This window comes from Pipra filicauda, unplaced genomic scaffold (assembly GCF_003945595.2).
Source record: "Pipra filicauda isolate LSUMZ 115617 unplaced genomic scaffold, ASM394559v2 scaffold11_size5308982_pilon, whole genome shotgun sequence".
Taxonomy (NCBI): Eukaryota; Metazoa; Chordata; class Aves; order Passeriformes; family Pipridae; genus Pipra; species Pipra filicauda.
Window position 1 is genome coordinate 3,634,751 of NW_024103652.1, and position 127,543 is coordinate 3,762,293.

The window sequence follows — 127,543 nt, forward strand, 5'->3', positions numbered from 1 at the left end:
TGACTGAGGGCAACTGTCTGTTCTCTCCAGCTCATTACAAAATGACTACTCTCCCCTCACTCCCAAATCTTCAGGTCCTTCCTGTAATTAGTCCCAGCTCATTCCATTTTTGTGTCTTGTTACTCTCAGTTGAAGATTCAGTCATCTGTTCTCCTATTCCGCTCCTCACTGGCTTCTTGGTCACTTGAATTTCACTGTTGCTCTCTTTCATGTCTGGTATGTAGCCACAGTGTTCTGAGTTCTCTGAAAATCTTGGATGTCTCCTAGCACGTCCTATGAATGCCATTAGTAGTAGAGCATCACTTGCAGCTTGAGAAAATGTGATTACCACTAACATGCTCTGCTGGAGGCAACATTCACCAGCCTGGCCAAACACTAACCAGGTGTTCTTTGTCTTCCTGCACATATCAGGTGAGCCATACTGACCAGCATCCTGAAGATTTTCTGACAAAAGTAGTCTCATTCAAAATGATCAAAGTCAAGAAAAAAACCCTAACACATTATTTCTGACATATGTTTATCAGAGAAAAAGCTGAGTTTGATAGATGCCCTCAACGAGCATTAAACCACCAATCAGCTGAGGCATTACTTAATGGCCAGGAGTAGCTCTTCTAATGTGATGTCTGACTCAAAACCAAAGCTGCTTCCATCTCCAAGTAAATCTGTTGTGACATTTATATTACAGCACAGTTACATGGGAGCAGCCACCCTAAGACACATCCTATGTTTCATTTACAGTCTCAAATGCCTGCTTGCTCAGAGGTCGAGCAAAAAAAACAATTCTATGCTGCATCCAAATGTGTTCCTTTCTTTGTAGTATCTTCAGAGCCAGAGGTGTTAGGGCTGGCTTGAGGGGTAGTCAGAAAAAAAATAAAAATCAGACATTGGCTGGCCAAGCAAATCACCTTCTTGGTTCTTTTTTCCTGACTTAAAAGCTATGGAGATGCAGATGTTTGTTAATTTTAAATTGTGTTGGACAGCCTGTAGCAATAAGTGGCATGGGTTAAAATGGAGCCACACAAAGCACTCACTGTCAGGCTTCACTGCAGTTTTACTTCCAGCTGTCTGCTTTTGAGTTACCATCTCCTGAGACAGCTTGACTTGACTGATGGTGTTCTCTGCAAACAGCCAAGATGTGCAGGTCGATGGTAATAGCTGCACGGAATAACTGATTCTCACAGTGTGACCACCAGCACTTGAGCTGCAGCCCATGCTTCCAGACAGGCCAGTTTTGTCTGGTTCACCAAACCATCTCTCTGGATCTGGAGATGCTGAACGTGAAACAACCACAGAGTGCAGTTTGGATTAAGCTCATTGTCATCACTGAACTCCAGCTGGCAACTAAGTACCACACAGCCTGTGGGGTGGGGAGGAGAATCAGAAAAAGGTAAAACCACTGGGTTAAGATAAGAGCTGTTTAATAATTGAAATAAAGTAAATTATTATTCTTATAATAATTGTAATTAAAAGGGATATAACAAAAAGAGAGAGAGACATAGAACTCAAAGAAAAAAAAACAGTGATACACAATATAGTCGCTCATCACCCACTGATCAATGCTCAACCCGTCCCCGAGCAGTGCTTGGCGCCCTTCCAGGTAACTGACCCAGTTTATATACTGGGCATGACATTCTATGGTATGGAACATTCCTTTGGCCAGTTTGGTCAGCTGCCCTGGCCATGCTGCCTTTCAGCTTTTTGTGTACCTCCTCACTGATAGAGTATGAAACAATGAAAAGTCCTTGACTTAGGGAAAACACCATTTAGCAACAACATCTGTGTGTTATCAATATTATTCTCATACTGAATCCAAAACACAGCACTGTACCAGCTACTAGGAAGAAGATTAACTCCATCCCAGCTGAAACCAGGACACCCATCAAAGGCTATGCTGCTGCTGCTGGAGGGAAACTCATGCCCCTCCCTTACATGTCCCTACTCTCTCTGCTGTCCCAGTGCTCCCTTGGCACAGCCCAGCAGCAGAGAGATGAGAGAACTGACTCAATTTACCTCCTTTTCTTGCAGGATCAGTTTCCAGGAAGTTCACTTGAGCCAGCATGATAGGGACATAGGGGGAATATTAAGGGTAGCTCAGTGCTTTCCAGCAGCAGTGCAGTTTTAGGCAGGCTCAAACCAATCAGGAAACCTCTTGTGGCATTACTAATGAATTATTTCAACCTGCACTTCGGGTACATTACAATAAGGCACCCTGCTGTGAAAATCCAGTGGGCACACCAGGAAAAATTCACGTGGTGTTTTGGAGTAGTGCAGCGGTTTTCACCGATGGACAGGATGTGCCATCAGGCAAACACACTGAGCCCATCTCAGCACAAGTTCATCTGGGATAGCTTGCATCACAAGGGAGGTCTGCACAAAGCATGAATGGCTACAGATAACAAAAGCACTTGTCCATCAACCTCTAGCCAGCACAACTTTATGTTGTTGGCCAGGCCAGGCTATAGTCTGGAATGAAAGTTAATGAAATAACATTTGGGTCTCCATTAGCACTTTATTGAGTTGCAATATCCTGCAGTCAAGGCAAAGATAATATGATACCATAAGAGGTTACATATTTGTAGGCAGAAACCAGAACTGTAATTCTGTATTTGAGCACAAACAAGCTTGTGTTGCAATGCAGAGAACTGAAGTGTTTGGTACTTGAGACGTTGACCTGTACTGCATGTGGTCAGAAAGAGAGATACTTGTAATGTTCATGAGCAGGTCCAGGATCAGCTCTTCAGAGAAGACCTGACCACTGTAACAGGATCAGATCTCCAGAGAAGAACCAAGCAGTGTTACAGATGCTTTTTGTCCCAGCTGGTTAATGTGTGGTGGAGGGAAGGAAAGAAAGTACTGATGCTTTGACTTTATTTTGTTCTTTTTCGACATTCATGCTTTTTGACTTAGGGATTTTTGCATCTGAGTGGGTGGATCTGATGGTGAACAGGTGAACCAGCCTCACGGAGAATTTTACACGTGGCCAAAGGCAATGCTGGGCCACATAGGTGGCTCTGTGAACAGAAGTTGAACCAGCCTAGGAGATGCTTCCAGTCCTCCCACTGGGATGAAGGTCTGTCTTTCCCAAGCTACAAAAATAAATCCAGAACAGTAGTTTGGGTTTGGAAAGGTCAGCTGTGTTAGCCTAACTGCTATGTTCAGATCTGTCCACAATTATCACAGCAACTGTGACATTTCACTGATATATGGAATAACATGGACACCAAAAATTCTTGTATCAGGGCAATGTTTGACTCCATGCAAAAGGCAGGGAGTTCAGAGTCCTGTTCATTGCTGCTGAGGTCTCAGATCCCCCTGTTATCCTTCTGCCTTGTGGTAGTCACTGTACAAGTGCACAAAGCAATACATACCAAGAGTGGAGAAGGGAGCTATGCCCTAGGACTGGTGAGGCATCCTCATCCAGGCCAGGGGGAAAAAGGGAATAAATTCAGATGCTCCTCTGGAATGTGTTCCTTGCACTTTTTGTGTTAGGACTGTTAAAGACAGCTTTGGCACTGCAGAATGGAGCTACAACCTTAAATAACCTCTATTTTTGATAATTATTTCAGGGATATTACCTACATATACCAGACAGTCAGTAATGCCCCTCCATCCACTCAACTCTTCCACTAGTGCAAATCAATGTTTTGCCATTAAAGTCAATGGAGCTTTGCTGATTACACGAAGTCAAAATCATTATGTACAGTTTATTGGCTCTAGTCATTTGATGATACTCTACAATGGGAAATCTTTTACATCTGCTTCTTTTATAAAAATCAAAGGACCCATGTGGTTTCAAGTCATTATATTTTGTTCTAGTCTCACCTTCTCAAAAAAAAAATCCTTTTGTTATCTCTTACTTGAGGGGACAGCTATGACTAAGTGGCTGAACAAAACCTTCAGATTTACCAAACCTGCAATGTAGCTCATTTCCCAGCATTTAAGGCAACGCTATTCTTGGAATTCACACTTTGAAATCTCCCCACTGGGAGAATCAGTGCTTAGGAGAAAGGTAGGCACCAGTGTAAAGCCCAATTGCAAATGCACCTAAAAGTTTTATATTAAATTTTGCCTTTCACTTCTCATAGAAAAAGTTTCTTTGCTGTATTTCTTATTTTACATCTCTATATGATCACCCAGCTGTAGCACTGAAGACTGAGGAGTTCCAGTAATATGTCTTGGCAGTGGATTCCCCCTCCAGTCTGGGCTGATCTTTCTGAATTCTCAACTTCATGCAATCCTGTGTCCCAGGCATACAGTCACAAAATCAGCTCTGAGCCACCAACAGCTACGACTTTTGCTTAATCATAACTACTTTATCTTAGAGCATACATTAATTTCTTCTCCATAAAACACCCCGGTGTCCTGTAGTTGTACAATACGGTATCAAATCCTGCAAACACAACAGAACTGAGTTACACCAAGTTGGTATGTGTTTGGCAAGTTTATGGGAAAGGACAGCAAAAACTGCCATACTGGTGATACATTAGGTGCAACTCTTCCCTCTGCAATGGCTGTGAACCAATGCTCTAAGGTACATGGGCCTCTGATTTCCACATAAATCATAAAATATTTTGGCTGCTTTTGAGATGTGATTGTGTGTTATGTGTAATCTCTGTGATGAGCTAAATCAAATTACAAGAGCAAGTAAGGTTCAACCAGTTTCAGTAAGGCTCTTTGTTAACTCTACACATTTTCAGCTTAAGTGCCATCCTAACATTCTACCAATTCTTCTAACCCCCTCCTCTTTGGGTCACCTGCAGTTCACATTTGGTTCTGAATCTAAAACACATCAATGCTGAAATTTATTTTAAGGATGTGCAACATCACAGCTGAGTCTGATTGATTCATATTGGGCAACAAGGCAATCATGTCCGGTGCACAGTGAGACAGCATACTTCATAATGGGAAGTTGGTTAAATAACGTTTATAGAATTTGTGAATGCTACCCACAATAACATTTATAGCTGTTTCATTGTTTTCATATGTCCCCTTTTTGTACATTTGTACATTTCTGAAACACTGTTCAATAATTATTAACAGAATATTATAAAATAGTTTATTATGTTTTAATTCTTAGCATTTTAATTTAGAATGAAGTACCAAATATTTGGGGTTTAATTTATTAACAGTAAAAGCGAGATACCAGTCTCTTATTAATTTTTAGATATAATCAAGAAAGGGAATAAATGAACTAGGCAGCTGCCAAAGCATGTATCTCTGAGCTGAATAATGATCAGAATTTTATGACACATTTGGAAGGGAAACATAATAAAAGATAAAGTGGGATTGGAAGCGGGATAAAAGTACCCACTTATCATGGATAAGTTGTTCTAGACTTGTTTGATATATTCATTTGATAAAATTATTGCAGGTTCTTTACAGAAATAGACACTAATCTTGCTGGGCTCCTGAATGTATTTTGTATAACAGTAATTAACATGAAAATCAAGACTACCATATGAACTGTAAAGCATATAAGAAACTGACTGAAGAGGAGTCGTCTGTCAAGAGAAAGGGTTTTCATTAATAGAGTTTCCTAGATTCACTCTGGGAACAATTTTATTTAATCTTCTCATTAATGACCTTGGCACAAAAAATATGAAGAAAATGAGAGAGTGAAAACTGCAGACAACACAAAACTGGAAGGTACTACTGATACAGAAGAGGACTGGAGTATCACACAGGAAGACTTTCATGACCTTGAGGACTGCAGTAACAGAAATATGTTGGAATTTTGTAGTGAATAATCCAAAGTGACAACGTTAGGGGCCAAAAGAAATTTCTATGAGAGTAGAGGAGAAGAAAGAATTATATGTACCAGTCACATGATATAATCAGACTTCTGTGGAAAAAGGCATAGGATCCTGCAATGCAGAGAAAGCAATGCATTAATACCTTCATAACCCGTAGTGATGAGGCCTGGTCAAATATGTTCAGAAAAGATAGATTCAAACTGGACCAGGGACCAAGAGGTGCTGCTAGGACAATTAAGGGGTTGAAGAAGGCTATCTTACTGGCAACATCTTGGTGTGAGCATATAAAAGAAGGGGATATAACATCAGGGAATTAAAAAAAAAGGAAAAGGGAAGGTTATTTAAAGTAAAGAACAATACAGGTACAAAACAAAATGCCCACCAATAATTAAAATAAGGCTTCAAAACATCAAAGCAGGATTCTGGAACATCTTCTCCATCATAGTAGCAGAAAGAAAAAAAAAAACAAACTAGTTTTAAGTTGCACTTTTTAAATTTGGCAACAGAAAGAGGAACAGGGCTATATGGCTTTATAACAGACAGTGGTTGGAATGAAAGCCCCATTGGGTGGCATCATTCCCTGTCAGCCAGATTTGGATAGAAAAATTATGTGCTGCAAACTTTCACATGCACAGCATGGAGTCCTGACCTGTACCACACCTGCTTACTGCAGGTTTGGAGCTCTGAATCAGACTCACAGTCATTTTGGGTGCTGTAGAACATCATATGGACAGAATATGGGTACCTTTGTGTACCTGTGTACCTTTGGCTATGGTAGCCCTATGCTTCAGCAGTGCACAAGCCCAGACAATTCCCATGTGAGAAGTGAACGAAGTAGCTTTGACCTGTTCAGAGAGTCCACTCTGCAAGCCCTGGCAACATGGTGAAAGCTGTATTTGCAGCAGGAATTGATTTTTATAGAAGTAGCCTCTCTTGCTTCCCAATCTGTGAGTATGTGGAAATATTTCTTGGCATCTCATCACTAGATCTTAGGCTGAGAAAAACACATTCATTTCTGTTCAAAGACAGTGATTGAGGGATAGTTTCTGAAGGAAGTAAATTAAACTCATGGTGATGTTAAGACATCAAAATAAATAAAGGATTATTCTGACAACTGAATCTGATTCTCCATAAAAACCCCACCAGGCTTATTAAAGAGAAGCACTAAACAAACAACAGAAGTAAGGCATGTGTGAGATGTGGAGATGTTCATGTTATGATCTCTAAGAGCTGAATCTACAAAGTGCAGAGTGAGCTGGATATGATGATGTATCATCACCACAATGATACAGACATTAGTGTGTCTGATTTCTAGATGTCTGCTCCCTAATCACTAACTAGTGATGAACTGTACAAAACATTTGTACAGTTCTGGAGGCAGAAACCAGGAAAACGAGATCGTGACCAGCAACCAGTGTCCTTCTGCTGCATTCAATATGAGGGTGACTCTGTATTAAAGCACTGATTTGTACCTTGGCAGCATCAAAGGATGAGTCTTGGCCATCAGACCAGGCTGTCACATAGGAACACGAGTGAAACCCCTAACCTGCAGTCCAAACAGAGACTGGAGTGAGTCTGGTTAGGGCATTAACAGGTGAATTAGAACCATAACTAGTCACAAGAGAGATGAAGTCAGGCTTCTTCCACAATGAGTGGATTTTCTAATGTTTTTTTTTACAGTTTTGTATAAAAAAAATGAAGGGAACTCACCCAATTATTAACTACTATGGCAATAAGACTGGGCTGTGGAATGTTTGTCCTGAATCCAGTGCTGTCAGTGTATGCTAGTCACATTTAAAGTACCCTTACTACACTGGGCCACTAGGGAGACTTGGTCAGGAAAGCCCAGCTTCTGCCTTATAAATGGGCCTTGATGTCAATGCTGTTTTCTGAACTTAAATTCACAAAAATGAGGTGTGCTTCAGTGTGCATATGGAACACAAAGAGACAGTACATAGGTGCTGATCCAAAAAGGCCATAATAGATATAAATGTACACATGATAAAACAACAGCATTTATAATTGCATTTGGTGCATTTAAAAAGAAAGCACTATTAGGTTAAAGTAATAATGCATATTTAAAATAACCTTTTGATTAAAAGAATCATGCTTGCATTTCTTGGACTATACTCAGTCTGGACTATATTATCTTTGTTGTCTAAAGCTGCTAATCTGTGTTGCTCTGAAATATGCATAATGCTAGTAAAATATTTGGCTTTATCTACTGTTCACCCAGAGAATTCCCCTGCTGCCATTAACATCACACCATACTGTTCTAATGATTCCAGACACTAATGAACTTGTACTATGCATTTCTAACTTCTGCTGATTTAATGTAGCTACCCTTAATTATGTCTGGATTACATCAATCCTGACAAAAAAATCCCCACAACTTCATATATACTTAGCGTATACGTGCACTGGTGGAATTTCAAATACACATCAAGTTAGCTATTTTGCCTACTACTTTTGTTTTCTATCTAGCCTACAGTAAACTCATAATTTACTTTTATGCTTAAAACACTAGATACAGTTCACTTGGAATGCTAACAGAAAGCTGAAGCTGAGCAAACCAAGATTTCTCACTAATTAAATGAACAAAGCAAAATCCAAATTCTCTAGAAGTGCTGGCCCTTAGATATTCAAAGTTCAGTGACTGTGCTATACATGAAGCATGTTTGCCTACACCCTTCAGAATACTATGGCATGGCAGGATTCCCAGTCTCTGAAAGCTTGTAGTCAGGCCTTCAGAATCTGAGGAATTCAGTTAATTCATGTTGTGGATCTCCATGGGGGAAGGGTGGTGAGAATGCTGTTAAAAGGGGTGAAGTGAGGAAGCAAGAGCTGGAGTCAGGCATGCACATGTCTGATGTGTAACTCCAAATTTCACCTTAAGTTAAACACTAAAATGCCTTTACATGTCTCGTGTGATATAATCATCAGCTGAGATTAGAGGGACCAAATTTCACCACTGCTGTACAGGAGTCAGAGTACTGAAAAATACGCATTTTAAAGTATGTGTGTAACAACAAGCTGAGATGCAAGTGATCATTGGCATTTACAGATTTTTGCCTGAGGTGTGCCAGCAAAGACACGTATGACTATGTCAGAATCAATCACTACATACCAGAGACCCAAATATCCTATGCTTCTGATCTTTGTTAAATACATCGTGAGTGGAGATATCTGCTGTGTAATATATGGACAGACACCGTCCAATTCTTCTCAGAAGAGCTGGACTTACTGTACCAGATGTATGTAATACAATAGCTCGGAGTGACCTGGAAATGCACTAGGCAACATGCAGGGGCATGTTGGGTGTCATGAATCATAAAATTGTTTAGGTTGGAATAGACCTTTAAAAGCCATTAACCCAGCACTACCAAGTTCACCACTAAACCATGTCCCTAAGTGCCACATCTACACATCTTTCAAATACCTCCAGGGATGGTGACTCTACCACTTACCTGGGCAGTGTGTGCCAAAGCTTGACAACCCTTTCGGTGAAGAAATTTTTCCTAATATTCAATCTCAATCCGTCCGGGTGCAGCTTGAGGCCATTTCCTCTTGTTCTATCAGTTGTTACCTGGGAGAAGAGACCAATCCCCCCCTCACTACAACCTTCTTTCAGATAGTTGTAGAGAGCAGTAAGGTCCCCCCTCTCAGCCTCCTTTTCTCCAGGCTAAAGAACCCCAGCTCCCTCAGCCACTCCTCATGAGACTTGTGCTCCTGACCCTTCACCAGCTTCATTGTCCTTCTCTGGACCTGCTCCAGCACCTCAATGAATGCTAAGTTTAGCTTCTCCACAGATATCCTGCATACCAGATGCTGACCAAGGCAATTCTCAGAAACATCTGAAATATTTCAGGCATTGAACCTCCCTAAACAAGTAAAAAAATTTTTTTCAAAATAAGTGAGAAGTGTAGTTTCCTAAATTCACTGTCTGGTCAGGCAGATATAAGCACCAGTGGAGAAGAGGGGGAGCATTCAGCCCAGCTTCTGCAGGAATCCCCCTCTCATCCCACGTGTCATTAGATTGCCTTCACTGTGTTGTCAAACAGCACCCTCAGATGGCCCTATTTCATATATCATCAGACATTGGGTTTTTTTTATTATTAAGATTAGGAAAAAGAAATAAATCCTCACTGCATTGCTGTCAGTTTCTAGTGCTTGTGACTGTAGAGAAAAGCCCAAGGAGATGAATAAGCATAATGCAAGGTTTCAGAAAAGGAAGCAGATGAAAACTCTTAAAAGTTATTATATTAATATAATTTCTGATTATACAAAAAGTTACTTCAAAATTTATTGAACCTTTTCTTATTTTTGAACATGTAAGGTTGTAATATGGCTTTAATCCTTGTAGCAGTTTTCTATACATTTGATAATGAGTTTTTCTTGATTTTACTATGAAGCGGTGCATTTGATGATGAAACAATGAGCCATACAATTAATTTTCAGGCTTTTATGTTGATACACAGTTTATTTCACACTATTCCTACAGCTTCATTTTTCATTGTACCATAAATTCATGCATCCGTAGCATCTTCCCATTCTCTAAGTATTTAACCACTTTTGTAGAAGTTAACAGCTGAAATCAGATGCTTTAATGATTGCAAAAAACAGCAGTCAGAGCTTCTGGAACCGAGGAGAGCATAAAAGAACCCATTATGGCAATTTCCCATCTAAATTGTGGAGTCTGTATTTCTGAGTTAAACCCCACGGACAGAATGGAACTGTTCAAACATCTCAAGAGATTATTTCAAACTGTTTGCCACTTTGGTAAACTGTAGCCAAGTTTACTCCTTGTATAATTTCTTTATAAGGTTTCATATTTTTAACAAGAGAAACCAGTAAATGGATCAAAAGTGGGGTCTGGGTTTTTTTCTTGTTTGCTTTATGTTTACGACAAAGACTAAAGGTAAAGGTAAGGGAAAGGCTTGGGTTTGTCATTTACCTCTTTAAGGAAACAAAGACACAGCAGGACAATTATACCTGTTCAAAGGCAACTAAATGTTACTGTTTATGAAAATGAGAAATTCTGATCTGAGAATATTTTTTATGCCATTTGCATACAGTATGACTTGTAACTTCACTACCATTAAATGCATTTTACATCAGTGACAACAGATACTATGTCACCACGACACCCTTTTTGAGCACTCTTCCACACTGCGCCCAACAGATGGAAAAGCAAGCCTGATAACATTACAGGACTTGCCGAAAAAAGATTATGTGAAATGATTGCTTCCATAACCTTTACTTTAATTTTCAGCCTCATAAAAGATGTATCTCTTCAGAATAGCATTTCCGCTAGTTGGGAATCACACACAACATATGTGAGAACATTGAAACATTGATCACAGGTAGAAATATTCTGTATTTATCTGGAGAGCTCCAAGTTTATAACAATAGAAAATGATCTCAGACTAATATCACAAAGTAGCCAGAATATTTAACTCTCTCAAATGCTGGTGCAATGCTGATGAGATGGTCTATGATTATTTCAGGATTAAGCACTACAATAATAATCTCATTCCCATTGAGTGCTCCTAAATACTCTCAGCAAACCCATTTGTCCCTTTTCCTTGACTGTGATCCCATCTCTGTAGAAAGAAATAGCTCCATAAAACTGGGTCAAGCAAACAGTTTACTCTTTCCTACAGAAACTATATATGTTACATACTTTCTTCCTTTGATAACAATTTAATCCAGTCCATATTAGACTGAAACACGATGCAGTGTGGGGAAAGTGAGAATACCAAAAGCAAGTAACTCACAAAAAAGAAAAAACATCTTAATAGGCAACTTTAAGAATAAAAAATAAAGTATTAGCAGAGAAAAATATAAGCTTTGAAAAGTTACTAATTTTTTCCCCCAAAATATGCCCTTTGGCAATTAGTAGTTTTGATCTCATAGCTCAAAAATATGTGCATGTTCAAACTAATACTGTAAAACATGACTTACAAAAATCCTATGTTCTTGTCCATTAACCACTGAACGTGATCCAACCACTATTTTAAGAAGAAACTGAGAGAATTTGTATTTGCACACAACATAAGATGCTGATGCAAAGAGAAATAACTCTTCTCATCTTCCCACAGTTTGGTATTGCAACAGAAAGACTGGTTATTAACACCATTGCTAGGGGAAAAAAGAAAAAAAGAAAAATAGGTAAAATATTACCCTTACTATTTTCCACAGAAAACAGCTGTTAAATTAATATAAGATTCTGAATTACTATCAGTGTTAAAGATATTTTTATGTGTCATTATTACTTTTTACACAGGATAACTGCAGATAATTACAGAGCCACATGCTTCTTGAAACTGGTGCGCATAAAGCTATTACTGGAAGTATCTCGACTTTATATTTTGGTATTACAGCAACCATAGTCCTAGTGTTTCCAAAGCTGTCTTGAGCTGTCAGACATTCTGACTTCTGAAGCAGGGTAGAGCAGGAATGAAAGAGAAATTCTAGAGTAGACATAGCCTCATGATATTATGGAAGTGTTGCAGGGACAGAGCCGGAGTGCCAGATCCTCAGACTTTTGTTTTACCACAGCTCTTTTCTGCAGTTTTCCAAGACAAATGCACAACTCATTTGACAAGATTACGTTTTGTACCTGCTAAAACAGGTAGAATAGCTGAAAACAATCATGATACCTGCATGTAATTGGAGTGCTGTATTTTGGCCTTATGCTGCACAGTGGGATGAGAAGCATTCTTTTCTCCCTTCTGGTAATGAAGAAAAAAATAAAATTAATAGCTGAGATGCTTGACTGTACTACCCTAAGAAAAAGCTGTAATTGCAATCTGTCCATTCTATTCAGAATGAAATAGAAAGTGAAATACTTAAAACGTTGATACCACAGTGACCTCAACATCTTCCAGGAGAGAAAATTTATCTAGCTATGCAAGAAAGCAAAACAAACTGCTCTGATGTGAATGCTCCAACACTCCTTAAACCCTATCACAAAGATCTATGGCAGGTGTTCAGTCAGGAGCTCCCTGGAAGATCACTTGACTTTTAAGAGAGTTGTCATCCTCTTTGCAAAACTGAGACCAGGCTATAGAAATAAAATTGATTTATATTATTAATAATTTTGATGATGACGACTTTTAAAGGTTGCCCATGCTGTGTTGTGAGAATTACATTGGCAATGCTGAACTCCAGGCAGTTAAAATTGTAATGGATTTGAAGTGACTGAATTAAAATAATAATGAGATCAAATCAACTGCCAGATTTATCAAAAGGTTATATATCTAAATATAGCTTGTCCTGAAGATACTTCCAACCATTGCACCTGTCAAACTAAACTGATAAAACCAGCTAGAATCAAAGCCAGGTGTTTTGTCAGAACAGGTAAAAAAAATTAATTAAAAAACATTAAAAAGTGGTTACCGCAGTCAGCTTGTAAAGTCTTTATCTGAGCAATATTAAGACATTTTTTCTGTTTCCACAGATTTTCTGTGTTGGGCTATTGCACACAAACCTCAATGATCTGACCTTCTCATCAGAATAACCCAACAGTCAGAGATGGCATGCAGGGCCAAACATGCTCAGTGGCCAGGCAGACTAATGCCATGCATTTGTTTCCTATGGGTGTTCTACAAGATGCCTTTCTACTTTAGTCACACAGAATAAATATTGTTTAGGAATTCTGGTTACTTGGAAGGAGAGTTCTGGGAACTGATTTTGAAGTGTGGATGCAGAGAAATAATGCAGCACTACAAAAGGAATTCATCAACACAGACAAATAAAAGCCCTCGGGTGACAGATTCTGCATCAGTATATTTGGTGAAGAGCTAAAATTATGCTACTGCTTCCTAAAAGAATGTATGCAGGGAATGAATTCTGTGGACCAGGAAGTGCATCATCTTTTAAGTCCCACTTCAATAACAGGGCTAAGATTCAAAAATATGACCATGACTTATATTTGTCACTCGCAGTCACCTAATTAAGAACTACACCCGTTCATTCTCACCCCCCATGTAACAGCTTAATTACTGTATTTGACGTAACCAAAACCCACACATTTTTAAAGGATTGTTCAAATGCAGCTTAGGTGCATATCTCCATATGATATTGCTAACCAAGAGCCCTGCTGTAGCAGGGCTTTTGTAGGAGTAAACCACATTTCATTGACACAGAGCTGTGTTTTCACATTTCACTGCATGAAAGCATTGAGACAGTTGTGACTGTGGAATCAGTATGTTCAGGCAGAGCAAAAGATAACATAAGCTCAACCTTTACAGCTGCAAGCTCCTGCTGAAATTAAAAGGAAACAAATCCTCTGCTGTAACCCCTTCCCCCCTCACCAGATGTACAGGTCTCTATGGAAAACTGCTGCTTCTAAACGTTCCTCTGCCTTTCTGCACCTTGGTTGCTACATGCACATTCCATTTTCTGTTGAAACAGCCAAAATGGACGAAAAGCTTAGCTCTCACATTAGCCTTAATAGAAGGTCACAGATGAAAGCAGTGCTGCCACTAAGAGGAAGCAGACACAAATAAGGCTCTCTAAACTGGTTCTCAAAATCACATCTCTTTTTTCAAGCCAATGTATACCCTGCAGCTGTGCTCACCAGAGACTAACTGATGCTTTTAACTTTCTGCATAATAGAAAAAGCTTTCGAGGAGCTTTTATTACAGTGGTTAGTTTTTCTATATCAAACCCCTACAATCACAAACAAGAGAGGGGAAAAACAGACACTAAAAGGTACAAGTGGAGATTGTCCGTAAAGCTTTACAGAAGATGGCGGGCAGATGGTAGGGATTTGCAGTGACACAGCTGTTTTTAAAAATAAAGAGGTGGAAGAGGAGAGGCATGATTACAGCTACACATACATTCCTAAGCTTGTTCACACAAGAATAAAAATTAAGCTAGCAGCAGGAAATTGAAGTTCGTGTATTATTTTGAATTGACATTTAGAAACTTTTAAAAATAATCAGCAGCACCTTCAAGTTTCTTTTCCAATCATTTTCTATGTAACTATGATGCAAAGGTGACAATAGAAACATCAACCTACAATGAGATATTAAAAAGACAATCACAGAATTCTAGGACTGTCAAAATTACTGTGCCTCCAAATTAGCACATATTTTTTTCTGTAAGCTTTACAATATAAAAAGACAATTCTATTAAATCATCAAACGACATAGATTATGTTACCTATTTGACTTTCCTATGAAAGGATTTAATTTTTACTGTAGTATTTATTTTTCAGATGTCATTAGTAGAATGCACAGATAAACAATGCAAGGAAGAGTAAGATGTATGGGGGTTATTGCAGATTTAACAGCATGGGAGGTGGGGCAGGGAAATGTCCAAATTCAATAGGGTATCAAGCACTGGATATTGATTTTGAAAGAATAGAATATTTTTTTAACTAAGCAGTAATTTGTATTAAAAAACTTCAAAATGACACCCTGCATTCTTTTTTAATGCATATTCTCACATATGCCCCCTATAGTCACATCGAAAGTTTATGTTAGGTAAACACTAAAGAGATTGTTAATGTACAATGTAAAAGTCTGCCTTCTCCAGAGAATCCAGTGAAGCTGTTTCTAGACAGCTTTGTTTACAAAATTAATTCTCTTCCAGATAATCAATTCCTAGATCTCAGAAATTTTATTTTTAACAAGAGAGATACCACTGATACCAAAAGGATAATCTTTTTATCATTCTTCATCGAGTCACCTTTTTCAGACTGCATCAGTTCACTTTCTTCCCAGTATTAAAAAATGACTTGTCAGCTTAAACATACCTTTTTGCTACTGTTTTTTAAAAAGCCACCTAATTTTGTGAACATGTGTGCCAGGATCCAACAAAAGAAAAAGGTTATCCGGCACTAACGCACTGAAAACTTCTTTATAGCCATCTCCAGAGCCACTGGTGCTGGCTTTTGCTACAGCGGGGTATTGAACTGAAATGTGTGGCAGGTGAAACCTGCTATGAAAATCCAGCTATTCCACCACTTCTCCTTTCAGTGTCTAGGCTGCTCCCAATCCAAAGACAATAGCAAAGAGATTAGTGTAAGTGCTGCCCAGCACACAAACAAACTCAACAACTGAAGACATTTAAATTAACTTTATTTATACCAGGTTTTCAAAATCAGAAATATTTCAAAGAAATTCAATACTCATAGACAGGTGCTACATTGATGATCTTTGATCCACCATTAGTGCCATGTTTTCACTCTACAATCATTAACTCGCCACCACAAACTAAGAGGAACTTACAGAAGTTTATAAAAAATAGGCAGACAATGAAAATTTGGTTTATACTGGAATTGGCATAAAAGAGTAAAGCTTATTATCAAATTGTGGCAACTGCTGTATTCCATCACTCAAGGGAATGCTACAGCAGGAAAACACTCTTCTACTTCGAGAAACACTTTGGGTTTTAATTGAACATACTCAAAATCCACTTCACGATGTGACTAGGAGCGATTCTTACACTCAAGTCCGTGTAAATTTAAGCTTTCCGTTTCAAAAATCGCCACAAGCATAAACCTCACCTACACACTCTAGTCTTGGACTGATTTCCCTTTTTGGAGAAATCAAACCCATATGCCTATACCTCTTCCAGGATTTACCAAATCAAACAGAATAACTGCTGGCTTTGAAATACTTTTTTTAGAAGAAAAATGCCATTTCTGCACAAGCTACTCTCATGAAAATTTTATTTAACATTTCTTTATCAATAAAATAACTGAAGCCAAGATACCGAAAGTCACGTCTACACGGAGATACACAGAAGATATTCAACTTGAGAGGATTTTCCTCCACTTCTCGATCACAATGAGGCCCTCACCATTTTGCATAATGACAGAAAACAACAGCTGACAAACCATTTTGGAACAGATGCCAGCTGTCTCTCATTTGCTTTATATAATTCAAACAGTAACAGTTCTGTAGCACTTTATTGGTTTTTGTTTGGTTTGTGTTCATTTTTGTTTGTTTCTTTTAAAGCCAAGCCATCTGAATTGGACCCCTTATCAGTCAGTCAGTAAGTCATTTCAAGAACAAACTGAAGGCAGGCTGATCCTTTTGGATCCAAAACTTTAATTTGGTAGGAATCTTACAGAAATACAATTTGTGCTTCAATTTCATAGCTACTTGGACTGAGTGAATATACACCTAAACTACTTTAAATTAAAAAAAAAGTAACCTTTAATATTCAACTGAGAAGCCACAGACGTTTTTCCAGACTGTTTGCAGCAGAGACAAACAATAAATTTAAACACAGTACTGCTTAAAAAAAGTTTACTGTCTAAAGTGAAAATTCGAATGGTTTATTAAAATTTAACATTTTCCATTTTGGCTTTTTCTAAAGAAGCAATTTATCCATTGTGAAAAATCAGTTAAAAGATAATTGCGTTTTACTGTACTGAACTCAAGTCAAACATAAAGCACAAAGATCTTTACATTAAACTGGGCTTTGCACACAACATGAATGATCAGAAATAGACTATTTTGAGAAATAAAAAGTTAGGGGTTTTTTATCTAGACAACATGCATACCATCAGTTACTTCTCACTCTTAAAAGGTACCTGAAAGGAGAGTTTTGTAGAACAAAACCAAGACTCATTAATACACTTAGTAAGTCAGTGGTCATCATGCCTTTTTAGTTAAATTCTAGTAAAGTTTCGTCTACATAGAACAGCTGACACAATGAGGTGTGCAAGTCATAGGGATAGCCAGAAGCCTGAAACAAAGTCTTAAAGTTCTACAGGACAAGAGAGCCTAAACACAGCACCACTAGGTTATTTAAACTATATAAAAAAAAATTTTGGATTATCATCTACTTCCTTGTTGAAAAAGGATTATGGACTGAACATAGAGGGCCCATATTTAAAAGCTCCGCAGTTCTACTCTACCAACTTTTTAAAATAAGGTAATGATAAAGAGCATTCCTTCTAGCAGCATGTACAGTTCAGCTGCCAGTGGCTGCCTAACAGCACTCCTTTACGCATACCAGGAGAATCATGTCCAGTTTTGCCATTTGTGGATAACGATGACAAGATACAAAAGCATGTGTTTGCCATAAATAGCTCTGGCTAACGGAGGATTGCTCACACAGAGCAGATCAAATTCTCTATAAGGAGAGCATTATTTGGCTCCCAGCCAAAACACGTCCCCAATGCAAGCCTCAGTAGTGGCAAACACTTTCCAGTTCTATTTACATAGAAGCTAACAAGTAGAACGGTTCATTTAGGCTATTTCTTGTACCAAGTCAGTCTTAACTGCAACACTTGAGTAACAAAAATTCCTTCCTGGCTTCATACTCTGCACATAACTGTCATTACACATCATCTTACCGAAAAAGGCGTCGAGCTCGTGCAAGGTTTTACTCTGGCATGTAGAACTTTAAGAGCATTCAGGTATGAAACACACTGCATGGCTAATTACTTCGTATTTTTACATTTCTGACACAAGTGTTTCATGGAAATAATGGTCTCCAGTAGTGATAGCTTCTTTACTTGAACGGTAAACTAGGAGCGGGTCCTTTATCGAACGGTCAGAACAGAGACACAAAGATTTGTAAAGCAGTGCCTAAATCAGTATTAAAAACTTGCATTATTTAAGATGAGATTAATGATTGTTTACCTTTACAATACTTTCCCACAGAAGTTATTTGAAATATGCTTAAACACTTAAAAACTATATTTTCCAATGAAAACAAGGCAACGTTCTGTAATAAGCCACAAGTTTTATTGCAACGTGGCCAATTTTTGATCTCAAAAAACAATGTTCCATTTAAGGCTCTTTTTAATACAGAAATTGCCACCATGACTGATGTTTTACAAAACTTTAGTGTTTCAAGACTCACATGGTAAACAGATAACTTCTACTCCTGTTCAGTAGTGTACATTCAATGGAAAACAAAAGGCATCGTAACAGCTACTTCATTTATAAAGATATGCATGTAACAGGAATGAAACTGAGGTACTACAATAATCTGATGACACAGTTACAGCAACTTAATTGGCATTCCTTTGGGAGGGGGCGGGTCAAACATATTACAAAAAAGTGCTTTAAATGCATAGTGTTGTGTGCTGCCATGTCACAAAAATAGGCTTGTCAAGGCAGGTGAGGTGTATGAATGCACAAGAGCCTCATGGAACTGCAATCAAGTGCAACTGTAAGTAATACTGTATAGAGTCTACCATCCGACCAGTGGACAATACTTTCAAGGCATTCAATTAGCTTACCCTTTGCTGTCTGCTAGACTATTTACATTAACTATCACATTCATTGTACATGTTGCAAGGAATGCCTGCAACGTCAGTTTTGGCTAAGAGTATGACGTGAAAGCATTCCTTGGATCCTACATAAAACTACCAGGATTAAACAGTCTAATGGCAATCACTGGTAGACTGCTTAACAATGACATCTCCTTCAGGGCAGTAGGGAAGGGACTTATTTTTTGAGGAGGGGAGGGGATGGGGAGACTAATACTATTCCAATTGAACGAGCTGCAGAAATGGAAGCTCCTTAGATCCAGATGGCACTTGTCTGTCTTTTTATAAGGGTTTTCCTTCAAGTGAAACTACCACGTTGCCTCCCAATTTCTCTCCAAGTGTTGAACAGTCCTTAATATCATCCAAACCATTTACTTGCCACTCATGTTTAATACCTGAAAGACAGACGGACAACAATGTACTTGTGAGAACCTCTACATCTAAATGCCATTATAATTAATGAGCAAAACATTTTTAGGTCAGTACCTGTAAATTTCTTTTTAATGGCATCTTTAGAGCTTGCGTAGATCATCTTGCTTTTTAAAGGTGCACTCTCAGGAGCCCTTTAAAAAAAGAAAAAAACCACAACAAAACAGTTATTCAGTCATCCAGTGGTAGCTCCATGATATTCAATTTTAACAGCAAGCTTTGCTTTTACACACCAGAATATAAATACCAGGTCTTCTTTCTTAGATTCCTTTGTCTCATATGTGGCATCATACAAAGCATATCGGCAATCATTCAAAGGTAGCAACTTCACAAAGGCTGTATAGGGGTCCTCCACAGTATCTCCAATGTCACCAACCAATATCTGCTTTGATTCCTCTACAATTATTTGTTTTTTGTCATCACTTAAGCAGAAGAGAACAGCTTTCTTTCTTTTTTTAATCTCTTCCGGGGTTGAAGATTTCCTTACTTTCATGTCATTAAAAACCTTTATGACTTCATCATTCACTGTTACTCCAGAAGCCTGTAAAATGAGATCAAAGGAATAATTCAAACAGCAAAATTAACACTTGCTAGAAGAGGTGATAGCCCACAGTGCTGATAAAGTCTGTCTGCCCTCATAAGAATAAAAATACTATACTCAACCTGAACACACTACAAATTTAAGAGTATTTGCAGGATTGGAGCAGAAGATATAAAGGAGATATATATTTGGTAGTTTCTTGTTGCAGATCTCAGCATGTTCAGCTGCAATTATGGATAGCAATATCATACAACTAGGCACACAACTGTACTACTCAAGCAGTTTTCCTTTACCTTATCATGCATTTGGCTTATCTGGGGGGAGGGGATGAATAGGGATGGGGGTAAGAACTGAACATATGGGAGGAGTTTATAATTTTGTGTTGGGATGAGAGGGGGGTCATTCATTTGGGGGTTTGTTTTTTTGGTTTTTTAGTGAAACAAACGTTACAGCAGCAGCTCACATCCAGCATTATCATGACTCTCATTTTGCTGGGTGAGGTAAGGCCCTACAAGCAACAGAAATGTTTTCTGCATTGTGTCAGCTTCAACACCACGCCTTAAGAACTCCCGAATTTTACTTCATACTGCTGCGAGATTATTGTTTGACTGCTCTTCCTTCATATAAAAAAAACTGTTAGAATTTTACAATCGTTACAATTGTACAGCTCCCCATAAGGCTCAGAAGCCGTTCAAAACACGAGCCTAGAGCAGGAAGGAAACAAAAAACCAGCAGGGCAAACGGGGAGCTCAAGGCAAAAGGCAAGTAATTTAGCAAACCCCACTGCGAGTGAGCGAGCGAGCTCAGCCCATCTGCAGCGCCCTTGCTCTCGGTCCAACAATTACATCTGCCGAGGCGGGCGCTGCCAGCGCAGGCTGCCCAGGGAGGGAAGGCAGGTGCGCGGCTCACAGGGAGCCGCCGGCTTTGTCCCCGGGGGCGCCGCCTGCCCCTCTTCCCGCTTTGTTCGCGGGGCTGGCCCCCGCCTGCGGGCACGGACGGGCGTCCCGCCGCCCCGCGCGCCAACACCCCCGCCCGGCCCCAGCGCTCCCGCCCGACCGCCCCTCGGGCCTGGGCACCGGGCGGCCGCAGCACCGCGGGAGGGGTGCGGGACCCCTTCCCCGGGCCCGCCACCCCGCCCGGCCCGCACCGCGGGGCACTCGCACACCCGGGCGGTGCCGCAGGGAGCGCTGCGCCGCCCGGCCGGCCCGCCAGCCGCTCCCCGGCCCCGCCGCGGCCCGCCCGCCGCCCGCCGCTGCCCCGCGGCCGCTCCCGCCGCCCCTTCCCCCCGCACCCGGCTAAAATTAGACTAAAATGGCCGCCGAAGGCCGCGCCGGGCCCAGCCTGCTCCGCTCAGCCCCGCTGGGCCCCCACTCGGCCCCGCCGGGCCGCCTCCGCCGCCCTCCCCGCCCGCTGGGCCAGGCCGCGCCGCGCCGCCCTTACCATGGCGCCGGGTCCCGGGGCGGCGGCGGCTGCTGCCTGCGGTGCGGGGCTGCTGCACGCAGAGAGCGCTGCGCTGCGCTGGGGGCGAGGCGGGCGGGGACTCGGCCGGGCGGGGGATGAGCCGCGGCGGCCGGGGAGGGCCGGTCACATGGGCCGCGCCGCCACCACGTGCCGCCGCCGGGCCGCGCTGGGCCGGGCCGGGCTGGGCCAGCCCCCGCGCGGCAGGGCAGGGCAGGGCAGGGCCGGGCCAGCCGGGCTGGGCCCGCCGGCGGTGCGGTCTCGCTCGGCCGCCCGCGCGGCGCGGGCAGTGCTGGTGTTGCACTGTGGGTGCTCCAGCCTGTGCCCCCAGCCCCGGGCGTCCCCCTGGCCGGCCGCGGGCCTGCCCCGGCGGTGCGGCCCCTCCGCCGGACGCGGAGCTCGAGCAGCCGGTGGGCGCGTCAGGCCGGGGCTCGATGGCGGCGCGGCCGCTTTGAGCCGCCGCTGCCCGCCCTGCCCCGCACCGCCCGCCCGGCTCCGCTCCCCGGGCCGAGGTGCTTTCTGCTGCTCTAAAGGCACGGGCTTGGCGCGGCCCCCTGTTCACCGCCGGGGGCTGTCAGGCTGCCCGCACACGCCCCAGAGCCGGCACAGACGGCGTTGTGTCCCCACTCGGAAAGGAGCGGTCCTGCTGCCGCGGTGCCCCCGCGCTCTGCAGGGAAAGGCCAGCCGACTTGGCGCTGGGACTGCCCTTTCTGCGATCTGGGAAGCGTTGCTCAGACTGTGGGGCGGGACACGGCACGCAGGGCGGAAAGCGCAGCATTAAAAGATGGGAAGATGACTTACGGGAAAACAAGGACAACGCTCCTGACAGTGTTTCTCTTGTCCATATTGAGCCGGACAGGACAACAAACACGGAGCATTTTAGCTCATCCAAGTAGACAAGAGGATTGTCAGTCCAATGCAGCTCTCGGCTCCCTGAACTGGTGTGTCTGAAAACTAGGAGATCCTAAAGATGCAGGACCTCAAACATATGTACCTGGGAGCCCCCATCTTGCATTGTGGCCAGTCAGCTGTCTCTCCCCAAAACACTTGAATTGCTACTAGTACTGTGGTGGAAACCTGCAAGCTAGCGTTTCTCAGCATGCATGTATTGATACATATACATATATATATATACATTCATACTGCATTGTGTGAGCGATGTGTGATTTTTTTCCCCACCTTTCTCCACTATTATACACTGCCATGTTGACCAGATGAGCCCCTCTGTTTCCAATATCCTTTTTGAGTTACATCTTGCCTTCTCTGAATGCAGAATTCAAGACTGAATTGCATTCCTCAATTTTCAAAATTTGCTCCATCAGCCTTGAAATCACTAATCTGGAACTATATTTATTCCTCAGCTCCTTCCAGCCACATATTCAGGACTCCTTGCTACCACTGAGCTGAAAATGTCCAATCTGTTAGACTCAAGTCTTGATGGCCCCATTCCTGGTCATCTGATGCTCTTGAGCAATGTCATGGGCTGGGGTGGTCTTAGATGGTTTCAAATCCTCATCGTCAGGATGGCTTAATGTCTGCTAAACCAGCCTTCATGGCACTGCAGCGTGTCATAGCAGGCTGTGTGTGACACATACCCTTCTAGTGTCCCAGACGAAGTTCCTTGCAGCCATACACAATGTCAGGAGGCAAGCAGCAGCTTGGAGTTCCTTAGCAAGCAGTTGTAGCTGTGAATGTGTGCCGTACGTGCCCCAGTGCCAGTGACCACAGTCACTGCCATGGCCTCAGCAAACTTCTAATGTGTGCACAAGACCATGAAACTGCTGTGTGTGAGTGCCATAATCTTGTGCCCTTGCAGTGCACCCTCAGCCACCCACATGGGGTCTCTGCACTGCACATCCCAGGCTCGTAAAACAAAAGGGGAAAGTGGGGAAAGAGTTACCAGCTCCACGGCTGTACATCTGGGTAGGTGCTCCAAGGACAACAAATCCAAAACTGCACATGACTCAACCTCTGTCTTTAACACCATGGAAACTGAATAATGAGTCAGAAGTGCTTGCTACTGTCTTTACCTCACAAGGTATATACCTGAGGCACCCAGGCACTAAAGGCTGCTGCTGCTGCTGCACATCACTGACTGTACTTGGCAGTTATCAGAGTATAGAGGCAGCACAGGTTGAAGAAGGAGTATTTTATGACTTTACAGAAATCTCTGAGAAAGAAACAAGTTTATCAGAATTGGAGAGCATTTCTCAGGGGTGAAAAACAGGTCACAGGTAAACAGAAAGCTTTGCTTTTCATTTTCAAGGAAAATAACTTTGGACTCCAGGTGACTGCAGCGATCAGAGAAGGAACTTGTGATAAAGCCCAGTGGTGACTTTGGAGACTAGAGAAATGGCCAGTATCCAGCCAAAAGCAATAATGACCAAGCAAATCTTATTGCTGGAGCACACTCAGACAAAGCTAGTTCCCCACTTTGGCATCTCGCTGCACTCAGGAAGCACCGCATTTCACTACCCTTGTGCCACACAACCTGCATCCCGCCAGGCACCACCGAAATAGCCCAATGATTCAGAGAGCCTAGCAGCAGCAGCAGCACTAAAAGCTTTGTGAATGATACCCTCTGCGGAGCACATGCCTCTAAGGAAGACCTCCAAGCCTCCCCTTACCCTCTGTGGATGGAAGAAATGACTCACCATGAAGCAGAAGGCACTGTTTGTTTAGATTCCACTCCTGGATGCTCATTGGTGAGAAATTATAATGGACTAAGTTGCCGCATTGAAGTTCTCTGATATCACAGTTCTTTCCTTCAGTATGCTGTGCATCCTCTTTGCTTCTCTGTCAGCCTTACTGAACTCAACATTACCATTTCAGATTCATTTCCCATGGAAGTAAGGCCTCTGCTTGGCCTCTCTCAGTTGGGATAGTCTTTGTCTCTGTGACTTTTTAACTTAGCTTATTTGAGTTAAATCTGACAGAAAAATAGAGGTCACAAAAGTAATTAAGATCCTTAATTAAGTAATTAAGTTTTATAAAACAATTCATTTGAGATAGAAGAAAGTGGGGCTGTATGTCTACCAGTTCAACTCAGGAACCTGTTGGTAGGTAGGAGACCTCAGGGCTGTTATGGTGTAGTCAGATTATCTTCAGGAAGGGGACTACAAAGAGAAAGGAGAGAAACTTGCATAGGTGTACTCTGAAATAAAAGAAAATCTTATTACCATTCAGTTCAAAAATCAACCTGTTGAGAGAGAATTCCATAGGGAAACTGCATTTGATGAGATCTGTTGCTCAGAGCATTTCCTTTTCCCCTTCGCTCTCCTGTGTACTCCTGGAAAATGTCTAGTTTCCCTCCAACAATTCTGTATTTTTAGTGGAAGTGCAAAGAATGCAAGATAAAATCTGTTTGCAACGTAAGAGAGTATTAGAGAAAACCTCAGTGAAAGGCAAACACTGAGTTTTTCTGGTTTTCCTTATACTGCAGATACATTCCTTTTAAAAAATTACACAGTAAATATATTTGACTCCTAAGTGGTGGATCCTGGCACGATTTTGCTGCAAGTTAGCAACATTTGCAGTGCCTCCCTGTGAGCAAACTCAGAAGCCTGCAGCAAGGGGCAGGATGCATGTGCTGGTGTGAGGCACGGATCTCTGGCAAGTCCTGCTGTCGGACCAGGAGGCAGATTCCCCCTAAGGGAAGCTCCATGTTCCACTGTCCCTCCTCCACGGGTCACTTCTGCTGGCTCAAGCAGCCTCGTCCACCTCTGTGGTACCAAAATCCCTCTGGGGCTCCAAGCTATCATTCAACTTCTTAATGGCTTGGGCAGGGCTGAGGACGAGCGAGGTGCTGGCGGTTGCTCCCCGAGGAGTCGGTCCGTGCCCGCTGGCCCGGCCGGGATGCGAGCGGGCCGTGCCCGTTGCGTCACCCTCCGGGGCGCCCCGGCTGCCCGTGCCAGGAATTCCTGCGGCTGAGTCACGGTCCCGCCACGCTCACAGCCCCAGCGCGCCAGCTGTCGCCCCGCTGTGGGCGGGCTGCCTGCCTTCCCCACCGCCTTCCAGCCACCACTCAGGGCTCCAGGAGGCTTCCCGGGGGAAGCAGCACGGGGATAAGGTGGGAGAGCTGGGCTGCGCTTCCTCAAGCCGCGATGACGGCTGAGTGCTGGGGTAGTTCAGCTGGGTTAAGCAGCGCTTTTCAGCCAAGTGGAGCTGATTTTCAGCCTGTGCTGAAGAAAAGCCTTTTTTTTTTTTTTTTTTTTGGAAAGCTGGTCAGCCGTTCGCGTTCCCTGGACGAGCTGTCTATGGCTGTACGCCAGAAGACCAGGCAGAAGGAGGCAGTAGGAAGCAGCAGCAGCGTAAGCCCAGTAGGGCCAGCGTGGATGCTCGAGGAGCAGCAGCCACATGTTTTTCGGGGCAGGGTGGAATTCCCCCTCTCCCGCCGTGACTCTCAGTGCTGGTCACTCACGTGTACCAGTGAATCATAACGCCGGGCAGTCACGGGCTTGTCTTTGGTCAAGGGACAATAAAAGAGAGATTTAATTAAAATGTTATGTCTTGTAATGACATCATTCTAGGGATAGTATTTAAACATAGCAAAAAAAGGAAATAAAGTTCCTCCTGTGAGAGAAACATGGAAACTAATGGCAGAAAAATGGCTAAACAGAACAAAAAATTCCCCTGAAGTCTAAAATACAGAGAAACTTCACTCAGGCTTACTAATAAAAACAGAACATAAAAATTGGCTGTACATAATTAGCACATATTCAACTTTCACAAAGATTTGCAGATTTGTAGCACTACAAAAAGTAACTACTATTTACTCTGCTTGCCTTTGTAATCCTTTTAAGCCCTGCAAAACTTGTTTTCCCCATGAGCAGTTTCTTCCCGAGTCTCTTGCTGCCTGTTGTTCACAGCTGAGATAAATTTACAGCATAACAGCAGGTAAGGAAGGATTTGTAAGATCATCCAGTGACCTTTTTTTCAGACAACTTTCTCTTCCATGGTAAAGACAGTTTTGGGGTTGTTTGGGTTTTTTCTTTCACTTCTACTTGTAGCATTTTTATTCCAAAGTCCCAAAGCTCATTATTAAAATTATTAATGAAGTATCCCTGCCTGATGATGAGTATTATTTGTCCTGTTTGATGGGTTGCCTGGGGTCACCCAGAAAGGCTGTGGTGAGCCCAGGCGCAGGACAGGCAGGTTTGTATCCCCATTCCTTCCTTAAACCCTAGACCGTCCCTCCTCCTAAGGAAGGAAAAGTAGGTCAGGCAGAACAATTATTTTCTAGAAACATCTATTTCAAGCAAACAGCAAGGTCAGGCTTTCCTTCTCGATAAGCATCCTCTGACAACACTAGGTTCAAGGAGTTTGATGCTGGCTGTTATCTCCAGCTCTCAGGGAGAGATACATACCTGTACATATGGTTAGGTAGAACCCTGGCTATAGGGCAGACGTGGATGCAATATGGTAGATCCTATCTACCATAGGAAATGTAAAAAGCAGCATCATTTTCTGGGAGCACAGTAATTGCTGTATGTCCCAGAATAATGCTTATTACAGTGAAATGGCAAAAAGGGAGCCAAAGTGACTTTTGGAAAACCAGGTGTATGTAGCTGACCTCTAAGCTGTGTAACGGGTTTAGGGGAAGAGCTGCCAGAGGGCTTTGTAAGAATAGGCTGTAACAATAAACAAGATACAGATTTTATTATTTAAATATTCTAATAAGATAAAAGTCCATAAATGTTTTCAAGCAGCTAAAAAGCAAGGGTGTAATTTGCTAGATGTATCGGTCACCTGGAAAAACCTAGATAATCCCTTTATGTCCTTGTTTCATACATGTAACTCTTTCCTATAAAAGGAGCCAATGGCAGAGTCCCCTAAAAGTGAAAATCTCTTATACTAAGAGCATACCAGCTGTGAAACCAGTATGAAAAAAACTGAAACGTACTGCCAGCTTGTTTTGGGCTGAAGCACATTGCATTTAATTTTTGAAATATGTTATTTTATCCTCACTGTCTGTGAGTGCAGCAGAGGAGCTGCTGCCCAGAGGAGGATAACCCATGGGAAGTCATGCCTAGGAGCTCCTATTTAAGTGCCTTTCCCCCAGCCCACAGCACCCGCTCACAGCTGCAGGCGAATCCAACAGCCTCCAAACTGCTTCCCGGCACTATTCAAGAACATGCATGAGTAACATAGAGGAGATGCTGCTAACAGTTTTGCTGATTTCTGTCAGGAATTTCTAGCGGAGCTATAAAACTGGGATGCCTGAGGTTAGCGGGGACATTAATCAATGCAATGGTCCCAGAAGGTGCCTCTCCTATAGCAATTTCATCCCTAGCTAACCTTTTCAAGTTTATGGCAAAAATTCACTGCCTTAGTCACCAGAAGAAAGTTGTCTCTTACTAGTGGGTGTTCAGCACTGTCATACTCCTCACTCAAGCCATGTGTCTCTAACTGCTGTAGTGTTCTTTTGCTATGCACATGCAGCAGCTGCAGTCAGCAATTTTTACACTTTCTCCCATGTCTTAGTGATAGTCCCTATACAGAGAGTCTACAAGTTTGCCCTTCCCCAAGCTTTGGAATTCAAAGTCTGCTGCTTCTTATGCTAGAATTTCAATAGACTTGCCATGGCACAGAAGGAGACATTTTTCTTTCTTTTTAAAATCAGAATGGAGATAAAAATATGGCCTGTTTCCTTTTCTGTGCTGTAGCTCAACAGGTGGATCTTCATTTGCTTGCAATATTATATTTAGTATCTAAATATAACAGATCTTACACAAAGAAGGAGTAAGGACAACAGTAGTCTTACCCAAGTCAAGTCCACACCTACAACTCTCCTAGCAGTATTTTCATCTTACTTAGGTTTCTGAAAACTTGTTGAGCCACAGAACAGTGACTCCTCTCAGCAGAGGAGCAGGACAGCTGGAAAGGGTCATTTCTTGAACTGCTTCATCCTGGTTTGAAGGAGGACAACTGCCAAAAGTTAGGATGCGGTCAGACATCTCAGCAGATGATACAATTTAAATTGGCACACCTCCAAGAAAAGGTAGCAATGATTTCCAAAAGCTCTTTCCTTTCAGGATAGATGCTTACAGACCTTGAAGATGCTGGGGTTGGCTGGCACATGAGGAGTATAATGATTCAACTTTGTTATGTTAGTTTTTACAGAAAAGACCCCCAAAAATGGGCCCCAAGTCAGCCAAGGTTCCTGGTGGGACAAGTAATCCTTATTTTTCCGTGCCTGGACAAGTGCAGAGCAGCACTGTACACAGACTGTACACAGATTTTGGGCACTAATCCCAAATCTTGCAGCCTTGGCCTGATTCTGCTACTAACCTTCATCACTCCGTGCTTCTCTTCCTGCTGGGGTTATGTCATCGCATTGGAATGAACTCCTTGGAAAATGGACTGTTTCTAATCATGATCAACACTTCTATGACATTGCAGGTCTGATTTAAGGAGACATCTTTGCAATACAAAAAATAATCACCAGCAAATGATCAAATCCTCTCCAGGAGATGGAGGAAGCCATGACAAAAGTGCCAAGACTGGGGAGATTAATTCATATGGCCTGTTTAGATTGCAAGTTGCAAAGGCCAGACAAAAAAGGAGGACACTTTTGGCTCTGGAGTTTTAGTACTCTTAAAATTGCTCTAGACGGACCTCAGAGTCAGTTTGCAGCATTCCATCTGAATTGAAGGAAATTGTGTTTGATGAAGGTTGAATCAAAGGACTGGTTCTAAGAAATCTCTTAGAAGCAACAACTATGGAAACAAAAAACGCACAAACTAAACCTATTCAAGCATGGCAAAGTCCCCTCACAGAGTGTGGTGCTTAAAAAGTTTATAGTACTTTTAAAAACCGTTAAGTTTTTCTTTTTCAGACAGCAGTCTAAAAATAAAACATTAGCTAAGCCTAACATGCTAAATACACGAGTTGAGATCACTTTCTGGTGCTTGAGGATGGGCTTTAGGATGACTGAGGCACAGGAATATTTATAATCATCGCTGGATTGTGGGACCTGGCGGTCAGTGCAGAAGTGTCTTCTGGTGACAGCAGCTCACAAGTGGTGCCAGGACTGCAGAGCCCAGCATGTGACTGATGGTGGGATCTACACAGGAATGCTCACGAAAGGCAACTATGAAGCCCTGATCCCACAGGCAAATCCCCACACTGCCTAGTGTCAAATGCAGAACTGCCATCCAAAACCCAAACATTTTAGCATCCTGGCTCCCATTTCTGCCATTTCGAACACAGGATTCACAGCAGCCACAGCACTGCCTGTCTCTTCAAAATCCTCTCCAGGTTAATTTCATCTGTAAGGTGCTTGAAGGAGAAAAATTATAGATTATAAGACAGGTTTTTATAGGATTGTTATCTAGAAACTACCTATATAAAGCCTAAATAAATTGATAAGCTAAGACTAGCAAATTGATAAAGCTCAAGTTGGACTACATGTTATCCTAGCAGAGCAGGGTAATCCTTGTAGAGGATTCCTTCTAACTTTGTTACAAGGGAAATTATGGCACAAGCATGCCATTTGCAGTCCCTTCACATGGCATAGTTAAACCAGGCAGTACACAGCACCAGAATAGCTCTAGAACACGATGCTAACGCAGCAGCATCCATTAGTCAAATAAAGACCCTTTCTTTCGTAGTTCTTTGAAGCCAATCTAAGAAAAGAAAGGCGAACAACAGCAGAGAAGAAAGAAGGGAAAGCTGATCTTCCATGGCCACTGGCCAGCACTTTGGAGAGTATGCTGTCATGTAGCATCCTTGTAGGAAACTTGGCCCAATCAAACATTTCTATCATCAAAAGCAAGTGACCTGAACAGCTGGATAAACCCTGTGAGCAAGCAGGAGGCTGCAGGCGGAGTGCTGGAGATTGTTGCCTTCTACCCCCTCTGGCAAAGGCTGTGGGACCTCACATGGGCCAAGCACCTCCAGCCTGGCCGGCTGCTGGCTGTACCCAGAGTCTCTTGCAGGGCAGCAGCTGATACAGCCCTGTCTTTGGGGACCCAGGAAACACTTTTTTCCCTTCCTTCATACCTAAAAAGAATTTAAAGATGGAGTTGCACCTAAAAAAATAATTTAAAATAATATCAGCAATATTCCAGAAAAGAAGCACTACAAACCCACTCTATTATATGGTAGAGAAACAAACCTAAAGTTGGCCTCAGTGCACTTTTTGGGAAACATATGCAGCCTGTGGCTTTCTGCCCCTGAAAACATTTCAGGTGGAGCTCGTATTGATGCCCATTTTAATGCATTCCAAAATGCCTTCCAGTACTGGAGAGCCTGCAAGAAAGATGGAGAGGGACTTTTTACAAGGGCATGTAGTGACAGGACTAGGGGGCATGGCTCCAAACCGAAAGAGGGTAGGTTTAGATTAGATGAGAGAAAGAAATGCTTTACTGTGAGGTTGGGGAGGCATTGGAACAGGTTGCCCAGAGAAGTGGTGGATGCCACATCCCTGGAAGTGTTCAAGGCCAGGTTGGATGGGACTCTGAGCAATCTGGTCTAGTGGACGGTGTCACTGTCCATGGCAGACAGGTTGGAACGAGATGATCTTTAAGGTCCCTTCCAACCCAAACTTATGGCTCTATGATTCATGAATGATAACCATTGTTTTAATAGTCAGTGGCTTAGAGCATTAAAAATTCAAAACTTTGCATATGTATGTACTCATACATCCACAAATACGGACACATTTAGGGATGGTGCTACATCCGCATCCCTGTTAAGAAACAGATGGGAAACAAGGTGATCATTTGACTTATCTGTCTTTATAATTGTTTTGATTTGCAGCACAAGTCATTTTACCTTTTGCATCAGATTTAATCCAAACATTGTCTTCAAACCTGAGTGCCCCAAAAATGGGAAGCTTTCTTATTGGTGGTAACTGGAGGTTCTCCAAGGGTTTTTTTTTACGCAGGCCTGATACTGGACATATACACAACTGAGTACCTCAAGGCAAAGTTTTAATAGAGCACTGTCTAAGGAAGCAGCAAATCAGGGGAAGTAGGTTGCTGATGAAGGGCAGGAGGAAGAATACATTACTTTGTAGCAGGCTGAGAAATCTCAGAATATCTCCTTGCAGCAGGCTGGGTAAAGCACCAGGAGCCCCTCTGCAGAACTAGACCGAGAAGTCACTGTTGTGAAGATCAAGGTGGCAATTTAGCAGTGCAGGGGAAAAAAAGATCTCCTGGAGTTACAGCCAAATGTCATATGGAAAAGTACCTGCAATCATCTGGACACTGCAATTTTTTTAGAGTGAGAAGGCCTTTGCAGGGTAGAAACAGTCCTTGGTAGCCTCAAGAAGTGTTAGCTGGAAGTGCTGCGATCAGTTATGACAGTGATCAACAGTAGGTAACATGACCAGTGTTAGATATTACTTATTTGAATACAGATAAAACTTGGAAGAGACAAGATCGCTGCACCGTAAGGGTTAATTCAGTGGTTACATCAATGATTCGAAAATCATAAATGAGAAGTGTAATCTCCTAAATCATAAAGTACTAGATTATCAGTGCAGCAGCATGTTGGGCAGGACTGCAGTGTGGTCTGGTGTCTCCAGAGACCTGTTCCCTGCACATATCCATAGAAGAATCTTCACTTCTGGACTGTGAGAGTTGCAGGGACGGCCAGTTGTGGAGCACCTGGTGACTGCAGCAAGCGGAGTGGGGCTGTTCAAGGTCTAACAATCTCTGCCTCCCTATAACTATACATGTAAGTTCAGGCTGGTTTTCAGCTGCTTCTTATGGTTCTTATCTTTATGGTTTCTAATGCCCGTATTTGCTAAGATTGCTCTAAGGTTGTCTTTCTTTATTGTTAATACTAACATTAAAGTGCTTTCTCCTACAATACTTTAAATCTCAGCCTCTGCAAAAGAGTCATCCAGCACTGGGTGCAGGGGCAGTGGCCCCAGCCCAAATTCCTCACAAAGAAGATTGCTGGCTCACGTCTGTCACGTGGGCTGCCACCAAAGCAACACGAGCTTTCCAGCATTGTTAGAGGCTTCCAGAAGTTAAACTTCCAGCAGGTGAACCTCACACTGCATATGCCAGTCAAGGTGATCACCTCCCTCCTAATACAGATGAAGGGACTTGGCACAACAACATCACTGCACTGGTGTTGCTAGCTGACACCTAAACCCAAACAGCCAGTATCAGCTGGACTGCAACCACCACAGAAGGCTACAGCCAGCATTTGAAGAGGCCTTCTCCTTTTGACCTCATCCCTCCTTGGGCAGGAAGGGCTGCTTCCAATAACAGCAGTCACTGTAAGGATTGGTTTTCTGCATTTTTGACAGTCTGGGTGACCAGGAGGTGAGCAAGTTGCCTTGAGGAAATGCTGAGATTTCCTGGAAGAAAGTCCTTTGGGTTGGAGTCCAAAGGAACTGACTCCACGGTTATTAAAGAGTTACGTTCAAAAAGCATCAGAAGAAATTGCCTAGGGTAGTTACTCAGCAATTCCTAGCCCTGACACAAATGAAAGGGGCAGAATTCGCACAGCAGGAAAACCAGCTGGTAGAGCAGTATCTGGATCCATGCCAGGGCTAATATCTATTGGAGCTATCAAGAAGGAAAAGACTTTCACTGTTGCATCTTGTTAAAATGCTGCTCGGAGGACAGATGCTGACCCTGGAGCTTGAGGAAGCCTATTTCATATTTTCCTGAAGAGCCTAGTACAGCCTGATTAGTTTGAATCCAAGGTGAAGCTGTTGACCCTATCCATTTTGACACCTTTGTGAAAAACTCCTGCTTGGAGCCCCTGGACAGATACTGTACTGCCCTTACCCTGGTTGTAACAGGGTGATCATGGTAAGACACGGATTTGTTGGGGGAAAAAGGTGGATGAGGAGCATGAATGTTTCAGCCCCTAAGACAAAGAGGGAGATGGGAAGCAATTCCCCTTTTTCCAAAGGCCAGCAAAAACCCCATCTTGACATAGCTCAGAAAAAGTGTTGCTGAAGTTTGAAAAAGCTTCAGTGAAAGTACCAACTCAAGCAGCTTGCTGCCAGGAACAGAGGGCTTGGTTCATGCCCTGTGAGCACCACTAAAGCCAAGGACAGTCAGATGAGCACTGCACATATAGCAGACATGAGTATTTTAAGCACAGCTGCTCAAAGGAGAAGTGGGTGCTTTCCTGTATTTTGCCCTCAGTGTGTGTAAGCAAGGCCTTCAGCTTGCAAAACTTAATGGCAAATTGATAACTTTGTTCATTGCACAAACACCACTGTCACAAGCAGAGATTTGGGTTAAACTGTTCCCACTTGCTCTACCCAAAATCTCTACTCAAAATTATAGTTGTGTTGCTGAGGGGAAGCCATTTAATGAAATAACCCTGGAGAAAGAGCAATAGGAATGAACAGCTGGGAGTAGGTTTGGGACAGAAATTATTTAAATTGCATCTGCCACAACTGGACTTGTTCAGCTCACCGTGCCCCCTCCCCAAGAGGTACTCACATTTAAGTCAATGGGGACTATTCATATGAACAAGAACTAGCACAACTGTTTATGCAACCTGCTAGTCAGGACATTCACAACCCCTCAGGACAGGACAGATGCAGGGATATCAGGTACCACTTACACCCTGCAAGGAAGTCTTCTGCTGCTCACATTCCTTACGCAATTTAGCATTCTTTGTTGTGGGAACAAGAGAGGTGTCGACTCTGAACAGGAAAAGCTTCCACAGAAACTGTGAAGTATTAGCACACATTTCTGAACAACATCCCCCACCATTCTCATTCTTAATTTATTTTTTTAATTTTAAAAAAAACCCAACCCACAAATGCAACACTTCAAACCGATCAGTCTCCTGTCTATTGCCATCTCTTTCCTAGGCTCAAGGAAACGTCCATTCTTGCCACCTTTATGGCAACGTAAGCACTACAGCAGCCAAAGAAAACCCACAACTTCATTGCAAGTAATTGTTAGGTCTGGAGCTTATTCAGGTGTTAAAGCTCCGACATAACGTAGCACAAACACAGGGAGAAAAACTGCTGCAGCAGGAAGCCTCATGTTTCAGCTTTTGCTACCCCTCACTCCTACCCCCAAACTTATCCTCCATACTTTTTTCTCAGTGTGGCATATCTCCAGGTGGGCAGGACTGGTCTACAGCTATTGACTCAAACTGAGTTTAATAAATTTAAATTAATAAATATTGAAAGTAAAACAATTAAGGATAGTAAGGATAGTTTGAAGAAGCTGCTGGTCAACAAAACAAATATGTGAGGTTTTACACTGTTAAAGATGCAAATTAAAGACCCAAACAACTTACACTACTTACTTTACTCCTTACATGCTGATGGACATTTGCATCTCTCAGAAACCAGGTATCACAGTGGCTGCAGCTGCTGAAAATGCTGGCTGGGGTACTCACACTGGAACCAGATTCTGCTGTGTGGTCTCCAGCAACTCATCCTTGTAAGGTAATGGGGAAGGTGGTGTAGCAGTACAACTCAAAATGAAGTGCAAGCTCAAAATACTTTGAAAAAATGTCTCATTTTATTTGTACACTTGCAAAGTTGTATGTAGAAACTTAGAGTACAGTCCTGTAAATTTACTCATTGCTAGAAGAACTGTCAGGGACACAAGAAAGGTATTTATTGATTGATCATCAAGTTAGAGGGGAATAAACAAACAAAAAAGAACCCCGGAAAAAATTTAAAAAGTTATGGAACTCTTTCTTTGTTTTTGTTGTTTTTAATCCCCGAGTACAAATTTTATAAATACAAAACAAATTCACAAATTACTTTGAATACTAAATAAATATCTACTTAATAAACTCAGACTGAATACCTCCAGCCAGCACTGGTACAGTACTTAAAAAGATATGCAGTTGTACTCATTCATGTGTAGTGTTGAGAAAATATGCTCACACAAGTTTTAAAAACACACAGTTTCTTCAACTGTGCTACAGCAGAAGATTTTCTCTGAGTTGATAAAGCCCTCAATACCACAGCTCCTACAAAATCTAGAGGATGAAACAAGGTTATTTTGTGCAGGAAAAAACAAAGTACTTCTGGAAGATATCTGGACACATGAATGTATTAAAAATGTACAAAACCTCTGTAAACCAGTACATCTATCAAAATTATTAGACACTGAATAAAACTGTAGCAAAGGTAATCTTTCCTACATTCTCCTGAGTGCTTAATATTACAATGAGAATATAGTGCAGGCCACACTTCAAGGTGGTTAAACAGTTGTTATTGCTTTAAACAGACATGACGACTGCGTAATTTAACAATTCATTTTAATGAACATTATAAATTCCCTCAAAAAATCCTTTGGAAGGCAGAGGTTAGATTCGTGACTTCTTTGCCGCAGGAGCGGTGTGGTCCACATTACCAGATGTGATTGGAAGTCCAAGCTTTTGAGCCTGAATGTGGAAGAAAGCTTGAAGTCTAGTTCCAGCTTTTGCTTCACTTGTGTTACGAGGGTTGTATTCAAAGCAGTTTGAAAACATCAGCTCAATGTCTTCAATGAATTCAGCTAGTAAATAGGAGGAAATAAATTAATTTAGCATGTCTTAAGTCATCAGAGAACAGTATGCTAAAGCAGTATGACACCACTGAATTAATACAGTGATCCTACATAGAATTGCAACACAAAAATGTCTTTACATGTGTGTCGAGTTCCTGTCATTGTATTGGTGCAGTGCCATGTAAACGTTCTTAAATTTCACTGATTATCAATACAGGAAATACAAATCAAACAGGAACATTTTCTAATTATTTCATCAGTGACACTCACTGACATCAAAGGCTTGAGAAATTACCAGTTGTTTCACAGCTGCTCATTTCCTATCTATCTTTACATTGTGTATTTTGGTAGTAAAAGAACTAAGTTCAACGGATCTTATTTAAAAAAATATTAGTAACTGCTCTTTAAAAAAACCCAAAACAAAACACACCACAAACCCCGAAACCAAGCACAATTTCAGATTTCTAATCATCTGACACACCCTATTTTAGGACAAGAATTTAAAATGAGAGAACATGGTTCAGTATTCCTTTCAATAAACAATACTTACATGCTAACTTATATTCACATTTATTCACTTTTTCACGGATTATATTTAAGGCAATAGGTTTTTTGATGATATCATAGTAGTCTGGTACCTAAAAAAAAAACAAACAAAAGGATTCATCGACAAAGAAATGGAAGCTTAAAATTCTACCTATGTTAATCAAATCATGTATTAGCAGAAAGCATGTTTTGTTTTTAAATAAACAGAGGAGTCCCTAGGCAACCACCTTCATTTCCTGAATTGAATACTAGTTTTCAGGTATTGCTTTTTCATTTTTTGCTTCATTAAAATAGCAGACCATAACAACCATTAGCCAGCAATTCAATGAATAAATCTAATCCTAAATACCCTGTGAACAACTGTAAGAAAATTGCATGACCAGATAAGCATTATGGTGTTCCAGTTATTCCCATCTGTCAAGCACAAAAATTACTTCCAAGATTTTAAAATTTTTCATTTTCTTGTAACATATTACAATATTAAAAGCTCTTTAATCATGAATAATGACAAATTTGACTCCACTACTATTCATTGTTTTGAAGAAATGGAATTGAGAAATTCCATTTACTTGTGTTAAAGACAAGGTAGTGAACCCTTCTACAGCAAGCAGGACACTGTACACAAGTATCAGAGATAAAGAGCCACTAAGAACAATGTTTATGGAGGAAAAGGACTGTCTAACTTTTAAGTGCACTGGTCATTTGGATCACAAATTTTGAATTCCAGTAAGCATCAAGCTTAGGGTGACTCTCACACTCACGAAGCAGGGCAGGGAAGTAAAAGAAAAAGGTATCTGATCCAAATGTGACTTCCCCCACCCCTCCAAGGAAAGATATCCACATGCACCATCATGTATGTTTTAAAACCAAGTTTTTGGTTATGGTCTGTAACTTTACTATCTATCAAGTGCAACCTGCAAATAAACCTAGAGAAAGAACTAGTAGAGAAACAGAATTAAATTGGCACATTTTTCATTCCTTTCCCTTTAGGTAATTTCCTCTTTCTGGCATGCTGTGCACTGACCATTCAATGTATTCTTTACAGTCTTCAAAGCAAAATGAAAATTTCTATCATGATGAAGAAAATTTGGTTCACTCAGGTATGGATTTTTCTTTCCAAACTATACAGGCTATCCCTTAGTGATTGACTCAGGGAAACTGGAACACACTGAAATCTAGCAGTTTCTTTTCAGGATCAAAATTGAGTTGAATTCTCCATCTTTTCTTGCATTCACTAGATTCCTGCCCTTTCCAGCATAATTCCAGTACTCTGTTAGGCACACACTAATCTCCATTTCACTGAAAATGTCTCTCCTCCTCCGCCACGCTTACATCTTTCATTCATGTTTGTACATCATTCTCTTTGTCCTGACAGATCAATCCTTCCAACTATTTAAAGACTCGATCCTTATAGGTCCCTTCCAACTCAGAATATTCTGTGATACTGAATTCAGAATTTCAAGTCTTCATTTAACAGCTATCACTATTAATTTTAATAGAGCATTTAAGCACCAACTACTAGGTCCTGCAAGAATGTCTGTGCAGAGTTGCCCCACAGGGCTTGGAGAGGACAGGCACTTTGGAGGATCAGATAGTCCCAGTTGCCTTACAACTGACAAGCCAGTGCAGCCTGCAGAAAAGCAGCTTTGGGAACTTCTACTGTATTTAAAAACCTCTCAAGCAGCACTTACTTTGGGTACCCACTTTACCAATTAGTACTTTAAAATTTAAACAAGAGGGAAATTAAGAACAAAGCTACGAAATCATCTTCTTACTGCATTATAGTTAACATCAGAGTGAAATTGTTTCTTTCTTGTTATTTCATTGGAGGTTTCTTCTCAGAATATCTTGCATAAACTGAAGATTAATTCAACTAAATTATTAATTAATAACCATAAGCTTACCTTTAGCAATTCTGCGCCCTACTTGATTGGTTGGGGTTTTTTTCAAAGCAAAGCATTTCACATTTTTAAATGCCTGATGGAATGCATATTTAAAATTTTGCCAATAGCATGTCAATCATAGAAGTTATTTCTGGCACCAAATATCTGAGCTGAAATGCAAGAGTTCTCCTGAATCCCATTCCTTAGCTTTATCCCCCTGTTTGGGCAATGCTATAAATTCACAAGTTTTAGTGGCAGCAAACGGGACTCTCAGCCATTGTTATTCCCTCTACAGTTCTTTCAGTTACCTGGATTTTGGAAACCAGTTTCATGAAAGGCCAGCTGTCATCATGTCGTACCAGTTCCACTATGAGTTGTTCAAAAGCTGAGAGTTCATGGACTCCCCCTTGACGTCCTGAACTTCTCCTGTTCAATATCTGAGGAGATGATTCTGGAAAAAAAAAAATGACACCCCACCAGATAAAAATAAAAGCCTGACAAGTAAAATTAAAAAAAAAAAAAAAAAGAAAGAAAAAAAAGAGTGAAACACCATTATTCTTGGGTACTAAAACTGTAGTTTAAGAGCCCAACGCATGTAGTTTGGCTTCAAGTATTAACTATACTACAGCCTTGTTACTTACTACTAATATGTCTCTCTTGCCATACAAAATGCTAAGTACCAGGACTTAGCTGGACTGCATTAATTTTGGAAATTATTTTTTTTCACTGATTTCCATCTTAAAACAATTTGTTAAACACTTAAAAAGCTCTATTAGAAAAAAACAGAATAAGCTGCCTACTCATAACTTTTACTTTCACAAAACCTCTATTCAGAGTGGTTTTATCTGCTTTCAAGAATAGTCAGCAGGGTGGTTAAGCTCAGAAATTTCCAATGGAGAAGGACAGAAATCATGCAGAATGCAAGGCTGCCACACTGGAGTGCAAGTCTTTTACACTCTTCAGTCTCTCACACTGGGTCCTCTTTGTTTTTAAAAGGTTATTGTATCTTTCCAAGTATTTCCCTACTATCCAAGTATTAGCTTAACAATCGAGGACACCGCTAGCCCTGTAACAGAGAAACAACATTTTTCTTCTGGTAGTAGTTTCTTGTTGTGTGTGTATATTCCCAATTTCATTACCTTGCCTCTATCTGTGTTCTTCACTGTTTAACTTTTAATAAAACAAAAGCATAAAAGCTGTAGCTAAACACTTGATTTATGTGGGTTAAGGCATAAAATTACTTTCACATTTTCTATCCGCTTATTAGCAGTTTCTCCATACTCTGTGCTAATATGGAATTTCAAATATGGACATGATAAATCTCCTTGGCAAATTAAATATTTGTTCTTTAGATGACTGGAAACTTTTTCACTTTCACTGCAAAAGAAAGAAACTGTCTCGGAAGGCAAAACTGCCTTCACCACTTCTAGTCTCCTTGCTTTACCACACAAATATTTTCACAAGGAACAGAACGTGGGTTTCGTTGTGATAAAAACATTTCTCTAACCTGTGGATTGTCGTTTCCTGCCTCTTCTCTTGGGTTCAGTAACAGGAAGAGAAAGTTTTGAAGCAGAAACTGGATACTTCTTAAGCCGTTCGCTGGGGTCTGCAGTATCAACAATTCTAAATCCAAGAGAGTTGGAAGGGCTGTTTTCCAGTGTGTTATCAGCACTCTTTCTTCCTCTTCGTCTTCTTCGAGGACCGAGTAACTCCACAAATACATCTGCTTGTAATGAACTTTGGCTTTGACGAGTGGTCCGGCTATTAAGTCTTAAAGTAGGCCTTGTCACTGCTGAAGAGGCTGATTTTATGTTTCTTAAACCCCTTCTGGTAATTTTTGGTGAAGATTCAGTTTGCTGACTTCGAGAAGCATATCGTGCCTGACGCTGGCTGTTCTGACTTGAAAATGGATTGTTGAGTTTGGCTGCTCTCATTTTTAATGGAAACTTGACCTGGGATCTTCCTTGCTTTGATGGGCTACAAAAAGTGAACAGTTATATTTATTTGTCCCCAAATTACATTCCTCCCTTTTCTGTCAGTTTTCTAATTCAGCATTTACAAAACCGAACCATTCCAGGTTGGACTGGTAAGCAGCTGGCTTTCAACCTGATGCAGTCAGTCATTCAATTACCATTATCTTAAATATTGCCTTGGGGTCTCTTAATTAAATATTATGTGGGGCACATACTTTAAGGAAATGCTCAGAATACCGATGCCATTTGCAGCTTGTGCAATAGGAATGCATTAATTAGAGCACCAGCTATCAATTTCTTTAAATCGCTTATTTCTCACTGTAACCACTGTGACAACTGTAACTACCAGGATTTCTGAACATTATTATCAGCCACATAAATGAATTGCAGTTGTAAAACACTAAGTATAAGAGTTATGCTCTAGTCAGGGTTTATAACTAATACTCAAGACTCTCCTTCCTTTGCAGGAGAGAAAGAAGATCCCAGAGACAAATTTATTTCTCAAGGAGATACATGTTCTCTCCAACTACTGAATTTCAACACAATTAACCTTGCTTCAGTCCATTTAAAAGACTGTACCAAAAAGAAGAAAAATACTCTGAGATCAGAAAATTTTCCTTCAACTTTTATGTTGCTGGCGTGTGTATCAAATCAAATTTTTATTGAAATTATCACTGGATTATTTAGTTTATTGTGTGGGTTTTTTTGGTTGGTTGGTTTTGAAGGGGGTTTTCTTGGCTTGGGTTTGTTGGTCTTTTTGGGGGGGTTTGTTTGTTTGTTTTTGTTGGGTTTGGTTTGTTTTGTTTGTTGGGCTTTTTTAAACAGCTACAGCATTAGTCCTCACGCCCTCCCAATATCATATGACCTCCAACAGATGGCCTTGTCTTCCCTAGTGTTCTAATACTTACTGAATACATCTAGTATATATATATACTGTATGTTGTATGTTGTATGTGTATATATATATATATATATTCTAGTCCTCTAGAATTCAAAACTGTACAAAAACAACTCCAGGTTTTCTCCAGAAGATCTTTACTGTTTGAAACTCTCCCTACTTTACATTCAAACAGTAGCTATACAGAACTGCAACTCTGATGGTCATCTCTCACCCACACATCCAAAGCTGGCATTTTTATCCTGAAAAGTGAGCCTAAGTCCAGTGGCACTAACTTTTGTTCATATTAAATCTTTCAGTAAGAGCCAAATTCATAACAAGCTGCCATTAAAAAAAAAAAAAATCTTTGTCAGACTAGACTTCAAAATACATGCTTATGTGAACAGTTACTCCACATAATAATCAAGATATTTTCATTTAACAGACATCTATTTACCTTATCTCTTCCTCCTCTTGAGATTCATCCTCCTCATCTTGCTCTTCTTCGTAATGTTCTTCCTCACTTTGTCCCATCTCATCATAGTTTGCCTCTTCTTCCCCTTCTAGTTGTTCAGCAGTCTCTTCATCACTTTCCACAGAAGGCCTCTGTCTGGAGGAGAGGCGTCTAGAGCGCTGTTTTGGTCGGCACTCTGGGCAAAACCAATCTCCTTCAGGAATGACCTAGAAACAGAAGAGGAAAAAAAATAAATTAGCATTAGCAATATGCAATTAAGTTATAAAAACTACTCAAGTTCTGTGTGAAAAGGAAGCACTTCTTTTTCCTGAGATACCTTCAGCTTGGGCCTGATGCAGTAAGTGTGGTAGCCTCGATCGCAGCCATCGCACAGCACCATGCTTTCCGCATCGCCTTTCTTTCGACACACCTTACAGCGAGCATTGAGGATGGACTTGGACCAGATGACACTTCGATCCAACGTGGACAGATGAAGGAAGACTTGGGACAAGCTGGTAGAAGAAAGAAGCGACTCTCTCCAGCGATCCAGAACTGTTTTATAGGACCGTCCACCATCACTGGCATCTTCCATTAAAGAAGGGGATTTAAAAGAGAAAGAAAAACAAACAAAAAACCCGAATTATCACACTCCTTTTACAAAGATCCAGGTTATTCTAGACAGTCAAAGTAAAACTCTGACCGTCAAACAGACAGCAGTAGTAAACTGGGATAATATTACAACCTTTATTTTATCTCTTCAAGACTTGAATATTTTCTTCTTAGCTTCCACGCTGCTGAAGCCTTTAAGATTTTACTCTTCCATACATATTCAACTTAGAACTTGCACGTACATAGGTCATGATTAAAATGTTACAGTCTTACTCAAATGTCAACCTGGAAACCTAACAATTTGATTTATAACATATAAACAAAGCTTACTTAAGATTACAAAAAAAATAATCACATGTCCAATTTACTTTTCCTTGTATTTAAATTTTGAAATCCCAAAATATTTACATTTAAAGGAAGTACCTGAAACTTCACTGGCAAAAAACAGCTTAAAGAGCACTTCTCACCCAGACATGCTCCAGTATAGTCTAGCAGAGAGCCTTTCAGCCCTCTGCCCATGCCTCAGTGCCTTCATTCCTGCCCTGCACTCTGCCTTCAAAGAACCTGTGCATCTGTGTGATTAACCACGTTGGGTGACTTGGACTGGTTGAAATATAACTGTTTCCTCAATACTTTATAAGCAACGTAGCACATAGGAATCCGTGGTACACATTGAGTGTCAAACCAAGTAAGACCTGGGATCCTAATTAAATTAGAAATAAATGGAGGGGGCACAGGGGTAAGAAATTAGATTGTATTTTCAAACAGGTTTGGTTAGCAATCCAGGCCATGGAAGCAGCCAGACAAACACACACAGAGAATAGCATGGGGGGGCAGCACCAAACAGGAATGAGCAGCTGGGAACCACAGAAACAAATGGGCTGTTCAACTGACCTAAGGGAAACAAGAAGGTGTAAATGATACCCTGCACTGCTGCTGCTGAGCAGAAAGTGAATTTCTTTATTAATGATGAAAGCTATTTTCTGAATTTTAAAGAAAGAAGGTTTGAGGACAGGAAGAGACAATACAACAGTGCTTTTGATAATGGAAATGTCTGCAGACTTCCCTTCTGAAAGTGATAGTCCACTTACTACTGCGTGATCTCTAGTGGATTAATGATGCACTCCAGTATATAATGCCTCCCTGCCTGCTGCACTAGTCACAGTGGGCACAGGAATGGCCTATGATGCACCTGTCTGCCAAATGACTTATTGTCAAGAATCGGAAGACAAAATATCTAATAACGAATAAAATGAAAGAACAAAAATGAGACTAATTACTCTCCTGGCAAGGTCGTTCTGCCTTCTCATCAACTGGCTGCCAGGATTTGTCTAATCTTGCATACATTTGCATTAACAGCAGCACAAGAGAAATGATGGGAGAAGGCAGAGGGTAAACAGGCAATAAAGCTTCATAAATAAAATACAGCCACTTGTGAACTGCAAATATAAAGCTGTATTTCCTAACATTTCCTATTACTTCGTCCTTAGGTTTCCTGTATCAAGTTCAGTTTTCTGAGGACAGTGCTTTTCACAGCACTGCAGCATACCTCAATGTATTTCTTTAAAATTCAGTTAAGAAAATTAAACCTGCTTAAAACAGATTTCTACTATAACTCTGGGAAAGACATTATCTTAAGCATACACATAGTTTGACAAGTATTTCTTTTGCTGATAACGGCAGCTTCAGCATTATTACTTTTATTTGGAGGTTACTTTTAGCCTGGATTGGTTCACTGATATAATTCATCACACAACACAAAAAATATACTGCAACTGCAGATTTGCAGGGCAAGTAGAGATGGAAATTAGTGACCACAACCTGCTTCAGCATGTCCTGCCACTGAAAGAAACACACCAAATAACACCCACTGTTTTCAGATCCCAATTTGTAAAATAAGAATAACACCTCTCTCTTCCATCCATCATCTTTCTCATTTATATTGTTAACATGGAGGGAAAAACGGCCTCTTCCTTTGTGTCTTAGCAGCTCTACACTGCGCAGTGGGATACCGCTCCGTCACCTAAGTCCTCCAAGCCTTGCTACAATGCAAATGAAGTTGTTTGACAGATCTGTGCACTCATCTATCAATAGCTAATTGAGTTGAGGGAAGGGGTTTCCATTTTAGTATTTCTAGAAAGGATATGCAGTTGCACAATGCTGTGAAGTTTCAAAAAAATGAGGACATTAAAAGGAAGGGGGGGGGAAAATGCAATTACATGAACATGCAAATTTCTGTCCCAAAGTGATAAAAAAAATACAGTTCTTTATTTCTGGTTGCAGAAACTTTTTTTTTTTTTTTAATCTTTGAGCTGTATTTGTTTCAGTACCCATGTTTAAACCTTTGGCTTCAATACCACAATTCCTTCAATGTAAGGAACTGGCTACAAAATTATTTAAGAAAAAAAAAACAAAAAAGAAAACCTGATAAAATATTCAATGCTTTCTAATTTTTAGCAATACAAGTAACATTTAAAATTTACCATCTCTCTGACTAGTCTTGTCTTTCACTCTCTTCCTCCTTTCATACCCCCAGTGGTTCCTTTCATCATCTTCTGCATTACCTAACATTAAATTCATAGAGTTATTTCAAATACCTTTTTGAAGCATGGCAAATTATTTTTTAATTAATTTTTATAGTCCATACTTGCATAGTCTAAAAACATAACTAAAACAGTAGTTACGAACATGTGCACGCAGAAAAGTGAAGAGTAATGTGCACAGAGGAATTGCATATTCCAGGATTTATTTTGACTCCCACTACAAACAGGAGGCTTGAACTGAAAGCTCTGAAGCCTACCCTGCCTTACCTTTCTGTCCATCTCCAGTACAAATGGCTACAGGAGCAGATACTGGCCACAGGTTTCTTTCTTAGCAAACAGCTTATGTGGTCTGTGCTACCATGAACCTCCTCAATTCTCAAAAAATGTAGCCAGTTTATGGGCACACTTCTCAAGGGCCAAGAGAATGAGCTCATCTGTCCATGTGAAACAACATGCTTTGGATATTGTTCTGCAGGAGTGTTCTTGAGTGTTAAAATGATTAAATTAACCTCCCAGGAAGGAAGAGCCATGGTAAACCTCATCTGTTTCAATTACAAGGAATACCTTCTTTGACTGCCTTCTCTGAAGAGTAAACAAAAATTCTTCATCATAAAATGCTCACTTCCACCTTTGCTGCCTCTGCTCATGAAACTCCGCAGGGAAGTAATGAAAGCATGAGAACAAAGTATGCAGATATACTAATCCCATCCCTGTTCAAAGGAAACAACTTTGACAGTAGAGAAAACAAAGACAATCAAAATCTAGAAGGAAAGGAATGGAATAAAGACAAGCAAAAAGAAGCAAAAAAGTTGTTTTGGGGTTTTTTTGTCCTGCAAGAAGTAGGTGGCACAAGTTAAAAAGGAGGTAAATTATTCCCTGTATCAGTCACAAAGGTCCTCCCATGAATTAGAATCCAACCTTTTGTATGAAAATCTGAAGGATGTTTAATGACTGAAGTCCTGCACTAGTGCAGAAGGCAGTTTTTTTGGGAGGGCTGCCTCACTGAACTCCAGGGAAACCAAAGCACTTCATCATTTCATACCTCAACTTTAACATCTCTGTAATAGGAATGAGGAGACCCTACTTCTGCACTGCAAAGTATTTTGAAATGTAAGGTAATGAAAAGTAAACTTGTATCAAAAAAGAAATAAAATCTGTAGTAAAAACTGCTTGTATTTCTACCTTCTCAAATGTAATTTTTATCTGAGAAGCAGCACTTCAGAGTTTCCTTCAAACAGCTATTTAAAATAAAAAAAAAGGCTTTTTTACATCTTAACTCATAAGTTTTTGCAGAAAAACAATGTACTGCAACTGCTCCCCCTCCTTTTCATGCTTCTCCCCATACATTACCTCAGTTTGTATTGAAGGAAGAAAAACCAAATTTTCATAGCTAATGTTTAATGAAAAGACTTCTAAAAGACAGTTCATAATTAAGATATGCATACAATTCAAATCATGTTACATTTAATCACCAGACAACAGAAGATCAGCGACCATATAGCAGCTCTGTGAGGCCAAGGGGGCCATTTCTGGGGTTTCCAGATCTCCTTTTGCATCACTGTCTTCTCTGTCAGTCTTTTCTTGCTCTTCCACTTGAACATTTGGTATGCACCTCAACTCTAAACTTATCAGAATCACCAGTGAGGCTCTTGGCAGCCTGATAGAGCCTCAAACAAAAACAGAGGAGAGAGGAACAGCTGGTCCTTTTATTGCTGTGCCGGGTCCCTTTGTCTGCTCTGCACCCTGGAGGCCACCAAGATAAACCTGCTAGTGACTGCAGGGAATTTCACTGTGCTGGCTTTAGGACTAGAAGCCATAAATGAAAACTAAAAATTGTTAAGTATGGCTCCACTCCCTAATACGAACAGAGCAGAATGAAGGGGGGGGGGGGGCAGAGAGGGCAAAGAAACTTCACAGTGAAAGCAACAACTGGAATAATGACAAAGACAAAGCACATTCAGTTTGGTTTAAAGCAGAAAAGCAGGGGCACTCTTTTTTACCACAAGTGGTCCCCTGTACTCCCTACAGAACTCCTATCACTTGCTTGACTTCCAGTGTTTTTAATTCAGTGGTAACTAAATCAGCCTAAAAGTTGAGATTATCGAGTTTAACATTAGAAACAGATATGCAAGGCATTTCGTCTAGGGCAGTTCCCTTAAATAGTTAGAACAACTATTTAAAAAGAAACTCCTGTTAGAGAAAGAAAAAAAAGAATGTACAGACACAATCATCTATATAAAAACAGTGACACAAAACCAAAGTTCCACAAACCAAAACCCAGTGGTTACAAACTTAGACCTAATTTCTATTATCAGAATACTGCTGAACACTTTCTAAAGGGGTCAGAGAAAAAGTGCATCACAGCTCTGAGCACAAGACAGTCCGAAACAAGAAGCACTTTTCCCTAAGAGGTTTAGTAGTATTACAAACACTTCCTTGTCAAGCTAAGTAGAGAACTCTTCTTTGCCTGTTACACATATGCAATCTTGCTTTCATTCAGACTTGACTCTTGCTAAAAGTGGCCCATTACGCAACCGAAAACATGAGACATTTGGCACCAAAGGTAAAGCAAGAAAAGGGAACCTGACACTGTTGCTTAACGGTTCAGGCAGTGAGCCAGAGCAGAGGACACCTGGGATCCTTCCTGCTCCTCAGCGATGTAGATTATTCTATACATTACAGTAATCTTAGAGCATTAGCATTTTTCAGAGCAGCAGAGATGCACGGGCACACTATGGAAAACGAACATCAGGGATTTTAAGACATGCAAATCACGTACAATTGCTTTCCCTATACAGTTTCTTTGTTGCACCATATAAAGCACCTAAAAGGGAAAAAGATTCCCAAGTTAAAAAAGAAATCCCACCATCATTGAAAAGATCAGGCAAAAAAATGAACCATCATTAGATTACAGCAGTTGGAATCACTGAAAAAAAAAAAGACACAGGAGGACTATTAAAAAACTTTCCCTCCAATACTTCAGGGACATTTTTCTTCTTTTAGTCCTTTTCCTCTATTTCAGGGTGTATGATCAGTGGCCATAACTTGCTAATAACCATGTTTTTCCCCTTCAGGGAATGGTAAACTTAGAATTGTCAGCAAGATGCTGTTGGCAAGTTTGTAAGCCAGTTTAGAAATGGAGGCATATAATTCACAACGTATTTGCAACTTGTATATGAAGAGTAAGTAGGACAAATGATAGATGTACTGTCAATTACTGTTGTGCAAGTTGTAAATAGAGTCATGTAGTAGGAAATAAGCCACATCATGCCTGGCTTGGAAAGAGCAGACATATTTGAGTTGACCAAACACTAAGCCAAGTAAAGCTTTCAAACAGCTGCGATTCAAACTACTCTCATGCTCTCCCCTTTCATCTCAATCATTTGTTGCACTTCCCTCTTCTAGAGGTTATCACACCAATAATAAAAGGTTGTGGAAGGGAACCCATGTCTGCACATCAGTCTCTGGCACAAATCTAGCTCAAACTCATCTTCAGTGGCAACTGATACCCAGACAGCAAACTCCATGTAGGAGCAGCCAAGATGCAGAAACAGCTTTGGATCAACTGTGCCATAGGGCATTAACATCTAGTGTTAACACACCAAAACCTGCATTTTCATCTTAAACTACTACAGCAACATCTGCCAGAGCATAAGAGTTTTGTACACAGTGGTTATCAGAGGAAAGTATCATCTAATAGGGTGTGTGGCAGTTGTTGCTCTGGAAGACCCTGGTATGTGCTGTACTCTCACAGGTGAAAAGCAAAGCAGTCCTGCAAGCACAGAGCATGGCTCATCCCCAGTGTGCCATCCAGACAGGACGGCCTTGGGAAGGATGAAGCATCTTTACATACTTCTCCAAGACAAAACTCCAGCTCTGAATTGCAAAAGGATCCTAAGGAATCCAGACCTGAGGTATCACTGGAAACCAAAATGACTTTATGCACTTTGGATCTTCTCTCTCACCCCTAGAGCACCATCAGAGGCAGTCAAGGAAGGAATGTGTATCCAAGTCAAGCTAAAATCCTGCTTTGGTTTAAATTTTTCTTGCAACCTTTTATTTCCAAGTTTTACAGCACAAATGCAAAATCTGAGAATCTGAAAGTCTGCAATGTAAATGTTTCCCACATTTTACAGTCAATATTCTGATCAAGGTGATCCACATAAACAAGGCTTATATTGCTTTCGCAGAAACAGTATAAAAAGCAGCATATATTTTTACAACCTAAATAACACTCAGAAGAAACTCACTGTAGAGCAACATATTGGCCTCAACAGTAATTCTGATTTAGAGTATTCCCCCAGAAAGATTACTCATTCCTGCCTAAGGGTACAATTTGTCTCCCAGTGCATCAGTATAATTGTAGGGCCACACAAACAAGGTCACTGAAACGATCCATGTTAAATAAGCATGAACTTAAGGGTAAAATTTGCTGTTAATTAATACATATAGTTCAGGACAAGTAGAATAGTAAGAAAAATAGTAATATTTCCTCATGATCGATTGCCTTGTAAACTATCAATCTAACTTTTTTCAGTTTTACAGTGTTACACAGCAATAGGTTAATTATTTGGTTTTTTTCCCCAACATGCTGCTCTAAAGCATCCAATCCTTCAGAAGAAGCAAGTGGGTTTGGCGTGCGGGGTCTTTCTGTGGCGTTGGGGCAGGTGGGGTTTGTTCGTTTGTTACAAAAGCTTACACAACATCAGAGACATACAGTTTAAATTTCGAGACTTACCAAGAGGTGCTTTGAGAAACCTGCGCTCAATCCCTTGTTCTATCTGAAGCAGTGCAGATGCCAAGCAGTGGACCACATTATTGACTGGCTGAGGAGTACTTGTGCTTGTTGATGCAGCACTTGGAGCTTCAGTTTTTAATCCAATAAGTCTAGAACAGAAACACATAAATTATCTTTGAATATTTTGAATTTAATACCAGAGATATTCGTACATGTCTGTATCCACAGTAGATTCTTTTATTTTAACTTTCTTTACATGCATGGACTGTGGACATGAACAGATACTGCACAGGTGTGATTAGTTATCCTAGTTCTTATGTTTGCTTAATTAGCTTAGTTAATCTAGATAAATCATCTTTAGGTAAGTTATTTAAATTTCAAGAAATGTGGATGACAAATTTCAATACAATTATTAAGATTTCAAAAACATTTGATGCAACATCTATCAGCTGGTTTACGAGAGATTTCTGTGAAGAGTATAGTCCCAATAATTTTTCAGTGAAAACACTTCCAGTGGTGAGGTGTAGCCTTTTAGAGTATTTCCATCTGCACAAGTTAAAAACAGAATGTAACTTTAGAATGTAAATCAAGAATTGTTAACTTATATGTTCTCATCCTTGGAGGATCTTTCTAAAACACTAACTCTTCGTATAAGGGTGATAAAAAAAAGAAATAAGAAAAAAGAACAACAAAACAAAATCCAACCAAACAAAAAACCAAAACTAAACAAACAAAACACCAAAAAAGTAGTTTTCCAATAAAATGGGATTAAAAGACTAAGCAATCATTTCAAAGTGTAGTTAATCTTTCTGAACCACAAACATTAAGTATAGTGCAGGAGAGCAACTCGCACTAATGAAAATAAAATTCAATTTATATTTGGGGTTTATAGAGAAACAACTAATTAAGATTCTCTGGATTCTGCTTTATTCTGATGCATAAGGAATGCTTTTGGTTGTCCCTGTTCTTTTTTCACACTTAAAAGCTGTTCATTATATTTTGCAGTCACACACATTTTGAGAGCCTGAAAGCAAACAGAAAGAAAGCTGCATAGTTATTTACATTTCACTAGTCAAACTCCAAGGTCTTAATGAGATGTCACTCGCTCTGAGGTGGATAAAAAGCCCAGCATCAAAAGCAATCTGTCACATGATTTCAGAATCCCATAGTGTGTTTTAATATGCAAGTCTTTATTAGAGTAGACTTTATTCAGAAACTCTGATTGAGTCGGTAGTCGGTATCAAATGGAAAAAAAATGAAGCAACAAGCTTCTGCAGAATTGAGAGCTGGCAGTGGAGCAAGTGCCCAAAGTAAGTGGAGACAGATAAATTTTAGCTGCTTAATTAAAACAGTGGAATATTTCTATGTTATGGTTTTCAGGAACCAAACATCTGTAAATTGTGTCATTAATATAAAGGATGAGCCTATCCATTTTGCATGTAACTAGAGAACTCTGATTTGAAGGGCAGTCTTATATGAAAATACTAATTCAGAAAGCTGAAATAAAAAGGGAAAAAAAAAAACTTAGAGAACTTTAAATTCCTAACATCCAATACAACATTCAAGAGTCCACTCAGAAATTCAATTTTTATTAAAGCCCAACAGCAGATAACCTCCAGAATACCTAAGCAAACAGTATGTTGGCACAATGATTGTCTCCAATAAATCTTTTCCTGAAGTATTTCAACATTTATATCCTATCAAGACATTTAATTTTATATGTATTAAGTCAATTAAGGTAGATCTTTATTTCCAAGAAGTATGTTACTTCTGATAACTAAAAATTTAGAAATCTTCACCATTTCTGTAGTTTCTGAAATTTGATTTACAACAAAAACTTATATCAGAGTCCCACACGTATTTCAAATCTCTGTTTAAAAACCAAACGAAGCCCCTCAAAACCATTCTACAGCTGCAACACTATATGATTTGAGGTTTTCTCTCTCTTACTGCGTTGCAGCTTGCTCTACTGAAGTATTATAATCTTACAACTTCATGAATGATATCTCCTTTTTGCTGCAGTGCTAAAAAGTAATTCAGACCACGGTCTGTTGCCTTGATGGGTCTTCCTGTGACTCATGAAGAGGTACACTGGCCAGTTCAACCAGCAATTTGTTACTATTACCATCTTTCCTTTTTAACACTCTTACTCTTTCCACAAATTTAAGTAATTTTTTGTTTTGGTTTGGTTTTTTTCCTTCTGGAAAAGAAAACATCAATTACCAGATTAATTTTTCTCTGCATTTTAAATTATTTTAAAATTAATCCACGTGTTACTTCTTTGATAATTAATGTTCACTTTGAGTAGCGTAATATCTGAATTCCTAAAGTTGTAAAAATTGGTGCCTTAATCTTATATGGTAATAGAAGAGCATCATTTAGAGACTATAAACCAATGCAAAAATCTCACGTTTTACAACTCAAATCTTAAAAAACACCATTTCAAGGAATTTGAGGGTAAAAACAACTTGAAGATCCAAGTCCTCCCCCAAAAACCCAAACCACAGCACTGCTATAAAACTCATAGCAAAGAGCCCTTATTTAAACCATAGCTCTTACCTGTCTTTCACAATAAACTTATCTTGATCATCAGTTTCCATTACTTCAGATTCTTCATTCACAGTTTTAATAATACCATTTTCTTTGTTTTCATCACTCAGAAACTCATATCGCCCATGTTCTAAGGCTGCTCTCCAAGCCTGTCTGTCTGTAACCTGAAGCAAACATACAACTTTGAGGTTTCTAAAGAATCAAAGGCCACAAACTTTAGGTGCCAATTACTCCCTACATTTAATTTAATTATGCCTTTAGTAAAACCACAGCATTCAAGAGTTCCCATTTAAGTTACAGACTCGATGGCATCACTGTGTTCCTAGGCATTCTACAAGTCACAAATACCTTAATAGCCCCCAACGTTCCTTGGTAGATCCTGTCTTCAATGTCCAAAAGAAAGTCTCTAAGTCTCAGTTCAAGCTGCTTCTCTGCAGATAGGTGAGAGCCATCGTGAGCATTCTGCATCCTTCCCCGTCCTGAAGGAGGTCTGATGTCACTTTGAGGTTTGTCTGCAAGAACAGCAAGTAATTTGGTGTTAGTGGACCTTATTCCTTAAAGCAGCCATTGGTGAAGGGAACAAAAGTAGTACAGGGCAGAACCAAGTAAACATGGGTTCAAAATTCCCTTCCTGTAGCAAGATGTTGCCAACACCAACATCTCCACGCCAGCTAAGGCATCTGAACCAACCAAGTAGGGTATTCTTTAGAGGGATGACCTCTAGACTGGCATCCACCCATCCCAACACATAGAATGGGAAATCCTTGTAATTTAAAAGTAGTTCTTCTGCCATAAAATGCTTTCTAAAGTAGCAGATAAGCAAACAACAACTCTGCTATAAGTGCAAGGAGAAAAAAAAAAGATAATAAAGTCACATTTCTAGTATTTGATGGCTCTTACTTTACAAGAGAACCCTTCAGTTTTCTTTCCTGCAAGGATCTTTATCACAGAAACACTTAAAACAAACATGTGCTGAGAATCACAAAACCTATCAAAACAAATATAAGCCCTTTTAAAAACTTAACTTTTAAACAAAACAAACAGACCAGACTTATTGTGTCCTCTAATTAAAGGCAGGGAAAAAAAGAACAAGACAGCACGATAATTTATGAAACCTAGGAAAGAGCTGATGATGGGCTGTCAAGTAAAACCTCTTATAAGAGAACTCAAAGTTCATGCAAAAGCTCTAAAGCCACAGGAAAGTTTGCCCAAATCCTAAAGTAGTGCTCACAAATCTGCATAAGTGGTGAACACTTCTGTTCACAGGATTTACCTTAAAACCTTTGAGTGCAGTGATGAGAAGTTACATGCAAGAACTTAGAGGTATTTAATAAAAAAAAAATACAATAAAGCTGTTGTTAAGAAAGCACAAGGTGAATTTCTAAGGTGCTCTCAATTGCTGAAACAATTCCCTGTAACTGAAAATATTCTGAAAATGTAGACTAGCAACTCTGATGCCTGGATGCGGGAAATGTCCTTTTTCGTTTAAAAGCAAAGAAGAAATGCAATGAGCAGAACTGAAAAAGCAGCAACTGCTTTGCAAATAACTGATGAGGAGAAGTTAATGGATACTGGAATTAAATCAACTAATAGCACATATCAATTTTATTTCCATGCTCTGTTGAGTGGGAACTGGAAAAGGCAGAAAGGCAGTCTACAGTGCAAGAGAATTACGAAGTTGTTCTCATTTGTCTTGCAAGTCATTTGAGTGAAGGCAATAGGGCAGCAGCTGGAGTCCACAGCAGAAAAGCTCCCAACAAAGCTACACATGGCCACTTATCCCTACCTATCACACAGTGGTGGCAGCATTGGCATTGGACCACTGCATTTGAATTTTTTTCATCTCTATTAAACTGAAGTTCAAAGCTGCCTTGGCTGTGAAAATCAGGTTGCTTCAGGGCAGAAAGCAACACACAAAATACAGATAAAGGCGCAGCAATTAGGAAAATATGCATAAACTCAAATGTATCAGAAGACAATAGAGATTTTCTAACCAAAAACCTACAAATATAGACATAAGGCCTCCAAATAAAGCTTAATTACTACACAGAAACTCTGTCCTGTGCTGGTTTCCACCAAAAGAAATGGTAGATCAGTTATAAATTTAGCAGTACCTGATGTGCTCACAGCACGTCCTAGCATACACACTCCAGGAAAACAGAATTTGTCTCTGCTGTGAATAATTCTCCCTTGTCCCAATATAGATAACTCAAAATCCTCACACTGATTTTCATAATTGAAAACAAAATGCAATTTATTAAACATTACCCTTGGGAGTTTCATTTTGGTAACATCCTTCACCTGCCAACATGCCATAAGCAATCCAGCTGCAAGCTGGTATATAAAGAATTTTAGTGGTGTTTGGAGGTAACGGCTTGCCAATAAATTGCTAAGTACTGGGCTAGCAGAAAAGGGAAAAAAACCCTAAATACTAGGTCTAGGATGGTTTTTCAGTACACTCCTACATTTAGAAACCCATAAAAATATCTGTTATACTGTTGTTTCCTCCTCTATTGAGCGCCTGCCAAAGGAAGAAAAAAGGAAAAAAAAATAGAAGAGTAATATCACAGAATCCCAATGCACCAATGTTAATCCACATACCAACCAACATAGCTACACTATTTTTTAGTGCATAATAATCTTCACTCCTCAGTTAATCTTTTCCCAAAGGTTAAATTACTTCCTAAGGATGTTTGCTTAAAAGCCAATCCCAGTTTGCTAAGCAGTAAGATAACAGAAAAATTATTACCTTTTTTTTTAGCATGAAACACCAGAAATACCACAAAGGTATATAAAAGGGGAAATAAAAAAAAAGCAAGGAAAGAAAAAACCAGTGTGTTTTCCATCAAATGAAACAAAGCTTCAGAATAATTCTTATTTTTCAGAAATTACAATTAAATGAAAATTAGAGGTTTCTAGAATATTATATAGAAATTGTATCTGTGGAAGCAAATTAACACCAAAAATCTTTCATTTACCTGGAATATGGAATTTTTCCACAGGAAAACTGCTTAGTTGTTCATATATTCTAGTTTTCTCTTGTAAAAGAGTTTCTTTTAAGGCACTCTCCCTATGTCCTCGGGAATTGAGAGCCTCTAGGAGTTGGTCCAGTTGTTCCCGAGAACTGTAAAAGCACCAACGGTTTGGTTTATATACTGGCCTTGGCACCTCTACAACAACACTGGTGTGTGAATCTTGGTCATTATTGGAGGTAGATTCAGAGGATTTCAAAGACTCTCCAGTTTTACTGAATACCTGAGGTTCATTTGTGCAAGACTGTCCACTATTCTGAAAGGAAGAGGTTCGAGGCAACAACATGTCTTCTGTGAGACCAGAATAGTCCTCCTCTATAAACAATCCAGGAAGAGAAGGGAAAATCCAGTAGCGTCGGTACAGACGGTCACGACCTAACGGGGTGATATTTGTGCAGGCTGTTGCATTCTGAATCTTTTCTAACAGTTCCTTCTCTTTCTTTTGTTGCTCCTGTTTTAAAGCTTCTTCATCTTCAGCAGCAAGAGGTTCACTCTTTTCACAAGTGGTCTCTTCTCGTCTTGTAAATTCTTTATATCCATTTTGCCCTCTCCTTCCTAAAGTTAAAGGAAGAAGTTTGGTAGAAATTCACTTATAATTTTGTTTTTTTAACCAAAAGCTCAAGTAAAGGGCTTGGTTTAGTTCTATCACTTTCCAGTTATCTAAACTTACACTGTCAAAGACCATCAAGCTCAGTCAAGAGACAATACCAGTTTTAATAAAAAAAACCTCAAGTGATTAACTGTGTTTCCCTTGATGAAGGGGTAGCCATTTTGAATACACTTTCACTCTGCAGAAACTAGAGCAAGTCTCACTTACTGACACTTATTTTTAATACCATAAAAAGGAACCAAACTTTTAAGAACTGAAAAGCATGTTACAGAAGCATCTTGTAACATAAAATTCTAGCAATTTCATTACTGAATACAAACTATAATTTGGACTTAATTTATCATCCTCAAAATGATCAATTTAACTTCCCAAAGGTCTCAAGCAAGACTAGAATCCCTACACATGAGCTTCTTTGGCAAAGTCAGGTACCTTACTTTATAATTTTTCTTTTAAAATATATATACTACTGTTTTCTCCCTGTCAACTTGTACCAGATGAAAATATTTCAGTTCACGTCTTAGTTTACCAAAGTATAAGGTTCTGGTAGTCATCTAGAAAAGTATGTCTCCTAACTGATGCATGCAACCTTCAAGATGCTGTCAACACTCAAGTTCTACTGGTTTCCAGTTAGACCTTCAGTCCCCCAGTTGCAGGAATGAAATAATACTTGTTCGTCATCCATTCACAATGTCTCAAACATGGGTATTTGAGAAACCTGAAATTCTGTTTAGGATCTCATTGTTTCGCCATCATAAAGCTGTAGTAAACATGCAAATTTGCATTACTGAATGACTCAATTTCCATCCCAGGTACTGTTAGGAACTGTACAAGTTTGCAACTTAAGTCCACAATGATCCAGGACTTTCACTGGCACAACCACTAGCACAAAGCCTTCCCAGCAGAAAGGCACAGATGAGCTAGATGCCCAAAGCCATCAACAATTCATCCCTCCGGTGGTGACACCTCTGTTTAGTTATGAATAGCAGGCTGCACCATTTACTGCACTGCAGCTCCTACTAGTACACTGCTGAGAAAATGAAATCTGGCAGTAAGACTGGTTGTATTTTCATATAGAACGCATGCTGCTTCATTAACAAAGGCAAACTAAACCCAAATGCTCAATCTAACTTTTAAAAAAAAAAATACTTGTTGATTTGTAGCTTACTAAAAAAATAGAATCAAACCCACACCATCCTCTATTATACGGGACTCCTACAACTCTCTCTCTAAGGGCACTACTTACAACAGTATGGTTTGTTAGGCAACAGCCTGAGACTTTTCAGATAAAAGAGGAATCCAGACAGCTGACCACAAGAACTACATCAGGCTGGCTCAATGTACTTACTAGCCCATTATCATCATGTTTGGGTGTGGGTTTTTAACTTTTCCTTTAAAATATTACATGAAAGACTGATACTTTTATATAAAACACAAGAACTTCCCAGGGGCACGCGTGCACGTATACAAGTACACAAACAAATACATTATAGCATTACCTCTTCGTCGTTTTTTGTTTGGTCCCAGCTCTTCTTCATCCTCTGTCACTGTGTCCATGTCTTGCTCTTTACGCTCGATCTCTTTGCTCTCTGTACTAGTATCTAGGTCTTCTCGTTCCTCTTCCCTGACACAGTAAAAAAACCAAAAGGTGACTAACCAACAAACCACACATAAGCTGAATGATAAAAAATATACAAGAAAATATGCCATCTTTGACACAAAAAATATTTTTCTCTTGCAAGTACTTAAGCTAGTAAAATATCTATAATGCTTTTAAAAAATAAACTTAATATATTAAAGCCCAGAAAAAAACCATTGAACTGTAAATGGAAGTTCCATATTAAAGACTAAAGCATGCTCTTTGGTATCCACACTTTCATTTGAAGAGTATTATTATAATCAGATCCTTTTTGGCGACATTCTAGCGTAGTTCTATTAACATGGATTTTCTTCATGTCTAAAAAATGTTTCCTCCTCAAAATATGCTTATTTCACATTTTTGCCTCATCTAACAATTATAATTAAAAACCTACAGAACCACATGCAATTATTACATTTATTTTATTATTTTCTCTCAATTATAATTTCCAAAACATAGCACAAAATCTATCTTTGGCCCATGCTCACCTTTTACAAGCATATTTATTTAACTAACTACCTTCCTCAAGCAGGTAAAGACATAGTATTGTATGCACACTTTGGTTTTTTTTCCTCGAATCATATACAGCTGCATGTGCCTGAATCTTACCACCTGAAAACATGCAGTTTTATTAACAGAACAAAAAAATTTTGGTTTTATGGAAATCACCTGGCATAACACAGCATTTAAAAGAAAAAAAATGCTATGAAATTTGATTAATGAATTGTTATGTGAGGTCAGTATTTTCTAGCTCAGATCAATTCCTCAAAAGATAATGAACTACAATGGTCTGTATGAAGATACTCATAGAGATTAAATCAATGCAAGACAAAGCAATGTAAGTTTCTCTTGACAAGCTTCCAAAATAATTATGAGTATAGTAGAAATCACTTTCATAAACCAATTATAGAACACTAGGAAGAAAATAAAATCATACTTAAAATATACTTTTGCATATGATCAAGTCAACAAACACCATATAGGTTAGGTCTGGCCATGTAACTGAAAAGTGCTATATCATATATACCACAGTAATACTATGTATCATACCCAACAGATATTTCTACAGCAGGAATTCTTTGCTCCTCTTCCTTCAGCTTTTCTTGTTTTTCTTTCATTTTTAACTCTTGTTCTTTCAACCTTTCTTCTCTTTTCTTACGTATCCTAGTAGTAGGAAGGATATAGAAAACCAGTTGCAATTAATCTACTATCTGATCTGTCCACATCTTTTTCCTTTTATACTAAAACACAATCCAAAAAAAGCACTAGTGTGAGAAAGCACAACATTTAGCACAACGAAGTTTCATTCCTGTCTACGGTCTCAAGAAACCAGCATAAAACAGAAACATTACTATTGTTTCTCGCATGCCTTCTGCAACCAAGGAATTAATCTCATTTGTAGCAACAAAATTTAGTTTTCCATATCCTAGTTTTACCTTGCTGCTGCTGCCTCTCGTTCTTTGCGATGCTGTTCTGCCTTTAACTCTCGGAACTCCTGTTTCGCTTGTCGTAGCACATCAACAGAGTCCTCAATGAAATCTCGAGTGGAGACGAGAGTCAGAAGTTTCCCACAGAGAGCATGAAGGATCTTCATCTTTTCTCCTAATAAAATTCAGACCAACGTTTATATTTCATTATATAACTGATAATAAGCCTTACTCTTACACACTCCAGACTGGATTTGTTCTCACTCAAGAACAAGTGAACAGTCAAACATTTGCAGTCTACCAGCTGTACTTGCAAAGAGACATTTCCTGAAATATTTTTAATTTATTAACTTTTATCACCAAAAGAAGTAGTAAAATGCAATATTATCTTCAAAACAGAGATAAAGGAACAGTAGATGGTATTTGTTTTCTCCATTTCCAAATAATGAATGAAAGACCTAAACCAGAACAACATAAAAAACAGGGGCTGAATCAAATACTTCGATGCTTCTCCCAGAGAGATCCCCTCCTGCATGTAAAACTAACATTTTTTAAATGAGATTTTAAAAAGGCAACTCAGAAGTAATGAGACTGCCTAGTTCTGCAATCTCTGATGTGGTGGGACCTGTTTGTGGGGGCTGAAGCATAGGAGTGGGTTTTGGTCTAGGTGACCTCTACAGGTCCTTTCCAACCTAAATTATTCTATGATACAGTAAATTCTGACCATTACTGGTCTGAAGCCAGTTCTAAAATTGATCACTTAATAAGCAGTCTAGTAATTTCTAACATGTATTGTCTTTTATTACCTGGCAACAAATCATATACTGAGGTACTTGAAAGTTTCTTCAAGAGACCAGGATTACTTAATCTCAACTCCATGCAAGCATCATCAGTAGCATCAAACCCTCCTCGTTTCTGGTAACGGTATTTTGCATTGGCTGATGTTACATCAGCACCTGATGCTAGAATGTGAAGTCTGAGAATCTCAGAAAGAGTGCAGCTATCAAGATCCAAGTTTTTCAAATTGCAGCCTACAGTTGAGAAGAATGTATAGTTATTTTATATAGGCATTTAAACGTATATAAATATAAAAATGTTATTTAAAATACACAGCAAATTAAGAACAGTAACAAAACAAGAAGTGAAACCCACACATACCCTGATGTAACTGGGGCCATGCAGCTGCCAAAGTTGCAACTGCAGACAGTGCAGATTTTGTGGGGTCTGCATCTTCATCCAAAGCCTCTGTTAAATCTTTAAGGAAATAAACACTTTATTCTAGTGCAAATTAAAACTTGTACTGTGGAGGGGAGGAAAGGAAGCTGTGTTTTAAAAGTTGCAGGCAAAGCAAAAAGAGGGCCGGTATTTACAAAAGCATCAATGTATTCAAAACTCAATTCAACGTCCAAATGAAAATTTACATATCTTTAAATGCAACTAAAAAAATCCAACTAAAAGCTAAAGACATGCACCACATGCTACATAAAGGGAGAACAGCATATAAGCTGTTAAAGCAACCACAACACAAAACATGCACAATGGCAACACAAAAGGCAGCAAAAACAAATCCATAAACACATTGGAAAGCACAAACAAGTAACAATGCAAGAAACACCTGTATTTCCTTTCCTCAAATGAACTATTATTTCCCATCATAAGTTTGTTTTTAGGAAACAATCCAAACCATTCACATATTTTGATACTGGCTATCACCATTCACCATATACTTTCTATCTAACTTAGATACAGCCTGTTCTGCACAAACACAATGACTAAGTCATTACTAATAAACCGTATTTCACCAAAACAAGTACCTGCACTTAATGAATATCACACTTAAGCAAACTGACCAGGAAAGCAGGGAAGTGAAAGGCAGAAACAGCAAATTCCTGTTTCTTAAACAGAAGTTTCCTCAGCACTTACAGGTATTTCTCCAGAGGGTTGGCAGAATTCTTTCAGCATTGTATGCTGTTTCAACAATTTCACGTCATTCAAATCCAAATCAATAAGCAGTTAAAGTCATCAAGTTAATATAGAGCCACAAATCCAAACTAAGACTACATAAAATGCAAATCCACAACCGTAATGTATGACAATTGATGGTGTTTGAAAACTGTCACCCAGACATTGCAAAATTAACCTCTGCACCTCCTCTCTCACTGTATCTATGTAACACCGTTTGAGAAAGTACTGTACATCCCAAAACCCTACACCCATGGTGTTCTCTGTTGCAGAAACACTGCCTGTACAGAATTTAACTGAGAAAACATGCTGACTGCTATGAGTTTGGTTAACCAGATACAAAGCCAAGAACATGTAATTCTTTTACGGTAAAGAAGATGTCTAAACAAGAGTGACAAGAAATGGAAGTTCCAAGGCATGTAAAACATAGTAGATGAAGTGCCTTACCCATTGCTCTGCTAAACTAGAAACAAAACAGCAGATTTTTGCAATTGCCAGCCCCATGAAGTCAAATTAAAATATGAAAGTTACATTACATTTTTTCTGATCTGTCCTATGAATAATAAAGAATCTAATCAACTATTCTATGATACCTGATAAAGGAATCTTTCCTTGTATTGCCAAAGCAATGCTCAGTAGTCAAAAAAATACAGGTTAATTGCTAAATTCAACAGTAATTAAAACACAGTCTGAATTTTTTAACACCATATCAAATCTGTAACTTTATTCAATTACAAAGAGCAGCCTCTATTGCTGAAGATAGTGCTCATGCTTTATATAATTTATAGACTGGACATAAATCTTAAGCATGAAAATACAGAGTCTTCAAGGGAGGAATTAAAAGAACTTTCCTGTACCTCACATATCTGTCTTGTGGAGGCACCACAAAATTCACTTGACCTCAAATGGGGACTGCTCTTATGTTCCTACCTATCTCTAATGAAATAAAGACTAGCAGGAAGGGCCAAAGCTTCTCCTCTAAACAGCCAGCAAATGTGGCAGTCCATAAACACCAGACCATGTAAATTAGTAACTAAGTCTGCACTTCTGATCAGGGGTTTCGTGATACTGAATACCTCTGAAAATGGGGGCAACTTCAGCCTTAGAGCAAATACCAAAGGCAGAGTGACTGTGAGGCCCTTTACTGAAAGAAAGAGACATGGTAGTATCTAGGAGCTATGGACACATACTTCCCAGTCTTGAAAGACGATGAATATTGAATTCTCCGTTATAGTTGTGCTGGGGAGTTTTAGATTTTTAATCTAGTTAGGCCCAGGTTTTTTCTTAATAGATACACATAAAGGCCTTTGAGGAGACTTAGGAAAAGTACTTGTTTCCGGACCCTCAGGAGAAACATCTAACAGTGCTGGAGGAAGAGGAGGAAGGTGAAGACGCTTCCTGCACCTCCAAAACATAAGCAGTGCTGTTAAAAGCTTATTATGCTTTGCTGGATACAATTGTTGTAACAGTGAGCTTCCTTTTTCTCTATTCCCCTCAGCCCTTGCACTCCATGCCCAGTTTAAAGCTTTAATTTCAGACAAAAGAGAAAAACCAAGCCCATTTACATACAATATCCATGCATAATAAGATAAGGTTAAACAAAGGAATGCCATAAATCATGCAGCTTGAAGTTAATTCCAGTACCATTTCAGCTTTTCAGCAGTAAAATTAAGGATCTGACCTTTGGTCTCAGCATCAGCTATTTGATCTTTGGCCACTTCCTCTTCCTCTTCGGCCATTGCCTGAAAGATGGCAGTCAGGAAGAAAAACAGCAATTCACATAGTGGGCCTTCAGTGTCATTTCCTACAAGAGCTTCCTCTAAAACCTCTGTGAATAAAGTTTAAGAAGCGTCACTTTTGCCACAAAGTTGGAAAACGATTATGTACTGAAGAATGAAAACATTATTTTTCCTTTAGGTATGATAATCAAGTTACTTTTCCATAATTTACTGTGCACATTCCTGAGGACATGGTGTCAGAAAGAGTGCTGACAAAATAGCATTATTTTAATATATAACTGTGAGAATAAAGTACAAATAGATATTTTAGTAAGTAGAATAACAACTTGTACATTGAAATTAACTTTGATTTTACAAACACTGCAGAGTTGACTGTGAAGAGAAAACTGGATTGATATGCATCTGTAAGCACTAATATATTAAAGCCACACAGAAAATTTTGTAGCAGTGGTACTTGGGTGCACTTAAGATGTTTGGTTGTTCGGTAGAAGAACAGACACCACAAAACTGGGGCTCCTTGCCACGTAAACGACAACTTGCCTAAAGTTACTCCTTCGGGAAATTCATCTTGAAGATCAAAAAGTTCCCCAAAAGCATGTAAAAACTCCAAAACCATCAGAGCATCACCAAAGATCTCGGGAGGAAGTCTTGTCTTCACTGGCATTGGAATGGGAAGTTCCTGCAATCCAAATGGGACAACTTAATATCCTACTTGATTTCTGCAGAGTACACGAGTGATTAAAAACAGTTTATTATTCTAAGGAGTGTATCTGTAGGGTTTCTTTACATTTTACCAAAAAGGGTCCTGCAAGGCACAGTAACATCTATGGCAGTACTAACTTTAGAAACTGAAAAGCATGCAACTCGGATGTAAAACTTTTGAGAAAAAAGTTTATTCGTGTTCATGAAGTTTGTATCTTTAACAAAGGAAGTCAAACTCACTACAAGTTACAACCATTTGCTATCAAGATTTTTCCTGTAAACCTGTATTATTTCACAAGAGTTTTGAATTTCAGTATGCTGTCTAGACAAGCAAAAATAAACATACTCTTAAAAGTTACTCATGATTGCTTGTGAAGACAAGCAAACAAAAACCCAACACATTCACATAAAACACGCCCTTCTAATACTAGGATGTGCAAGATCATGTCTGATGACTGCACGTTCTGGTATTGAGCTTTTTGCATTGGTAAGGCACTTACAGCAGCTGAAGGTATTTTAAAGGGAGCTCATGTAACCATGTAACAAGACCACTTAACAGAGACACCACCTCCACATCACAGATGACAGTGTCTAACACTGTTTGACTTTGAAACTACTATCTTGATGTAACTCCTAAAGATTTGTCTTTTCAATGTTTTTCAGCAGACAGAGTTGTACAATTTCCAGAATGACAGCTCCTTTCCACAACTATGGTAGCTCACAAACATTAACAAGAATGCTGAATGCTATGCTTCATAGGAACATAGTAAAGTATTTCACCAATTTCCATAGAAGAGAATTTTTTAAAAAGCAGTCTCCATCTAAATTCATCTTTAATTATATTCTTGTCCCAAAAAATGCTCATTAAACAAGTATATTGCTAGAGTTCAAATCAAAAGAATGCCACAGGAAGCAAGAAGCCAATGTCCTTTATACCTTTTGCAGACAAAAATTTGGTTTCTTCATTACTTAAATCTTTTAAGTAACTTGGGTTTGTTCTAGGTGAGCTCATCTTGTATATTTAACAGAAAAATCAGGCATACTAAATACCCTCCACTCTAATGTCAGCACTTTAAACATACATTTGCTCCATGTGTAGACTGAGTACAGCCTGCAAAACTTTTCTGGAGGTTGAAAATGCAGACGCAGACAATCCTACTGCCACTGGGAAGTATTTACTACATGACTGCAGGTGATTCACAGCCCCTAGCATTCCAATCAGATCTAGATTTGCCGCTGCGTTAGGAAATCTAGCCTGGGGTCCTTGCAAAGTATGAGCTTGAGTTATTCCAAATTCAATCATACCTTAAGATCATCACACTCCATATCTTCTCTAGGCTTACTCCACTGTTTCAGGTATTCCACATATTTTCTCTTTTCCTCACGCAGCTTCTCTCTTTCCTGAAAAAATGCCACAATTGTGTATAAAATATTGTCAGATGGCCCTATTGCAGTTTCTAAAACTGCACCATTTACTATGCAATCACACTGAAAAGTAAAGCATCACATTTAATTAGAATGAAGTAATGTCTTAATTTTTATTTTGTATAAAATTATACTTGCAAAAATGTTTAAATGTCATGATACTTTGTCGTGATTAGTTGTTGCCTTTGTTTTGGGGTGTTTTGGGTTTTGTTTTGTTTTTAATGGAAGTGGCTGAAGAAAAAAATCTGAAAATTAGAATATTTATGAAAGTTGCCTCAAAAAAGACCATCAAAATATAGTGGATGTGGCTGTGGTGAAATATTGTGGAATATATAATTTCTTCATATTCAAAGTGACAAAAAGTTATTTAGCAAGCAAAGAGAATCCACAAGGAAACCTACAACCATTTGATATGCTGTGAATCTGATGCAGTACAGCATCTTTAACACTCAAACAGAAGATAACCATCAAATCAAATAAGTGTATGCATTACTAGCGAGAAGAAAACCCAATCCACTACACTGAAATAGACCTTACTTCTGAAGTAAAGTGAACTTTGGTGAAGTAAAATTATAGACAATGTTAACCAGAAATACAAACCCATAATCAAATCTTATGACTGTCTATTCTTCTGAAGTGCTTTACTAGGAACTGAAAACAGTTAATGGAAAATAACTTGAAACAGATAATAACTAAGAAACAAGAAAACTAGAAACCTGTTATACTGTTTCTATATGAAACACATATACTTCAAATGCATTACTTTTTCCTTTTCTATTTTGAGTCTCTCTTTCTCTTCTTTCTTTTTCATCCTTTCTTCTTCCACAATTTTCTTCAATTCTTCTCTCTTTTTTTCCTTATCTTCTTTCTCCTTTTTCCTAGCTTCTATAGCATTTGCCTTCTCTTGTTTTAATTTAGCTTTTTCAAAAGCTACAAAAGGAAAAAAACAAAGTTATTTTTTCTTTTGTAAAATGTTAGTTTTAACTGCTAAATAGGCTGAACTTTTTATAATTACCATATGAAAAAGATATTGTTATGAAGACTGAATTGTTTCTATGCCAACCACAAATTCAAACACTTGAAAGTTCTTCAGACAATCAGAGTTTTAAGCCTAAGTATTAGACATGTTCTACAGGTTCTCATACTGTAATAAAGCTAAATTTATCTGGTTTTATGAGTATGCAGAAGTTTATTGCTTGTTTTATTGGTTTCCCTCAAGTGACATATAAAGATGAGAACTGATTCCAACCATGTATAATTACAGCAAGATATTTAGTAATGACTGATTAATAAAAGCATGTCACAACCACGTGTGGCATATAACCATGAAATATCTGGGATAGTAAAAACCTTGAAATAGGTGATTTTTAAGTATTTAGTTATTGCTGAATTACTGAAAAGTCAATACACTTGAAACTTACATAGTATTTCAGTACATTTTGTTCAAGTTTTACTTCAGTTACACAGTTTAAGCTGAACTTTAATGTTATTGCCTGAGGAGATGCACATTTCTTTGTAGTCCTCTGCAGAAGAACAGCAGGATACAAATTTCCACTTTCTGTGGACAGACAATGCCTGTCAACCTACACACAGGCTAACAAATAAAAGGGGGTTTTACTGTCTTAATTGAATAAACAGGAAAGTTAGGATCACAAGTGAATGAAATGAAAAGGGATCCACTCTTACCAAGTGGATAGTACTGAAAAAAAAAAAGACTTTGGTTACACTTTCCTATAAGATTTGGAAAATGTGCTACATTGCTTCTACAGATAGCTACTACACGTGCCAGCCGTGTCTCTCAGCCAGCAAACAAATGCAGTGAAGCTGATCCCTCCAGAATCTTCTACATACTGAGAAGGCAAGTCTTTCAAGGTACCTGGTATTTTGCTATCTTTTCACATTGTGAAAATGTGTCTTAACTAGCCTTCACACAAGAGAGGAAGCAGTTTTGATGTTAATCAGCTGTTACCTTGTTCTATACTGTCATTTCCAGCACACAAACAAGTAGATGCTAGTTGTGCAAAAAAGTGGACGCACACAATTTTAATGGATAACAGAAAACTCTAGTGTCCTGTCTCCTATGAAGAAAAGGCCTAAAGCAGCAACAGACAACTCTGCAGTTATTTAAACAGATGTTGGACTAGGTAATTTCTAGATGTCCTTGCCATCCTAAAGCATTCCATGTTCATGGAAATGACAGGTTGAAACTGGAAGTTCATTAAAATATTTCCAGAGATTAAAGCCTTTTCTTCAGAACAACATAAGTTCTTAAAATCCAGAAGAATATCTCCTTGTCTAGACTTCGTCTCTTCAAGAAGACACACCAGTTTACCTAGTTAAACCCATAGGCTTGCAGGTCCCCTTACTTATTTTAAAATCAAGCTTAAATTGATCAGGAACAGGTCAAAACTAAGCCAAAATTATTCAGTCAGCCCAAACTAAAAATCTCTTAAGTGATTTGTGATATTTTAATCAGAAAAATTCAGAATATATTGCAGTTCTTTTAAATTTTGAGATAGTTTTTCCATTTACGCATTTTCCTCATACAACATACTGATTTGTCTTACATGTTCATGTTTTGATACACCTTCAGATGGTAAAATTTTGTATGATTTCATCACTCAGACTTCTGCAAAAATTTTTTAGCTCTTTATTTATCTGAGATAGAAATCAACACAAGTTGGACCACAAGCTTCCTACATTTCCCCAGTTCAGTAAACTAAAACGAAAAAAAGGAAAAAAGATCAGGAAACAACCCTTCTAACCACTAAAAGGAGCACTTTGCAGTAGTGCTGTGGCAGTAGCGTCTTTTTAAGTTTTCCATTTGAAAGGTACAACCCCAAAAATACTGTAATTATAGCCTGCTCTCAAACCTGCAAAAACTGGTTCTACTGGTCATAGGACTAAACCTCAACTTACCCATGGCCGGCGTATCTTCTTTTTGCTTCTGGAACCTTGTCCTTTCCCTTGATACTTTACTTTTGCTTCCTGGGGTGTTTCGTTTAGCACTAATATTGTCCTCCTGGTTGAAAATTTGGAGGAGTAGAGGAAAAAAAGAAAATAATAACTACAGTGAAATGACCAGCAAAAGATATTCCCAATTTTTCAACTGTTCTCTAGAACAAGATAAAGTAGATTAGAGCACCAGGATTCTCCATATTTAAATACAGGCAAGTGATATATCTGTATCTGAGGGCAAGTGACATAATTGTATCTCAGAGTTCAAATTAAAGCTTTTTAACAAATTATTTATCAATCCCAGAAGGGACAAGTACTCTATGCATCTTCATAACACACTGAAAAGCTAGTTTCTTGATGAGATCACAGAAATGAAGATAAAAATAAGAAGATAACATAACAAATATGGTCCCTTTTACTGGCTTAACTATAAAGCAATTACTTTAATAGCAATTATGTAATATATCTCAATTCATCCTCAAAGTAAAGAAGCATGATGTCAACCTTGCATTTCAACTGTTCTAAAAATTCAGGAAATTCCATCCAGAACTTAGAAGACTATGTTGACGTGTCTTCATCTGGGATTAAAAATGTTATTACTTACAAGACTAGTAGATGCCCTCTTTGGAGGTCGCCCTCGCCGTCTGCTTGCAGGACTGAAGATAAATGTGGGTGGGTCATCAGGAAAGAAGTAGGAGAAATTTTGTTCTGCTAGGTTGTATTTTTCAATTGATGTTGCCTTAGTAAGAAAGATGAAAACAGATATTCATTGTGAAATTCTTACCTTTTCATAAATATAAGCTAATTATTGAATCATTAATTAACAGAAGACAGTAAAAGTAACCAGACTGACAACTGGTTAACTTTGGATAAGAAATAAAGCTCTGAAATAGTCTAAGTGTAGAGTTAATCTACAAAGTGGATAATAATGTATACAGCACATATCTGAAAACAGAATTTCGCTTCATTTGGTAGGATGCTATTTCTTTAGATGCCTTTTAGCAAATACAGCTGGGCACAGTCATCCTAGCAAGTTATTGAAAAGTGTCAAGAATGCCTTTTGACTGATAAAGTCAGAAAATTAACTTATCGAACAATTACATAATTCTCTATGATACTCATTTCTGGAGGAGGATCGTTCCAAATTCTCAAAGTTTCTTTTCAAGTCTACTTTCTCAACCTGATGCCTTCAGGAAGTCTGCCCTTGTCATGCAATACAAGAGGAGACATTCCAAATACGACACGTTCGCATAACTGAAATGCAAGGCAATCAGCAAGGGGACAAGGCACTCCACAGAAAGCTCAAACAAAGACAAGATGACAAATGCACACATATACAGAATATAACAAGTTTCCTGAGGCTCCAGAAAGCGTCACTAATAGATCACTAGTCCTGAATGCGTTACAGTGAGCTAGGTCAACGCAATCACTAACAAGCCCAAGGAAGGGAGTGTTTTATCCCTTTCAGCTCTATTTTCTCTTATTTCCATTTCTTTAAAAGAGGCAGACTCTAAAGTTACAAACTTATTCAGAAATTGATTGCTGTTGTTATTTTCCACAACTTTTAGAGGCAAGACTCTCACTGATGCTCTCATCTCTTCAACCCTTCCTATCCAGAACGAGCAGTTACATGGCTGTACAACCAAGTACCAGACAAATAAAAAAACCATGCTTCTTTCTAAAAACAAGAAGATAACATGGATTTCAGGGTCAAGTCTGCAATACATAGTGAAAGAGTCAAGGATCTCCTGTGGCACAACAGGCAAGGCAAGGGGAATTGCTGCCTACTTGGTAAGTGTGGGAAAAGCTGCTCAATTCCTTGAGCACAAGGAAACGAATTCTCAGTCGTCCTGCACTAAGATGTGAACTTAAGTCTGAACTTGTACTGAATATCATATCTCATCTCATAAGATGTCTCACTGAAGACTGAATTCAACCTACCATAAAACATTTTCCAATCAAAAGCATTACAACACAATAGTATTGGCATACTGTACCAAAACAAAAACAGTTTGTTTTTATTTGCATTAGAAATATCAGGCATATCTTGAAGAATGAAAACAACTCATCTGTTAGACTAAGCAAAAGTATATTATGCTTCAATAAATAAAATTCTTCTAGGTAAATACTCCCTTTTTTATTTTGGGGACTTTTCTAAACTGGTATCTAAAAAAGAAATTAGAGAATTCTACTTCATGTACAGAAAAATTACCATCTTATTTACAAGCAGAAGTTAACAAAAACCTGTTTTTACGCAGAAAGTTCAAGTACCATCATCTTTTATTTTGGAAAAGTCAAATACTAACTTGGTATATTATAATTACAAAAAGCTAAATTTGAGGTAGTTTAAAAAAGAAGCTTGAGCAGCTTGTAGAGAAGAGCAAAAAAAATACTAAATAGGGTCAATATTCTATCCCATAAATTATTCCATCTTACTTACCTTAGTTTTAATTACTCCATCATGTGGTTCACAGTGTTGTTTCAGAAAAAGTTTAAGTCTATCTCGAGAAAAGAGATGTTTCCTCCGGCTGTAGTAGGAAAGAAAGGTAGTATTATCAACTAACATCTTTAATTATTGTTTAAGTACAGCTGAAAATATGTGCAAGAGTCATGTAACAGACCATACCATTTACCTTTTTGTTATTTTCTTCATTATAAATAACATCCTTAATATTGTAACTAACAGCCATTCTTTGCAACTCCAGTTTAATTAAAAAGTTCCTTATGAATAAAATAAAACCCAAGTAATACTTAAACAGTTGGTTTACGCATCTGCAATTTTTATTTTGAAGATCCTGATATGTCCTCTTTTATAAACACATACAAATTCCACAACCTATTCGTCCATGGTAGATCATCCAAATATTTCTTAAAATTCCCAAATAAAACTGAAGTCTGATTCATAGAATCACAGAATCAACCAGGTTGGAAAGGACCTCCGAGATCATTAAGTCCAACCCCTGATCCACTACCACTGCGGTTACTAGACCATGGCACTAAGTGCCACATCCAGTCTCATCTTAAAAACTTTCAGGGATGGTGAATCCACTACGTCTCTGGGCAGCCCATTCCAATGCCTGATTACTCTCTCTGTAAAAAATTTCCTCCATACTCTCTAGGAATCTCCTAGACTGCCTCTTCTCTGCTGTGTTGAGTTTCCAGCAGACATCCAGCAGGTTAAAGTCACTCACAAGAACAAGGGCTGGTGATTTTGAGATATCTGCCAGCTGCTTGTAGAATAATTCATCACCCTCATCATCCTGATTGGGTGGTCTATAACAGACTTCCACCAGGACGTCAGCCTTGTTGGCCTTCCCCTGATTCTGATCCACAGGCACTCAACCTTATCGCCACTGACCTCAAGTTCTACAGTGTCAAGAGACTCTCTAACATACAGAGCCACCCCTCCACCTCTCCTACCTTGCCCAACCCTTCTGAAGAGCTTTTAGCCATCCATGGCAGCACTCCAGCCATGCGAGTCATCTCACCACATTTCTGTGATGGAGACTACATCATAGTTTTCCTGCTGCACGATGGCTTCCAGCTCCTCTTGTTTGTTACCCGTGCTGCATACATTGGTGTATGTGCACTTCAGCTGGGCTGCTGATTTCACTTCTAACTCAGGCTTTCCACCCTTAGGCTCATCTCTGGAGAGCCTGGTCTTACCCCCTTCCCCCTTCAAACCTAGTTTAAAGCCCTCTTGATCAGCCCCGACAACTAACAGGCTAGAGACCTTTTGCCCTTGCTAGATAGATGAAGCCCATCTGACTCTAGCAGGCTAGGTACCATAGAATTTGCCCCATGGTTGAAAAAACCAAAATTCTGTTGGCAGTACCAATGCTTTAGCCACCTATTGATGAGTTTTCCTACTCCTCTCCTCATTTATCCCTGCTACTGCAGGAACTGAGGCAAAAATCACCTGTGCTCCTGTCTCAAGGACAGGATTGTTTCAGGAGAGAGGGAAAACAAACAAGAAAACAAGGACAGCACAAAAGCAGCATCACATCTCTCAAATGGGAAGACAAGCCAACAAGGGGGAGGTGAATTCACACATTGCTTGGTCACGCTGTGGCACTCCTTACAGAGGACAGTGGGCACTCTAATGGTTCCTGGCATTCCAGGGAACCCACACTACTTCATGAGAACAAAAAAACTAACTATACAGGAGTGTAGTTAATGAAAAAAATCAAATCCTGATTCCTGCTGGAACTAAATGACTTGCAATCACCTAAGTTTTTTTACAGGATCCAGTTAATAAAGTTTTGATGCACAATCTATTCTAAACACATATTTTAACTTAATTCAAGACAAAATTGTTATTTAAGAAGCAAAAACTCTGCAGCTTTCTATTTTAATCAGTCTGATTGCCAGTTGGTTTGCTCCAACATTTCAAACCAGCAACGCTACCATAGAAAGCACTCACAATGGCAATAGTTTATTAATATTATAGAACAGGATTCCCAAACTTTTTTCCACCTACTCCATCAATCACAGGTAGCCACAGTTATCAGAAGTCATAGCATGTCTCATCTCTGCGTCAATGAAAGCAGAGATTTGCAAGGAGTTGGTAACTGTGTTAATGCTAGTAAAGCTTCAATCCCTTGTTACAGAAAGCCTGTAGCACAGTATTTTGTTCCAGTGCTTTTAATTAATAGCTCTAACATTGTTTTAAAATGCCATTTTATATCAAAAACAGCTTACACAACTCACAGGTATAAAGTACAATTTTAACTTTAACATAATAATTTTTACCTTAGTTGAGATGCTTTAACGATAACAGGTTCATACAAATGTTTTTTAATAGGCTGGACTTTGTATTTGAACAAAGAAGGTTCAATTATGGCTTTCTTCTGCCTAAAAAAAATTAAAAAAAAAAGTTTATATTCACACAATATCAGCCTTTTATTGCACACATTTAATATATTCATATGCCTACACAATGGATCTCTTGAAAATACCAATCTATATTTAATACAGGCTGTAACTTCCAGTGGTACCAAAGAGGACCTATTAACTTGTGCCAACTTTTCTGCTACAATATTTAAATCTGCATCAAAACCAGTTCCTGGAAGAAATAGGAAAAGTGATCAGGGATGTTGGTTTTCTTAGCAGGGAGATGGGAGATAAGAAGGGAAGGAAGAACAAAGAAATAAAGACAAGTAATGATACATCCTTATCCCTCAGAAAGTCGTCTCCTTAATATTCTCAGTACTCATGATGGCAACGGGAAGACAGAAAAAAGAAGAAAAAGATGATGAGGAAGGAGTCCAAAAGACAGAATTAAATAAAATGAATAAAAATACTAGCCCTAGAGCTACCAATCACATTGCAAAACATATAAAGCATCTAAAATATTTTTCAAAAATACCAATTTAGAAAAAACTTCACCAACAACATTCTGAAAATAACAGAGATCATAAGGCAAAGCATCAACACTTTAAAATAAATGCTTATCAGGTTATGTATTTTATTGTGCATTTCCTTTTTCCAGCCAGCATTACAGAGAACTAGGTTTTTTCCTCTGCATATAATATATTTCTTCAGTTTTAATGTAAGATAAAAAGTGTTTTTACACCTCTTCCTAGGAGAATAACACCCAGGTCTGGTGTGCTACCAAAATAAGATTCATTCCTTTAAAAGATGAAGAGAGGTGGTTTGCCATAGACAATATACTTTAAAAGTGTGGTACATTTATGGACAGACTTCATGAACAGAGTTAAACTAATGAGACTTTCCTTAAATAATGCTGCATTTTGCTATTAAACAACAGAACTAACTTCTCTTAGGTGGCAATTTGTAATCGAGTTGTACTGTTTTATCAGGAATTCAATCATCATCTTATTTCATCAGTAAGGAAAGTTGAAGTAGTTGTTATGTGGATGAACTAGGAGATTTAAAACTATGCATTTCATCATAGTCAGTCCTTCTGGCATTTACAAAATGCTTTAAGGTGGAGTCTGTACCAAAATTAACCAATATACCACTTGCTATTCTTTAGCCCTGTGAACAACACACACGAGATGCAGAGAAAGGTACTCGGCAAGGAAAGAAATATAATAGAAGAAACCCACCCAGCTAGTCATATTAGCAAAACAGAGATAAACTGTATATATAAAGTAGTACAGTATATCCACCGGCAAGATTTTTATGTCTCTACATAAGCTTGGTGAAAGAGTCTTCGTATTTTGGTCATACCATGACTTGATCTTCCATGATTAGCTTTCCTATCTTGAGACTGAAGATGAAGTTATGAAGGCTGTTACTAGGGATTTCTGGATAGTATAAAATACAAACTTGCTCTTTACCATACATCCCTGTGTTTCCAGCCCTTTCATCTAATAAGCTGAAGAATGACACAAATAGATAATGTTCAGATAAAAAATAAAAGGCAGAGTACCAATGTTAAACCAAAAGTAAATTAGCTTATTTATACCTTTTTAATAGATTCTAAGCTCTGATACTGTCTGCAGTCAAATGCAGGGCCCAAAGTATAATCAAATGTTCCACTCTTGTATCATTAATCTTTACTTTTTAGTTTGAGTAAATCCTTCTCTCAACTTCAGTGAATCATATGCAATAGCCCAAACCTAATTTCCAAGGCACTACATTTTTTCTGCTTAGTTTCTGAGTTTCCAATTATTATCCCAAGAAGTGAACATATTCCTGAAATCCCCCTCCATAAATCCAAATTTAAAGTCAAAATTTTGCTTAGTACAGAAGAGGAAGAAAAGATCATTCAGTACACATAGAAAGTTTTAAAAATTATACAGATTATCTAGTTGCTTTGGCATAAAAGTAATATTATGTTTGGTTATATTTTACTTTATAAAGTATTATAGAAAACACACAAGAGTTAGCAAGGGTTAGACCCATTTCACAGCACAGAGCCCTCATGGCAAATCTTCACAGCACAGCTCTGACAGACAACCAGATCCAGAGGAAAAAAATAGAGTATTTTGTAATTTAGTAGGTAAAAACTGGAACTGACTCACTCATATTACACTAGTTTCTAATGCACTCAAGTAAATGTGGTTAGTACCTGTGGCAATGTCCTGCATTTTTGGATGGGTTTATAGTGAACCACTGACAGGTAAGTATCTCATCAGGCCTTCAATTACTTGGGCATGGTGACCACATGATCTGGACACAGATTTCTTCTTACAGTACTGCTATGCTGTATTCTGACAGCGTGGTATTAAGGTAGCTTTACCAAGAAACTTCTGAGACCTTAGAATCACAGAATTGTTAAGGCTGGAAAAAACCACTTAGATTGAGCCCAATTATTACCCTGGCACCACCATGTTCACCACGAAACCATATCCCCAACTGCCACACCCACATGCCTTCTGAACATTTCCAGAGATGGCAATTTCACCACTGCCCTGGGCAGTGTGTTCCAACATTTGACAACCCTTGGTGAAGAAATTTTTCCTAATATCCAACCTAAACCTCCCCTAGTGTAACTTGAGGCCATTTCCTCTCATCCTGTCACTTATTAATTGGGGGAAGAGACTAACACTCACCTTGGAACAATCTCATTTCAGGTTGTTGTAGAGAGAGGTAAAGTCCCCCTCGAGCCTCCTTTTCTCCAAGCTAAAGAACCCCAGCTCCTTCCACCTTGTCCTTCTCAAGTACCTTGCCCAGGGCACAACTGCCTATACTATGTGGTCTGAGTCTTGCTGGAGCTACCTATACCTTATGGTATTAAGGGAAGTAGAAAAATTGCACAGAAAAATACTTAGAGTTAGAAGATCAGGAAGGCATCTAAAATGAATGCTGCCCACTTTTCCAAAAAGAGGTAGTGACTTTTCTCTTTCTCTCTGACTAAGTCTAGGAACAGAAAAAGTTCCCTTGAACAATCCTAGCTAAATAACACAATCATTTTATGGTCTCCTTATGCTTCAGGGCAAGCCTTACACAGAGGTAACCTGTCAGTATATTGGTCCCGATAGCAAAGCTGACCTCAGCACACCTTTGAAGGTTGCCACAGACAAGCAACTCCTACTGACCAGTAACAACTGCCCATTTGGAATTGCAAATATTTTCTGTAATCTGACTAAAACTTCAACGACAAAACAGCAATCTGAAGACCATTAACAACACGCTAGTTATACTGCTCTAGGTACAAGACTACAGCACTTTGCAACAAAATCCTGACTTTGAACCTCTGATGAAGATTTTAAGCTGCCTTTAATCCAGTACTTTGGTCTTTCCTTCCAATATAAAGTGGACTAAGACCTACCATCATTATTATTTGATTCAAGGGATGGAGGGATGAGAGAGGAAGAATGGAAAGACTTAAAGACAAAGAAAGATTTTTGTACTGAAGATATTGTATACGTTTGGTGACAAGCTATGCCCACACTTTTTGACATATCCAGTAAATAATTTCTTCTCCAAATAAAGTCAGAAAACTAGGCTGAAGATGGTAAGAAGCCTGGATAGTAAGGTTCCACTGACATAATTTTCAAAAACTTTGTTACCTCTTATATCCCAAAATTTGCAGAAACCATTAACCCTTCCCCAAAATTGTTCTTAATTTCAAATTGAACAAACACCCAAATTTACTTCTATGAACCAGCAAACCAGAAGATTTTTTTCCGTAGTATTTCTGATGGTTGATGATGATTCACCTTACTCAGAGGCCCTGGCAGAAGGAATCCCATGAATTATTAAGTTGCAGCTGAATTGTACACCTTTGTCAGTAAAAGCCCCTCTACCTCCAGTCTGCTGCCAAGTGCTAAAAGCAAACACAAGAGTTCAACCTTACCCCTAAAAGTCTAGCAGTTCAAGGTATGAACACTGCTATTCTATGTGACCGCTATCCTATGGTACCAGAAGGTCCCAGGGCATGGTATAAGCAGTTTAAGAACTCAGAAGACTGCTACCTTTTGCTTCATAATCCAGGCCTTAGAAGGCAGCCTATTTTTCTGCAGGACTGGAGGAGTGAGCGCATCCTGGCCTCTTTCTCCCTGTACCACCCCAACTTTTACTGCAGAATACAATAAAAATGGTCAGCAGGAACACTTGTACAGACTGCATTGCTATTTCTGCTTCACACAGACAGGAGTAGGGTCACAGAAAGGCTGGGCTCTCTAATGACATCTATTTTCAGTTAAGATTCTCTAGCCTTACAGATTCTTTGGGAAAAATATTTGCAGATGGCCCATCAATCTGTGCTGTGCTCCCCTCCCCCTTTTTCACAAACACCCCAAGCATCTGCTGTACCATTGTTTGCCTGCACACAAGTCTTCGGGTTTTGAGACCCAGTCTTTGTGCGAAGCTGCAGTGCTGTTAAAGGCAGAACTATCATTCTGCACATATATACTGCACATATATGGTTGATATATACTGTTGGTTGGATATATACTATTGGTCTCAACATGACTAACATCCATACTCTCCCAAAGAAAAGTCTCTCCATAAACAGCAAAATACAGTCCCTGAAAGATCAGGGCTGCAAAATGATGTCATTCAGTTCAGTGGGATTTCTTATTTTTATGAGTAATGGTATAAAGAATCTTAAATGCCATACAAAAATTGACAACAATGCTTTATACTTTCAGATGGGTTTTGCAGGTACAGCAAACAATACTTTTCAAGTTTGCATATATCCAGAATATATCTAGAGAACAACTGATGTGTTATTACACTCTCTCATTTGTTATAAACACTCACTTAAAACTTCAAGTAAGCATTTTAAAGCCATAAGAGGGTTGCAATTTAAACTTGTAGCACAAATGTTAGTTAGGTATGTCACAGAACAGTGCTTCAAAAGTTAGTATATTCTCACAAGATTTCCTTTTCTCTCCCGTCTCTGCACTGTCAAAATAGCTAATCAGCTGGGGAGAACCACAGACTGCCCGGGAGAGCAAGACTTAGTCCTACTGCCAGCTCTGCATGCATGGAAATGACAGCACTATAACAGGATCAATCCTACAGTCAGCACTGTGCACAATTGCATAATTCAAACAATAACCTCCTTTCAAATGCCATATGCCTTTTGGAACACTGAAAATGCATTTATTTTCTAAAATATGTAGGACATCTTCATGCACAACTTGGACACTGCCTTCAAGAGACAGCAGAAAAATTTCAAAATTATTTACCCCATGTTATTTTCTTAGCCAACTGAGGAGCTCCATCCTAGTTATTCAAGGCATGTCAGGACATGATTTCATCATGCAGCAATCAATGAGATTAATTTCTGTATCAATGTGACATCAAAGTCAATAACAGTTCATGCAAAGCCTGTTGTTGCTAGATGCTAGATACTAGATTGGGGCCCAATTCAAACCCTCTTCTTTCATCATCGTGTCTGTGAAGCACAAAAATCTTCTCATAATGCTAGGATAAGATGCACAGAGAGGTTCAATTGCTGGCCAGTAAAGGGATACTCCAAACTAAACACCACAGTTACAGCCAAGAAGCTCTCATATTCAATGTTATTAAGCGATTCCAGCCTATAGAAAATTCCTGAAGACAAGACACACATTGTTTCACTGCACCTAAAATCATAATCAAATCCATTAAATACAATGGTATATATTTATATGGACCCACGCACAATGAAGAAAGCTTTGTATGTTTTTGGTTTCTTGGACACAAACATGTGAAGTCTCTGGGAAGACTTTTCACAGAGTTTTAGTCCTTCTCTTATGAGGCAATCTCAATTCTGAGTCCCATAATGGAAGTGAAATAATACCCAACTGCAGAAATGCATAACGTGACTCCATTTTCCAAGCTAGAGCAGCACAGGTTCTGCAGCACAAAGAACTACTGACAGGCACACACAGCTCTTCCACCATCTCTCAGCAAAAACACTGCCATTGCAAACAGATTAGCTATGATTATTCTGTAGGTATTCCATTTCTCACAGTGCAAAGTTTTCTGGTGGATTAGCATAACTGGCACCTGTGAATGTTCAGCTCGTCACCTTCAGCTGTCTGAACACTCGCAACCCATACAGATCAAGTAATTTGTTTCAGTCAGACTCTGCCACATCTGCTTTAGTCTCATTTCCACCCAATCAGAACAATTTATACTGTAAAAGTATCACGTACCCATTTTGTGCAGAGCTATTGTGCGTTTCTGAGTCATCACTGTCGCTGATGACAATTGTGTCTCCATCAGCACTGCTGGTGTGGCCATTTGCCATTCCATTGTGATGGGCTGGAGGTATGACTTCCAAAATCTTACACTGCAACCTGAAATAGAACACAGATATTTATTAACGTCAAAGTCTTTCACTAGTGCAAGAAGTCTAAAGTTGTAGATGTTATTTTAAGAATACATATATACCTGAACATTGCATTGTCTACTAAATAACTAAGAGCCTTGCACTGAAAAACTAGGTAAAATATTAATTTCATTAGTACCATCTAATAAATGAACAAACTCATCTGCTTACACAGCTATCAGCTTTGCTACTCAGGACAACAAATCAGGTTACTTGTGGTTGTAATTGGTTTTTTTCAGTTCTCATTTAAGTAAACTAGAAAGTTAACTCAATGTGTTACTTAAAAACTAGACAACAAAAGTTCTACATCTATTTCAATAGCAGTCTAAGAAAAAGATTTTCAGATCTCAAAGTATTTTTTCTTATAAGACATCATCTTCTACTGCTGTCGATGACCTAAATAAACAAGGCTGAAATGATCATTATGCATCTAATCTTAATAATGGCCCATTTATCTGCTGACACATATTAAGGCTCCATCTGGCATGCACACAATTGACAAAACAAGTCTATTCCTTTGCCATCCTGAATGCTAGTCATAAAAGGCAGAATTAACTACATATCAAAAAGTATAATTAATCAACACTTCATGCTGGGTAACTATATTATAGCTGGTACTTAAACACTAACCTTTCTAGAATTCACCCCTTTCTAGAATTCCATGGTTTATATTTTTTAGCTTAAAATCCAAAAGCTTTGTCTGATTCATGAAAATTAACTACTGTAGTCAATGGACATCGTCACACGCTACCACTAAAAGCTCAAAGCAGGGGAAGAAAGAACACATAATAATTCTCTTCTCTGGGCACCAAACACTCCCACTTGAAATTAATAAAATGTAGAATACATGAAGTACTGGGCTTGAATTAGTGTGGCGTCACGCTTAAGTTAAAAACAAACAAACCCCAACAAATCCATGACAGACAAATTCTAAGTGTTCTTCTATATGAACTCAACACTGGCAAAAAGGAAGCAATGTCAAAATATTTCTTGAACAAGTCTTTCTGCAACCAGACAGTACTATCCAAAACCTGTACACAGAGGGAGAAAAGTTGAAAACATTAAAATATCCTAGGTAGTATTCACTTGTGAATTTATCAAGGATCAGTAATGTAGTTAGAGTCTGCAGCTGCTCTCTCTAACAAGACAAGAGCTCCAGGATGCTCCAGCAGGTTATTTAAAAAAATATGATAATTAAAAAAAAAAATCAAACCAACAAAAATATTAACATCCTTGTCTACTCCTAAAGACAACAATATGACCAATGCTTAAATTATCCATGGGGACACCAGAGTTGCTTGCACAGAGCAGAGAGGCAGCATGGACTCGCTGGCCACAGGCATGCTGCCATTCCAATGCATCCTGCCTCGTTTCCAAAGCTGGTTGGTCTGGAGCTGGAAGACATGTTTTGCCAGCCAGTGGAGCCCAACCTAATTAACTGTGAAAACCTAAATAGGCTCTGTGTAAGGAACCAAGAGCACCCAAATACAATGGAGACAGAACCTGGTGGCTGTTCATAAGGTAAGTCCAAGTCCAGCAAGGCTTATTAAGGTCTGGCCCAGCACCAGACTCAGTCTGAGTCCTACTAGAAAAGTCTATCATTAGTAACTTGGTTTTCCACTATCTGGAACATCACAGCTTCCCCTTCGTACTAAGTAATATGGAGCTGACTGCATAGCAGAATGTATATTATTAGGCTGGTTTTTTAAAATCCAACAGAGATCACCTGCTAAAATAAAGACTTCTTAGTAGAACTACTTCTGTTTCAGATTATAAAATATATTTCCTGGGGAGTCCAATTCAAATTAAAACGCACACTTAGCCTCTAATGGAAAAGCAAAGGCACCGCGGCCCGCACGCTGCTCATCCCCCGCACGCCGCTGGAGGGAGCGCGCACTCGCCGCCGCGCGCCCCGCGCTACCCAGGGCCGCCCAGGGACAAAGAGGCTTCATCCTCCCAGACAAAAAGACTTGAATATTGGAGTCACCGAGTAGTTCTCCAAGACTTAATTTACCCGCTTATCCATCAGGCTGACCTGTAATTTACAGGGTATCACATCTCCTTCTCTAAGGATGGAAATTATATATTCTATACGCTTGATTCGGTAAGCAGCAAAAGCCCCAATACAGTTTACAGCTGCCTTTTTTTTTTTCCCCTCTCTTTATTTTTAAACAGGGAGAATGACTAACTGATTAAGCTATCCCAGAAAGGAAGTGATACTCAGTCTTCTACGCCATTCAAATCATTGGCAGAAACCTCTGGGGAACGAATCAAATTAATGACACACATTACCTGGCTCAATAAAAGCACAATCCAATGCAATTTAATGCTTACTGATAGACAGGAGATTAAAGAAACTGATGCAACCATTCCTTCTGGCATTAAAGAAATAATCTACAAATGATTTTCTAAGCCTTGCTACAGTCAAGTCATGGCTAGTAACACCCAATTCTGGGGACTAAGAGAGGTAAAGACACTCTGCTTCTAGTGCAAATGGTCTGCTCTTTTCAATAATCTAATAATTCCCTGAGTTCACTAATTACAACTCTTATTAAAAAAGATACTTTAAAATCATTACAGAACTTAGGTCAAAGTCAAACCATGCTCACTCACTATTTCCCATAAAATAAGAATTGGGGGTAACTCCATCTAAAAAACCAGCAACATTAAAGTACATAAACATGTACCCCAAATATCCCCCTCAGTCAGGAACCACTTTCTTCAAATTACAATAAAGATTGTGAAAAAGCTTACAGCCATACTAAGTGAATCCCAGAAGTGTTCAGAGAAAGATCCAATATAGAGCCATCTCCACCACAGCCCCAGCAACTCTAGCTCAGACACTGACACCTATACTCAAAACAGTTTTGCTTACCTCTTTCTGCACTACAGGCTGTTATCAACAGCGGGGCACAGGTCCTCTGATCTGTCCCAAGGATGGCCTTTAAGCTTACAGCTCTATCCTTTGTTAAGCTCAGTAACTAAGCTCTTTGAGGTCTCTTATATTACAGGAAGGGCTCCAATAAGTGCTTGGCCTTATGATTAATTCTGTGGGGTTTTTTGTTGTTTTTTTTTTTAAAGAAAGAAAAGAACAACATAGGAGCCCAATTTTTTTTCAACACAAAGACAGAGGTGGTATCACTGATGTAATTTTTTTTTTTTTATATCAGTTTATCTTCTCTCTCAAATGAAAAAGAAACCTGAGAACTTCCATCAATTTCCATGAATTTTGTATAGGGCTGGTCAGTTGCACAGAAGAAAGAACATAAGTCACTCCAGCAGTCTAAGGGCAAGAGACAAGAGACTGTGGTAGCTTAGCGCAATTAGCAGAAAACTTTAAGGTCTGACCAAACCTTATCACTCCCAGAATGGTCAGGAAGAGGCAGGCTGAAGGTATACAAAAACAAACTGCACCTGTCACCTCAGGCTGCTGCTCTACAAGATGCAGAGATCACCTAACAGTTCCCACCAAAGGGTGAAATCTTCCCTTGCCATTCCTTCTTCCAGCCACATAGCTAGCATGGTGCTTGCTTTTTGTAGCTCTGGCACTCAGTATAATTTACTGATTGCCATTAAATTGAATTCAACTACCTGACAAAAAAAAAACTAAACAAAAGATATAAAAAAACCCAAAACAACCAAACAAAAATTCATAACCCAATGTGAAGAGCTGATAAGCTTGTGTCATATCAGCTACTTCAAGCAGCTCACTGCTTGAACGAGGATCTGATGAAACTAGAGCATGTGCAAGAGGCAAATACTGACCACAGAAAAAAGAGGAGGAGGAAGGAGAGCTGTCCATCCACTTGAGAAGTGTGGGAAGAGAGGTTGCCACAGAAGACTGAGGCAGAAAAGTTTGAGTATCTCAGCATTCTCATCCATTTTTACCAGTTTTTCAGCACAGTTTATGAGGGGTTTACACCTTCTTTGACCTTCCTTTTCTGGTTAACACACCTGTAGAAGCTCTTCTTGTTATTCTTTGCATCCCTTGCCAGGTTCCATTCCACCTTTGCCTTGCCCTTCCCTCACCCCATCCCTACTTCATCTCTATACTCTTCCCAGGTCACCTCTCCTAGCTTCAACTGTCTACGCATTTGCTTCTTTCCCTTTAGTTTGACCAGCAGTTCCCTACTCAGCCATGCCAGTCTCTTGCCTTCCTTGCCTGATTTCTTGTTCCTGTGGATGGCTAGCTCTTGTGCTCGATAGAAGAATTCCTTCAAGATCTGCCAGCTCTGTTCCACTCCCTTGTCTTGGAGGGTAGTCTCCCAGGGGATCCCACTGACTAACTCCCTGAAGAGCTGGCAGTTTGCTTTCCTAAAGTTCAGGGGCCTAATTTTACTCCTTACCTCACCCACATTCCTCAGGTCTACAAACTCCACCAATGCATGATCACTGCAGCCCAGGCTGCCTCCAATCTTGATATCCTCAGTTAGCTCTCTTATGTTGATGACTGTCAGATCCAGTATTGCATCGCCTCAGTTAGGGCTGTCTACTACCTGAAGTTAAGAAGCTATCCTCCATGCGTTCCAGGAGTCTCCTGGATTGCCTACAGCTCGCTGTACTACTTTTCCACCACATGTTGGAGTGGTTGAAGAGCCCCGGTAGGACAAGATCCTGCAAGTGCAATGCCTCCCGTAGCTGGAGCAAGAAGGCTTCATCAGTAGGCTCCCCCTTGATCAGGGGCCTCTAGTAGACACCAACCACTCACTTCCCTTCATTGCCCCAGTCTCTGATTCTTACCCGCTGGCTTTTGATCTGCTCAGGGCTGTTCTTCAAAGATAGCTTTTCACACTCAATTCACCTCTTGCTGTAGAAGGCAACCTCACCCTCTCCTTCCTCCCCTGTCTCTTCTGAACAGCCTGTAGCCACCAAAAGCCGCATTCCAGTCATGGGATTTGTCCCACTAAGTTTCAGTAATGGCAACAAGGTTGTAGCTTTCCAGTAGTACAGTGCCTTCCAACTCCTCCTCTTTGTTGTCCATGCTGCATACTTTGGCATAAAGGCACATCAGCAGGGCTGTCAGCCATGTCACCTTCCTGGAGGATCACCCTTAATTCCTTTGAGATAATTCTCTGCTGTTTCCCTGTTGGCTTCTAATACCTTAGCAGTCCCTGGCAGTCCCATAAGACTGTTCCAGTGTGGCTCACACATTCCAGAGTCAGAAGAGTGTAGATGCACTTCAGCTGGGCTACTGATTTCACTCCCAACACCAGCATGTAGCCCACAGGCTCATCTCTAGACAGCCTGGTCTTATCCCTCCCCCCCTTAAAACCTAGTTTAAAGCCTTCTCAATCAGCCCCACCAACTCATGGGCTAGAATCCTCTTTCCCCTTTTGGACAGGCAAACCCCATCTGCCTCCAGCAGGTCTGGTGCTGTATAAACCACCCCACGATCAAAAATGCCAAAATTCCACCGACGGCACCAGCCTGTAAGCCACAAGTTGATCAGATGCATTCTTCTGTTCCTTTCAGCATTATTCCCTGTTACCAAAAGGACTGAGGAAGACACCACCTCTCCTCCTGTCTCTTCAACCAGTCAACCCCAGTGCTCTGAAGTCCTTTTTGATTGCCCTAGGACTTCTCATCAACCTCATCACTGCCAACCTGGACAACAAGAAGTGGTAATAATCTAAGGGCTGAATTAATCCAGGGAGTCTCCTAATGACATCTGTTACCCAGGCCCCAGGGAGGCAGCAGACTTCCCTGTGGGATGGGTCTGGTAGGCATACAAGACCCTCAGTTCCCCTCAGAAGAGGGTCACCTACAACAATAACCCTTCCTTCTTTCTTAACACTCAAAGTTGTGATCCGTCTGGTTGACTAACTTTTTCCAGGCAAGCCCCTTCATCTCCATAATCTGCCTGTTCCTTGAGAACCTCATACCTACTCTGTAAGGGCACTTGGGAAGGCAAGGGAGGCTGGGAGGGGATTCTCCTATCTCCCCAAACAGGGACTTATTTCCATTCACCCTTATCTTTGATGTCCCCTCCTTCTGTCTAATGGTGAGAGGGCTGGGGCTCCTTGACGCTTGCTGAGCTTCCACTCACTGTGTTTCTCTCAGAAATGGATTGGTGTAACTCCACCAGTCTATTTCTGTCTCATACTCCCTGATACTCCTCAGCCTCTCCACTTCTTCTGAAAGAAGAGAGTAATCCAAGAAAAGGGTAAGTATAACTTACTTGCCAAATTCTCTTCATTCAGCTCAGCAACTCAAAGACATGTACACAAGCTATTATTATGAGCTGCAGGAAAAGTAAGTATCTCCATTTACCACTACTGGAGCAGCAGAAGAACACAATTTAAAGAGGAGGAAGACAAGCTACACCCCCTCTACATAACAGGCCAAAACCAGCCATCACTTGCTATCAGAGGATACCAAGTGAAAACTTCAGCCCTGCAATTACTGGCGCACTTTTCACTTCTCAGAAAAGTTCTTCCCAAATACCGAGTAGGCCTTTACATCCAACCAAGGCCAGCATTAGAAGCTGTGAGAAGTGGTCTCTTCTCACAACTCATCGAGTGTTCTGCACACCAGCTTTTGATATAGCTAGTGCTAATCACCCTGATAGAAGTAATAGTCTGGCACTCTGCTATGTTCCCATATCAAGTCAAAAAAACAAGATACCCTAAAGGCCCAGATAAGTTATAAATGTGCCTCTGTACGCTTTACAATAAGCAGACAAGAAACATCTCTTGGATGCAGACAGCTGTGGGCAGTGGGGGAATATTGCAATGCTTTGAGGCCAAATTTTAAAATAAAAAACACAATGATCAGTGAGTCAGAAGCAAAAGAAAATTCAATTAAGACACACAAATGAAAGTGAAGTTTTTCAAATGCCAAAATTAAAAAAAGTACACCTTTTCTAATAGTATGTAAAGTTAGTTGAATACAGACAAGTCCAATAGAGTAATACAAGAAGCTATAGTAACAAGTACCAAAAAGTACCAAAAAGCTATAGCCTCATTCTGTTTTGTCAGCTTTTAGTTGGTTTTTAAGAAGTAAATGTCAGATAAGTGCAGTAACTCATATCCTTGTCCTAACAGTTCTCATATGTTTGCAAGTAATTAGAGAGATAAAAGTGAGACAAGATCTGAGGGAATAAGTGATATCTTTTTACTAAGCTAAATGGTACAGTTTAATGCACACATAAAACAAAAGCACAACAAAGAGACACGTTTTACGCACAATGGCTTCCTCAGCTGTTGCTTTTGAGTTTTAGTAACTTAATTTGTCTGCCAGGTTATAGGTAAGACTGTATGCTTCAAAGAAACTAATAGGAAGCATGGTTTTGCTTAGGACAAGAGAGTCCTATGTACAGACTAGCTGCATCAGCTGTCTCCTGTGGAATTAGGACAGTACTGCACCGGTATATGCATCATTTTGACTGCCCAGACTTTAGTTCTTATCATTGTACAGATTAAAACCACATAAATTGTTAAAAGAAACAAACCAAAATCTGTACCTTTAAATTTATAGTTATAAAAGTAGAGAGTGTGCACAGAAATGACAGCTAACAGAGACTGGCAGTGCCAATTGTCGTAACAGCTGTTCAACAATCTATAAGAAAGGAGTTGCAGGTTCTTTTGCACATATTATCATCTCATAGCTTCCACCAGTCAAATACAAATATATTTATTAGTCAACAAAACAAATATATTTATATCATAAAGGACTTAAGGGCAGTGGAAAGTGAATTCCTTAAGCATGATTTTGCAGGCTAAGAGTTCACTGATCCTTAAACAGCTGTGCTGGGAGAACACAAACTGTACTCGCTCTACGAATAGGTAAGCTGCTCTCCAGAACTGTCAGAGATGCTGTTTCACAGGCACCACACTGTTTCTGCTACTGGAAGTCAAATTCACCTCTCAAATAAAGTAGGAAACTTTCTTTTTATGCAGGAACTTATGCTTAAGCCTTACCACTAGAAAAACACACTACAATTAAGTTTACTGTAACTCATTAGAGTCTAAACATAGAAGACACTTTGTCACTTACTACCTAGTGATCTTATATTAACTGATCTTAATGCTCAAAAGACAACTACATATATATGAGATTAATACCTTATTGCCAGTTTGAATAAAAAGTTGGAAAATTATCTATAAGCTTCTCTCTTACAAGGATTATCTTCTACCATCTTAACTCCCTATCAGCTATATATACATATACATACATACATACATATATATATATATCAGTCATGACCAGCAACATGCTTCCTGTGCCCCAGTTAAGACTTAAAGAGATGAAAACAGTATGCAAATCTTTTAATTGGCCTAATGCAGTGGTTAATCCACTATGAACAGTCCTAAAGCACTGGGATACCAGCCAAACAATTGATGAGTTAAAAAAAGAAGTTTAACTTGCAGGCAAGGTTCTGTGATTATCTGTTTCCTGCAGCTTGGCAATGGTCAAAATCAGATCAGTCAAAGCAGAGAAAGGATGTTAACCTATAATAAGTATACAATCAGATGCAGCAATCTTCCTAACAGGGAGCTTTGTCTACTACTTCTGCAAGTAGGTTCATTTTTAAAAGCATCCTGGTGTTGCTTGCTCACAGACACTAGGCAAGTAGCCTTCTGCAGTGGTGTCATCTAGTGGTCAAATTCAATGAAAAAAATATTTCTTTTTGTATCTGACATGTTCTGTATGAAATCTGTATGATTTCTTCCTTCTCATACACTGACCTTTAAGCAACTTATTTCAGTCTCTAAGTGGCTGACTTTTTAGTTAAGTGCCATACTGACTGATGGGCAACAATTGGTTGTGCCCCAACCTCTATGGGGAAGGGAAGACATCATCACATAAGCTATTTTTAAGAGCGGGAAAGGGGGAACTGAAGAGCTAACAGAGTTGTCCAATGTAAAACCTCAGATCTCCTCACTGCTCAAGTCATATCAAAAGTTTATAGTTTAATTAACTAATTATCACACTGCTCACTTTTATATCCTAATAAAGATGGCCATCATTTCTTGTGATAGCACCCAGACTCAGAACACTGATGTTAAATAACAATTGGTTGTTCGTACATGCTTTAAATCTAGTTTTTCCTCCAAGAAATTAAAATAATTATAAAAACCAAAAAGCACGTTGCTGACCTCAAGCAGAAAAGAACAGGTCCTACTGCTGAGTGAATTAGCCTGTTGAAGATTTTGTTTGGTGTGTCTGAGGCATTAGCTGAGGTTATTACTCCAGGTGGGCCTTCCATACCACATAGTTCCAGCTTTCAGGTAACTGACTTCAGATGTCAAGATGTTGAAAATCAATTTAACAAGTTTTATGTACCAATAACAAACACAGTACTAAGTCAGCAACAAATGGACAGTTTACTGCAAGAGATGCCATTCCTTGTGGAAAATCAAAAGACCAACAAGTACATGGGTCTTAAACTTTCAGTTCTGAAGCACAAATATAGGAAGCAATTCCAATATGATCAACATTTTTCAAATCTGCTTCGATAAAGTATGAACTAAAATATTAGCTGCTTATTTGAGATATTAATTATTAAATATTGCTCTAAATTATGAAATATTGCTCTAATTTTCCACTCCAACAAAATCTCAAATAATTTCCATGCCTTTTTCAATAAATTATTTTCCATAAACCGCAATTTGACATTCTAAATAACAATATTTACAGTGTCAACTGCTTTCAATTATTTAGCAACTCAAACTGAATTTGAGACTAATTTTTCTACATATATTCTATGATGTTTCTGATCAATGTTTCAAATAGTAATTTTGTCTGTTGTGAAAGTAGAACTAGGAAAACATTGTTACACAACTCCTGCAGTTCTTTAACTGGAAATCCAAGCACTTCATGTTTTAAAGCATAACACAGCTGCCACTTTGAAGAAAAGTCAGAGTCAGTTTGGCCAGAAAGGCCGGACACATACAAAGCAAGAAAGCTGGCCATTTTAATCAATATATAAACCTGAAAGGGTTAAAGAGCAAGCAGAATTATCTCTTGCTGCTTCTAACAGGTTACCAAATTGCACGCATCATTTCCAGAGACTGCCTGAACAAGCCCCATCATAGGACTGGGGGGCTTTCTCTGCAATTTATTTCTGGTTAGTAAGGGCTGTTGAAGATACCACACGTACCAAAACAACAGGAAGTGAGAGTATCTCCCAAACTCTCCTGAGTTCCTCCTACCAGACCTCAGTAACAAGGCAGAAGCAGCCAAATTCAAAACTAAGCAACACAACAAAACACTACAAAAGAGGAGAGCTGAAAGACCAGACAACGTAATGGGGCATCAGACACTGCCACAACCAGAACACACGGGTTTGATACAACTGAATAAAACAATCTCCACCTACACTTTGAACAAACCACTTGCCCTCTCCTCTTTCTCTTTCCAGATCACCTGTTGTTGCTCACAGTACTCTAGACTACTTCATATACTCAAGATAAAAACATTTACATTAAGCCAAAATGCTAACCCTTCTAAGGTTTGGGTTCCCTCCCATTTCTTTCTTCAAAATCCAGGAAGCTGCATCAAAGCAATCTATCCTACAAGAATATGAGGCATGCAAAGTTAAGAGTTAAAAAATATCAGTACTTAAATTGCTTGAACAGTCGCTGGTTACACATGCGTTACGTTGTAGGCTTTGCATTAAATGACGCACGGAGTTCAGGAAGGAAATGATCCTGACATTAGGCATGCAGAAAACTTCATACATAAAAGCAGTGGAAGAGTTTACACCACCACGAAACAACTGGGTTTTCATGATCTGCCAAATTCTGTTGGTATCATAGGATGCTATGACACTATAGATGGACTGTGATAATTTTTGCTAGAGGGAAAAAAAAAAAAATCACGAAAACATAGCTGCACATGACAAACACATGCAAACAGGTCTGCTGAAAAGCCATGTTATGTACAAGTAACATGAGCTGGTACACTTAATCCCCAACATAGTATCTCAAAGTACAGGTCAAAGTCAACTGTTAATTGAGGAGATGAAAAACTATGCCTCACCTCCTCCCACTTTATAACCTTTAATTATGTATCTCTAAGCATAAAAATACCTCCCCTCCACATTATCGTGCTATCTGCAGTGTTTCCTAGATTTAGTTTTAAAGGTCTGAAATAGGTCTTTGCTACACATTTATCTAGAATATCAGTGGCATACAATCAGCTAAGGTAAGTTTCTCATTCTTCATTTTATCAGGCACCAATTTATACTTATGTAGTTAAAAATATACAATCTCTAGCAGGCTAATTTTTTATTGAAATAAATTTTATTTGAAACTTCTATCTTTTGTATGGTATCCAGCCCACCCCAAAGGCTTAAGAAATTTAGCTTATATACTATTAATATATTGATAAGTGAAAGTGGAACATAAACACAAAATTGTTAGATATGTATCTCAACACGACTTTGAGTAACCAAGAAGACTGAATTGAACACTGGTAAAAAAAATGATAGCACTATCTTAATGAGAGAATCATATCACAACTTTATCCGAACAGCTTTAAAAAGCTACAATGCATGCATGTAAATATTTTAGCAAACAGTTTAGAATAGAGATAGAAGAGCTATTCTTGGGGGGGGGGAAGTTCTAGAAGAACAAACAATTTTTTGCTATTAGTTTGGAAACTAACAGTATCTTTAAAGATAGAAAACTAAAGCATTTCATGGAGCAAATGAAAACCAACACCTGAACCATACTGATAGTTTATAATATTCATGTTTCTACATTAAAAACAAACAAACAAACAAACAAAAAACCCAAACCTAAACCAAAAAACAACCAACACCTTATTCTCTAAGCAAAATTACTGTAATACTTGTGGTAATCTCAGTCTAGTCATTTGACAGGTATAAAGATGAGAAAGATAGAAAGAAACTTTGGATGTAGGTTTTCCATACAGAAAGCAGCAACTCTACTGAAGTTGTTCTTGTCCTGGCTTTGCAGACTGGGACTTCACTGGTTGAAAGGAACAGAGCAGGGAAGAGATGGAAAGCTTTCCTACTAAGCAATGACCTTATGTACATACCCATACAAATTTCCTTACAATTTGTCTCCTGCAGTGCATCAACAGATTTTTCTTCCTGGTGTAGTACAAAATTTGCCATAAATAATATCTGGATCAGCCACTACAAAACCTCACACAGAATAATTGTTCTCCAGCGACCATTTTGAACCAGCCCACTCCTATCACCCAATAAACACCAGATTATGTGCTAAACATCAGGCTATCCACAGAAGCCTCTTCTACTCTGAAATGTAAGCTGTCACCTTCCTCCTGAAAAAATCAAAATGACGCTAACAAACCATTAAACCCACCAGCAACAGCTGAACACACAAAGGCTTTAGCGCCCATTCTGCAGGTTATTTCCAGGTTGAACAGGTTTAAGTTTTTCCCATTTTAAACCTCAGTTAGGTGAAACTGTAAACTCACTTTAGACAAAGCTGTAAACTCTTTTAGACAAAACATGGACCTTTCCTGGACCTCTCCCAGAAGCTGCTTTAAAGAAAAACTCAAGTTTATTTACTACAGAGCATATGCACCAATGATATGAGAAAGAAAGCATCTGAAGGTCAAAATTCTTCTAAGTTTTTAATCAGTCTAAGATAATAGTAAGAACACTTGCAATATATACACCAGTATAATAGTAAGCACTTTTGCTATTCTCTGAAAAGTAAAAATCCAACTTTTATCAATTATTTGAAGCTTTCAATAGTTTGGCCATTCATTCCAAATGATTCATCAAAACTTTCATGTAATTTTTAATTCCTACCTTCCCTTAGTTTCTCATTGTCATTCTACAAACAGTCCACCTTTCTCACACCAAAAAACTGACATTCCTTTGCAAATCCACCACACAGACCAAAAAACATGCAGGGCAAGATCTGCGAGCACTGCCCTCTCTCCACGACTGCTTCAAAGCTAAGGACAGAGATATCAAGCACAGCGACACAATACTGCTCTTAATCAACCTAGGGAAGAGCAATAACAGTATCACTCACCTAAGTATCACACCTCACTCTTGGTATATCTAATGGAGTTTATTACCCTTGTTTTTGGTTTAAAAAAGCACACACAAAACCCAGCCACACTAAGCAGAAAGAAATAAGTACTTATTTTTCAATATACTTACCTTGCACCATTATTTCTAACTACTTCCACTGTTTCATCAACAAAATAGCGATCCTTGACATAAGCAAAGATTTCATCACAGATCTCATGAAGTCGGGTGCGATGGGTAAGGGTGGCCAAATACAGAACTGGAATGACAAGTGCCTCTGGAAAACTTTGAAGGTTATGTCTGGCTTTCCTCTCTGATTCCAGTGCTTCCTGATATGTGAGTCCTGGTTTACCTGTGACAGCACAGCTCCACACAAGGCTGTTGCAAAGAATAGTGCGTTCAAAAAAATCACTGAAAAGAAAGAAAGGCAGGAGGGGGAAGAAAGAAAGAAAACAGTTGAGTTCTGACTAACATTTTCAACTTGCTAACAGTTAATACAGCAACAAATTGCAAGTATCTTTTAAAAGTCTGAAATGCAAAACCATTTGGACAAGTTGTAGATAATTAAGGGTTATCTGCCACTTTTCAGCCATGGCAAATTGCTATTATAAAACCAAAGTCTCCTCTCACTACAGACTGTAGTAACAGCATCAAGATCTAGAAATGCTGCAAACAATATTCATGTATAAGAAGCCTTATGCATAATACTAATAATAATCACACTGACTTTAATAGGTGTCATATCATACTCACATCCCCCTCCATTTCCATAAATATTTGCAAGAGGAGTGTTTAAAACTGTACAAACATGAAATAACTTTAAGATCACAGAAACATGTTGCAACTTGAGTAAGTTTCAGATTTGAGTGCCTTAACTCACAAATGGAAAGATGGGAAAGGTAAAAAATTAATGTCAAGTAGTTCTCTAAATAGTTTTTATTCCTTCAGTGTTTGTATAGCTCTTAGAAAAAGTACTGAACTATTTTTTTCCTACAGATTCTTCTCCTCCCTTGTTCCATTAGTAAACATTGATTCTCATGCTTTCATATATTTCCAACTGATGCTAAAACTACATTGTTGTTATGGCTTGCTTGCTAGCTGTTATATTGGAGTCAAGAAAAAAGAGCTTTCATTAGTTAATATTTGTCCTTTTTTGACAGGTATCAGAAAAACAGCGGTTTGTTAAAACACTTTCTAGATGAAGACGATGAGGTAGCTATTCATAAAATCACGTTAAAACATATGATATACTACTGATCGATGATTGGACAGCAGAGCAGTCTTTCAATATGCCCCACTTCAGACAATGCTTCTATTTGCTTTACTTTACAAACCTTGATGGACTAGTACTGATAAGTATGCAACACACAAGACGACAAACTCAGGTTTTCAAATAATTTTTAATAATGGGGTTAGAGAGTTGGACAGTTCACACTGAGTTTTTTCCTGCAAACTCAAGCTGGTAAATGTTCATCAGTGACACTGATGCAGATGACAGTGTTCACTGCAGATGGACAGATGAACCATAACATTTTGTAAATGAAAATGGAAATTCCAAATTGAGGACAATGAAGGGTCTTGGCTCACATAATCCTTTCTGTACGAGCACAGGATTCCTCTGAGTGAGATATGCTTTAGGAATAACATCAGCTGCGAGGAGGGGAAAAGGACAGAAGAGGAAGAGATATATTATCTGAATAATATTTAATAGCTACAAAAATTCAGATTTTTATATCACCAGCATCTACTTAATATATCTGACAGTAATGGATAATCTGGGCTTGCTTACTCTAAACAAGAAAAGGAGAAGAACAAAGCAGGAAGAATAAGATAAATTATTCTTCATTATATGAAGAACAGATGGCTGTCAGTCATTCATTGTGCATCTTTATTGTGTATTATCTTATAGTTACTAAAACATTTTAAAGAACGGGTTAGACAAAAATCTGTTTTGTGGGTTTGCTTTGGGGTTCTTTGTGAGGTGATCTAATGCATAAAACATGATCTCTTCAGGTCTCTTCCTGCCCTACATTTCAATACTTCTGTATTAGACTGAAAATAATTTTTACGGATGGATATTCAATGGATAAAGTATCAGTTACACAAATCATCATGCAGTTGTATGTATCTACATATATTTTTGTGTCTCACTTACCAAAGAGGTTCTTATTATCTTTAGCCAGGAAAGAGAAAAACGCCCTAAAGAGAAACTATAAAATGTGCCAGAATATAATTTTCAAAAATTATGAAAGTAAAGGGTAAAAAAAAAAGGCGGAGAGAGAGATCAAAGAAGGAGGGAGAGACAGAGGTTGACACTGACAGTGCCCCTTTAAGAGCTGCTGTTATTCTTTGTGAGGGGACATCAGGCAGTCATGCTATTTAAAGCAACAGCACTGAACTTATGGGAGAGAAAAACCTAAAAAAACCCAAACAAACAAAACAAACAAAAAAACTCCCCAACACCAAACCCCTCTCTAAAAATTTTTAATTCATGATTAGTACAAGCAAAATGCTAAGATTACTTTAACTGAAACATATTTGAAGAAAACATGTTCCATTTGCATACAGGAGTAATTTGTGTATCTAGTTTCATTCTCCTTCATTTCCTCTTTTGTTCTGTGTGGATATTTCCCCTGTGAATTTACAGGGAAGAAAAGAAATAGTGTGAGAAGAAATTATATTTGATTTTGAAAGTATTATTTATCTTTAGCTATCATTACCTATAGCACATCAAAATTAACTTGGTTTGAGAGAGAAGAAAACAAAATCCCAATAGTATAGATGTTACTGGTAGTACCCTTTCTCTCCCTGTCTCTCTCTAGTGAATGTCAGTTATCACAAAATGATTGACAAAGAGCAGACACAACAGCTACCAAACCAAGAGAATGCTAGCAGCAGCAGTGATACCTTTTCTCTTTACTTCAAGAGTAATAATGCTGTTGATCATATTCTACATTCAACTTAAATTCACAACAGCAAGAGCATCTGCTGCTACATCACATCTGAAGCCTTACTTACATCTTTGTCTAGGGTATTACGGTCTTTGGGGCTTCCTTGCTGGTTCAAGATCTCTGTGACTCTTGACAACATGGAGCAAGAAGTTCATAAAAAACATATCCACAAAGTTCACTTGCATCTGCCTGCAAGGAGTCAAATGTAACTGTGACCACCTTGGTGATATCCACATGAGCTCAACTACTCAAGGAGCACGGACTAAAAGCTAAGTTGTCTTTCTAGTAGTAATTAATGCTGACTTCTCAGATGGATGTCTCTTTTCACTTACATTAGTTAGTTTGTCATGCAAGGTAAGGCAAACTGTAAAATTATCAGCAAATCACTGAGTAGTAGTTTAACACTGCTACTCAGTAGGTATTTGATTGGAGGCAGTTAATTAACAGAAGCTAGAAATAAATTACTTGCAATGTCTGTGCTGACTGCACTTGCAATGGATACAAAAATCCAGCCTAGAAATTACAGATGTCTTTTGCTTGAACTAACCAAGTATTCCCATTAGGTCCAAGATTTACTGTACTTTTAGTGTGCTTCAAGAACGTTTGTTTCAAACCACTTACTTTCATTCATTTTCTTAGCATATATTAAGAACAATTCATTTAGGGTACCATAGGAGGGTAATAACAGAAGACCAACTTTGCCATTCTGGACCACAGTGTTGTTCTTATACTCTTCATCTCCAGAAGTAGTCAAGAATACATATTACAAACAACGCACAAAACAAACAAGCAAAAAACCATGATAAATACATTTATTCCTTAATATTTACAGGTTAATTATGCATTAAGGAATATATTTGAAGTTATGAGTTTCTCCTCAAGAAAACAAAAAATCCACCTAATTTAACTAATGACTCTTAGCCTTTTAAACAGATCTCTTTTGACTGTAACCAAGAATTCCACAGGCCAATCTGTAAAGAAGTTTCAGTAAGTTTTGAAGATGCAAAACTGCTCTTCCTCTCCCTCCCATGTTCTAGAATGAGGAACATTCCTATCACTGTATCTATACTACTCATCATTTTCTTTTTCAAACTATCTTACAAGCAAGACTTCCTACACATCTATATCCACACATCTATATCAGCTATTAACTTTTCACAGACAAGGTGTCAAAGGCTGGTGGTAACATCCCACTGGTTTAATGTGTTTCTCATGCATCCCATATATCTCATGTAGCGCCGTACTTGCTTTTCCTATTATGGCTCCAGACACTCATTGCTGGTCTGTCCCTCTGACCAGGAATACAACATCAGTTGCCTCAGTTCCCGTTACTCATGATAAATACAACTGAACACTGCCCCTTCACTGCCCTCCTGCTTAGAAAGGGTTACAAAAATACGCAATTGTATTTCAGATTAAAAAGGAAATACATTCTTAACGGGAAAGTCACTTTACAAAATACTAGTCTTGCCAAATTCTTCTCACGTTAGCATAATCATTTCTTATATATAGAAGACTAATACTAATGTATGATTTCTATTCATCTCTACTGAAGTTGACATGGGCATGAAAGCAGCTTTTCAACAGTAAGTTTGTATTCGGTTGAAAACCCCCAAACAACCCAACAAAAAAAACAAACAAGAAAACAACTTGAGTCTTAACTGTTTGTACTAATTAAAAGCATTCATACAGTTGATCAAAGGGGTGAATTCAGGTTACCACATGTATCTATACCACCCACATGATCTAGTCACTGTAATTTTTAAATTTTCCTCTCAAAAAGTAGATTCAGAGAAGCCCAATTTAGACAATGGTTTTCTTTCATGAAACAGTTAATACAATTTTTAAGAAGTGGATTCTCCCTATCCTTATTAATCTAATTGCCCTTGCTCAGGGGAAGAAATAGGAAATGCAGTTTTCAGAAGACATTATATATGAGCTATCTGCAACCAGCAGAGATGAGGATTAGCATCTTTAAAACTTTCTGAAACATGACCCTATATTCTCCAGCAGATTATGCCACAAACACTAACATGAACTTAAACTTTCTGCCCATCTGCGCTGGAACACTTTGCTAAGTAAAAAATACCACACTTTTCAATCCAAAGCACAAATTTTACCCAACCTAACAAAAAAGCCATAAAAGAATTAAAAAGAAAAAAAATCAAGAAACATACCACCAAAAAACGCCCCCACCAACCCACCCCACCCCACATACACAAAACACAAGCATAGCAGTTTTCTGCAGTTTTCCCAAATACTATATTCAAAGGCTTGACCTCTAAGCTAACCACCTACTGATATTTCTAGAGATCGCCTGTGTAACCATGTCTAAATTTACCCCTTAACTCATGAACTTTGGTTAAATAACGAATTTGGTCTTTCATACTTCTTAGTGACAACACCTCTGCAGTATAAATAAGCCTGTCAGAGTACTTAAAATACCAAACCCTTTAAGAACAGAAAAACATTTTAAAAGGATATTTTTAATGTTGAAATTTTAGTACAACTACATATACGTGAAACATATTTCAGCACAGTGTCAAACAACACATGAGAGTCACCTAATTATGTGATAATAGTAATTGTAACCAGAAAAACAGCTTTCAAAATATCAGAAGCTGGGGGAGGGGAACTTAATTCCTATAGAAAGAGGAGCCTGTCAGCTCTTCCTTCTTAGGTTCTTATATGCCCTATAATGAAAATACTCCTTATAAAACTCCCAACAGCATATTCAACATCCCTCTTCTCCCTTAGAGTATATAGGCCAGGAAACAGTAAGGCATCACCCTTCAAAGTTACCTAATCCAGCTTCGTTAAAATTTTATTAAGCAGAGTGTATTTGAGTAAGAAAAACAAGTCTAAACATGAAAAAGATTTAGGTGTGCTTTAATTTCATAAGCTGCAAATGAAAAGCATTTCAGATTTAATCTCGTTAGTCTGCACATCTTTAAAAAAAACAGAGTTTGGATGCGGGGGCCTTTTTGTAGGTGGGGATGGTGCTGCACGATACCGGAGGTGAAAACATGTAATTTATCGGCTTTGAAAAACGTCTCTCTAAATACTTTCGGTCCATTGTTCTTACAAGCGGTGAAGTGAGCGGCAGCAAGTTCGGGACTACCCGTGCCATCCGCCTTCAACCGTTAACGGGAATTTCACCATTTCCATTGGGCTTTTTTCACACGGAGGGGAAAAAAAAAAAAAGGAAGGGCGAAAAAAAAAAAAAAGAAGGGACGGGAAGAGCGATAAAAGCCTCGCTAGAAAGAGAGCTCCTAAAGGGACAGGTGTGCCCGCTTTAGGCCGGGTTTAACTCCCGGCAGTGCCACTCGTCCGCCCGACCAGGGCGGAGGGCTCCGGCTGTGGAACCCCCGGACAGGTGCAGCGACCCCGCGCCCGGGCCGCGCTCCCCGCCGGCCGAGCCCGCCGGCCATTTCCAACCGCGTCAGCCGGCGGCTACCCGCGGAGGCGGGGCGAGCGCGGCCCTAAGCTGCGCGGCGAGGCCGACAGCAAGGGGTTAAGCGCAGCGGGAGCCGGCCGGGAAGCCCAGCGGGCCGGGCAGTCGGCGCCCCCCGCCCGGCCGTCACCACAACAATAGGGCGATCGGCACATGCCAGGTGGGCGGGCGGCCCCGTTGCGCCGCCTGGACGCGGGCCCGGCGCGGCCCCTTCCGCGGGGCGGCCTAGAGCCGTCCGCCGCCGACACGCGGCTGCCGGCGGGGGCGGACGGGAGGGAGAGCCCAGGCCCGGCAGACGCTCGGTACCGCCCGCCGCCTCCCACACGCGCAACTTTCACTTCCCCGGCGGGGGCTAGGGCGACACCGAGGAAGGAGCGGCAGGAAGGGAGGGAAGGAGCCGGTTGCCTTCCTTCCCCGTAGGCGAAGGGGGCTGCGCGGTACCCCCGCCGAGGAGGGACAGGGATTCCCCCTACCCCGGGCGAGAGATCCGCCCTCTCTCCCCCACCCGCCTCGGGAGGGCACAGGCTCGGCGCCAGCCGCGGTCCCCCTCACACCCCCCGGCAGGGCTCCCCGCGGCGTTCCGGGGAATCCCCTTCCCTCTCTCCCCGCCTGCCCAGGTGTCAGAGTCGATGGGGGCTCGAATAGCTCCCTGCCCGCCGCCGCAGCGCGGGGGGTGCGCAGGACGGACACAGCGACGCGGACACCGACACGGGGCTGTCGCTTACTCGTAGTTCCTGAAGATCTCGTTAGTGACCCTGCAGTAGAAAACGCGCTCGTCCGGCCGGAGGTCCGCGGGGGGCTTCACCCTCACGAAGGGCTTTCGGTGCAGCAGCGGCATCGCCCCGCTCCCGGCACTCTTCCTGCCCCAGGATCAGCTTCCGTGGATCGGGGGGGAAATAAAGAAAAGAAAAAACAAAACACAGAGCGGGAGAGTAAGCGAGGCAACGGCGCCCACCGGCCCGGGGAGGAGGGAGGGGGCCCGGCGTGTCCCTCCTCCCAGGGGAGCCGGGTCAGGAGGGAACCGGAGCGGCGGCGGCGGAGCCTTTTGTGTGCCCGACACGCCGTTGCCTGCCTGGGACTGCGCGCGGACCAACGGCGGCACCTTCCTCCGCCTCCGCCCGCCTCACAATGGGGCCATGACGCCGAGCGGCGGGCGGAGGCGGCAACCCCCGCCCCAGCCGCGCAACGTGCTCGGCTCGGGGATACCCCGGCCGCGCTTTGTCTGCCGCGGCTCCCCTGCCCCCGGGTCACCTCCTTCCCCCCGCCTCTGACCCACACACGCCGGGCCGGACACCAACTTCCACTCCCCCGCCGCCTCCGCCTCCTCCTCCTCGCAAAGCAAACACCCAGGAGGGGCAGCGCCGACCACTTATCTCCCTCCTTCCTTTCCTGCCGGGTCGCTGCCTTACGGGGGTCCTCGCCCTTCCCGCCCCCCGCCTCGCCTCGCCTCGCCCCGGCCCAGCGGCCGCCGAGCTCCGCCGCCGCAGGACAGCGCGGCCGCGGCGCGGGGGCAGCCCGGCCTCCGGCCTGTCCAGCGGGGGCTGCGCGGCTCCCTCGCCTCCTGCCCACCTGGTGCGGCCGCAGACTGCGCTCGCTGCTCGGCCGGTGCGGAACGCGGTCCCCTTCGTCGCGTTTCTCCCCTTTCCTCAGCCCCCCCTTCGGGTCCCGGGAAGTTTTTGATCTACTTCTTCAAGCCCTCAATCAGGAAGAGCTGCGGGGAGGAGCCTTCCCCTGCTCTCCCCTACATCTTTATTGGCCGCTCGGTGCCTTCCAGCGTGTGTCACACAGGAAGACAGTGAGCTACATTATTAATTAATGGCTGAGAGGGCGCATCCTCCATTTTTGAATTATCAGCCGGAGACCTCCGGTGCGGGGGGTGGGCCCAGCCCGGCTGCCCGCGGGGGGGAAGGCGGCTCTTTGCGCGCGGCGCTGCCAGGCCGGGCCGGGCTGCGGGCGACACAAGTACGGCGATCCCGGCTCAGCGGTCCCGGCTCAGCGGGGCGGCCGAGGCTGCGGCGCTGCCACCGGCGTTCCCAGCCAGCGCCGAGGAGCCGCCGAGCAGCTGTGAGACCACCAGCCCCGGGGAGACCGCCCGCCTCTCGGCCCCGGGGCGATCCCTCCCTGCCCTCGGTACCTGCCCTGCGAGCAGTGGTCCCGGCGCGTCTCCTGCAGGGAGTGTCGGCGTTTGACAGGGCAGTGCCGGGGACATGCCTCTCGCGGTTACAGCCCCCGAACCACAGTGCTGTCAGCACGTACGGGGGTATTTTGCAGAAAGTGAGATTGTATGTAATTAAGATGAGCGCAAGGGTTGTACGTGGGCCCCTTAGCATTGCTTCATTTTTTTCCAGTTCACCGAAAATGTCACTAAATGGTTTTACTAGTGTATTAATTTTTCACCTCTTTCATTTTTTTTAACACTAATGCATTTACAGTGCCACTGGTAATTAAAACTGGAGTATTAATTTAATTGTGTTCTTAAAAGTGCTAGCCAGCTTGAAGACATAATAACCACAGAGAGTCCACATCTATTCTAGTTCATCATCACAAAATCCAGTGCTTATATGAAAAATCTACAGAATAACTGTAGAAAGTCTATAGAACTATTGAAGTGAATAATATCTGAAGATTGATATTTAAATAATTTAACAACTTAAAATGCCATTCCTGCAAATAAAGATCCCGTGTTGTTTCCTCCACCTATACGTGGTTTCTTTTCTTCTACAAGTAAAGGTGGCGATAGGCACTGCTGTAGTATGTATGACTAAAACCTAAAAAAAACGTTTACGTACAATCCATTAATTACTTTGTTTAAAAAGTGATCAGGTTTTAATCAAAAGCACTGAGAAATGTTAATGTTCGCTTCCTCTAGTTAAGTTTACAAAGCCTGAACTACAAAACAGGTTAACTCCTGAGTTCTACCAGTTTGTTTTCATTTACCAGCTGGCTTCACTTTCAGTTTTTAATTTCTTTCTAGCAAAGGGCAAAACACTACTTGAATTAATGCACTTGTATCTAACATCTGGTAATTTTTAGTCCAGTTTGCATCAAAACAGTACAGTATGCCATGGTTATGTCATTTAGTGTTGCCAGCTCTTATGATTACAGTGAGCTTTTGCAACACTTAGCTTTGGTTTAAGCTCTAGCTCTTCAGCAGATGTGATTAAATTGGAACCTCAGGTCTCATTAAAAATAATTACATTCCTAAATCTTAAGTTTGAGAAAAATGCTGGAATACACAAACCTAAAAGGCTTAAAAATTAGAGGAGAAAGAAAAGCTTTGAGTTTCAAATTTTTGTAAATCTCATTATTTTTAAGCCAGTATCATGATGCTTGGGAACTTGGCTGCTTTTTTTCATGCTCGTATTGTCAGCACAGCATTATTTTAGCACTAGTTGGTATCCATGAAAAATGCATGAGTTGATAGAACTGTGACATCAAAAGCAAATTCCCTTTTCCTCCTTTGCTCTCTCTTGCCCTCTTTCTCTTCTCACCTTTTCCTCCTCCTCTTGTTCTTCCCCCCTCATTATTGCCTCAGTGATTTTCCAGTGAACAGATCCTCACTGAGTAATAGGGTCGCACTGTGTTTTCATGTTCTTAGGACACAGAGGAGCAGTTCATTTAGTTTTTACCTTTGTTCTTTAAAATCCCCAAGTCTAAGCTCTGATTCTGCTCCCAATAAGGTCAGCAGGACCTAGAACAAGTTTTTATGACACTAGCTAATGTCTACTAAGTGGGTATTGAGAAATCAATGTAAATGAATTCTGAGACATCAGAAAACTCTTACTTTCCTTCCATGAGAATATTTATTGTATTTTAGCACTGTGTTTAAATTTTGCAATAATTTGGGACTTTTTAACACATCACTGAAAGTATAGTTTTGATTCAAGATGCTAGAATGGGATTACTGATGAAATTCAGTGGGATTGTTGATGTGGATTTTGCCACAAAGCAGCGAAAATGAAGCTGTTTTCTTTTTAAAAGTTGACTTACACTCTAACACCCATACTAAATGTAGTTCCCTAGCCAGGGAAACTGCAGTTCTCGTTCACAGAACTTTAAAACTAGTTGTATTGGGAACATAAAATCTTATAAAACACTTGGTCTCTATGTTTTACAAGGGTAGAACAATTTCCTAGGGACAGTGTTGGCCCAGGATGGGGCAGCCCCCACCCCAGCTGCTCCTCTAAAGCTCCCCACAATTTGAAAATTTTGTCTTTCTTCTCACTGGCTCCCTCCAGTATTGGGGATTTCTTTCTTTATCCTATTTCTTCCTGTCTTTAAACCACCAAGAACTGCTTTACAAAAAGATGCTCCAAAATATCTATTCAGATATTCCAAAATATCTATTCAACTATATCCATTACCAAATAATTCCACATGTGACTATTGTTATTCTGGAACAAGTAGAGCTTATGCAATAATGTACTAGAGCATTGTCACTTTAAACTCACACTTTAAATTATATTGGAATAACTAATGTTTATCAAAATCATATAATTGGAACAGTAAAAAAGCAAAAGTTTTACTCAGTTCTACCAGTATTGTCATGCAACTGGGAGAGTGCTTTTGTAGAGTGTGTTTTGCCACATGCTCTCTTGCTTTTTTGTTTATTTTTTCTCCAGAGTTGCCGCTTTGTTCTCTCAGGGTTTGACTGAAGTCTGAGAAAAAATTCATTGGATTTCTTCATAAAGAACATCCTTGGACCTTGAATGGCATGCTAGGTTCTCAACTCTAATTTTTGTAAAAAACATATGGTTGAAAAGATAAATGTGAAAATGTGTAAATGATAGCTTGTGAGTTGTTTTGTCAAATGACATGATATTAATAATCTCTACCTTTTTCCCAGTTGACTGGAGCATATAAAAAAGAAGAAGTATAACATATATGTGAGCATTGACTCATTTTAGTGCACTGAGTAGATTTTTGGGGAATAGTATCATCCCTTTTCTTTCCAAACACTGTTTGGAAAATCCTTCATTTCCCTAATGCAAACAAACCAGAGTACACTTTCATAAAGCTTAGGGCACCCAGCAAAATATTTTTTCAATTATGCATTTTACCGATATAGCTTTTTTCACCTTTTGCCCTTTCTCTGTCACTTTGCTAAGTCAATTTGCTCTTTTGATCATATATCTTTATTTAGACTTTAAACTATGTGAGCAAAGACACTGTGCTGGTTTTATCAATCCACTCCAGCTGTGGATAACAGTAACATTTGGTCTATTGTCTTTTACTGGCTGTAAAGTGCTATGTTCAGTGTTTAATAACATACTCACTTATAAATAACATACTTCAGTCAAAAAAAAAAACCATGGAAGAGATACGCAGATGATTTTTCACAAGCATTTAATCTTTCTTTCATCCTATGTATGTAAGATGCTTTTAAAGCAGTTCTGTAATCACAAGGATAGGACGTTCCTTATTCTGCCACTGCTGGATGTGTTCATCACTTGATGCTTTCACGAGTCCCAGAGAAAGGTAAAGAATCAATCTCTGTGGTCAGTGAATTTTTTGTATGGTCACATGTTTAGGTAGTTTCTTAAAAGAATTAACCCAGGCATTCCACAGTTGCAAATGGAGGCGTCATGGTTGGGTCTGTTGCTATCATAGAGGGCAGTAAGTCATGACTGGAGTCTGCTTTGGCTCTTGTTGAGGTTAAAGAACACCGAGTACAGCAGGGCCCATCCCTCAACAATGCCCTTGGGGAGTACGGAGATGTTTGTTATATCGCTGGAGTTATTCTATGGAAAGACATTCCATGTCCTTCATTTTTTTTCACAGTTTAATAGGATTTAGACATACAGTTCTCACTGCTTTTAATGGATATTGCATGTTTAATTTCTGTGCAACTCCAGGAATTAAGAGATATGTTCCTTTAAAGTTTACTTTAATCATATCCTATTTTTTCCCTCTCAGAAAATACTATTAAAGGTATTTAAGCTGATAACCTTATACTAGTGGGGAGGAACTCTGACCTTATCTACTTTGTGGCAATGACCATGTGTGATTGGCCTCTAACCTGGTTACAAAATTATAAAATGATGTTGTGAAACCACTATTCATTTCCTAATAGTGTCTCTGAAACCAGCTTAAATTCTGAGAGGCTTGGTACTGCATTTTCTTTCTCACAGTTGTAGTGCACAGTATATAGAGTATTGATCCTACTGTAATTTTCTTACACTAAAATATGCTGAATTTCTCATTGCTAACCAATATTTGGAATGAATGATGACTGGTGAAGGATTTTGAATGAATGAATGAGTGAATAATGAGTGGATTTGCTATTTTTTGTTACATATGCATATTGTCATTATTGGAGCGATGTATGGCATTTTACAATAGATTTAAATATCCTGCACCGGCCTGCTTGAAATCTGGATCTGGATCATTAAGATATTCTTTATGCAGTCAAATTTAAGACTGAGAACTTTCAAACTGTATAATACTAACCTAAGTTTGCATTCATCTTATTTGAATTACTTAGATTGAACACCTCTCTGTCCAGTTGATGAGTACAACAAATAATTTCAAGGATGTTACTTTATGATTTTGTTATATGACTATACAGTCCCACCTTTTTTTTTTTTTTGGTTGCTAATACTGAGATCAGACAAACCTGCTTGCATATTGAAATGATCCCATGCAGTGCAGTTTCTGTTGAGGAATACATGAAGAGAAGTTGCCCCAGTAGCTGACCTGGGTTATTTAGTCAAAGATTACAGTGATGAGTCAATCTGAAGCATATACATCTGCTCAAATAGAGACCATGTTGGATTTTCATAGAGTCATTCATTCAACAAATGTGATGACTCACAACTGTGACTAGTATTCTGACTTACTTATGCATTTAGTATGAGACTCATTGGCCTCCACCTTATTTTCTTCTGTCCTGCTACTCATCTCGCATAGAAGGCTTTAAGAGATAAGGCAAAGAGATTAACTATCCAGGCACCCTTCTGATGGTAGATGCCAAATAAGAGCAGAGTTGAAAGAAGACAATAGCTGGCTCGACAGGGACTCTGGAGTCTCCCCACTTAACAACACATGGGTGAGTCATGGTGTGTACAGGTAAAACAGCCCCACCACAATCCTTCTGCACATGCTTGGACCCTGGCCACCACTTCAGCCAAGGTAGATGAGGGCTGGAGTAAAGTGGTAGTTTGCTCTGGTTATGAAGTGAGCTGCAGTTTTGATTTCATGCTTTTGCAGGACAGTGCTTTTCCATAACTGTATTAACAGGGTGCTGGCAGAGTGATCCAAGCCTGGGGTGCTGAGTCCTACAGCTGGAGGGGAGCCACCCATACTACATCATGGCCACAGAATATAATCCTTACGGGAACGCTATACTCAAGGGAGGTCCTCCAAAACGAGAGCTCCCAAGGCACAAGCCCACACAATCATTCTCCCTGCTCCCACAAATCCAGGGACAGGATGTTTTATGTGGACATTGCTGTCCACAATGCCCATGCTGGGGCCTCATACCCAAGAGAAAGTGAGATACTGACAGAATTTCTACATTTCTTAAAAATCAGGCACTTGTAAATGTGTTTGGTTTATATAAAGCACACATGTAGAGCAGAACTAAAGGGAAAAAAAACTTAAAAGGTGATAAATCCAGTATTGCTGGCTTTGGAAGACTTAGGACAGCTGGAAAATTATTAGGATATTAGGATTGTTACCATACAGTTGCTAAGCAGTCATAGCAAGGAAGAAAATGTAAACCTTTTTGTTACCAGTACCAATTCAGCACAGCAATTGATAGAATGAAATTGTTAAAGTTTCCATAACTTGTAAATTAAGAACCAACAAGTGTTTCAGTTGTAATTTCAGTCATCCAACGTTCCCAGACAAAAAGCAAAGGCAAGAGTTTACGATTCTAAGACTACCTTCACACATGGAAGTTATACACCATGGTGTGGACGTAAAGTTGCAAAAATGCATATATCCACACAGTTTATTGTTCTGTAGGAACACTTTCTAGTGATTCAGTGTATCATTATGCATCCTAAATGTACCCATGTTTAAGGTTGAATTGGTATAAATATCTCCATCTAAAATACATTTTAGAAGTTTGCATCTGTGTTATCATAATTACAGAAAGTTGTAAAAAATTGCATGTGAACCCACATTTATAGAGACAGGAACACATCAGCATACCAGTCACTGCGTCGTCCCCCAGAAATCAGACAGTTACTTTTAACTGCAAGCCTCCTTTAGGGCAAAAAAAAAGGGTGACTTACAGCTTTGCCTAGTCCCTTATTGGATGCAATGGGTAAGACCCCGCCTTTAAAAATGCTTTCAGTTACGCTCACTACCACTGACTCATATGAGGTCCAATGAAAGAAATGCAGCTGATAATGAGAACAAGGAGAAAGTGTGCAAGAAATTTCCTTTATACCTTACCTCGGTAAGTACCCCCACTAAAGTCAGTACCAAGAAGAAAGGTTTAAAAGGTCAGATCAGGTTTAAAAATGCCCCTGCCTTCCCATCACTGCCCTGAACTGCCTTGATATTTGTTTTCTAATGTCTGTGAGTGGGTGTGTTTTGCCTCTGTGACAAAACTGAAATTCAATGAGAGAATTTCCTGCTTCGTAGGTACGTTTTTGACATGCAAGGCATATGCATGACCTCAATTCTCCATTTCTTGCCTATTGTGCAAATGAGAGTTTAGCAGCAAAAGGAATTACCACCTCAGCATTATCTAATACTTGTGCATATTGCATGCACACATGCTTGGATAAAAACGTTTAACAGCTGACACAAGTTGAAATAAAACACTTCCCCTCCACCCCAGTAATGCTTCTTTCACACAGTCTTAAAGAATCTCCTGGCAGGAGGACAATCTGATGAAAAATCAGGAGGAGAAAAGGGAAAGGTATGCCAGGAAACACAGCTCGGGTCTGTGCTGATGGTTGGATTCTCGATGAGTTCCGCAAAGAATCCTTCTTAAGGTTCACATAAAACCTGGTTACAGAGAGTGGTGACTTTCCAAATGGCTTTGCAGAAGCAAGTAGAAGCAGTGCTCCTCATCTAGTGAAGCTCAGTCCGACTATATGAATGAGGAAATGGTTCCAGAGGAGTTTTATTCACTGCCGTTAATTTATACCGGAGTGTTAGGCTGACATTGCCACCTCGGTGGGCACCAGCTCCGCGGGCTGGCCTGTCAATGGGATCTGCATGGTGTTTGGCGCTAACTGTGGGATCTGGGAAAAAACCACTTTTTGGAACTGCGTCTTTTGTGCCTAAAACATGAGCGGTTCGGTGTCTGTGCGGGACGGGGAGGCACGGCGTGTCCAGGCATCAGGGAGCGGCCCGGGATGGCGGGTGGGAGCCGGCCTGGAACCGCCTGCCCGCGCCCCCTGGCGGCCGCGGGGGCGGGCGGGGCTCTCGTGGGCCATGGCAGCGGTACGGGCGTGTTTCGTGGGCAGTGGCAGCGGAACGAGGGAAGCCCCTCACAGCCGCCCATTAGGGGTGGTCTCGTGGCGGGCGGAGCGTCCGCCCGCTCACCTGTGGAGAAGGCGGCTGGTTAAAGCTTAACCCGAGCGGGCTGAGCAGGCGTTTTAGGACAGTCGTCGCAGCTCGCCTGACTCGTCTTGCAGGGAGTGCTCAGGGTCTGGAAGCGGCCGCTGCCCGACGAGGCAGGCTCGGCGCTGCGGCTGCTGTGGAGAGTCCTCGGCCTCCTCCCCATGTCCGGCGTGTCTCCAAACGGGTCAGGAGCCTGGGCAGCGCCGGGGCTGGCAGCGGCCCCTGCACAGCAGCCGTGCCCCAGCGGCCCACCACGGAACAGGTCACCACCTGCTCGAGGGAGGCCCACAGTCCTCCCTGCCTTGTTGGCCTTTGCTGAAATTGAAGTGTCTCTTGGCTCCAAGCCATGTGAAAGCTTTGAAGCATGTGGGTTATGGGCACCGGGTTTGGCCACCCCTTTAGTCGACAGTGTAAGAAACAGCACTCGGTTCAGCACCGCAAGCTGTTCCTCCTACACCAGTCAGATCATGTCCAGCGCTCACACCGGTGTGTGGTGTATATAAAACCTCACGGAAATTAAGAGGTCCTTCTACTGAGAGTCGTAAAAGGTAATCAGTTCCAGTGGGGGTCAAACAACAAAATGCTCCTGGGAATAATTTGGACTTTGTTTCTTCAGTTAAACCAGAATGAATCTACTAGTGATTCATATTTCCATGGTGTAGAGACCTTGTGCATCTGACTATCCTTTGTTCTAAAATTAAGTCTGCCCCTTCTGTCCCTTTATTTTGTAAACCACCAATTCATAAGGATTTAGGGAAGGATAAAAGCTCCTGTAAATTATTATGGTTTCACAGTGTTAAGGAATGAAGGAGGGAACTTTCCTGAGTTTTTTTTAACACAGTCTACTCCTAAATTGTACTCTCAGATTTATCATGAGCTTTGCATGCAGACCAGACCATGAACTAGTTTAACTAGAGTTATTTTGGCATCAGTTTAGCTGCAGCTCTCTGAACTGTCAGGTGGACACACTGAGAAACAAGGTATAAACGCTACATTAGCACATTAACACAGGGGTTTAAAAGTATTTAGTTAACTAAGAGTAGAAAGGGGTCTAGATGAGACAGCACAAGTTTTGTGCATAGACTAATTTTTCCTTTTGTCTGGATTTTGCTGCATAGGAACTCTGCTTAATTCTGGATCAGATGACTGATGTAAGCATTTGCTTGTCCCACCAAAGGGAGATTTGCCTTTAAATATCTGAAATATCTGTCATAGTATGCTTTCCTCCTATAGTAGTAGTAAAGATAAAAATCCATCTCTATCAGCTGACTTACGTGCTTTTTCCTTCTACACTTAACTGCAATATATTAATTCCTTTGACAGTCAATAACTACGTGTTTCAAGAGATAATTATTTCCCCTTATATGAACATGTTCCAAAGCCTTTGCAAAAGGTCTGTGAGAGGAAAAGCTCATTAGTGTGTTTAAACTTCTAAAGAAATTAAGTGTAGAGTGTATAGTAAGATGAAAAAGTATCCAGAAGGAGGGAATGTTACCCATGTAAGTTCAATCATACTAAAATTACTCTTTCATTTATTATAAAACCTGATTATTTTTTCCTAATAGAAAAATACAAATGAGTAAGATCTGCAATTTTTCTAAAGGAATATGGACAGAACCTTTAAAGATTCAGTGGCGCTCAGTACGTCAAAACACTTGAGCAGCTGTAAGATCAGAACTCAAAGGCCGAGCAAGGATGCAGCCACCTAGGAGGCTGATTAAGGTAAAATTAAAAGTGCTTATAGGGGTTCTATTGTAGTTGTTGTTTAAATAATCCTATCTGAACTTAACCATTGTACTAAAAAAATAATCAAGTCTTGCAGGTTACTTGTGCTTATGCAACTGAAAACAAAATCTATCGGTTGAGCCAGGTCCTTGGCTCCACTCCAGTAGTTCAAAACAGGTCTAGAGCCAGCTTAACTGCCCCAGCCATAACTATTTTCACTTTTCCAGAAACAGTTCTGCCAGTCATAGACCTGCTGAGACAGCTTACACTTCCGTACTTCTGAACTTTGACTCCCAGAACATAGGCAAAGAAACAAAAGGCATGGGAAGTAGGGACCTGCTCTGCAGTGCCTCTCTGCCTCTGGAATGCTCCCCCTGGACTAGGAGCAGCTGATTAATTCTTTAAACAACAAAACAAACTCCAAGATAATTAAACAAAATGTTCACCATACCTTTTGGGTTCCCTCCCCACACTTTTTAAAAAATTTTTCATCTTTGGAGATAGGATAGAATAAGCATTGAAAAACTATTTAACTGATAGGGTTTGCTTTTCCTTGGTCTTTAGTGAATCATCCAGGGTATCATTTTAGAGTTCCTGTTGCTTGTTTTACACAAACATGCTCTCAAGCTTGTGTCTGGTGAGGAAGTAATGACAATTTGTGGAGTAATAAAAAAGGGCCAACATTTTATAATGTTGAAAACTGTTAATAATCAACATCAAAAGGTTATAATCTGTTGACAGTCATCTCCTTGATTTATACAGCTGGCTGCCCTACTGGCTCTTCTTTCAGGCTAACTGGAAGGTGCTCTGACATATGTGTCTTTATAGAGTGGTAACTCTGAAAACATACAGGTAGCAGCTATTCAAAACAATGGGTTGAACCTGAAGGCCTGAGCAAGAAGTACTCCAGGCAGTACATGCAGTTTTCCCAGGTGAATGAATTAAGAGCAAAGGCCTCCAGGAGTAAAAATACCCACCAACCCCAAAACAAAACAGAACAAAAAGACCAACACTCTGTCTAGCAGTTGCCTAGAGCAAGGGGACAGAAATTTTGGTTTTGTGTTCCTGTTGCCTAGAGTAAATGTAAAATCTTTACCCTTTTATAACTAGCAACAAATCCTGGGGGTGACTGGGTATTACTCTGTGTGAGATGGAAGAAGAAAGAAAATAAAGAAAGAGCCCTTGGGGGCATTGAACGGGCCTGAGGGCCAAGCACAGGGTTTGGGAACAAGAAATTGCTTACTACATGTTTATTTACAAAGACTTTAAAGGAAGGGACAGAGTTGATACTGCTCCTTTGTCCTCCTGATAGACATACTAATTCAAACTTTCCAATAATAACTTCTAAAGCCAGGAAGAAAATGGTATTTTTCCCTTTTATGACAATCAGATGTTTAATGGGAGGAACACTCAATGTGCATCTAAGAGATAGGTGATGGCAGTTATGAGGAGAACTTCACACCCTCAAACTAAACCTGTTTGGTTGCCAGTATAGTAAGCAGCCTGAACAGTACAGGGATAGGTTTATAGTAATTTAAAGTGTAGTAGGTAACACATAAAAAAACTTTTCTAGAGATACCATAAACTTGTACAGCTTGCTTAGCAAAATAACATGACGGCTAATGTTCTCCAAACACAGGCTTTCTAGGTTTGACTGAGAAGGGAACAGAACAAGGACACCTGAGAAAGATGCTGATTTCAGCCTGTTTAAACTGTTTCATTGATGTAAGTCCTCTGTTTCCGCAAGTACATGAAACACTGGTCCAAAGAAAGATTTTAATCCATACCCTATTTTGAAAGGTCAAGTAGCAACAGCAATGAACACATGACAGCCAAAAAAATTAAAAGGCAACACAGGTACCTGTTCGAAAGTACTCTTTTCATCATTTCAACACTCACCTTCTCCTAATTTTCTCCATCTCCTTATGACATTGGGTGAACTTTGTCTCACAAAAATATAAGAAAAAGATTATGCACCAAATTATTCAGCTGACTCCCAATTCTGACACTCTGCAAGGAAAGTGGTATGTAGATGCTATCTTTACAGGGTGAACTTTACCTTGCCTTTCACCACCCAATTTCAAATAAAATATATTTATAACATTTCTGTTAATGTTGCCCTTTTCAGCTTGTTGCATTTTTTTATATCTTTGAACTTGTTACAGTTTCCTAGAATTTATAGTTCCAGAATAATTTAGATCATTAGGAAAACTAAATTGTTAGTGTTACTTTAAGTGCATCCTTATCAATGAGAAACACAGCTCAGCGCTGAACTGTCATATCCAGCTTAACAGCAGTAGTGTACATCAAAAGTTAGCCTGCTCTATGTTATTAAAAGTTTCTGGGGGAGTAAGAAGTCACAGTTCCTTGGGATATTTATAGTATTTAAGAATACTTTTAAGTAACTTGTAATGGCAGATGCCATAGGGTACTCCGTCGTAAGTGGTTTTCCTATTCATAACAAGTAATGCATATTATGGCGCGTTTCAAGCCAGGCCCACAGTAAACTTTGTAGAAAAAAATAAATTCCATTTGGATCTTGTTAATGCCATGTTGTGTTTTGATTTTTGTTTTGAATACAGCTCTTAAGTGGAATTTTTAGCCCTGAATTTGATAGTATGTACTTCATGATGGACTTCACTGGATTACATTTAAAGCTCCAACACAAGTATCAATGGCACAAGCTGAATGGTGTTACCGTGGGGTAAAAAATTGACTTCTTACAACAGAACTAACCTCTGAATGGCTTGGGTGAGAGGCCTGCATAGTGAGTCCTGCTCTTCCAAATGCTGGCTCCTTTCTCCCTTCCACAGACTATCTCCTCCTACCTCTACTACACAGCCTCTCACAAGGAGTGCATTCTCTTCACCCAGGGTATGTAGTTGTGGATTGCTGCCCCTGCAAACATCAAGATGGCTACAGCACATCCTGGCTTGGATTAGAGGAGCAAAAGGGACTTGGAGGGCCACTGGGAAATCAGAAGGACTGGGACACCAGTTCTGGAATCTAAACAAGCTCCAGTCACTGCTCCAGAAAGGTCCCAGACGTGGAGCTAACAGTTGTCAATGTGCTGGAAAGACTGAGTTAGAAATTATTGACCTGTAAGTGATAGGATCAATTCACAACACCACAAATCCTCCTAGAACAGGACCAGGCCACATTCTAACAGAAATTGCCAAATTTGATCAGATTTGAGGTTTCATTCAGGCTTCTCCAGACTAGAAAGCCCCACTCCCTTGGAAATGACACAGGTTCTTGTATTCCAAGTGTGAGCCTATTAGCACCACTACAAGACTTTTTATCTTCTTTCAAACCACACATTTCTGTCCTGTATGCACCAGTCCCACTTGCTGTCTCTGGCCTTACCTTTGCTTCCAGTCCTGATCCCTTCCAACTGCTGCTCTTTGTCATCCAGTCATAAACAACCCTTTTAACACGTATGCTCAGCTGCCAGCTTGCTTCTCTTCTAGGATGGCTGTGGTTACTGATTATTCAAAGTTACACTGTAATTGGCAAGTAACAACTGATTTCACAGCTGTTTCAGAACTACCAAGAAAATAAATTTGGAACTTCAGGGGCATAGATAAAACTATTCACAGTTGCTGTTAAATAGATTAAAAAATAGGTCAGTCATCTTTCACTTCTACTCTTTCCTCAGCCATGTAACATCACCTGTGAGGATTTTCCTTTTGTAAGTTACACAGCTCCCTTAATCAGCACTTCTTGCCTGTTTAATAAAAATCAAAGAATCTGGACTGGGAGCTTCTCATGTGTTCTCAGTTGAGGCTTCTAGTCCCAACTCCATCTTAAGCACTGTTAGCATGTTCCTCAGTGGGAAGATGTAGCTCTGCTGATTTCTGCGTGGTTTTTTTCCTTGGTTTTCTTTTTTTTTTTTTTCATTTTAATACATTTATGTAGAACTAAGCAGATAAGACTCTGTGTAGCGTGCCTCAACACATTACTTGAGTCACTCTGGCTTTGTCAAAGGACTGAATTGACACCCATCTTGGTTTACAGCTCTGCTTGTAGCTGCTGAGTCCTGCCATCGTTCCACAGCCTCTTAACTCAACAACCTGTCCTTTTTCCTGTCAACACAGCTTTTCTCTAAAGAATGCTATTGACCAAACAAATACCTTCAGAGGGGATGAGACTGCTATTGCATGTGTAACTTTTTTAAAAAGTCAGTCATCTCCTGAGTTGAAGAGAATTGGGGGAATTCTGTGTTATAAATACACATGTTATTAGTACATATATGGCTTGCTTGAAGACAAAGCCATCACTCAGGAGACTTCGGCATATAGAGAGAAATATAAGCAGGAGACGTTTAGTTGTGTCCTAGTGAATTATATACCAGATGCAGAGATTGGGGATTATGAGGATTATTTTTGAACAGTTGGGTGTTTAAGTCTTCCACCATTTCTAAATGCTCTAGGTGAAGCAGGGGCTGGAAGAAGAAAAGGCAGATTCTGGTGGCAAGAGAAATCTTTATATTGCTACTAGCCTACAGTTTCAGTTATTGCCTTTAATTATTCTTGAATTGTATCATATTAGGCATGGCTTATTCAGGTGTTTCTCAGGGGCGATGAGTGTTTTGTTTCAGCAAAGCGTAATTGTTACCAAAAGAGTGACTCCTAGCAAGTAACAATTCAGTACAGAAAGGTAGATTTCTCATTTAGAGAAAACTCTTTTTAAGATGTGTGGTCACTGAGAGAACAGACTTGGGTTGGTATAAACTAGTTATTAAATAGCTTTCTGATATTAGGCATGGTATAGGTCTGAATGTGATTAAGTTAGCAGGAATTCTGCCACTCTTTGGTGACAATGACATGGAGTCCTGAACTGAAAAATAGGAACATCTTAGCAAGAGAGTAGCTATTCTGAATAATTGAAGTAAAATATTAGAAAATTTCAGGGTAAATCAAAAGAGCAGACCTCAGCATGAGTACTTAAAAAGAACTACAGTGGTTGAGATCCAATTATTAGGCAAAGACTGAGAAGCTTAAAAAATCCCTCATGTTGCAGTTTACCATTATCGGTCTTTATTTCGTGGTGATGGCGTGATTAACATCTGACTATGAAGGCAGCTCCACTCCCTTCTAACACTGCTTTAGCTGTTGGTAATACTACCAGCTCTAGCAGAATCTCTAAACCTACTTTTCAGCCTATTAGTACAGGAATAATTTGTTTCTCAACTGTTACTTTGAAACATATTGATTTTTCAGCCTACACGTTTTTACTTGTTTGTGATCTTATCTTACTCAAATTTCAGAACCACACAATTCACTGCTAAGATAAAGAATGCAAAATTATTCACACAGTTTGGCTTCAGACAAACAAATGCAACTCGACACAAACAAAGAGAGTTGTATCCAAGCGTTATTTGCCTGTGTTCTTAATATTTCAATACTTTGTGGAAAAAGCAAGTTGGGTAACAAGCTGTTTTGACTTCACTTCCAGTACACTTTCAGGTTTCTCTAGTCTCCAAAGCCAAGAATCCAGTCTAAAGATGCCACAAAGCTTCAGCATGCTTTAGGCAAGGCAGTGCTGTGCTTTTTTTTCAATCTTTGTTGCCGTGCTTTGGAATAAAATAAAAGTTTTGCTGTAGGTAAAAAGAAAAGCAGTCTAAGATGTTACCTAAATCTTCCATACTTATTCCATATATGATTTATGCTTAGAGAAAAGAACCTTGAGTTGGAGCTGGTTAGATTTGCTTTTTCTGCTGAAACAAGCTCTGAGCTTGAAGCATTTCACTGGAAGCACTCTGCTTTGACGAACTTTCAGCAATCAGAGCTGAGGCCAATCTCCCCAGAATGGGGCACCATGCCAGCCAGGTCTCCAGTCTCCAACCTGCTGGCAAATGGTCTGTGCATAGAGCATCCAAATCATCCATTTGATACCAGCTGACACAACTTCCTCAAAGAATAATTGTGACTTTTCCAGGAAAAGCTCAAGCCTTACAAGTGTCAATGTTGGCATGAGACTGTTTCTCTTGCTATCACGTAGGAAACAGGGTCAGCTTTGTAGAGAGCAACTGCTTGACTGCTCTGGGTTATTAAACTGGCAGCTTGAAAGTCAACTTTCTGCAGTCCCAGAAACCTTCTGAGAGTTTGCAAGCCTGAACTGCGGCCCTGTGAAGGACTGCACTTTCTAGCAAAGTAGAATCTGTTTTGATTCATTTTGTAGCAACTTGTTTGTCCCCATTGGTACCATGGAGGACAGGACCTGACTTTTTGAAAAACCTTTGTTTGTCCCCAGCAGGACTTGACACTCCTTGCCCATGTTACGCAAGACTGGCCTACCCTACATGTGACAGAATTGTCAGGCAAGATTTACTACCACCTTTATTTACAGACAGGGCTACTCTTTCAATCTCGACCGAATGGAAAGTGTTTGCCAATTTGTGTTTTATTTTAATTTCCTCTGCACAGATCTGGAGAGTGCCTGCCTATAAATACTTGCTTATAGGGTACTTGGGAAACCACTGCTTTCTCCAGGGATTAGATCCTATTTTCAAGTCATATCTTGCCATGGAAACAGAGAGGTAATAAAGGATCTGAATTTAATTTTTCTGTATCAACATTTCATTCATTCATTCATTCATTCAGCCAGGTGGAAAAGCCTCATTACAAAATAAGAGCTGCAATCCAAAACTATGGTTTCAGTGAAAGTAGGATCCCAAAGCTAAAAGGCTCATAGTTTAATAGAGGTAAGCAATCTTTTCCAAATCAAAATAAGTAGTGTGGTGGTACCTAACAAATACGATACACAAATTTTCAAGACTTATTATAAAAGTTTTCCAGTCAGTTCTGAATGTGTTTCAGACTGGGCTATGAATCAAAAAAAAAAATGTATATTAAAACAGAGACTAGAATGTGTGACTGAATTCTGATTCAGTCTTTGCAACTGAATTCCAGACATCATAGAAAGACTTTCAAGATGTTATTTGAAGTAATAGAATACGTATTTTAAATATGTATTAAAGTTAGGTTAATCTTGATCGCATTTTGCACAAAAACATTTGGAAATGCATGCTAAGGCAATTTTTTATTACATCTTAATCTTTTAAAGTATTCAAAAAAGCTATTGGAAATTAAAGGCTGTGATCCCGCAAATATCACCATTAACTTTAATAAAACTACCAGCATGCTATTAGGGGCTGCTAAATACCAAGAATTTGTAAATGTAAATTTTCATAAAAGTCTTTGCTGAATCAGTACAAAACTATGTCAGCATTAACAATGAAATAATTCCAATTTTTCAGGATGCTATGGAAATTTTCATGAATTTCTGAATATACAGATCAATCAAAACAACCAGCCAAAAAAATGAGGGTTTTGGGAAAGACCAGACCTCTCTTTGACAATATACCACACTGAAATGCCTAGAACTCCTGAAATGGACATGAAAGATTTGCTGTGAACAGCTCTCTGTGCTCTTGATCAGAACAAGAGACAAAGAGTATTTCCAAAAAAATCACCATGTGTTTCACAGCCCCTAGTGAAGACCGAAGAAAGACTTTAGAAATCTGAGTTTGTCCAGGCAGAGCATATAGTTTCTATCAGCTTTAGTAAACCTTGTAATAAGTCTCATTATATTATGTTAAAGATTATTTAAGAAACTTGATCTATAATAGTACTTTACATTACTGTCATTCCTGGGTAGGAATTACTAATTTCTTGGTGCTGTTAATCTATGTTTGTTAATTGGAAAGTGGAGATCAGAGAGAATGTCAGTAGAGAAAGAATTTTCTCATCTTCTGCTTTTCTCAGCCCTTCTTCCTCTTTTGGGTGAAAGAGTAGTGGTAGCATTTCATTTTTTGTCTTCATTACTCCATGAAATTATTATTTTGTGCCTGATCATCTTTCAGTCCAGTTTGTACCTCGCTCATGACACAAGGGTGGTAGGACCATTCTGCCAGAAGGCGGAGGAAAAAAAAGCTATCAAAGGACTGTGTAAGTGAAAATGTTTGAAAGTCAAAGGGAGGGCACATGTTTGACTTCACAAAAGAAAATGCTGGTTTCTGTTGCAATGTTGGTTACACAATCACATAAGGTTTTATTTTTGAAAGCAAGTAAAAAAATTATAGTGCATCGGCTCCTCAACTGGTGTAAATCAAGATGGTTTTATTGACTTTGATGGAACTATGTCGATTTATACCAGATGAGGATTTGGCCTACTGTATGGAGATATTTTTATTTCTCTTCTCACTCTATCAGTTAAGGAAAGGGTAATAATCAGCAAGCTGGAAGCAATTATGTGTGTGTGAGGAGGGGGTAGTTTCATAATAGCTAACTTGATATTATTTCCTGTAAAATGCATCAGGAGAATAAAGCCTGGAGCCTGCTGACCAGTTTGTTTTGTAAAGAAATATTTGTTCAAATCTGTTTATAATAATTTGTCAAATTATGGGTGGACTCAGCTCAAGCACTTGCCTTCCACTGACACCAGAGGCAGCAGTTCTGGTGCTGATCAGAGCACCAAGTGGTAGCTGATGAGGAAAGACCCAGGCAAAATTTGACTTTCACTTGCATCCATGTAAATCTAGAGTAATTTTACCAAAATCAGTGGAAATATTCTCTATTTACAAGTGTGCCCAAAAGCCAAATTTGGCAGAATCTTCAACGGAGCATTTATAAGCTGTTTCTGGCAACAAATAAGAATGGGGGAGGGGAAGATTATTCATTGCAGATGCTTTGTAAGATTAACAGAGGCTTTCTGGTGACAATAAAGTCTACTAACATAGTCACTTTTGGAAAATGCTTTTGAAAATGTGATTTGAGGGAGTCTTCTGTCATCCTATAATTCTTAGATCATTTCATGGTGGTAAAAAATGCTGAGACCTTAAGTGAAATGATTTAAATTGTTCTCCTTACTCTGGTGAGGCAGATGAGTCCCAACCTGCAACACCAAGTGGGCTAAAGCAATTCATGGGAAGCTATGTTTTCTAAGAAACCATCTTGGATAAATGCATTTCATAGGGTGCAGTTTAATTACTGTTAAGCAGCCACACATTGACAAGGGAGTTGAAGACAAACTAATCACAAGTAAAATAAATTTTTAAGTTACAATGCAGATTATTCTAAAGTACCAACATTAGCTCTATTAACACTAAAGTATTCCAACCATCTTTTGCAATATAGCTCACTCATCTGTTATCTTTGCTCTCAGGGATGATTTAAGCATATTTTTGTAATGTTTTAATTTACAAATAAAATTACTTCATGCTCCGTTAGAGTGAATACAGTTCTATCAAGCTAATGGTGCTTGATATACAGTTCTGAAATTATTTGGAAAGATGCATGAATTAAATTCTTGCCCCAGCTAGGAAGAACTCCATGGAACTGCACAGCTCTCCTTCCCTGTGCTGGCCCTCTCCAGCTCTCCTTGCTGTATCTCCCTGGGAAAGGTCAGGTAGCCAATTAATCATGCTCTTGACTTTGATTTGTGGTATGTATACATCCACCATTTCCTGGATCCTTTTGAAGCAAGGAACAATGAGAAAATTTCCAATGAAGGAGTGGGTTTGCTTATTTTGGGATTCTTTTTTTAATAGCTCAAATATAATCTCCTTAAAACCAAAGTAAGATAAAGCATCATTTCAGCTAGAGCAGGTGACATTGAATTTAGATCCACTTTCCTGTAGTGTATAAAGTGCTAGTTGTTTGTTTTATTCTGTACGTTGCTACAACACATCTTTCATTGGTTTTCTTCCTCAGCTTTCCAGTTACTCATGGAAATCTGTGTGGTGTTTTTTCCCAGTAAGTTTCAAATGTATATGCTGTTCTGCACTGAAGGACAACTGCAGGGTCATTATCATCTTTTCTAGTGAGAATATAGAGTAGAAAAATAAATGCAATAACCAGCAACTACCTCTTGACTGACTGAAGTTCTACAGTTATGTGTGTATATATAGGTGTGTTACATGTATAAAAGAATTATTCTATTTTTTATAAATATATGCACTGAATCTTTTTGTATCATTTAACATATTGCACAAACCATAACTGCTTACAGATAGTATTCCTAGAATCAATACCGAAAATCAATTCACACTAAGAATAATTTTAAAAGGATGAGAAAACTTTGATTATTTTTAGGCTTAGGTCTCAGATCTTTACAGGGGGGTAAAAAAAAGATGAAAAGATCTTTTTCAAATCTGACGTGTGCTGTAAAGATGATGTTCCAGCTAATTTTGATGTAGACAGAGGTTATGACTGAAGTCAGGAATACATAGAAGATTAAATTCTAAACCGTGACCTGTTTTTATAGAAATGTATTAAGGAAACAAAAAGGAATTACATACCTAAACCAAAGCATTTCTAAGTAAGGCATCCATCAGATTTTTCCATGAGGTGTAGGCAGTTTAAGATGCGCTGTGACCATATTTGAGATTGTTGCATATTAGTATTACTCAGCTTTCAGGGTAAGAGTGGTCCAAAGCCTGAAGATGAATTTCAGAGAGAACAGTAGCAGAACAGTAGCCAGGAAAAAGGATAATATCACAGTAACTACCAGTTTATACATGTCAGCTTATCTTTAACTTGAGAAAACACTAGAAGAAGTCATCGTTAAATCAAGTGAAGTTTGAATGTATGAATGAATTTGAGTTTGGTGTTAAACTGCATAGATGATCAGGTATTACACCAACATACTACTGGAGTTAGTGCTTAGTGCAGCAGAACTTCAGGCTGTAAGCACAAATTCTCATGGGCAATATCTGTGGGATGCAGTGCATCCCTGTTTCGTCTTGATCAAGGACAAAGATAATCCTATCACGAGACAGAACTGAAGTCTACTGAGAGATCTCTGAAAGGCACTTCTTGGGGTCCTGCAGGAACCACTGCTAAACCGTTGCTGTTTTGTTCACTTGTTGTTACCCAGACACAGGAGAGAAGTGACCCAAGTACCAGCTGAACCCTGCAGCCAGGCAGGACTAGGGTAAAAACTGACAAAGTACCAGAAGTTCCCTTCCAAGTGCTCTAACCTGATCTGAGGAGAAATATTAATCACATCTTTACTCTCTAAAATAAAGAAATAGAGCACAGCTATTCTGAGGTACATATTTAAGGTTCTGGAGGCCTCCTAGGGTTTTCTTTGGGTTGTTTTTTTGGTTGGTTTTGGTTGATTTTTTTTTTTTTAACTACACACACATTTAACTTGTTTACCAGTTTGAAATAAATTTTTGGAAGCAAGAGGCACCCACCATTTTTCATAATATCCCACAGGTATTATGAAGAGTGGAACAAAAAGGGCTGGAAGAGGTCTCTGAAGGTCATCTATTCAAATGCAGGTTGAAACAGCATAGATCAAATTGCTGGAATATTTTCACTCATTATCTGTTTCTAGAGGGCAGCCTGGATATGACTCCACTACAAGGTTTTACAAAAAGAATTAGTGTGAGACTTAGAGGTCCCTGGGGAAGAAATGCAAACAGGGGTGGAAGTAACAGAATGAATTCTAAAATGCTGTTGCTCAGCTTGGCCTCCAATTGAGTATCAGTTTAGAAGAACTGTTAATTAAAAAAACTTAATTTGATTCCTCTGGTTAGTCCTGAAATTTAAGAAGCTAGTGTCAAGGCCCGCAGAGCCTGAGAACTACAGTCTAATTACCAGGCTGGAATTTTTTAATTACTACAGATAAGAGTACTGGGGAAAACTGTCATGATTCAGAATTCAGAAACCACATCCTCCCTATTTTCTGGCCATCCTACTCAGCCTCTGAGAGGGAGTGTTGAGAGTGTAGTAAGTGGAGGCAGATAACCACATCCCCAATCTGCTGTCATCCTCAGACAGCAGAATTTCCGATGTGCCTTCTGCTTAACAAAGAGAAGTGATGACAACAAAGAGGATGTAAGTAACCTCACTCGTTAACAGGTGCCTCCACAGGAATTACTCATAGTTGGTCTTTGGCAAGAGGCATAATTTCCATTAGCTTTTTAGCAAATTTCTGCCATGTCTCCACTTAGAAAACTCAAGATGAATCAGCTAAAGGCATGAAAATGTGTACAATTTAAGACATCTTAAACACCACATAGATCCCCTCGTTCAAGAGTGAAGAGTATGCAGACCTCTATTGGATCTCCCCTTCTTGAGATATCACAGTCACAAAAAGTTACAGTCTCTTTTGCCAGGTAGCAGAGCAGGATTTGAGCATTTGTGAGGGACATCGTCATTTACAGCTTGATGTCTTTGCACAAGCCCACCATTATTACTGGCGTAAGACACAACACTGGGCTGTGAACGGGAAGGGGTGAGGGGTGGGATCCATCTCGTTCTGCTCTTCAGGGAAGAGCAGAACAAGATGGCTATGTTAATGCACTAAACTGCCTAGCTAGATTTGGCAGAGGTGCCTGTCCAAGTTTTTCATTAATTTTAGGCAGACTCTACTAAATAGCATCAAACTAAGGCCGCTTGATTTCTACCGGACACCTCCATCTTGGGACCGAATGCATTTTAAAGGCCTTGACAGATGGGCTCTGCCAGACTGAACAGCAGCAATCTTTAATGCTTTACCTCCCCTGTGTCTGCTGTAACCCTCTTCCAATGCCGTCTGTCCCCGCAGCAGGGGAAACGAGCAGATGCTGATAAGGGTAATTTCTCTGCCGAGTCTGGCTTGTGGACTGCACGGGTGGAGGCAGCAAACCCCTGCTTTGGCCACTGCTGGTGCAGAGGCAATAACCCCTGACTGTGAGGTGTGGGAGGCCGGAGGTAGACAATGTGTAGCCATCGCTGCTAAACCTGACAGGGTTCCACCAGGATGTCTCACACTTAGCTGATTTGCCAAACCTTCTGTAGCTGCCTCGTGTTTGCAGCTTCTTCACATGCATAATAATTTGACCACAGCGAAAGTTTTTGCTTAAAGCAAAGCATAAGAGAGTGCTGGTACAGTGCAGGAGGAGAAGAGAATGGGTTTAAAAGCCCTTTCACAGCTTTGATCTGAAACTTTTTGGGTCCCAGTTAAACCCATTTTTCCCTGCCAGCAGCAATCCCCACAGGAACACAAACATGGGCCCTGTCTCTTCCCTCTTTCAACACTCACCCCCCCTTGCGTCTGGGCATACCTGCCAAGTTTTGTGCATCTCTGTGTCTGGCACCTATGCAAATTAAGCAATCTGTATCTAATGTATATGTGGTCATAAATACGGCTTCTGAAAAAACTGCTGGCTGTAGGGGTGGTTAAAAGTGTTAGGCTAAGCCTAGGCTTCACAGGGAGAGCTCCATCAGAGACCAGGGTCTTGCAGGGGAGATGGCTAGCCTTCTTGCTAGCCAGCTGGAAAGTTTTCCTGTAGAAAATACAGGTAACAGGTGCACTCAATGATCCCTATGGGTCCCTTCCTACTCAAGATCTTCTGTGACCAATGAGCATAGCAGTGGAAGACCAGAACTCGATAGCGAGCTGTTCCACATGGAAGGAGGAGTGCTAGGTGCTAGGTGCTAACCTTCCTCCTGCCAATTGGCTCCTTGGTCCCTCTTTCTCCTAATCCACCTCTTCCCTCTTCATTGGATGCTCAGTGCTTTAAAATTGTCCTGGGAATGGGGAGCACCCAGAGGGGGGAGGGAAGGCTGTCCATCAGCTATCCTTCACCCCAGCTCCCAGGAACAGATACAAAGCCCACAGCAGCCTCCTTGCCTGGAGCCATTCTTCCCTAATTCTTTCAGAACAAGCCTTGCTGCTCCCAATTTCTCCTGCTTTTCCTTCTCACCTTGTCCCTTTCCCACCACACAGGAAGGCTGGCTGGGAACCAGCACCCAGGTGAACCAGTTTGGGCAGAAAGAGATCCCAGTCTATTGACCTCTGTACTCCAACTTCCCTTACCATGGTGTGAGGTAATGGGACAGCTCATGTACATTTCTGAAAATATTGCAGGGAGAAGAGACATTACTGGGAGAGGTGGGATTGCTCTGCAAAGCAGGGGAGAAGAAAACAGTCTGGGTCACAGAAGAAGCTAAGTGGGAACCTTATAGGGAGAAGTCCCGGCTGATTTAGCAAACCCAGTGGCTGCAGGAACAGACAGATGGGCTTGCCAGGGCTCTGAGCAATGGAAAGGGCTCAGCTATGGTGCAGTGCTAAACAAGGCTTATCACTAGGCTCAGGTCATCGCTGGGGCTGCAGGCTTTACCTCCTCTCTGAGGCACCAAGAGACTGCCTTCCCCACCAGACAACCACCAGGCTGCTCTGGAGATGCTGAGAAGTTTGCACCTTGTTTCTGCTGTGATATTAAGCTTTTTCCTGGCTACCATTCTGCTTATGATCACAGCAGTAAGATGAGTCCATTCCCATGGGCTGGAAATACTCCCTTTGGAACTCAGATGTCTCTGTCGGTTCCTTTAGGCTGTGAGCATGGACGTCATCCACACACATGTGATGCTTGTCTGCTCTCCTCTCTGCCAGGGTCCTTTATCACTATCAAGGCCTATATGGGGAGGGGTGGCATTAGTTTCTGACCAGCTGTGTGTCTTCTCCATGCTGTCCATGCCCTTGCAGCCATTGCAGGAAGGACAAAGGAATAATCCCAAGTCTGGATACCATAACACTGTAGTTACAAGACAGCAAAAAGACATAAATCCTTATTACTGAAAGGGCATTAGCTCTGGGTCTTCTAAGTCTCAGTAAAATACCTCTTTCTAGCTACTAATAAAAACTCATCCCTGTTATCTCTGAAAGCTAAACCATATGCACAGTTATGATGAAATGTGGGTGCTGCAACTAACTTCTGTTAATTTAGAGCATGATATCAACTCATCCCAATGAGTGGTAAAAACATCTTTCTGTATCTAGAGAGTTTCAGGATGGCATCAACTGTTCTGAATGCAAAGTTTGGGTGAAATAGTTGACCAGGAAAAAAAAACACAGAAAAAAAAAAAAAAAAAAAACAACAAAAAACAAGAGACAAAACCAAGAAGGGCAGAAAAAGGAATGCAGTGTTGGATTTTATATCATACATGTACTGTAGAAGAGGATCAGTTCATGGGAAATTTCACAGAAACCATCTTGTTATCTATTTAAGTAAAACCAGATCTAATTTTCAGGCTGTGCTCAGTCATGCTGTCCCCATTAGCAAAGCCCTCTCAGAAACTCAACATAAAACCAAGTCATTTTGAGGTTCCTCTTACCTGCAGGAAAATCTGAGGAGGATAGGAAGGAAAAAATAGTAGCCTTAAGATGTACTTTCAGCCTTCCAGACATTAGCTGGTAGTAGAGACCCTGAGATGACTACTAACCAGCTCATTTTTGTCTATTCTGCAAATTAAAGTATTATTTATTTTAATAAGTAAAATAATACAGATATGGCAGAACTTCAAATGTAGCTTAAATCCATTTTTGTACTTTCTCAGTCCATATATTTGGCTGTAGCTCAGGATCTAAGCATCTGTACATAAATAGGTTTGCAGATCCATCTTCAGAAGTCTCGTTGCCCAGAGTTGAAGGTGGAAAGCCAGATACTCAGATGATGAGAACTGGAGAAAATTCAGTGAAGCCTTGCATGCATGGAGTTACAGCAGCAGGCGGACAAACACCACCAACCACAATTTCCATGCTCAGGACCATCTAGTGGGTCACGGATGCTTTTGTAAAGGGGACACGCTTAAATTGTGTCGACTTTGTACTGCACAGAGACACTTCAACTCACTGTTACCTGATGGGAAGGATGAGGGGCCTGTAGCAACCTCAGACTCCTGGCACCTAAGCTAGCAGGTGCCCCATTCCCACGCATGCCTCTGAGGCACCGGTTCCAGGGCAGCAGTGCCGAATGCCTCACTGCGGAGACACACCAGCATCTGAGACGGGGCATGGAGCAGAACACAGGCTAAAAACTTAGGCATGAGCTGAGGCTCCTCTCCAAAGTTATCACCCATCAGGAAGCAGTAAGCAAGAGCCTGGGGAGTTGGAGTTAGGAAACAACTCTGTAGAGAAGCAGAACGTAGCAGAGCTGGCAACAGCCAGGACAGGCCAAGAGGCAGGATCACAGCAGTGGTAAGGAAAAGCTGAAAAGGTAAGAGCCAGGACCACGCAGCAGCAGCACGAAGTGGCCCAAAAGCTGGATCTGGGAGAATATGCTGTACTTGGAGCTTGCATGATGAAAAAAAGCTACAGCTGAAAGGCAGCTCCCCAGATATATCCCACACCTCTGTGTGCATAAGTAATGTGGCAGAGGTAGCACTAAAAGCTGCTATTAACACCACCACAGCTAAATGTCAGCAGTATCCTAAAGAGGGAACTTCACTCTGAGAAATGCATAGCTATGAAATCCATAGACAAAACTGATGTCTGCTTCTATTAGTACCAAAACAGCAGTTTGACCTAAATAGTAATTTCTGTTTGGCGTTGAAAGACAAACAGAAATAAGGTCCAAAATATGAGTAATTAAAGACAAAAAAAGGCCAACAACATGTACTGTACTCCACAATCAGCCCCTTCCCGAAAGGGGGCCAAAAGCTGTACATATTTTTGAGTCTTCTCCTCCACAGCAGATCTTGCTGCAACTTCAGAATTTTTGGCTGACATCTTGATGACACTCAAGTAGAGAGTCACTCTACGACACAGAGATTTGAACTAGACAGTGGAGGTCCACACTAATTCCAGTAAGTGCATTAAAAACACAGACTCACAGTATTGCAAACCACATGTTTTGCTCACACGTGCAGTAGTTTTGATTATAAAATCCTTGAATGCTTACTGTTAACCCCTCTCATTGCCTGGCTCTGGTTTGGACCTTTTTGCCAATCACCTTCTGGCTTGTTGCCTCGGCAAGAGTGGAGTGCTGACAATGACCTACCAGTCACTGGTCCAGTCTTTCTAACACGCACAAAGAGGGAAAGGATTGGTGAGAATGTCTGAGATGCTCCTGTGTAAGCTTCTGAGAGGGACGCCCCTAGTACACGTACATGGCATAGCAGTTCAAGATTACTATAACTTACTGGTTCAAGTAATTGTTTTTCCTAATTGCTGCAGCTCCTAACTGAAATGTACTTACTATTCAAAATGCTTTCAAAACTACCAAGCAAATGGACCCATTTACTTACATCCTCAGCTTGCGCACCTTACACAGGACTGAAAGAAAACATGTAGGCATCTGTTATCTCTAGTACAGAATACTGATCCTCAGCATCCAACCCTAGTTAGTTGGCAAGCGTTGCCGCAACATCATGCTCAGTTTCATTTTCAGACACTAAGCCTCATGTTTTGTTAGTTTTCTGTTTAGCTTGCTACTAAAATTGCTGATTTTTCCTTTGTTAGTTTCTTTGTTTGAGCAGTTGGAAGCAGGCAGCTCCACCCAAATTCTTCATTAGATCAGTGCCCTTACAATGTTTATCTGTGTGTCAGCTTGGTGCTTGTATTCTAGTGTCTTAAATAGTTTTGCCAGGAAGCTGCCAGTGATGTTCCTTTCCTCTCCCTTCCTCCCTTCCCAGTAAATTGTGAACTATTTATCTTCTTAATGTAATTTCTAAAACACAGAGTATTTAACAGCTATGTATGCATTTTCATATTCCCAATTTTAAGTCCCTGAAAATACTGACCACAATAAGTGCACTCACCAATCCTACAGCAGATCATGTGCGTGCAATTACCTCATTTACACAATCACAATAACCACACAAAATTCAGTGCCCCATCTGGAAGATAGGAAATAGTATTTCCTTTCTTCTACCTTTGTCCATGTCCTTATCCTCTCCAGGATAAGGAGAGTCTCATTCCATGGGCGGATATATGTACACACATACACACTATATATGTTCTCACAATACTGAAGACAATTGGGGCCTGACCTCTGTTGGGGCTGCTAGCAACTCTGCTAAATTATCCTGCTTCAAATTTGGCATGAAATCTTTTGCTGACTTTTCCTATCCTTGCTATTTCCAGCCCAGGCTGACAGTTTTGGCTGGCTGCCTTCCATGCTTGGGCAAACCTGGGAAAGCACAGCAGAGCAGCATCACAGAGCCTCCCCTCTCCCCCACTTGCCCTGTAGGTGTTTGGTGGGGCTTGGGGCAGGTGGTGGAAAAGTAAGCCCTCACAGTCATTTTCACACAGAGAGGGGCAGATCAGGAAGAACTCAGGACTCTGCTGCACCCTGTGTTGAAGAATGAAAACTGCTTTCCTCTTCCTTCTGTCCCACCAAGTGGAAGGAGTCTCCTG

General features: G+C 40.1%; 2 protein-coding genes and 1 long non-coding RNA gene across 7 annotated transcripts; 1 reads left to right on the plus strand and 2 right to left on the minus strand.

The window, feature by feature from the left end:
• Nucleotides 1–15,827: 15,827 nt before the first annotated feature.
• Nucleotides 15,828–21,522, minus strand: CFL2 (cofilin 2). Its single transcript, XM_027726836.2, has 4 exons — nt 21,410–21,522; nt 19,662–19,969; nt 19,486–19,562; nt 15,828–19,394 (listed from the first exon to the last, which is right to left on the minus strand). Exons 1-4 carry the CDS (start codon nt 21,410–21,412, stop codon nt 19,282–19,284), a joined length of 501 nt encoding a protein of 166 aa, XP_027582637.2. The 5' UTR covers nt 21,413–21,522; the 3' UTR covers nt 15,828–19,281.
• Nucleotides 21,523–35,624: 14,102 nt separating this feature from the next.
• On the minus strand, nt 35,625–99,990 carry BAZ1A (bromodomain adjacent to zinc finger domain 1A). Of its 4 annotated transcripts, XM_027726824.2 has the most exons (28): nt 99,728–99,990; nt 98,884–99,033; nt 91,886–92,164; nt 78,599–78,742; nt 72,288–72,389; nt 69,976–70,063; nt 68,140–68,274; nt 67,497–67,599; nt 65,341–65,507; nt 64,458–64,553; nt 62,991–63,129; nt 62,393–62,539; nt 59,908–60,003; nt 59,556–59,780; nt 58,759–58,924; nt 58,373–58,486; nt 57,183–57,307; nt 55,023–55,631; nt 52,393–52,556; nt 52,054–52,208; nt 49,495–49,643; nt 44,697–44,777; nt 41,942–42,189; nt 41,608–41,831; nt 39,808–40,277; nt 38,609–38,751; nt 36,422–36,509; nt 35,625–35,880 (listed from the first exon to the last, which is right to left on the minus strand). In XM_027726824.2, the coding sequence occupies exons 2-28, from the start codon at nt 98,994–98,996 to the stop codon at nt 35,690–35,692; spliced, it is 4,761 nt and encodes a 1,586-aa protein (XP_027582625.1). In that variant the 5' UTR covers nt 98,997–99,033; nt 99,728–99,990; the 3' UTR covers nt 35,625–35,689. The 4 variants fall into 4 exon arrangements, with proteins under 4 accessions (XP_027582625.1, XP_039242509.1, XP_027582626.1 ...); XM_039386575.1 differs by lacking the exon at nt 99,728–99,990 and having other exon boundaries at nt 98,884–99,206; XM_027726825.2 differs by lacking the exons at nt 44,697–44,777; nt 99,728–99,990 and having other exon boundaries at nt 98,884–99,207.
• A 7,487-nt stretch (nt 99,991–107,477) lies between these two features.
• Nucleotides 107,478–111,952, plus strand: LOC120324327. 2 transcript variants are annotated; one of them, XR_005565555.1, is made up of 3 exons: nt 107,478–108,231; nt 109,249–109,405; nt 111,048–111,952. It is a non-coding gene; the product is annotated as an uncharacterized LOC120324327 (long non-coding RNA). The 2 variants fall into 2 exon arrangements; XR_005565556.1 differs by having other exon boundaries at nt 109,287–109,405.
• Nucleotides 111,953–127,543: the final 15,591 nt, after the last annotated feature.

Coding starts and splice junctions, on each gene's coding strand:
- CFL2 (XM_027726836.2), bottom strand. Junction 19,563..19,661: donor GACCTGGTATTTATATTCTG/GTGTGTAAAAGC, acceptor CTTTTTTTAAAG/GGCTCCTGAGAGTGCACCTT. Junction 19,395..19,485: donor CATTAAAAAGAAATTTACAG/GTACTGACCTAA, acceptor TCTGTCTTTCAG/GTATTAAACATGAGTGGCAA.
- BAZ1A (XM_027726824.2), bottom strand. CDS start 98,996: ATGCCGCTGCTGCACCGAAAGCCCTTCGTGAGGGTGAAGCCCCCCGCG. Junction 58,487..58,758: donor CGAGAGGCAGCAGCAGCAAG/GTAAAACTAGGA, acceptor TCCTACTACTAG/GATACGTAAGAAAAGAGAAG. Junction 40,278..41,607: donor CAAGAGGAGGAAGAGATAAG/GTAAATAGATGT, acceptor CACTTTTTGTAG/CCCATCAAAGCAAGGAAGAT.